At 36.1% G+C, this 144,179-nt stretch overlaps 4 protein-coding genes and 1 long non-coding RNA gene across 5 annotated transcripts; all 5 read left to right on the top strand.

Moving 5' to 3' along the window:
- The first annotated feature begins 27,856 nt into the window (after nt 1-27,856).
- LOC144439673 (uncharacterized) lies at nt 27,857-31,331 on the top strand. Its single transcript, XR_013481134.1, has 3 exons — nt 27,857-28,006; nt 28,207-28,320; nt 31,015-31,331. It is a non-coding gene; the product is annotated as an uncharacterized LOC144439673 (long non-coding RNA).
- An 11,419-nt stretch (nt 31,332-42,750) lies between these two features.
- LOC144439847 (monocarboxylate transporter 12-like) lies at nt 42,751-46,245 on the top strand. Its single transcript, XM_078129081.1, has 4 exons — nt 42,751-42,967; nt 44,087-44,230; nt 44,786-45,619; nt 46,049-46,245. The coding sequence occupies exons 1-4, from the start codon at nt 42,751-42,753 to the stop codon at nt 46,243-46,245; spliced, it is 1,392 nt and encodes a 463-aa protein (XP_077985207.1).
- Nucleotides 46,246-50,418: 4,173 nt separating this feature from the next.
- On the top strand, nt 50,419-53,700 carry LOC144439848 (monocarboxylate transporter 12-like). Its single transcript, XM_078129083.1, has 4 exons — nt 50,419-50,635; nt 51,250-51,393; nt 51,978-52,811; nt 53,464-53,700. The coding sequence occupies exons 1-4, from the start codon at nt 50,419-50,421 to the stop codon at nt 53,658-53,660; spliced, it is 1,392 nt and encodes a 463-aa protein (XP_077985209.1). The 3' UTR covers nt 53,661-53,700.
- A 4,716-nt stretch (nt 53,701-58,416) lies between these two features.
- On the top strand, nt 58,417-75,883 carry LOC144439849 (protein mono-ADP-ribosyltransferase PARP14-like). The gene is made up of 21 exons (XM_078129084.1): nt 58,417-58,605; nt 60,446-60,644; nt 61,599-61,781; nt 61,957-62,211; nt 62,480-62,713; nt 63,134-64,822; nt 65,093-65,542; nt 65,987-66,144; nt 66,523-66,765; nt 67,490-67,711; nt 67,892-68,015; nt 68,477-68,611; nt 68,927-68,992; nt 69,402-69,581; nt 70,503-70,691; nt 71,212-71,423; nt 72,286-72,363; nt 72,934-73,297; nt 74,603-74,751; nt 75,001-75,178; nt 75,597-75,883. The coding sequence occupies exons 1-21, from the start codon at nt 58,417-58,419 to the stop codon at nt 75,881-75,883; spliced, it is 5,784 nt and encodes a 1,927-aa protein (XP_077985210.1).
- A 5,460-nt stretch (nt 75,884-81,343) lies between these two features.
- Nucleotides 81,344-86,587, top strand: LOC144439850 (beta-galactoside alpha-2,6-sialyltransferase 1-like). The gene is made up of 4 exons (XM_078129085.1): nt 81,344-81,647; nt 82,390-82,586; nt 84,477-84,648; nt 86,331-86,587. The coding sequence occupies exons 1-4, from the start codon at nt 81,344-81,346 to the stop codon at nt 86,585-86,587; spliced, it is 930 nt and encodes a 309-aa protein (XP_077985211.1).
- The last annotated feature ends 57,592 nt before the right edge of the window (nt 86,588-144,179 follow it).

A 144,179-nucleotide genomic window follows, 5' to 3' on the forward strand; every position in this document is an offset into this window, starting at 1 on the left:
TGTAGTCTTGTGGGTTTGAGGATAGTCGATACCGCACTTGTGGAGTTGGGACAGGTTCTGAAAAGGTAGGAGAGGAACATTCAGTCCATCTGGTTAATTGAAAATAACCCTCCTGTCTGTCTTAAAATCAGACGCATACACATACATATATTTTTACTCCGGACACAAGATTGTGTGATATTGTTAAAATTGTTTATCCACCCCATGTGTCCCATTATTATTAAGTGACGCTAAACAAGCAAACGCACTCTTTGAGATACCAACTGAACAGAGCACTACGTCTAGGCCATATAACTTTACTTTATATAAGCACACTAATACCAAATTATATTAAATTGACATATTTCAAAATAACTTCTGATCTATTTTGTTTTTTTTTATTTTCTTTTATTTTTTGCTAATAAAAATGCAACATTTTAGAAATTTTCACGTCTAAAGTCAATGTTTTGAAGCTTAACCAAGATTTCAAGTTACTGAGAAAATAAAACAGTAAAATAGACGAACGAGGAAAGCATAGTTGTCGAATACCATTACGAGCGAATGCAAGATATTACATGTATGTCAACCGTTTCTAAGAGGTGCTATTAATTTTCCAGCATAATGGGTTTAACAGAAACAATGGCTGTAGGTTTGCTATTTTACTCCTGTTTTCCTTACCTAAACAAAATGGTCCTTTCCATCCAAATTGACAGTCACAAGTACAACCTTCGCCCACTATGTTGACTGTTCCACCATTGTGACACCATGAGGCTCCATCCATACAATCTAAAAAGATACACGGATATGGCAATTTAGACTTGTTGAAAGTCTTTGTAATGTTTTAAATAATATTACATATGTACCAGAGATCACTTGCACCACTGTATGTATGTATGTATGTATGTATGTATGTATGTATGTAAATGGGTAGGTAGGTAGGTACGTGTACCCGAGCTTCTTATATTCATTTCTTTGCTGGTTTATTCAAAACATGCTTTCTAACGAAGTAGTTGATTTTCTGTATTCGTTTTTATAAATGTCTTTATTTCTGTGTGCAATTTGTGTAATGTATTTAATTCCCCCATTAATCGAAACAGCGGCAAATCTCAGCCAGCAAGCTTACCAAATTCACAAATATGATACCGACCACCATTTTTAGTACAGTCGTCAGCCATCCACCGCCAGTCACTGGTTACCCTTTGAAAAAAATCATTAATAGAAAGATTATTGTTACAATAGTAGTAGTTTATGATAGCGCAAGTAACAGTTATGTTACTTGAGAGGATTGTAATCTCGATTTCTGTGAAATACCAATTTAAACTTCATTTGGATGATTTCTTTTCTGTGGGCCGCATTGCATCATGGAAGTCAGCAGAAATTGATATGCACTAGGTGAAAGGTGAATATTAATGTTTTTCCACTGAAGGGAATAACCACTTATGAATATTCATAAACTCATGAGAGGAGACAACAGAACCCAAAATGCCTATTTCCTTTTTGAAAAACATATATATGAAATAAAAAATCTACCTACCCCACCTATTCTAAAATTGAGCGTAATCGGAGCAACACAATTTTTTTGTAAGACTTTGTGGTAATCAGCATAGTCATATGGTAGATATGCTTGAACATGCACTGATAAACGAAAATAACTTTTATCCAATGTTTGTACCGCTAACAATATAACGTATGTCACACAATGTCATATCTATATTTCTATTACATACCCCAATAGCCAGTGAGATCTCTACCAGTAGCAAACTAGATGTTTTAGTAGTATAATATGTAACTGGTTGGCCATTTGCCTGTACTGTATGATAAGTATCTGTATATGGAACATTTGTCTAAGGGAATCTCCAATAACTACAAGGAGGGGGGGGGGTGTCTAATTGTCAGTGGATATTATTTGAAATATCATAGATAGGTATTCTATGTTGTTGAAGTTACAGTACTGTTCCTTACTTCAATGCACCGCATTCTAGACCGATTGCAGGTTGGTTTGAATTCCAATTAGAATATCCATCCAAAGATGTGCCATCATCATATTGCCAGATGCTTGTAACCAAGTGTAAAGCAAACCATATCTTCTGATTGGGTGGTGAGGCATTGATGCTAATGAGATACGCTTCCAGCCGTTCCTGTTCTGCAGCATTGCTTACTTGAGCGAGTCTTCCTCCATACATTAGGCAGTTATCGCGAGCCTCGTTCCAGGCGAATATTGCTTGTGGCATCCAAAGATGACGTGGATCGATAGGTGCTGCATGATGTACAGATAATTTGAGGAAACATCGTTAACGTTTTATTTAATAAAGTATGTGGAAGACTAATCAGGCAGGTAATTATTTTTGTCAAAATTACTAAAGAGCACCTTGCTCGAAGTACATTTTCAAAAAAACGTTTTGGCATTCCGTTTATGCATTTGAACAAATGTGTTGTCAATGTTGCTGTAATGAAATATTAAATTGTGGGTTTTTGAAATATTTTTTTTAGCTTTCTTTACTGATTGAAGGTATAATTATGCCATAACAGTTAGTTGGGTATTAAACAAAATAGCTACTTACATAACATAAAATAATAAAATATTCAATAAACAATTACTTAACATACGGATCTGTGTTCTTAAATGATTGTTTCCTCAGTAAATATATTTCTCTTTTCTTAACACTGTGGTTCCTCGCATAAAGTTTGATCGAAATTTAAATAGGTAAATCATATGAAACGTCAAACATCCCCTGTTCTAGAGCCGTTTGTAGTCAATAAATTAGAAAATAATGATGGATCCTTTGGAAATGAATAGACTAGAACTGACAAAAATGACTTACCTTGAGTGGTTGCAATAGTAGTGGTAGTAGGCTGGGTTGGAGTATTTGGATCTATAGTATTAATCAGAGAAAAGAATTATTTACAATGAAGCTTTAAACTTTTCTTGAGCCGCATCTCATGTCACTGTTATTTCCATGCGATTTGGTCCCGTCCACCCCACAGTAACTCTGCACAAAAGCTAAACAAAATATGTGTTCAATTTTACACATTCTTTTATTACTAGTATACTCTTTTGCCATTTATTGAGTTACAAACAAGGAGTTGTCATTTGTTGTTTCACATTGGATTCTTCACAAGTTGAAAGCCATGTATGATAAAATCATTTCATAAATCACAAAATCCACAATAAACACCCATTCCTCATCCATATATGGCCACTTTAAAATGCATCTTCAAGTGATGTTTTCATGTGAAAGAGGTTGGGTTATCCTTGGAGTTGAAAGACTGACCCATCGTGATATAAAGCAACTGTGTATACAACAGTGAATTTCATCACAAAGTTACTTTCCCATTTTTAATTTTTTTGATTCCTTAATTTTTTCATTTTATGAGAAGGAAAAAGGAATAAATAACAAAACAAAGAACAAACAAACCACAAGACTAATCAGGCAAAACAAACCACCTACATGAATTGTCAAAATCGTTCCCACTTTCTTATAAACAAAAGGAAGTCATTCAGATATTGTGGAATGGAATTGACTTATTTTGAACAGAAACAGATAACGTATCATCCAAACTTGGGGCCGTTGTAAATATAACATGATAAATTGGATTTCTCACCCACTTCACAGAGACTAAGTCGACCAGAACCCCAATTACAAGATACTGGCTGCCAGCCGTACCCAGTGTCTTTCCTGTGAAGTACAAGAGGAAAAATCGTCAATCATTTTTTTGTATTTTGAATTGCTTAGGCCTTAGTCCATCAAACCAAACAACAAGTACAGTTCTTAGAGGGAAATACAATAGTTTAGTACAAGAAGCTACGAGAAAACATTGACCCAACATTTAGTTTTCATTTTCCACCCAAGTCATCAGGACCTTGAACAGATTTGATCCTTAATACGGTGCTAGTGGTACTCCGTTAATTTCTCATACCACGCTTATTTTGGAAATTAGAAAAGTGTGCCAATTACGATTTATAAATGTGTGCCCAATAATCTGATTACAACCATGATGATATTCAAATGAAGTCATTATGCAAATGTACTGGCTAAGCAGAGATGAACACTGGAGTTAACATATTATGCATGCGGTGTGTACATGTGATACTTGTCATATAATTATGTGAATTTAACATACACGTGTCTTATTACGACTTTTACGATGTGGCTTATTCACTCATTTTCAAATCCTAATTATCTACGTTTTTACATTTTCAACACAAGTGTGGTATGAGATATGAAAGGAATCACAGGCTAAAAGATTGAAACTCGAAAGTTACAATTTGTAATCATCCTGTGAATTGTTAGTTGGAAACATTTTCGAGGAATGTCCTACTTTCCTCCATTTACTGACATTAATAATGCTCTCTTATGTATGATGTGCATCATCAAAATCATCATTCAGAATATATTGGATAAAAATTTTAACTTGGAAATCAATTTATCGCAAATAAAAGGTAGACTGCCCTTTCATCTTTTATTAACATTTCCAAAACGTTTTACCCTTTTACATATACATAGCTAGTATGACCCAGACTAAAAACATGTGTTGTTCATGGGGGAACTTTTAAATTCTTATTATTCATATCATTTGAGCGGAAACACCACTATAAGAAATAAAGGTATTTCCATAAACTTTGGGTTCTGAAGAGTAATTTCACTTCATACAATTTCGCACACTTACCAATAAAACATCAACTTAAAACTCTATTTCACTATTGTCGACCTAGCTGTGGTCTACTTTTGTCTCATGGGAATTCACAGACATGAATATGTATTAGACGAATAATGAATAATATAGACTACTAAGAACTTATTTTCCTTTACTTTGGTCAAGAAAAACCAAACCCAGTTTATTCAAGGAAAAGTATGGAGGGTCATTACTGTAACGCAAAACATTTAGATAGGGGTGAAAATGATATCACAATTAAGCTATTTTAGAATTCAATATGGCCGATTACTACTGTGTTAACTATATAGGAAAATAAAATTTAGTTTCTTTCCAGCACAGCCTTTCATATTGTAAAGTTAGGAGAGACTTTGATCTCCAGGGAAATATGTCCCTGGTGTGCAGTTACCTTAATACATTGTGTTTCTTATGAGAACTGCAGGAAGTATGGGACCTCTGTTATACCCAGACTACGAAACAAATGTTTACGAACGATTTACATTACCTTAGTGTAACACAATTGGAGCCATCTTTCACGATGTAACCCCAGTTAAAATAAGTTTGTTCGCCATAACCGTTCATCCAGGAGCCATTGTTATTATTCAGATTAAAATAGAACTTATCACTCGTAGTGTTCTGAGGATCCAAGTAGTCTTGAACGACCTTTTGAGTTCCTGCGTTTGGGATAGATGCTAAGACTCCACCCATTCCAATACATCCATACTCAGCTGTCAAACCAGTCACAGGTGTAGGGTTCACAAAGTAAGTAATGTTACCATTCACTAGAAAACAAACAACAAACAAACAAATAATAATCAGAAATTTTATGATACGTAATAGTTGTATCTTTCAATGAAAATCTCATGACTTACCTTTCAGCTCCCCCCCCTCCAGGGAGAGGCTACTACAACGAACTCCGTCTGTCCGTCAGTGCACACGTCCGTGCGTACTAATACATCATTTCACAGACGTGCAATATCCAATTTCTTTCCAACCAGGCACAAAGGTGACATTCAATATGGGACATGTGCACGTCAATTTGTTTTTTGATATATGTTAATTTTACCGAATGGCTTTAAACTGCCGATTTCACTAGTAAAATAAATAAGAACCCCGGTAAAAATTGCAATTGTGTTAGTAGTTTTCCACATTTTGAGTACTGATAGGGGGGGGGGGGGGTACTTCTACTTGAAATATCTGAACTAGTGAAAATATTTTTTAATAATTTCAGTGATATCTATAATTCTAATGTAAGGGTTTCTCTTCATCTCAGTCCGAGTTTTGACTGAGATTACCACGTAGTAGTAATGAGACAATATACTAACACTAATCAAATTTGCTATCTAAAAGTGTACCATGTTTAGTTTCTTATTGGTTTACGTGTACTTGTATTGGGCAGAGATAGTGTTCAGTAACCTGCAATATTCACCACAAGGATAGCATATCTTACCATCGCACAGTTCACCAGTCCATCCAGGGTCGCAAGTACATACACAGCCATTCTGAGGATCAGCACTAATGAAACCATTAACACATATGGAGTCATCATCGCAATCTGTGGCAAAGTACACACAAACAATAATTCCAGGTGTTAAGCAGCATGTCAATCACATACACACTTGCATAATATGATGAATTTACATAGTATGGTGAGCAAAGTTTTCCTAAAATATCTTCAGAAATTTGATAATATTCCGTATTTTCGATCATGTCATGTATATCATCATATGCATTTTAATAATTGTATTCTTGTGTGCTGTACCATTCGAATATTCATCACTCGTGTGTTTTCCCTCGAGAGTGACGTGCGTTAAAGGACCTTCGCTCAAAGATTAAATGTCATGGAACTAATAATGTTTGGGTTTGTCTTGCGTTAGAGTTTTTGTTTATTTATATTTATATCATACTATTTGTCAGAACAACACTCATTTTATATACCCTTTCTCAAGCACGTTTACCTTCGGTGTTTTTCTAAGGCCGATAAGTACTTCAAATCTACCCGAGTACCCAAGGTCGATCGACAGGGTACTACATCAACATAATAATCCATATAAGGTTTGCAAGGCCTCCTCTTATCGGGTTCCAAAAATTTAGCAAAAATACTTGGAGTAATATAATAACGTAAGGTTGCAGAACCACCGTATACACATATTACATGAATCAACCCATCAACCCGGTCCCACCCATCACCAACCATAATTTGATATAATTTAGAGTCTTACCGAATTCACACAAACTAAGTCTTCCATTTCCCCATGAACACAGACCTGGATTCCAATAGTAATCGGTGCTCCTACTACAGAAGATACATTATGAATATATAATTAGATGTCTGTCTGTCTAGAACGTTTCAAAATCTGATATTAAATCAAAATCCTAATTGTAATGTGGTATGAGAAATGTTGTCAGCTATTGTCTTTTCTAACCAAAGGTTCAAGTGGTGCTATAGGCGAATATATGTCAACGGGGGAACACGTCATTTTCAATTCAAAGGATGGCAGATTACTGTTTTTACAGAAGGTTACAGAAACCTGGAAAGCCCTGACTTCAATACATCAAATGTATGTTATCTGTTGATCTTGTTACTTAATGATTTCAGTGACAAGGAATGAATTTAATGATGAAATGCTGGTAAACTCACTCGAGAGTGGCACATTCGTGTTCGTCGGAATAAGTGAACTGCCACGCCTGGTAAATCTGCTCTCCATCATCGCTGTACCAAGTCCCTTTAATGTGTTGAATATCGAAGTAAACGTTATCATTCGTGAGAGTTTGGCTGTTGTTCAGATAGTTCGCAACAATAGCGTGGGTTTCACCATCAGGAATAACAGCCAGACGTCCATTCATCGATGTACACATATCATGCGCATGCGTATAATCCTTGACAGCAACTGGGTTGAGGATATACTTCACTGGTTTTCTCTCTGTGTGGTGTTTGTGGATGGGTTGGTTTAGTTAATACATTCATAGGGAGTGACAGGTAAAACTACTAGACAAACAAACACATGTCAAATACAGGAACAGTACTTGAAACAGACAATTCAAAATGTTTAGCTTCATAGAAAAACTCCAATTTCTACATTACTTGATTTGTTTGAGCCATTTGCCAAGTTCTGAAAAGAATCTTCCTACCAGGAAGCATGACCATCAATTCCGTGATGGCTTGACTATCTGATTCTTTATGAGCTATGCACCAGTGAATTATTTGGGGTCTTAAGAGCTGTGAAAATTCGGTTGCAAAAATCATTAAACATATTTGGGACACTACAAGAATGAAACAAATAAAACCATTTTACCTGAGCATACTTCTCCAGTCCATGTGTAATAACACTGACAGCGACAGCCCTCCTCATTGTCAGGGACAACATCACCATAATGACACCAATCTGTATCGAAATCACAGTCTGACGAGAGAATACATTCAATATTGACATTGTAAATGAAAGCTTAAACTGTGATTTTCGGTATTGGTACTTTTACCTGACATGGGTTTACATGTAAAAGTAACGAGGGACTTTGTATTAATTCCGAAATAATAAATAATAAAGTATAAAGCATTTTACTTAGTATATTTTGGCCAAGTCACCCGGCCTTCTTCAGTTGTTATTAAATGGCAAGCTGATTTCCTTGAAAAAAAAACGATGGTGAACCCTCACATTTCTTTCATTATTTCAAATGGAAATGAACAAGATTTCACACAAACACACAAAAACACAGACACAGACACATACATTTATATGTAACCCTGTGCAAGTTTCATATTCAAAACAATGTAAACCGCCATTAGGTTGTAAAAGTTGCATGTTTCAAGTCAGGTCAAAAAATAAGAACAGAGAAAATAAATTTTACCAAATTCACAAACATGTTTCGTTTCATCTGATGAGCAATCCACTCCAGTCCAATGCCATGACCCATCATACCTAATAGAAAGAATAAAGGGCAAAATATGTTGTATGTAGTGCGAGACAAAATATCGTATCAGCTCTAGATAAATACTATGAAACTTATCTTGAAGGAATACACCCTGGCTCTTGTCCCGTTATGATTTCAATAAATATGCCAACCTTTTGTGCAGGTCGTGTGTTCAAAAAGTGTCTGTCTGTCTGTCTGTCTGTCTGTCTGTCTGTCTGTCTGTCTGTCTAGAGTATAACAAGAACTGGCGAAACGTTGACAGTGATATGACCCTGTTCTTTAAATTTCTATTGACAACACTTGTTACCACAACAACCAAAATGTTTTATTTGTGATCTAAAAAACGACACGTTCCGGAAAACTTGCCTATGAGGCAAGAACCAATTACTTAGAATATGGTGATGAGTAGTTATTATGTAGCAATCAGGTTTAAATTCTAGGTTAATTAGGTTTTATCCAAGTAGATACTATCATGTGAAAAGCAGTGTAAACTTCAGGACCCCTGTCTTTCGTTGTACTAACGAGCTTCATTTTGACAAGCATACCATCACAGGTCTTTGAATAAATTGACTCTACATTAACTTCGATAAATTGTGAATCATGTTTATCTATTTATGACATCACTATGCCAATGAGTCTCTTAAAAGAGAAAGTTGTGTTTTAGCAAGAGCATGATATCATCAATTACTTAGATCCAAGGCTTCACAAACTCAATCTGTATTAGAAATAGTTGTCAATGGTGGTACTTATTTTTTTTTTACAGAAGCCTCACTTACGCAATATTTGTACATTCGTAGTTTCCAGGGTTTTGTCCTTGCCATGCAGTAAATGCCCCGAGTGGAGTGACGTCATCAGCCCACCACATATTCTCGTTCTTATGAAGACTAACGAGGGCTTGAGTTTCAGCAGTGGTACTAACAAAGTCTGTTAGACTCTGAAACATTTCTGGTGACATCACTCTTGCTAGTTTCCCGCCACGATCAGCACAACTTATGATTGCACTCGTAAAGTTTTCCGCCTCTGCGGACATCATGTAACGTACTGTAGGTAGTGGGTCAGGCTCTGTGTAAAGATTCATTATGAAATAAATGATGACAAATACACATACATACATACATGCATACATACACACACATATATACACATACATATACACATACACATGCATACACACAAATACATATATACATACATATATACATACATACATACATGCATACATACATACACACATGCACACACATATACATACATACATGCACACATACATACATACATGCATACATACATACATACATACATACATACATACATACACACATATATACACACACATACATACATACATACACACATACAGGCACACGCACACACAAACATAAACATATTACATATGCAATGTTTACATATCAATACATTTAAAACAAAGACTTACGTAAACAAAACTGTCCTTTCCAGCCTATAGGACATGTATGACTGCACAGGTTATCTATAACGTTTATGGAGCAACCATGACACCAAGCAGCTTCCTCGGTGCATTCTATATCAAAACAAAGCAAGTGAATTTCATATAAAACAATTAGAGATATCATTCCCCCAAAAAATTCTTCTTTCAGCTGAGGAAAATACGAGTGACCTAAGGGGAATTTGATACAGTGAGTCGGGAGATGAGTCGAGTGGTGAGAAACACCTAGGGCAGGAATATTTTCCAGCTGAATGAAGAACAATATTGAGGAATATTATAATTAAATCATCTCAAGCCTAATATATGAAAAATATGAAAAATAATGGTGACTTGGAGCGTATTGACCCAAAATAATGGCGACTTGGAGCGTATTGACCCATATTTTGTACACAGCAAAACCGATGACGTAGACACGGGTTGTCGTGATGTAGGAAGACCAGGTTATATGATCCATGTTTTCTGTACGAAGACAATAACTTGGCTTGATTCATGGTATACTCTTTATCATCACTGATTCTGTACTAACAATATGTGCATTCTCAACCATCACATCACTATAGCTTAAAGGTCAATTCAATATGTTAATGTTGATATAACAATCGATAAAAAAAAATGTATGATATATAATATACAGCTATTGCTTACCAAACTCACAGAGATGAAGTCTCTGGTATTCACCACAGTTCTCCGCTGCCCACAGATAACCGTCATTTGGACTGAAAGTAAGTATTTTGTACTTTATGAAATATGACAATTTGTATACGTATTGCACATATTTGGACGATTTCTTATCTTAAAATAATTTTTAAAAATGCAGTGTTTGACATCTGGGTTCTCTATTCATTGAAAGACCTACACTATGCGTGGGATCGGTCAATACTAAATTATTTGATTCATGGCTGTGGTACAAACATGCCGGTACAACAGACACCAGTACGTCTAAAACAACGTTAACGTTGTCTGACTGGACAAAAAATAACATTGGTGAATGCTATCGTCTGGTATGACAAACATGTCACTAAAATTTGCAACATTGCATCGTCTAATATGACAAAATCTTACTAGCATTGCTACATTTGATCGTGTAGTATGAAGACAGTCTTAATAACATTCCTATATTTGATCGTCTGGTATGATAAAGGTATTACTAACATTTCTTCGAAAATATTTTGCTTACATCTTGAGCTTGAGCTAACTTTACTTATTGTTGCCAAGTACAACAGACGCCAGAAAATATTTGTCTGCATATAAATTTGTGCCGAACTGTTTTATCATTGATAGCTCAGGCAAACAGCATATAATACAGTTAATAAGATGTGTGTCGTGCTGACGATGAAATATAGCACTTCAATCATTATAAGAAAAAACATAAATGTAGCAATGGTAAATATATTTTGCTCAGCTAGGCAACATTTGTTAAAACATTAGTTATAACCTACTCAAGAACCGCACAGTCGAAACCGGTCAAGTTTGTCTCTCCCTGTCCCGTCTCCCAGTTGTCCCAATCTCGTATTTCATGTCCATCCGGGTACTTCCATACATCATCTATATATTCCAGGTGAAAGAAAACGTCAAGTGTAGTACCAGTATTTCCCAAGTAATCCACTACGCGTTGCTGTGTACTTGCATCACTGATCTTAGCAAGTTGCCCGCCATACATCTCACAATTTGCCTGTGCCAGTGGTTGGGTTGTTGTTGGTTGGGCAAGCCAATATGAGACTGGTGTGGGGGTTTCTGAAAACCAAGAGTATTTAAAAAAAAGAAAACGTCATTAAGAACGGGATGGGCTTTATAGAATATAAGCTCAGGATTTCAATGGCACACACGTTACTTGAAAGAAGGTTTTGATTCACTGCGATATACAATAGTTACACAGACATACAGACATACAAATAGACAGACCGACAGAGATACAGACACATCGACACTTATATAGATAGATAGGCAGACAGACAGACAGACAGACAGACAGACAGACAGACAGACATAGATAAGTAAGGTTCTACCATATCATAGTTATATACTTTAGGCAGGCAGGCAGACAGACAGACAGACACACGTAATGCTCTACAATATCATACTTATTATATACTGTAGGTTGGTAGACAGACAGACAGACAGACAGACAGTCACCCAGACATAATGCTCTACCCATACTTATCATATACTGTAGGTAGACAGACAGACAAACACGTACGGCTTTACCATATCATATTTATCATATACTGTAGGTAGGCAGACAGCCAGACACACACACAGGTAATACTCTACAATATCATACTTGTATGGTTATATTACTCCATACTTACCAATAAGACACACGGCTCCAATTGGTTCTGTTGTCACAGTACAGTCATAATCTGACCATTTATATGCTTCATCGCGACTAAAGAAAATAAAGAAATAAACGGTGATATGTATATGCAATTAACGTGAAAATATAGGAATGACCCTTCATATGGCATTTTACGTCAACACCATGGTTTGTGACGTAAGAAATAGGAGGAATTTTGTACTAAAACAGCAGTATGCTAGGAGCATCAAACAAAGCAAATGTAAATTTATTATTGAATTCACAGAACCCAGTCATTCAGCACATCACACTCCAGCTATCATGCTTAATTTTTGTCTGATTTTCCAACATGGTTGCCTCCGTCACCATATTTAACTTCAAAATTATTGAAAGGTGCTTTAACATAAAGACGTTGACACATGTTCAAAGGCAAACAATTCAAAATATTCTTAGGAGAAAGGACATATATGTGATAAGTCCTACAGGTAGCAGAAAGGCAATTTGGCGTTACTTATACAACGATGCCCCCATAGGACACTGAGTTGTTGATCAGCCAATCAGCTTAACTGTTTGAGGGCGATCTAACATATGTGAATTTCAATGACGTCCCTTCAAGGCAGTTGGAAGAGAGAGAGATTCACATTTGAAATTGCAGTTGCACTCGATTCTGATATTTACCTTAGTACTGCACAAAGGGAGTCCTGTGAATCGGGTTCACCAGTTTTCCAGTTAAAGTATACTGGTGTATTTTCATTTGATAACCAAATGTATCCTGCAGTCGGCTCACGGTACAGACCAAAGAAGAATTTGTCGTATTCAGTGTGATTATCCAAGAATATTTCCAACTCCTGTTGGATATCTATATTCCGTATATCTGCAAGTTTCCCGCCATAAGCCACGCACTCACTGTAGACTTCTTCATAAGTTGATCCATGCACAACACGAAATGACTCTACTCCTTCAAGACCCATACCTGTAGCGAAATATGTAACTTGAATTTTATTACAGTGACACAGTACAGTTCATAATGGCATTATAGCTCAGATAATGTGCATATTAGGCCTAAAAAAACAATTGTTTGGTTCCAGTTACCCGACTCCACCTAACTGTTCACTGCCGACCCTAAACTTTCTCTTACGATTCGAGAAAAAAAATAATAAAAAAGCAAAAATTGTGAAGTCTCGCGAGAAATAGTGGATTGACATCAACTTAAAAAGATACTCTAAAAATGTTCTTCCAATCTGTAATGGCTTTGCATCTGATAGGAAGAAATAAACAACACATAGACCATTTGGAAAACAATGGAAAACCTCAACGAGTCACTCACACATGAAAACAATTAATAAATAAAAAAATCTACCTACCCCACCTATTCTAAAATTGAGCGTAACCGGAACCACACAATTTTTTATTAGGCCTTACTAGGTTGTTAGTACGAATGCATGTACACAATTCTTTTAATATCTTACAAGTTGCTTTACATTTTGTATTTATTTACCATTTTGGTGACGTAATTAGACTTACGTGATAATTAGTATTATGGATTCGATCTACTGAGGCAGCTCGACAAAGCCTGGGCGAAACATCTTGACCATACACACTTTGTTTGTTTATTTATTTTATTTATCTATTGACCACTTTATTGCAATAATTTATATTTCGCAAATATTACTGTCATATATTCAACTGAACTGAAAACACACTTATCTACTTTGCTCTTTACCATAGAATGTGCGTTGCTTTAATCTATGGGATAATGTTTACACAATTGAGTTAAGAATTCCAAAACATAGGCAAAGTGTTCATGTATTAACTCACCGTCGCCACTGTCATTACAAACCTGTCCTTCCGGACAAATGCAACCAAGAACAGAATCACAAACCTAGTAAAAAAAATATTTTGATAATTAATTATATTTATGTGTTTAATGCTGTAAGAACTTAACTAACCTTACATACCCATTATGTTTTCTTGTTTTATCGTTCTGCATTCACACGGTTTTTTATTTACACATTCCGTTCTTGATATATCAATTGACTATATTTTCAATATGTCTGTGCTATTAAATATGTATGACAGCAAATGTACAAAGCCGTTACCTTATTGTTTCCACATGAAGAAGAAGAAAATATGGGTATATCGCCCTCATTGTTACAACTCGATATCATAAGGTCCTTATCAACTACAGCGCACCAAATATGGCAATCAGACTGAAAGTGATAGAAACATTACAGTGGTTAGATATGACTACTGATATATTAAGCATTACAAGTGTAACATTATCGTTTAAAGTCACATCTGCATCACTCTATAGAATATTGTGTAAACATCTAAAAACGGATTATCATAGACACAGATACGTATACTGAAACTGGTAGTAACCTTGGCAATATTGAGTACATTGAACAATTGACATGACATCCAGGGTTTGTAAACACTGTTCAAAAGCTATACTTGATGGTTCTTCCCTAATGGGTAAACATTGCTTCCTATTCAGGGACTATTCTTGGGACAAACAATACCAGTATAGATTTATTGTTCACGGAATGCAGCGATAATATTTGATATCAGGAGTTGTTCTAGGCAGGCGTGTGACTGAGGGTGAACGGATTCATTTGTCGACTGCTACTTTCTCATTTCGAATTTTGTACCTAAGTGTCAATCTGGCTATAGCTCTACCTTCTTCAAGTTATTTAAATTCTGGTTGACTAAGCATACTTTGGACCGATTCGTTAAAAAACCTGGCTGCTCTTTATTGAACTATCCAATATTTTCGTATTACTACTATACCCTTCCCAAGACATATCTATAACTCCCAATTGTTTGTTTGTTTGTTTGTTTATTTATTTATTTATTTAACTTTAACAATGGTCAAGTCCACACAGGTGACGAACACCTATAAACGACGTGGCCCTCCAAAACAAATATATACAGAAATAAAAGACAACCAGCAAATACTACAGTTACAATACAAGATCAATGGAAATACCTATTAAAGTACATTAAATGACACTTTGTACAATGTCAATGACAAACTGACACCCAGGTACAGGGAGTTTCATGATAACATATATTGTTTTATAGATAGATAGAATATGTTTTCGACATACCGTTTCATAGGTTTTATGCCATGGACATACTTCTTCACTGTAGTAGGTACTGTTCGCAGCATATCGTAAATAACAGTCATGGTCAAGTCGCTGATCCTCGGTTGATAACACCTCAAATACCATAGTACCATCGGGAAAGTCACTAAAGCAGGCACCTTCCTCTGAACTATAAATCAGAGAGGATGAAAACATGTTCAATTGAGCTTTCTCCAATAAAACCCTCGCCATCCTGCCGTGGTAACAGGCAGAACATGTTACAAACAGGTAAAGTAAATGAATGAATTGGATTTAAAATATTTGGCACAACATGCTGGATGTACAAAGATGTAATGTATTTCATCCTTTGAGCAGTTGTTTGGCCTCTTTATACATTTACATTCATGGACGAATTTCAAGTTCCATTGACATTCACCATACACGCAATTAGGCCATAAAGAAGTATTTATCAAGTGATGAAATACACTATACATTCGGCATGCTGTGCCAAGTGTTATTAATCCAATTAATATTTTTACTCCCTGCTTGTAGCAAGTTCCACTTGTTAACTGTAGGATGGCGGAAGGTTGCATGTTAGCTCCAGACGATAAGTATAACAAGTTTATTTAGACTGGATATACTGGACAGACACTAAATCAATGATTGTCGTTTACAAAATAACTGCAGACAAACAGATAAGGCGAAGATAGCTTTAGGCGCAACGATGGATGTGAAATAAACCAATAAAGATATCTGATAAGATGTCAATCTAAAATATCTATAAGAATTAGTCTAGTAGTAATACCTCGGATCTGTACTTGGAAAATTGCCAAATGAAAGCAAGTGGATGTCAGCACGACCGGCTGGCAACCCCTCGACTGTCCATGGTAGTATTTATCAGAATTGTCCAAGGGTATATAGCAAGTAGACTATAAAAGCAAACTTAGTTTCAGTGAAAAGACAGCTTTATCTGAAGTCATCTTTTTATTCATTGTTTTTCACAAAATATTACTAGATTATGAACCTTCCTACTACCCATACATCCACCTATTTTATAAAGCCAAATGACATTATCCATCCATACATACCTTCACAATAACCAACATCTGAACCTATCCAGCGTCATCCTACCTGCTTGCCTGCCTGTTCGCCCGCCTGTCTATTTATCGGATTCATTTATACCTTCACATCCATCATCCAACCAAATACCCAATAACCCACCCATGTAGTACACCCATCAACGAATGTCATCCAATTGCGATTCGTCATGGCGACCACCACGTCCTTTGACACACTTACCTTAAGTACATCATGGCATCCAATCTATTACAATATGTGAAGGTAAGTTGACTTATGTCAGACATAATTCCTGAATCAGAGCACCCATCCAAGAATTCGTCATTGTTCATACCGAGGCTGAAATAGCAAAAAGATGGCGCAATTAGCTATTCCGATGGCAAGATATAGTTTTCATCTCAAATAAAAAAAGTGTCACTGTTTGGAAACTCTAACATGTCCTCTAAAAATGTACATGCACTATAATTTACTACACCTTGACAACGTTCAAAGAGTAATGAAGATATGCAGACCTGAAAAGTTGTCCTGTCGAAGACAAAAAGAATTTCAATTTTTGAAATTTAACATGGCACAGGACTATAATACAACATGGGAGAATAAACTCAGTATTTCTGTATCTTAATTTAGTCACTTTTGTTTTAATTTATTCATTTTCCCATGTAATGTTTTATTTTCCTATATCCTGTTGACTCTTCTTTAGTCTTAACGTCCAAATACGTTATTGAAAAGGTAATATTTCTGGAATAAACCTTCTTTCAGACTACATTTATGTGTTTTGTCTTAGATTGTTTGCCCTTCTAAATATCCAAGGTCTTTCATTTAGGTTTTTATCAGTTCTTTATAATCATTTTAATTATATCTTTCTTTTGTTACATTAAAAAAACATTCTACATGACCTTTGACATACAGCAGAATCAAATCTAATTAGCCATACTCACATATAGCCAAATTGTCGTGCGAGGATACGTGTCGTGCTATCATCGTCATAGTAACGAATTGCAATATAATGATTGTAAGGATCACACCCCTGGAACGAGGATACACCATCGTCATCTCCACTGTCCTCAACCGAAGTTCTGTTGTGCGCAAGGTATAATGAACAGAATTGTAAATGTTGATTGCTGTACATATTTAAATTAGATTGAACGATTCGTGGTTTTGTACACCCCTTAAACTCTCCTGTTTGGTAGTTACCAGGAGCGCCAACTTTTAGATAAATTATTCCCCAATATGTTTTTCTTTATTCAGCCAAGGAAACCTCCAGTAACTTAAGGGGCCTTGTCACTGAGTATTTAGAAGAGAAGTGACAAACCTGTAGGTCTTGAGTCTATTTTCGGCTCATAGAAAACAAATACTTAAGGATAGTATAATTTTACCTCCTCAATAACAATTTATGAAAAATCGAGGAAAAATATCAACGATTTGGAAAATGTTGACGAATATTTCAGGCACCGCAGAACCAGTGACGTAGACATGGCTTGTCGTGACGTAGAACGACCAGGGGATATAACCCATAGTTTTATTCAAAAGACAATAAATTGACTTGTGCATGGTATAATGATAAACATTTCAGAGTAATATTTTTACAACGAGGATATTAGATGTGTCACACCATGTGTATCATAACTACTGTTTGCTGATTCAACCAGTGGTCAAATTTTAAATCAGTATTCTTGTCCCTATTCATATTTTTTTTTCAATAACAGTATGTATGCTTATGGAACTTTATCAAAACAACAACAACAACAACAACAACAACAACAACAACAACAACAACAACATTTATAAACTTGCGTGCCAATCAAAAAACGTTTATCGCGAAGTCCAGCGGATATTGATTTATTGATACATACCAATACACAAATCAATTTTGTCGAATTCTACGTACCCACCAATCACCATAGCAACATCATGATATTGCATTTCTGTGTCTCCTCCATCACGCATGGGTTGATTATTTTCCCACCTATAGGCGAACGTCTCAAACAGTTGTGTAATGTCGTCATAGACTGAGTTTCCATTCAAAACCTTTATATCAGACAGAACAAATTGAGAGTGTTATAAAAGGAGAATATAATCTAAGTATAAACCAATAATAGTTGTATTACTCGGGGAATTTAGAAAAAGATTTTTTTTTTGATTTGAAAATGCATTTTACATTTCATACGTTTGAAAGCATATTTTACATTGACATTATCACACACACACACACACACACACACACATACACACATATACAAATATTACTTTATACAGTAATAGATTAATAGACACAATATTAACGAGTTAGTTTTTCAAATTCGTGCATGGTGCTATACATGAAGTCGTTACTGATAGCCGATACGATAGATAGCTATAGGATCGATACTTACCAGCAATTCATCTGTTTCCATGACAACCATTCTCACAACCGTGAATACTATATCAACTCCAAACTCTACTAAACTTGTATCACAAAAGATTGCTTGCGCCTAAATAAAAAGGAGACCCAAAACAGGGATGGTCTTATCGTATGCAAGTTATAATTCAAAGGTCATGTGACTTTAAGATATGCAAATTTAACTACTCGTTTAAAATGGCCATATGGATGAGGATTGGGTATTTATTTTGGATTTTTAATTTATAAAACTATTTTATAATGGCTTCCTACTTGAAAAACCAATGTGAAACGACCCAAACCAAGTCAAAACTTTCCAAAAAGCTCAAAATGTGTGAAAAGTTTGTTATTGTACGTACAATAACAAACCGTTTTACACATTTATCAAACTTTTGCAATGTATTGAGTTACAATCACAGACTTGGTCTATGTCGTTGCACGTTGGTTGTTCAAGTAGGAAGCCATGATAAAATAGTTTTATAAATTAAAAATACAATATAAATACCCAATCATCATCCATATGGCCACTTTAATTCGATCAAACTTAATGCTCTCCTCTCCATTGACGCGTTCATTAATCTAACCAACTATTTATATCTATTTATAGAGTATTCATTCCATCACTTACCAAATTTATCTTTGACAAGGCGTAGTCGATTGACGCGTTGCCGAGCTCCATAAAAACATCATTTTCAATAGTGATCATTAATTCAACGAATTGTTTTGGAATGGCAATTTCTCTCTTCTTTCTCGTATTTAGCGAAGTGGTGTCAATGGCTTCAGATAAATAAATAAATAAATAAATAAATAAATAAATAAATAAATAAATAAATAAAGATAATTAAATAAATAAACATACATACATACATACATACATACATGCATGTACATAAATACATACATACATACATACACACACACACACATACATACATACATGCATGTACATACATACATACATACATACATACATACATACACACACATACATGCATGCATACATACATACACACATACATACATACATACATACATACATACATACATACACACACATACATGCATGCATACATACATACATACATACACACATACATACATACATACATACATACAGACATACATACATACACACACACACACACACACATACATACATAAAAAAGGATATCAATGAACAAATACAACAAATGACGTAAACAAAACAGTTAACATTTTGTATTTCCTAACGGCAATTGCAATGTAAATTTGAGAACATACCATGTGTACATACCTAAAAATATATTGATAAAAAGGGTGTTAAACACTACCTTTGATTCTAATGTTATCATCTTTCAAATATTCATCATGCACATGATAAATGATGTGAGGGTCTCCAGCAGTTGATTCGTCGTACAGAGGGGTAATTCTGAGTTCGTGACCATTTATGAAGAGAGAGCCATCCTACAGAAAATAGAATAGACATTCTGACCCTAATTTTGGTTGCCAATAGCGATGGCCTTAGGTTTGTTACCCAAAAATGGTGACCTAAGGGATAGCGCTTTCATGACTGGTTATTTTAAACTGTAATGTTGAAAGGGTCACGAGCCTAACGCAATTCTTTGCAATTTTTCTTCTTAACTTTCGACATCTGAATTTTTCATCGTGAGTGATGGAAGATCTCACAAAAGACCAATCTTTGTTCTAATGGATTACTGGGTAAAAAGGTGAATAAAAGTTGGCTCAGAGTCAAACTGGCTTTGTGAAAAAATAGTTTTTCTTTTTTGTTTTTTCTTTTACTATAAATTACAGATTTTTCAAAAGCCCTGACATTTTCTGGTATCTTGATGTTTCTTCTACGATGTCACTAATACTTACAATGTGTGAATAATGACGGTGACTCAGTGTGCCCTTTAATGATAGCAAAGTTTGGTTGTTGGGAGTCAAAATGTTGGAAACTGGCAATACTTGTGAGTCACCACAGTAAAAGATAGGGGAACACAAAATTTCAGTGCGTCACTAGAAATTACGTACATCAGTGGTGCATCAGGACACACGTATAAATGATAGGATAAACATATTATAACATTGACTTGGAGTCATAATGGCCTAGTGCCGAAAATATATTTTGTCACTTTTCACAGATTAGCATTTTCGTCTAAAGACCCATTTGGTTCTAATCCTCCCATGTACTAATGTCAACAAGACATAATCCTATGTCGTATTTTAAACCACTGCTGTTTCAGTATGAATATATAATACCTTGACGGAAATGTGTAAGAAATATGTAAACACAAACTTACCAAACCCCATATCTGCGTAAAGGCAGCCATACCATTCCCCAACTCCTGTTCCGTGACTGTATCCAACTTTACCAAGTTACCAATGAAGTGTTTGTGAGAATCATACTGCAAATCTTCATCGACATCCTGGTAGGTTTGTTTGCGAAAAAGTCGCGTGGCAGCCCGAATGAGTTCTGAAAATAAATGTAAATTCGAAAATTGGGAGTCTATTTCATGGAAAATGTAAAGAAAATTGTGTCTACTACAAAAGTACGACTATCTGCTGACAAACACAGATGGTAACGGTTAACTTTCAAAGGTGTATGACGCCCCCCACGACGTAAGAGTGGTTGAACTTCAGTGTACATCACTCTGTTGCGACGTAAGTACATATACACATACACATTACAGATGGTAGTCTGTACACAAGTGCATTGCCATAATAAAGTTTGGAAGAAAGGAAGGCTGGAATCAGTTGCTCACGAGTGTTTTTTTTACGTGACGAATGTGCCCGATTTTGCGGAGATTTAAGTAGATGGAGCGACAGGTTGCAGTTATATTTTATGTGTGTGTGTGTGTGTGTGTGTGTATGTACGTACGTACATACGTGTGTATGTATGTATGTATGTATGTATGTATGTATGTATGTATGTATGTGTAACACATACCTCGATTTCTTGTCATGGTAACAGAGAAGACTGCGTCAAATGCTGTGAATGTTACTGCTTCAACCTCTCCATTCCAACGTTGTACAGTAATATTGGGTGTTATAATATCATAAATAGGCTCTGTTTCTGTTTAGAATCACAATAAAATTAAGAACGGTCCTTATTAAAAACCGGACGATTTATTTGTTACTTGTTATCTACTTCACACTCATTAGTAACATAACACAAGAACATTTTAATAATTGTGTTAAAAGACAAACAATGTGTAGGCAACAACTATAACAAATATACAATAGGATATACAGTAATCATGAACAATGAGAAAAAAATCGTTTTGCAGGACGAGATTGTCAAAATTGATTATACAAATACAATTCAGACAATATAGTAACTATATATTAAAGTATACCATTCAATATCTATCCAATGCTTACCTAGAGATCGTTTTGACCTTGAATTTCGTCGGATACGAGCCTCCACATAATCTCTATAGTATCTATCAATCTGTAAATGATCAGATGGTATCTGTTCAGAATAAGATGCTTTTAAACATTGTTCGGTTGTTTGTCAGTTACTTAGTTGAGGAACTTAGTTTAACTTGTGTGTGTACACGTACATTATGTATACCAATACCAAGGTAAAAGTTGACACTGTATCGTCTATATACCGTTAGTTTGCGTTCCTTAATCATAATATGTAATTGACAACATCAGACATCGCAAGAGAAGACCCGATTAAAACAAAAGAATGGATGAACAGTTTTTGAAAAGATCTCCTACGTGCACTTCTGAATGATAGTTATATTATGGACAGATCAAAATGTATGTATGTATGTATGTATGTATGTATGTATGTATGTATGTATGTACGTACGTACGTACGTACGTGTGTGTGTATGTATGTATGTATGTATGTATGTATGTATGTATGTATGTATATTTGTCATCATTTATTTCCTAATATATGTATGTGTGTTGGTAAGTATGTATGTAAAATGTCTATGCTGGAGTCTGGACATTTCGCTCAGTGTTTTTGTAATATATTTTGTAATATATACACAAGGGGACATGCGCGCACATATATATGCAACAATGATAGGCTAACAAATTGGCATGGGTGTTTTCTGTAAGAAACGCACCATGATTGGATCACATGTAATGGAATCAACCATGATAGCGATGAATAATTTTGGGTCACACATAAAAGGATCAACCATTAAGTAGGTTATACACAATCCCTAGTTTTATTGCCCTGATATTACCTCTGACCCGGTCTATCTGCTTATTAAAAGGAAATTGACTATGTTGAGTAAGCAAAAATCTACCGAGCTGTATTTTTGTTAGATTGACGCAACAGGGTGGCAAACTAGTTAATGCTATTAAACTGAAAGTTTCAAATAGAAAACAGCTATATAAACACACTCGGTTCAACACAATAGTCGATGTGATTGGTATTCCTGCTGTGTAATTAGACTGTTTGGTAAATCGCTTATATATTCTTTTACGTGTGAATTGGTTGTTATGCCTTATGGTATAATTTGCTCCCCTCTTTAGACACACGTGAAATGACTAATGAAGTCTTAACATGAGGCCTGATGCAAAGTAAATTAACCCAAATGTGCTCATGAAAGTATTAGCCCAAAAAAGAGAAGAGTTGTTGCTGGTCAGCAAGTCTCTTAAATACGCCTGCGTCGAACTTTTTTTTGTGTTTGTACAGCCTATGCAGTCTGCAGAACCGGAGGAAAACACAAACAATAACCTTCTCTACATTATTTGCTACTTCAGTGAAGACAACTGCAGAGCCAATCATGAACAAGCAAACGACATCTGCCCCCCACACACTCTCTTGCTGCAAAGTACTAAATAAAAGGAACTGTAACTGCTACAAATAGTAGTTTGAGTTGAGAATGACTCAAACTGAACTAAAACACAAATGAACAAACACACATACATATCGGCGTCGTCGCACCACTTTAGAGAAGATGTCCTGAGCGAAATAATTCTTTTTTTTTGCCTTAAAGTGATTGGAATATTTGATTTTTGTACATTGCGTTTTGCAATTTTCTGTGTCCCTAAAGGGTAGGTTTCCTATCACCTTCATCTGATCATAGTCGACTTAGATTTAGAGGTTATATTGTGTTTATATCATGTCCGTTATATCAAACTTTCCCTTTTGTGCAAGCTTCGTTTGCCGAGATTTTTATATGCATTGTTATTTTCACTTGCGTAGTGGGAACTTTAAGTGTTCTAATACGGCATTCTATTGTTTTGGTTAATAAGAAACTATGACTTAAGACATACATCATCATCTTCACTATCTTTAAACTTGGACTTTGAATCCTATACCCGAAGAACTCAACAAACTGGTGACATGGAACTTGTCAATTTAAAACCTGTCTGATAAGCAGTACTTTTTCTGTCTTTGAGCCCAATTATAGTTTGACTATTGTCGTTTCTTGGGTTTCATTTACTATTTGACCAGTGTCTTATTTTGGATTTGTTTTTAATTCTGTAGACAACAATCCTTAGAAAGATTGCGTTACATAACATTAAACTTAACTCCCTCTTTGAGAAAAGGTTTATATTTTAACTGATTCAGAACTCAGGACTCTATTCAACATGGACACTGTCGCTATGCGAGGATACAATTATCTGTTTTAAATGAGCTGACCTGAGGGTCGAGATCACAAAGCATCTGATTTTCAACTATGTCAAGTCTTTACCTTAACGTAATCAATCACTACTCAATGCTCATTGTTTCACTCAGACTGTGTGCTGTGGTTCCTATTGTACAAAAACATCGTGAAGTAGTTAAATAGTTTTTGACCTATTACACTGTTTTTTCATTCTCACGACGCATTTCGAAAAAGGCGTGCGTGTCATTTAATCTGTTTATAGGCCAAGGATGTCTTGAGTCTGCTAAATCTAATTTCCAGTCACCTTGATAACAAGTCTACCTACACTCAATTTCTCATGAAGGGTTCTTCCACTTTCAACATCAACCTTACCCCATATGTTAACCTGAAGGCTGTTGGAATATAATGTAATCACAGAACGTTTCTTTCAATCCGGTAATTCCTGAACAATCGTCCAGAGATTTATTTTTTTAACGGTGCAAAGTCAAATGAATTGAAGAAATACTTAGCATATTTGGAGATATCTTTATATCTAGCATCAGTATATAGCAGTTCTTTTCTTCTCTGTTAACTGTTGCTGCTTAACGTCAGATATTAACTATATTACCAGTAGTTGCAGCACATTTCATCTTTACCTTACCGTTCCAAATGGTTTCACGTGGTAAATGGTGATTTTACTTACCTGGTCGAAACTTGTACCCAAATCTATCAGCCAAACTAGGATGAGTAGAAATACTCGTATTCTTCTTGGCACTGGCTTCATGGTCTGTGTTGTGTTATATAGCCAGTCTATTCCTGAGCAAATTTCAGAGCTCTCAACAATCCTTATATACTGTTTGGATCAGCGGGCAGCAAGCATTTATTTTAACATTAAACAGTTGAAATTATCCACAAGGAGAAAATTTATACTACATGTACGTCATACATAATTGCTCTTTTGAAAGTCCATTGTATTTACGGCAGGTATTTTCAATGACAAAAAATGGCTGTATTCATATCGATCATGCTGGATATTGAAGATGAAGTAGGTGTCTTGGTTAACTCCTGCTGCCATCTACATACACTATTCTACATCTGTTGCGAGACATAAGTAGTGGTTTATAGGTGGATTCCTAGCACCCAACCATCCTACCCATTAGCAAAGCAAATTGATTTGCAAATAACTAGCTACTGCGTGGCATTTCATGCAGCGATAGATACTGGCTCATTCAACTCTTTTACACTCTCTTTACATAAGCAAACATAAAGAACGATTTGGAATTTTATTGTCCAAACTTAGCATTTATTTTTAAACATAGGAATAACTCGTCCCCTAGAAAATGCATGCATATTGGCGTCATGCCAGGCAACTCGTCCTTTTTTAAAAAAAAATGTCGGAAAATTTTTTATAGGACAAATTGAATTGATGATTTGACTATGTTTTGCTTTGACACATTTCCTTTCTAAATGTCACGTGGTATAATTGCAAATAATTAAATACGCATATATCGAATTTGCATAGACGAAGTTTTGAATGCAGTTATCAATTTGTAGGAATGCCTAGAAAATGTCTGAGAGAGAGAAGTTACATATGTTTGAAGTAGGAAGAAGGGCAGCACAAAGGAAGAGGATAATAGAGAATGGGAATGTTAGCATATAGGTAAAGTAAGTTAAGAAACTTCTAGACAACGCTATTACGCGTCTTTGTAGAATTAGAAAGAAGAGGCAAACAGTCAGTCAGACATATATAGCTGCTAGTCAGAAAGTAGGGTCATTGTTAGTTAAGTAATACATGTGTGTAATAAATGCCCAATACCTGTTTCTTTATTTATAATATGGTTTATAAGCTTATTACATGTTTGCCCATATTTGGAATTATGAGTACAAAGCCTGCATTTTGAAAAATCAACTGGCTTGTGATATATGTGTTTATATGTACGCTTTCCGGTGTTTAAAATAAGTAAAGCAATTTAATTGCAGAATAAGTTTATAATATGGCAAACGTCATAACAAAAGTATATTGATAGATTTAGTCTGTTGTAGTGGTTATCTGTTACAAAGATTATGGAACATAACGACGATGAAAAATCGACGCTTAGTGAGTTCGCTGCTGGGCTCAAATGCGTTCCTTGCTTATACTAGTAACACGGAGAGGTGGGACACGTATGGTGTATGGTGAACTCGGCATATCAAACTTAGTGTACAGTACTGTAGAGAAAAGGATGATAAATTTTCTGGATACACCATACTAAGGCCAAGGAATGTAAGTTTTCCAGCACCATGTTTAGGTTGCGCAAGTCTATGCACGACCAAAACATTTTAAAACCGGCTTGGATTAACAAAATCAAAAGTATTGTCAACAAATGTGGTTTCTCAAATATTTAGTATGATTACAAGAATGTGAATACAAAATGGCTGAAACATAGCCTTGAGCTCCGGATGAAAGATATACACCTACTGGCAAAGTGAGGTCCATACAAACAAATTTATGTAAAAAAATATTAAAGTCATTTGAAAATTATCTCTGCAATTTAAACCCAACCAATGGAATCAATTTAAGTAAATTTCGATGATGAAACCATACACTTCCTATTTCAGATCGTCCTTTTCAAAATGAGAACTGTAAAAACTCGTGAACTATTTCCAACCTCAACGAAATAGGTGGTGAATTCCATTACTGCCTCAACATGCCCTGCATTTAAATGATATAGGCGAAAGTATATGAAGTTATAATTACATGAAGCCAAACACTTTAAAATGTGTTGAAGAGTTGTTCAACTGCAAATATCACAATGAAACGCTTGCAAAATTCGCCAAAGTTATAATGTCAAAATTTGAGTAGTCGCTCTCATATATCCTTCTGGAGCCCGACTTCTGCTTTTGTAATGTATGGTTTTGTGCAATTTTCACCTGTCATTGACATTTTTTTTTCTCTTTTGAGTTTTGCGTATGTGTAATCTGTTTGAACTTCCTGCATCATTCCTAATGTTGTTTTGTTTTGTTTCTTACGTATTTATTGAATGTCTATATGGTTAAAGACTTTTAATTGTCTGTTACTACTCTTGAAAGGGGCCGTAAAGTAAATAAAATAATAATTATTATTCAATAAATTATTATTATTATTACATGGAATCGATTAAACCAATCAGGATGCTTGATATCAACCATGTCATCCATGAATTTTCTCTCCATGCTCCTGAAAAGACGAGATGTGACTGTGCAAAGTACTTCCGTCATGTATGCTTGGCTTGCTGACGAGGAGGGGGTGTCGCAGTTAATACGACGAAAATAAGGTGTATCAGAACAACGTTGACAAACTAGAGTAAGCGATAAGTGTAATCTATAATGCATTTTATTATGAACATATGCACTGTAATTGGCTATTTTCATGACGCCCTATGTTAGTCAAGTTTCTAACATCCGGGTACTTTCGTTGGTGTGGGGTCGCACTCCAAAATGGCAGCCCTTACCATTGCCTGTAACCTCGTTGAGGATGATATAACCTGGGGCGAAACTACCAGTTTCAGACCCAGAAAATGCTACTTTTAAGCAACTTGAACGATGGCTACAGTGCAGGAAAGGGGCGTCGCTGTCAGGGAAGAAGACAGACTTGGTAAAGAGGTAAGATCTCTTCCGGGTTAGCTGTTGTCGTTCATCTGTTTGTTATTGATCACAGCAAAAACTAAAGACATGCATGTAAATAGCAATACCATATATGATTGTACAAACGCCAGTAATACACTGTCCGCCGTGTCTATATATTTAACATGTTCTTGAATTTGTGTGTAACAATATCATATCACCACTTTTGATCGAAGTAGACATGGTGATACACAGTTTGAAGACCGATGAATGTCGTGGATTGAATCCAATGAAGTCCGGTACATTGAAGAAATGGTATTATTTGGCAGTTAGCCAAAATATTAAATCATCAAGTAAGTTTTGATACCATTGTTCTGTCATAAGTATTATTTAGTTATTTTGGCTGAGGCCGAGTTCACTGCCGGAACCCTTTTCTCTAAAATCGTGGCAATGCACTGGATATCCTTTGGAGCAGCACTGGCATACATTTTCATAGACAGGTTATTATTTAGTAACAACATTAATTTTGATAACTTTGTATTTTCAGGTAACATTATTACAATATTTACTTGTAGTAATGTTTCCTTCGACCAAAGAACAGTAATCTGTTGTTAATCTGTGGAAATCATATAATATTTTCTTTATAGGCAACCCTGGCACTGAAAAGACATTTTTACTCTGTTCTGTTTGATAACTTTGTTTCAATTTATGGCAGGAAGTGTGTTACTGTAACTGCACCAATCGGAAAAGCAGCTTCACACATCGGTGGCACCTCCATTCATAGTTATTTTGGTTTAGGTTCTGGGTCTCTGTCAACATTTCACCTAGTAAGGGCAGCGTTTGCTAAAGCTGCTATCTGACAGAGACTCGATAATATTAAAGTTTTAGTTATTGATGAACTTTCTATGTTATCTGAAGATTTGTTTCAGAAAGTTGAATTCATTTGTACGTAGTTTACTTTAAGAAGAACAATTATTTTCCTTTTGGTGGTGTTCATATTGTTGCATGTTGTGATTACTGTCAGTTACCTTCTGTGAAATGTCAAATCTATTTATGGAATGATTTATCTGATGTATGTGTAAGATTAAAACAAATCACACACAGGAGGATAATAATTCAATTGATTTAATAGAAGATGCACAAAATGGGTAAAAAATCAGAAATCACTGGGTCTTCTTCAATCTCTGGAAAGACCTCTACAGACTGAAAATCCAATACTGATATACCCTAGTGTAGAGATGCATAACAAAAATGTATAGGTGAGCTCCCAGGTGATAAATTATTTTACTGCAATGATACATCTGTCATTAGTGATTTAGTAGGTAGCATTTTGACGTTGCATGCTCCTGTAGTTTTAGTTAGGAATCTAATTGAAAGGATGAACCTTTAGTGAAAGGGTTGTCTGGTTTTAGTAGGGAATGAAAATGATCCTTTAGTTGACTTTGGAAATGGTATGTTATCATTAAGCCTTTTCTTCTAAAGATGGAACTTCTTTGTCAGTAATTACATCACAAAGTACAGCAGTGAAAAGAGAAGAGCATGTATGTTTTATGTTATCAATATACTTTACATTGTTTACAACATTTTGCCAAACCAATTTGAGGTGACTGTGATGAAAAAATCAGCAAAAATATAATTCCTGATGTTAAGACCTCATGATTTCTAATCATGATTTGTCAGATAACGTAAGATATGTGGCAGGATGGGCTGTATTTAAGACGCTATCACAATGTAGTAGAGTTACTAAAACAGAAGAGTGAAATATTTTGTTTGTCAGTTATATCATAATGTCAGTACTTCCTCATACCAATATTCACTCTCTCATACAGAACGTAAGAATGAAGGTGCCTTACTTCATATAACTGATAGTTTATTTGTGTGTGTGCAAATTTAGAGAGTATTGCAATGAAATTATTGTAAAGAATATTTGGAAATTTTCCAAGGAAATCTAACACAAATTGTGAGAGGTATTCTTCTAAATCATACTTCTTTTCACTGTGTGTGGTTCAGGTTGGTGTACGTCTTTCGATGGACCCAACGTATTGAGTCTTCTGTAATTTCTCTTTCAATTAATGAGGGGGGGGGGGGGTGGCGGCAAGGTAGGTTGTATCCAAAAAGGCAGTGAATTAGCCAGTGATAATCCAAGTATAACTGAATAAAATGAACACACGGAATGTTTTTCTAGAAAATCATATTGATGATGATGCGGAGTATGGAATCAACAACAAATTATTTTCATACAAACTTTTAATTTCCATGTATTTGAATATGCGAGATAAAGAGTTTAAGAAAGCCATGGGACAACTGCTTGATAAGACAAAATCGATCCCACTAAGACAAGAACTGTCTGCTGCATGCCTGCAATATGATGTTTCATTTCAGACAATTATGGATGACAGCTCAAGCAACAAAGAGGTTTCTCATTGTTTATTGAAGGCAGTTGCCATATCGGATAAAGACAAATTACATTCACTTTCATTGGTTCAGTTTCAACTCCTTGTTTTGTCATACTGTGTACTTATATCTAGTAACATGGAGAAAGTGTGTTTATTGTTGAAGGCAACGATTTTGCATGAAAACAAGGATACATCACCCCTTATCAAATCATTTTATTTAACAGCAATTTCGTATGCATAGTATTTTGGCAGTCAATGATAATGCAAATACAGACATTGCTTCTCCTGGCACATCCATGTTCAGAGAAGAGTGGTCACCAAAAGAACAAAAATGGACATATGTATAACTAGCAAAAAAGACCACGCCCATAGCAACAGCCAAATGATAGTGTATATTGCAAAGAAAAAGGTAAAGATGGTTAGGCAAGTGGCTAAACAGCCAAAAGGGTGAATGCACATATGCCTAGCAGCAAGACCACATCTATAGCAACAGTAGTAAATGTGATGTATATTATAAACATAACAACATGGCCAGTTAGCCAAGTTAATAAACCATCAAACAATGGACATAATTGACCTAGCAATGAAGACAAAAGATGTAAAGGGTAATTTGGAAGATATATAGAGAGAGTAATGAATTTTATTTTACAGTAGGCTGAGCTGTTTGGACTACCACTACCATCAGCACCTAGAGGGAGAGATAAAATCCACCTATTTTATACTTACCTTGTAGACCAGACATAAACAAGTACATTGTGACTGCAAACAACAGTGTGAGAGAAATGAAGTAAATAAGACTGTAGGCTACAGAAACTTTAGAGATATTTGGAGGACATGTCTACCACACATGAAATTCATGACCCCTAGAACAGATGTGTCTGCATGCCGATTGTGATTGCCATAGACCGACTATAAGTACTAACAGATGAAGAAAACGAGGGCGCTATACAGGAATGTTTACAACATCATGATCAAAGGTGGAATTACTCGGAACTCTATGGTAAATGTACAAGATATATACCAGAAGTACTTGTTCCTGGTGGTATGTCACGTCAAAGCTTAGACAGCTCTACCTGTACAACAAGTACAACAAGTACAACAACAACAACAACAACAACAACAACATTCATTAACATGTCTGGAATTCACGTAATGATGTCACTGTTCCTGCTCCATAAATAACTGTACTGTACAGCTGAGTGAACAGACAGTAGTTGCTTTCTGGTAAATTGACCAGTGTCTTTGACTCCATGTTTTCCTTGAAGGAACAATAAATGTAGATATAAAAGTCACTGAAGTTGGTTTGATACTGGAAGATACTCCAAGGGGAATAAAACTTACATCATACACATTGTAAAAAGAAAATGATTCCTCCAGTGGAATTTATTTAATATTTCTGAATAACTTCTGTAGAATTTTTTGATTTTGCTGAATGTAATAAAAGTTGGCATAACATGGTTAATATGTGTGATAGAATGATCAACATGTAGCAGTATCAACTTCAAAAAAGGCGGCGAACGTATAATACAAACTTTGTGGTAAGGCAAATACGTCACTGAAGGCAGCTATATATTATGGGATATCGGTGTATAGGAGCTTATATATCAGCACATGTACACGTTTGGTCGTACTCGAATATTGGCGCATTTATGTGCTTTGTTCCAACCTATATATATTTTGACAGACGTACTTACAACTTTTGTTGTACATTGGTAATACATTTATGTTCGTCGTGAATCAGTGGGACGTTTAAGAGATACAGTTATATTTATGTTTCTTGCCAAAGAATGACATCCAGACCAGTAGACGTCACTTAACATAACAAAAAAAGTCTGTTGAAACCCAGCTGGGTCAAGAGCTCAACTATTTATATATTAAATGTTGCAACATTTTAATAGCGTATTATTAACATAACAATCAAAGTGATCTACTGGTGGCGCTCAATTTGCAACAGTCCAATACTAGTATACATATTTTACAACATCAACGTCACTCAAAGTCACCATCGCAGAAATCAGATTCGATAATTCTAAATCATCGGTATTTAGGTACTGGAGACATCACCGATACCCTGTCGGTTGTATTTTATGGAATTTGCTGTATACAAAATGTTGAATACCAATTCGTCTCGTCGTCGTCCCCCCCCCCCCCCCCCCCCCGCGAACGGCTGATTTAATTTACTGCTACTATGTACGAAAATCATAAACCCTCAAACAAAACGTCACCTCGGTGGACAAAAATCTCACGAACATTGCTACAGTTTTTTATCTGGCTAGACAAAATATCTCTTTGATGTTGTAAATCTCGTCTGGCTCGACAAAAATCTAATTAATATTTCCACATGTTATCGTCTGGCACGGCAAGAACTGAATTACAATTGATACAATTTAGTCAATTGACTGTCTCAAAAACAACAAAGAACGCGCCAAACTTCAAATTTGGCGATGACGATGGCTCACGCACAGAACGTGTAACAATATTCAGTGGTAAAGATGTTTGTCACCCAAGACGATTGATGAAACGCTATAGCTGTTGGTAAGATTTTTGTCTATAGCCGAACACGAAATGTGGAGATTTTGGTTGAGAGCTTGGTTTCATGTACGGCACCATGACGGACTTAATTGCAATTTGATATATCATTATCAGTACCGTCGGAGTCTTGACCGATTGATGTCGACATAGTTGCCAATGTTCATCTCGTCCACGTAGACCGAGCTGTTTACCAAATGGGTAAAACATAGTGAAATTGGCTCATTTCGGATCATGAATACCCAGTATATTTTTTTGCCACATTTTTTCTTCTTCGTCGATGGTTACGGCATCTGATTTCCTGTCCTTTCTACCCTTTCGTTGTTGTTTTTAGATCGACTTCTTTTGTTCATAGAGCCTGCAGTGTGTGAAATTAAGGGAATATGACCACTGTTGTACGTAGAAAGAGCTGTGTTGTGAACCCGGGTAGGGTTTGGATAACTATAAGATATGAGAAGTGTTCGGTAGCTAACCCCGGTTCACAATCATATAAATAGCCATGCGAATAGCCAGTGTTCTTACCGTGTTCAGTCTCTAGGCAGACTAGATCTACCGATCTGCAATAATATAGCATCCAAATAGTACATCATGTACCAAATAGCAGTGCCAATATTCCAGTAGTTCTAATACCAGTAGTACAGTACCACTCTGGATACCAAGATTGTCTTCAGGTACGTCCAATGGGAGTTACCAAAGATACAACAATAGGATAATAAGTCTCCCAACAGTAGATATACGCGTTCATTCAACCATAGTCCGCAAGCAAGAGAGAGTTGGGTTGAGAAAGCACATGGTTTGGGTCTGGTCTCTGCTGGGGGGGGTGGGGGTGGCAGATGCCCTTATAAGGATACCTTCCCAACCCGAGTGTCCCAATCAAATACTATCACGTCATAGGTCATCTAACTACGTAATAGGTCACCGACTGGCTCGTTTCACAACAGCTGTTCGTCATTATGGAAAACTGCTGGACAGGTCCATACTCAGTGCATTTCAAATTGATCATTTGACCGCCAAGTTGTTGTAATTCTGAAAAACTGTCGGTCCGAACGGAAATCTGTCGGTCACGGACGGGCGTTAATTTCGCATGCTTAAAGCCTGGTTCCTCTATTCACATGATTGCAACTGGCGGTCGTTTAGACTCACAGGATAACTTCCGCGTAAATAACGCTCGTTGCTACTTATTGTTGTTGCTAGGGTTGTATATAAATGATAGTCCAGCTGATGGTTACTGTGTTGTTTCAGTGGAATGATACGACTACTATATGCAGCTGACACCCAAGGAATACCAGGAACTTAAAAAAAATAAAAATTGTTTTCTTTCCAATGCATAATGGACTGCTGTCATTAAATATGGTCAGATAGGACCACACAATTATATATACTCTGATTTGGGACAGCATGTTTGTTCGAGACATGTGATGTAGCTGGCTACTTGAGAGCAAAATTATGGTTGTTATAAATATATCATGTATATGATCACATACCGCTTGGGCCAGATAAACCATAGATCTTCAGGAGATACTCACAATCCCCACTATCAAGACCACAAGTGATTTCTCCCTGGGTGATTTAAACATAGTTGGTTAATGTAGTGATTATTGAGTGCAAAAGACAGCAGACAACAAATCTGAAATAAGGAGACCACATTATAGCAAAGTACATATAAAATAAACCTACATACATTCATGACCATCAAGTAAATTGACTTGGTCTCTATTCAGTTGCATTGCTTTGCGAAGGTTCTTATCTGTGTCTTTAGCTTGGAACAAATTCCACACAACTGTGTTATCACAGCTGTTGGGCCCAGACACATTCAAAATCTGGATACTCCCTCCTCCATGGTCACCCCCTATCTTCACCCACACCAGAGTCGATGGGATGATACTGTGGGATACAAGCTTACTGGTTCTGTAAGAAGGAAGTGATAATGGTTTATGCTATGCAAATGGTAGAGCTTATATCTAGATCTAAATTTTATGATTACACAGAGTAGTCAGTAAATGGTAGGTATTGGTTGTATAAGTACACTGCACTGACAGAGTACAAAGTGTGAGTGGTAGGTATTGGTAGTATGAGTACACTACACTGACAGAGTACAATATGTGAGTGGTAGGTATTGGTTGTATGAGCACACTGCACTGACAGAGTACAGTATGTGAGTGGTAGGTATTGGTAGTATGAGTACACTGCACTGACAGAGTACAGTATGTGAGTGGTAGGTATTGGTTGTACGAGTACACTACACTGGCAGAGTACAATATGTGAGTGGTAGGTATTGGTAGTATGAGTACACTGCACTGACAGAGTACAGTATGTGAGTGGTAGGTATTGGTAGTATGAATACACTGTACTGGCAGAGTACAATATGTGAGTGGTAGGTATTGGTTGTACGAGTACACTACACTGACAGAGTACAGTATGTGAGTGGTAGGTATTGGTAGTATGAGTACACCTTACTGACAGAGTACAGTATGTGAGTGGTAGGTATTGGTAGTATGAGTACACTGCACTGACAGAGTACAGTATGTGAGTGGTAGGTATTGGTAGTATGAATACACTGTACTGGCAGAGTACAATATGTGAGTGGTAGGTATTGGTTGTACGAGTACACTACACTGACAGAGTACAATATGTGAGTGGTAGGTAATGGTTGTATGAGTACACTGCACTGGCAGAGTACAGTATGTGAGTGGTAGGTATTGGTTGTATGAGTACACTACACTGACAGAGTACAATATGTGAGTGGTAGGTAATGGTTGTATGAGTACACTGTACTGACAGAGTACAATATGTGAGTGGTAGGTATTGGTTGTACGAGTACACTACACTGACAGAGTACAATATGTGAGTGGTAGGTAATGGTTGTATGAGTACACTGTACTGACAGAGTACAATATGTGAGTGGTAGGTATTGGTTGTACGAGTACACTACACTGACAGAGTACAATATGTGAGTGGTAGGTAATGGTTGTATGAGTACACTGTACTGACAGAGTACAATATGTGAGTGGTAGGTATTGGTTGTACGAGTACACTACACTGACAGAGTACAATATGTGAGTGGTAGGTATTGGTTGTACGAGTACACTACACTGACAGAGTACAATATGTGAGTGGTAGGTATTGGTTGTACGAGTACACTACACTGACAGAGTACAGTATGTGAGTGGTAGGTAATGGTTGTATGAGTACACTGCACTGGCAGAGTACAGTGTGTGAGTGGTAGGTATTGGTAGTATGAATACACTGTACTGACAGAGTACAGTGTGTGAGTGGTAGGTATTGGTAGTATGAGTACACTGTACTGACAGAGTACAGTATGTGAATGGTAGGTATTGGTGTATGAGTACACTGTACTGACAGAGTACAGTATGTGAATGGTAGGTATTGGTTGTATGAGTACACTGCACTGACAGAGTACAATGTGTGAGTGGTAGGTAATGGTTGTATGAGTACACTGCACTGACAGAGTACAATGTGTGAGTGGTAGGTAATGGTTGTATGAGTACACTGTACTGACAGAGTACAATATGTGAGTGGTAGGTATTGGTAGTATGAATACACTGTACTGGCAGAGTACAGTATGTGAGTTCTAGGTATTGGTTGTATGAGTACACTGTACTGGCAGAGTACAGTATGTGAGTGGTAGGTAATGGTTGTATGAGTACACTGTACTGACAGAGTACAATATGTGAGTGGTAGGTATTGGTAGTATGAATACACTGTACTGACAGAGTACAGTATGTGAGTGGTAGGTATTGGTAGTATGAGTACACTGCACTGACAGAGTACAGTATGTGAGTGGTAGGTATTGGTTGTATGAGTACACTGTACTGGCAGAGTACAGTATGTGAGTGGTAGGTATTGGTTGTACGAGTACACTGTACTGGCAGAGTACAATATGTGAGTGGTAGGTATTGGTTGTATGAGTACACTGTACTGGCAGAGTACAGTATGTGAGTGGTAGGTATTGGTTGTATGAGTACACTGCACTAACAGAGTACAGTATGTGAGTGGTAGGTATTGGTAGTATGAATACACTGTACTGGCAGAGTACAGTATGTGAGTGGTAGGTATTGTTGTACGAGTACACTACACTGACAGAGTACAATGTGTGAGTGGTAGGTATTGGTAGTATGAATACACTGTACTGGCAGAGTACAGTATGTGAGTGGTAGGTATTGGTAGTATGAATACACTGTACTGGCAGAGTACAGTATGTGAGTGGTAGGTAATGGTTGTATGAGTACACTGTACTGGCAGAGTACAATATGTGAGTGGTAGGTATTGGTAGTATGAATACACTGTACTGGCAGAGTACAGTATGTGAGTGGTAGGTATTGGTAGTATGAGTACACTGTACTGGCAGAGTACAGTATGTGAGTGGTAGGTATTGGTTGTATGAGCACACTGCACTGACAGAGTACAGTATGTGAGTGGTAGGTATTGGTAGTATGAGTACACTGCACTGACAGAGTACAGTATGTGAGTGGTAGGTATTGGTTGTACGAGTACACTACACTGGCAGAGTACAATATGTGAGTGGTAGGTATTGGTAGTATGAGTACACTGCACTGACAGAGTACAGTATGTGAGTGGTAGGTATTGGTAGTATGAATACACTGTACTGGCAGAGTACAATATGTGAGTGGTAGGTATTGGTTGTACGAGTACACTACACTGACAGAGTACAGTATGTGAGTGGTAGGTATTGGTAGTATGAGTACACCTTACTGACAGAGTACAGTATGTGAGTGGTAGGTATTGGTAGTATGAGTACACTGCACTGACAGAGTACAGTATGTGAGTGGTAGGTATTGGTAGTATGAATACACTGTACTGGCAGAGTACAATATGTGAGTGGTAGGTATTGGTTGTACGAGTACACTACACTGACAGAGTACAATATGTGAGTGGTAGGTAATGGTTGTATGAGTACACTGCACTGGCAGAGTACAGTATGTGAGTGGTAGGTATTGGTTGTATGAGTACACTACACTGACAGAGTACAATATGTGAGTGGTAGGTAATGGTTGTATGAGTACACTGTACTGACAGAGTACAATATGTGAGTGGTAGGTATTGGTTGTACGAGTACACTACACTGACAGAGTACAATATGTGAGTGGTAGGTAATGGTTGTATGAGTACACTGTACTGACAGAGTACAATATGTGAGTGGTAGGTATTGGTTGTACGAGTACACTACACTGACAGAGTACAATATGTGAGTGGTAGGTAATGGTTGTATGAGTACACTGTACTGACAGAGTACAATATGTGAGTGGTAGGTATTGGTTGTACGAGTACACTACACTGACAGAGTACAATATGTGAGTGGTAGGTATTGGTTGTACGAGTACACTACACTGACAGAGTACAATATGTGAGTGGTAGGTATTGGTTGTACGAGTACACTACACTGACAGAGTACAGTATGTGAGTGGTAGGTAATGGTTGTATGAGTACACTGCACTGGCAGAGTACAGTGTGTGAGTGGTAGGTATTGGTAGTATGAATACACTGTACTGACAGAGTACAGTGTGTGAGTGGTAGGTATTGGTAGTATGAGTACACTGTACTGACAGAGTACAGTATGTGAATGGTAGGTATTGGTGTATGAGTACACTGTACTGACAGAGTACAGTATGTGAATGGTAGGTATTGGTTGTATGAGTACACTGCACTGACAGAGTACAATGTGTGAGTGGTAGGTAATGGTTGTATGAGTACACTGCACTGACAGAGTACAATGTGTGAGTGGTAGGTAATGGTTGTATGAGTACACTGTACTGACAGAGTACAATATGTGAGTGGTAGGTATTGGTAGTATGAATACACTGTACTGGCAGAGTACAGTATGTGAGTTCTAGGTATTGGTTGTATGAGTACACTGTACTGGCAGAGTACAGTATGTGAGTGGTAGGTAATGGTTGTATGAGTACACTGTACTGACAGAGTACAATATGTGAGTGGTAGGTATTGGTAGTATGAATACACTGTACTGACAGAGTACAGTATGTGAGTGGTAGGTATTGGTAGTATGAGTACACTGCACTGACAGAGTACAGTATGTGAGTGGTAGGTATTGGTTGTATGAGTACACTGTACTGGCAGAGTACAGTATGTGAGTGGTAGGTATTGGTTGTACGAGTACACTGTACTGGCAGAGTACAATATGTGAGTGGTAGGTATTGGTTGTATGAGTACACTGTACTGGCAGAGTACAGTATGTGAGTGGTAGGTATTGGTTGTATGAGTACACTGCACTAACAGAGTACAGTATGTGAGTGGTAGGTATTGGTAGTATGAATACACTGTACTGGCAGAGTACAGTATGTGAGTGGTAGGTATTGTTGTACGAGTACACTACACTGACAGAGTACAATGTGTGAGTGGTAGGTATTGGTAGTATGAATACACTGTACTGGCAGAGTACAGTATGTGAGTGGTAGGTATTGGTAGTATGAATACACTGTACTGGCAGAGTACAGTATGTGAGTGGTAGGTAATGGTTGTATGAGTACACTGTACTGGCAGAGTACAATATGTGAGTGGTAGGTATTGGTAGTATGAATACACTGTACTGGCAGAGTACAGTATGTGAGTGGTAGGTATTGGTAGTATGAGTACACTGTACTGGCAGAGTACAGTATGTGAGTGGTAGGTATTGGTAGTATGAATACACTGTACTGACATAGTACAGTATGTGAGTGGTAGGTATTGGTTGTATGAGTACACTGTACTGGCAGAGTACAATATGTGAGTGGTAGGTATTGTTGTACGAGTACACTACACTGACAGAGTACAATGTGTGAGTGGTAGGTATTGGTTGTGTGAGTACACTGCACTGACGGAGTACAGTATGTGAGAGTTACATATATTTATTCATTCTCCGAGCACTCTTACAGCAACATGACAGTACTTCAAACTGAAAGAGAAAGAGTTTCATTAGTCATCACTCAAAAGAGTAGTAACTCCCTCGTTAGCACTAGTATATAAGCTGAAAATAAGTAAAACGTATCCAAACTAAATATTTTGATACCTCTCAAGATCATTCAGTCTTCTTATGACTATATTTGTCAGATCAGACACAACGACACATGGAGCCATACTCAATTCACGCAATCTGCTGCCATCACTTCCTTTTACAGTGAAAGTGAAAGGGAGGTTTTGAGCCTGAAGAACAAACTGTAGCTCTTTTGCCCGTTTCCTATCGTTCTTTTCACTGTCAATGGTTATATTCCATTGTCTGAGCTATCTAGAATGAAATGAAATAAGGGATAAAAATAGAAAACAACAACAACAACAACAACAACAACAACAACAACAACAACAAAATCTTGACAATTTCGAAGTGAATCCGTTTGCTTCACACAAACAATTTCTAGACAAACTTCTGCAGTGATGCAGGTATTATGCAGTCAAATATATATTACCCTCTTGTGATGAACCAACAGCAAGGTAATAAATTAGTAGAAACAAATATATGACAAAATGTCTTGCCCTAATCAACTATTTCATGACACATGTACATTCAAATGTTTCTCTTTCTGTGCACAACATTGACACTTCAAAAAACTATTATATATTATTGTATTGGCAATAGACAAACCATGACAAATTTTAAAAAGAAACAAATCATATCTGAAAGTGTACAAAGCTATTGATAAACAAGACACATAATGGCTATACATGTAGATATACAATATACCTCCTGTCTTTGCGCAAGCTTGACCATGTTGCACCAGTGTCTGCCTTTAACAGCAAACCTACCCCAGGCTGAACATTAGGCAACAGACCAGATGACCTCAACAAAGAATTCCTTTCCTGTGCACTCATCCGATACATTTCTGCCACAGCCTGATGAGTTGTTGCATCACCTCCACCACTTATACTCTGACGAACTTCTGTTATCATCTTAGAGCGGTACCTTAATGTTCTTTTAGAACACTCTGAGCTGGATTTCCTTGATTTGTTTTTATTTTTGTCATTACAATTGGTTTGGTAAAATGAAAATAAAGAATTATGATATTATAACTTAATTATTAGTTTATATTACCAGAAAAAACTATTTTGAAACATTATATCAATGGTGTGGGTAAATTAATGTACAGTCGTCAATGACATATTTGATATATGGAGTAATAAATGGATATCACTGATGATACTTAGGCACTTAGCATGACAAAACTTCACAACATTCCCAATATACAGCAACTACTTTTAGTGAAGAAGTTCAAAACTAATTCTCCGCTCATCATTGCGAGAAGAACAAACTAGAATATAAGAACTAAGAACATATACCTGGCCTTTTGTTTTGAATTTAACAGTGTTGTTGCCTTCAGTGTGAAGCTTGTATTTTACTATGGCTGTAGACAGTTTCTCGAACTAAGACCATACAGCTCCTCTATGTTGTCTTTCTCAACCATGATACTGTCTATTGGTGACTGCTGTACTGCACATGCTGGATTTGACTGTCGTACAGACTTTTCTTGCTTCTTTTCCCCTGTCTTTGGTTTGTATGTACAGTAGTAGTGATCATGACTTATGGGTGTAAAGTTACAATTGTTCATGTGCATATGTAAGTCTCCTAACTTAATGGTCGCCGCACATCCAGTAATGACTTTGTCACATACAACTAGCTGGTCCGCCAATAGTTTGGAAAATGGGAGAGGGACAAATGCTACACTACTGACATCGATTTGGACCCGGCAGACAGGGCAAGTACTGGAAACAGACAACCATCACACAAATATTCACAGCAAAGTATGTGTTGACCCTCACATTGCAACTGGACGCACCAGTCGACCACATCCTTACATATAGGGCACTGGATATCTAAGTCTTGGTTCAACAAAGGAAATCTGTCTTTACTTAGGTTAACATGACACCCTAAGTTGTTACCAGATTTCCTTCTCACCATATTTAGTAGGTCATTGTCTACTGGCGTTGACCCACTCTTACCTGCATAAAGCTGTACCTGGCTGCTGTTTACTGCCCCTGTTTTGGGTCAGTTTTCTCTTTCTACCTGCCTTACTCAGTGCTGTACAAATTGGACAACTGCCAGTCCTTGGCCCAATTATATGCCTCTATCCATCCCTGGTCGATAACTCCAGCCAGCTTCCCGACTTTGTTTACTAGTGTAGTAGTGTCAAGGCTACGCTTGCAGTCTTTACAAATCCTTGTAGGATGAATACTTGTTTCATCACGGACGATGTCAATGGAATAAAACATAAATTCATATCAACAGAATAATCTTTGCATAAATAACTTGTGCTCTGTAATTTACCAGCACAAATCCGGCAACGATTTAAGGTCAAACTTTGATGGCACTGAAAATTATAAGCTGACGACGATTTGGCAATACACAACATAACATCGTATTTAGCGACTTGCCGGTCAGCTGACAGACGCCGTGTGACCATGGGAACAGTAGGGCACCAATCAATCACATCCCGCACGACATCGAAAAGCCGAAGTGTACACACAAAATCCGAAGCAATGACACTCCATGCAGTCGATCATTCATTCACACACACATAAACAATAAAAAATCGATTATATGATCTTAAAACGCAAACAAAGTACATGACAGTCGTTAAAATATTACCCTTCCGAGCACTCAGGGGGCTTAGATACGCGGGTTACAGATGTGCTGTTCGAACGATCGTAGCAGCTAGGTACTCGACCCTGGTAGCCGCCATTACTTCTGGGCAAACTGGACATCGGGTATCTTCGGATATCTGTTCGGCTCTACATACGTAAACTCGTTACCTTATGTGGAAGAAAACAAATGGTGTCTATGGATTTGGAGAGCCTGTTTCGTTACGTGTTATAAATACGCTCGATACGACAATGAAGAGGAGCAATGACCAAATGGAAACCACGGAGACAGACGGTGGTATTTATGGCTGGCTCCTGGTTCTCTCTTGCCACGTTGGCAGTATGTTCATAGTTGGGACTTACCAGTCTGTAGGGCCAGTATTTGTAGAAGTACAGAGGTATTTCAATGCAGGATCAGCTCGGACGTCGTGGATTCTGTCAGTGGCTGCGTGTACGCAATTAACATTCGGTAAGGCCATATAAACCCACTTTAAAAAGGAAAAATGTTATACTTACAACCAGTTAGTGATAAACAGCACGGGGTGATCTTAGGAGGAAAGGGGAGGGACACAAACACATTATGGAGTGTAAAGTTGAGAGGGCCTGTACATTCTAATGCTCTGAAATGGGTTGAGCATGGCATATAATAATCAAATATAAATACTAATTTACATCCATATATACTTTAAGTATTTGAAGGGAGTGTGTCTTCTATGCAGAGTTTGCTTTTTACAAGGCAAATGTATATTTAGAAATGCAGTTCACTGATTTACAATGGTGTATACATGGTCTCTTGTACCATGACGGGTCATTTTTTAGCACCGGGGTCAAACCATACATGTCACTTGTACCATGACGGTCATTCTTTAGCACCGGGGGTCAAACCAAGCTTTTCTTGCGTGAAACGAATGTCAGGCGATTGATTCAACTCACATAATGCTCGTGTTCATTTGTTATGCTGCATTGAAACTTCGGATAACAATATCCATGACAAGAGTACGGTAAACATTGGTTGATTAATTGACCTTGGACGTATTAAATGCATGTCTCCATAACATGTTATTTTTTTTATATTTTGTAAGATGTTTATACCACACACGTTTTCAGCATGGGTGCAGGAATCCTACTGTAAATCAAATCCTGAATTTGTAAAAGTTTTAGTGTGCCGCAAAGCTGTTTTAACAATCAAAACAGATATGCATACTCACCATGCATGCAGTATCGACCTTAGTTGTCATGGTTGTATTAGAGGGAAAAAAGGCTGCACATTCGATAGTCTCGCGCCATAAATGAAAAATATATTGTATGTTTTGAAGGCCGTTTGACGTTCAATAGGCAGGCAGGCGCCAAATCACTTTCCATTCACCGACAAGTGTACTACAATGAACTCGTCAGAAGGGAATAGTTACTGATATAGTAAAATAACTGCATTCATTAAAGTATTGGGTCATGACCTCAATTCCCTCATGCGTGAAGGTGGTTGGCAATCGTTAAGATATTGAAAGTTTATGATATTGTATTCTTTAATTTACACAAAAGGTATATCATGCCCACCATACACGCCTTTGTTATCTCCTTCCATATCCAGGTCCTGTTGCAAACATCACAGTCAAGAAAATAGGTTATCGACGTACAGTAGTAATTGGAGGCATATTATCTTCTGTCGGTTTCCTTCTGTCTGCCTTCGCACCAACCCTTGAGTTTTTATACTTTAGTTTTGGATTACTAACCGGTAGGTGTTGCCATTTAAATATAGAAAGTGTACTTAGGGTAATGTTAACAACATATATAGATAAATCAATGTGATACCTTCAGTAAGCCATAAGGGAAGGGTATTTTATAGCTTTTTCTGTCTGTCTGTCTGTCTGTCTGTCTGTCTGTCTGTCTGTCTGTCTGTCTGTCTATGAAAATGATACCTCAAACACTGCTGTGTTCCGTGTGTTATATCTTAGGCTAATAACTTTTAACCTCAAATATTTATTAAAGCGCTGGTTTGTCCCATACTGGGAAAAATTTTAGTGGCATAAGTCCACATCAATCTACAGGAAAATAAAAATTACCTAATATTCATAATCATATAAAAATATCTAATAAGCCATTTTTGTGATTCTGACCCTCTAGTTTTCAAAATAAATAATTCAGTCTCACATGTGTTTACAGTCACTTTCTGCCTAACACCGTATTTGCTCAAATTTGACAACAGTTTCTTAAGACAATGGCAGTATCCAAATGTACAATCCATTTTGTTATATCAAATAATGTAATAACCATGATTTCATACACACAGGCTGTGGTTATGGTTTTATTACGAGTCCTTTGATGGGAATAGTTCCTTTCTACATTAAGAAGAGGTTCATTCTTGCAAATGCACTGATAAGCGTTGGTTCTGGAACAGGAGCGTTTGCATTTACACCTCTCTGGCAATTACTGATAGACTGGTATGGATGGCGTGGAGCATGTATTGTATTTGCTGCTATAAATGCTAACTTGTGCATCTGTGGAGCATTCTTCAGAGATCCAAAAGTCATAACCTCAATGCAACAGACTGAAAGTGTTGACGACATTTCGGCCAACCAATATGACACGAATCAAACATCGTATAACAAGCAGGCAAAAAAGCAGAAGATTTGTGAATGTTTTGACTGCGGCTTACTTAGGAAATATCCAACACTGGCGCTAATGTCCGTTATGTCAATTTTTCTCGGCATTGGAGTTGCATTTACTGGTGTACCGTCACACACCTTTGCACGTGCAAATTCAAAGAATCTCGGATCTAATAGTGAAATTGCACTGGTTATGTCCATATTTGGTGTCATGGGGATCCTGGGCAGGCTGATAACCCCTGTTATCTTACTTTTCAAATTTCGTGCACTTACAAGTGTGAGACTGTATGGATGGACCTTTATCTTGGTTGGAGTAACATGTCTCCTCAGTTCATTGGCTGACTCGTACTTAAAATATAGCATTAACGTAGCGTTTTTGGGGCTGTTTAGCGGCCTTCTCTTCTGCTTAATATCACAGACAATCAAAGATGTTGCAGGACCAACGAACATGACTGCAGCTGTAGCTGTGACAACACCTTTTGGTGGTATTGGAGGACTAATTGGTCCTCTGATAGGTGGTAAGTGAAACGATTCCGTAGAGTGTAGAATGACTTCAACCTATACCCCCGCACTAACTGAAAACAATTCAGTGAAGTACAATACAATATCTCACATGGTTATAATATTAATGAATGAAAACATTGAGATTTGTTGGTCCTATTAGATCAATATTTTTGTGACTACAACTATCAGAAAAAAACAATTTCAACTAACCACACGAGCTCTCTAAAATAGCGCTACAAAACTGCCAAATATTTAATAAATCTGTTGTAGAGAACTCCTCTGTAAAAAATAACGTAAAGATGTTATTGTTTTAATTTGTCTCAAGGAGAAGGATTGTTAAAGAAAAGGACGGTCATGGCTGATGAAAGACATAATTTGAACGTTTAAGTAAAATGTGTCTGTTTGTAAAATGTGATTTTATTTCAAATTTTGTTTTCCGACAGGGTGGTTATACGATACTACCAAAGACTACAACAACACCTTCTACTTCTATGGTTCCTGTATGGTATGTGCAGGTCTTACCCTTCTCATCCTTCAACCATTTACCGATCGGTGTCAGAAGGAAATACACACAGAAAGTGAGGTCAAGACTGAAGTGTACACGGTGGGAACTGTTTCAACAGCTACCAATACGGGATAGAGAAAACAAACGAGCCATGAAACGTTCAAATCCAGTGACTGCTCTACAGTATATATTCCTTTTTAGCATGTCAGTCAAATGTGACTACTATTCTAAGGCACTTTACAATGAGACGATATTCTTGTTCTATATTGAACCTCTAACCGTGACGACTGATCCATGCTAAATGTAAACCGTAATGTATATGGCACTAGGTATAGTTAGGGACAGGTAGCAGTGACGATATCTTCCATTGTTACAGGAATATTGATAAATTATTCAGAATTCATGAGTCGTGCTAAGTGACTCTCGGTGTTAAACGGTTGCGACTATAGTGCGCATGCGCTGATCAATACACATCTTGAATGGAACACAATGAGAATGTAACACTGTAAGTAACAATTTAATCACTCGACTCACATGCACTACATGTGTACGTTACACATCAAATACACGTGTGATACACAGTGATAGAAACAATCTCAATACAATGATATTCTGTTACGTAACAACATAAGTCTTCGACATCTCAACATCCCGTATTTTGGAATTGTTTGCACCAGGTACGATTGAAGCGTCAGCAAGTTCGATTTGATGTAATGTGTTAATTTTAGAACTTCATCGTATGATTTCATTGTTCTGTAAAAGTATGAATATAATATTGCACAACTAGTTTATGGTCTTGATACATTTTCTAGTGAAATGTTTTTGACCAGCATTCTGTGTAGTTTATCGATATATTGTGTTTCAATGGAGAATAACTGTAAGGAAGTGGTATAAAGGTGAATTTTACATTAAGTTTGGTTAAATATGTGCAAATTCCAAATATGATATTTCTGGATCGTAACAGTATTATTGCTTTTCTCTTGTCACATCTGTTCATACATTCGTGTTTGGGACCTACCAGTCTATAGGACCAGTGTCACATACATTCCAAAGGTAAAAATGAACTTGAGATATGGTGTACCTAACAATCATTCTAATGCTAAGAAAAAACAAAATGGTATCGATTTAATGGCTTCTACTGTCCGAAACCCAGCACTTTAAAATAAAATAATTTACAAGTTTGGACACAAAGGAAGAGATTCCAACTAGATACAATGAAACATGTATAACAAAAGAAAGCAACTGGATGAAACAATGGAGAAAACTAATATTAGCGAGAACAATGGGAGATTGAAATTGATCACCGGTTGTATTTGTATAGCCTTTGTTAGCAGTAAAGTCAAGTTCAAGCTAACGGTGCGAAACTTATGTTAAGACAAAATAAACTACTATATGCCATATCAATATTGGAGATAGGTTATATAATGATATCAGTGATGTGTTGATATCAAACAAACTTATTATGATTTCAATAAAGTTATTATGATTTCAAAGGAATGGGATTTCTATACATTATACGTCGGCATCACCTGTCACAAGAATATTTTAATTGTAAAGTATTTTTTGATATATTTCTAAAGATTAACACGGCGGTACGTGGATATGATAATCTGAATATCACGTCATTATATGCAAATATTATGAACTTCAAACCAATGAACTGTCTCAAATGACTAGTGACGTGAAACTTGACATTTAAACAAGAATTGTGGTGTGATTTTAATATGCTTTACATATTGGGAAACTTCCTTTTCCGGGCTATATGTAACTTTGGATGTTTCGATATACCTCTTTTATCTCTTCGATCTGGGGATGATCTCTTCTATATCTGCTGGACGATATATCTGATCGATCCAGCTTGGCGATCTATGTTATCCTAACCTCTCCTACTGGTTCTCAATAACTAGTGTTTTGTTCGGATAACTCTAAACGTTTTATTCCTGATTTCTTCGCGATTAAGAAAGATACGGCAAACCCACATTGTATGGGACGCATTTAAGTGTGCTTTCAGCAGACACTGTATAAAGTTAAGTTCAATTAGAAGCAGAAAGAAGAAGGAAAAGGAAAATAGTCTCATCAGTGAAATCAATAATTTACATGGCCTCGTCGATTCCCAAGATTCAGTCACTGATAAAACTTTACAGCAATTGTCCACAAAGAGGGAAGACCTGGACCTTTTGTCTGATCCACATGACATACTAAACGAGGAGATTGAATATTATCATAAGTTGTATTCATTTGACGAGACAGCATTACCTCTCTAACTGGAAACAACTGTGATGAGTTCTTCCCCGAAACTCGACACTGTCGCCTTAGTGACACTAAACGTAATAGTTGTTGTTAAGGTTTAATCACTGTCAATGAACTTCGTCGTGCTACTAATTCATTTCCGTCTGGTAAATCCCCAGGTCTAGATGGTATTTCTGTTGAAGTTTATAAGGCCTTTTCCCCACAAGTGTGTAATCATATGCTTCTCGGGTTTAATTTATTCATTTGCTTGTTGAAATTTCTCCTTATCGCAGAGAGAAGGCTTTCTATCCATTTTGCTAAAGCAAGATGCTCATCAGGGAAGAGACAAAGATCCGGTATTTTTGAAGAACTGGCGTCCTCTGACTCTTCTTTGTTGTGACACTCGTATTTTAGCCAAATGTTTGTCACTGCATGTACATGTTAAAAGCGTTGTTTCCGACATAATCCATGAGAATCAATCAGGTTTTAGTCATTGTAGATTCATTGCAGATAACATCCGTAGGCTTTTAGAAATTCTAGATTTTTATCAGAGGGAGGAATTGTTGGGTCTTGTTTTCATTGCCGGTTTTGAAAAAAGTATTCGATGAAGTTAGATGGGACCTTAATATAAGAAGAAGTCTTGAATTTTTCAATTTGGGACAGCCTTTTATTTAGTGGGTTAAAGTTATATACAGCAGCATTTGTAGTCGTATTTGTTATTTTGGATACCCTATCCAGGGGAGTTAGACAAGGTTGTCCATTGTCACCTTACCTCTTTGTAATTGTTGTAGAGGTGATAGCAATCAGAGTGAGAGAGTGTACAATTAAGGGTTTGCTCACAGGGCCGTTTGAGAACAAAATTTCTCAATACGCTGATATTAATTTTCCAATTCAGCCTACACTTGAATCTTTTAGTATGTTGGTTGATATTTTGAATAAGATTTCTTTAATTTCTGGTCTCAAACCTAATTATGAGAAATGCAAAGTATTGCGTACTGGCTCTTTGTAATACACTCCATTTCATATTGATACTACATATCCATTGGAGTGGACTAATGGTGCAGTTGATGCTTTGGGTGTACATATCACAGTTGATTTATTACATTTGATTGATGCTAATTTTAACCCCGCATTGAAAAGGCCAGGAAGATACTGCAGCCATGGCGGGGACGGATTCTGACACTTTATGGGAAAATATATATTATCAAAACATTGGTAGTTTCACAATGTACCCATCTTTTTGTGACCCTCCCTTCTCCCGGATTAGACTTTTTCAAGAAGTAAAATTCCTTGGTCTTTCAGTTTCTCTGGGAAAGTAAACGAGAATTGGTTAGGAGAAATGTTACTTATAGTGCATATGAAAAGGGCGGTTTTAATTTGACTAATCTTCGGGCTTTTAACAAGTCGTTAAAAGCTGCCTGATTCCTTAGAATCATGAATAATGGCAATTTGTTTTCTAGCAAATGGTATAAATTTACCCTTTGCAAACTTGGGGGGGGGGGGGGGGGGCTTGATAAAATACGCCCATCTCAGTAGTCAGGATTATTGTATTCTGGACGCTGTCAGTTCTGTGTTTTAAAAAGAATTTACTCTAGCATTGCTGCAGTACAATAATACACCTGTTGTTAATTATTTGAACGTGTTAGTAGACAGAGTGACTATAGCACACCTATCCCTAGGTCTCTTGGATTTAATGGATTTTGGAAAGGTAAAATGTGAGGAAATGGACGGACGGGGGGTGAAGACTATTCTAATATGTGATACGACAACTGCAAACTTGTAGGACTGCTCCCCTCGGAGCTATCACAACCTAGACCTCGCTTTGAATGTTTTAATGATGCTTGACCCAACAACTTTGAAAACAGTGAACTTTATATTGACCTATCCAGAAATATTCAGCCAATTTTAAACCAATTATAGTTTCCGCATCTTACAGCAATATTGAAATAGTGGCTCCCCCGGCGTTAACCTGTGCACTGTGTTCGAATTCTAGGCCACATTATATACAGTGCCTTTAATGGCGTCTATGAATTTGGAGAGCCTGTTTTGTTACCTGTTATAAATACACGTTATACGACAATGAAGAGGAGCAATGATCAAATGGCAACCATGGAGAAAGACGGTGGTATTTATGGCTGGCTCCTGGTTCTCTCTTGTCACGTTGGCTGTATGTTCATAATTGGGACTTACCAGTCTGTAGGACCAGTATTTGTAGAACTACAGAGGTATTTCAATGCGGGATCAGCTCGAACGTCGTGGATTCTCTCGGTGGCTACGTTTACGCAATTAACATTCGGTAAGGCCTTACAAATCCACTTTCTAGAAAAAAATGGCCACACTATGGAAAACAATATTATATTTACAAAAGCAATTGTCCTGGAGGAACCTATTGATGACAAACAGAACTTACATATCCTGCCGTAAATCATGAATTTTTTGAAAAGTTTATGTATACCGCAAAATTGTTTTAACGTTGGAAACGGATATACATGCTAACCATGTGTGTATTGACCTTAGTTATCCTGTTTGAATTGGAGGGAACAAAGGCAGTACAATTGACTGTCTCGTATTTAATGAAAAATATATTTTAAAAGGTCCTTTAACTTTCAACAGACAGGCAGGCGCCACACCATGTGCCACTTTCTATTCACCGACAATTGTAATAGAATGAACTCTTCAGAAGGGGATTGTTACTAGTACTCATATACTGAGTCCTGTAAAATGAAAACAGTTCATGTCCTCACAATAAGAAAAGCCAAACCATCCAAGATATCAAAGGAAATTAAATCATTCATTGGGTCACGACCTCATTCATTCCCCACATGAACGTGGTTGTCAGTCGTTGAAATTGTGAAAGTTTATGATATCATGCCCATCATTCATGCCTTTGTTATCTCCTTCCATATCCAGGTCCTGTTGCAAACATCACAGTCAAGAAAATAGGTTATCGACGTACATTCGTAATTGGAGGTATATTGTCTTCTCTTGGTTTCCTTCTGTCTGCCTTCGCACCAACCCTCGAGTTTTTATACTTCAGTTTTGGATTACTAACCGGTAGGTGTTGTCCTATAAATGAATGTAAAATATGTACATAAGGTAATGTTAATAATATATACAACCAAATCAATGATGTGTCACCTTCAATTTAGCCATACTGGAAGGATATATTATAGCGTATAGTCTGTGTGTGTGTGTGTGTGTGTGTGTGTGTGTGTGTGTGTGTGTGTGTGTGTGTGTGTGTGTGTGTGTCTGTGAAAATGATACCTCAAAAACTACTGTGTGCCGTGTGTCATAATTCAGGCTAATAGCACTTAACTCCAATATTTATAAAGGCGCTTCTCCTGTGCTGGGATAAATTTTCGTGGCAAAATAAGTCCACGTCAATCCACTGGAAAATAAATCACCCCAAATATTTATAATAATACAAACTCTCTGATGTGCCATTTTTGGTGACACTGACCCTCCAGTTTTGAACTTCAGTCTTGCATGAAATTATAGTCACTTTCCACCTTCACTGTACGTATTTGCTTAAATTTAGCAGCAGCATTTGAAGACAATGGCAGTATGCAAATATTATTACATTACAATTCGTATTGTTATGACAAATAACATAAGAACCATGATTTCGTCATGCACAGGCTGTGGTTATGGTTTTATTGTGAGTCCTTTGTTTGGAATAGTTCCCTTCTACATAAAGAAGAGGTACATTCTTGCAAATGCTGTGGTAGGCGTTGGTTCAGGAACAGGAGCGTTTGCATTTACACCTCTCTGGCAATTACTGATAGACTGGTATGGATGGCGTGGAGCGTGTATCGTATTTGCTGCTATCAATGCTAATTTGTGCATCTGCGGAGTATTCTTCAGAGATCCAAAAGTCCTAACGTCAAAGCAACAGACTGAAAGTGTTGACGACATGTCGGCCAGCCAACATGACACGAATCAAACATCGCGTGAGAAGAAATCAACAAAGCAGAAGATTTGTGAAGTTTGTGACTGTGGCTTACTTAGGAAATATCCAACACTATTGCTCATATCTGTTATGTCATTTTTTCTCGGCATTGGAGTTGCTTTTACAGGAATACCACCACACACAGTTGCACGTGCTCTGTCAAAGAACCTTGGATCGAATAGTGAAATTGCCCTGGTTATGTCCATATTTGGTATCATGGGAATCGTGGGCAGGCTGATAACTCCCGTTATCTTACTTTTCAAATTTCGTGCGCTAACAAGTGTAAAACTGTATGGATGGTCCTTTACCTCTGTTGGAGTAACATGTCTCCTCAGTTCATTGGCTGACTCGTACGTAAAATACAGCGTCAATGCAGCCTTTTTGGGACTGTTTAGCGGCTTTCTCTTCTGCTTAATATCACAGACAATTAAAGATGTTGCAGGACCAACGAACATGACTGCAGCTCTATCTGTGTGTGGTCCTTTTGGTGGTATTGGAGGACTAATCGGTCCACTGATAGGTGGTAAGTGAAGAGATTCCATAGAGTGTAGAATGACTTCGACCTATACCCCTACCTAACTGAAAAAAAATTCAGTGAAGTACAATACAATATCTCACATAGGTATTAATGATTCAGAATGAAAACACTGAGATTTGTTGGTCCTATTAGATCAATATTTTGATTACGAATAGCAGATTTCAACTAACCACACGAGCTCTCTAAATATTTAAGAAATCTGTTGTAGAAAATAACATAAAGGTAGGAGCGCAAAGGTCCTAACTGCAGCCTAATGTAGAACACACCTCTTTTTATATAACAAGATTTGACAATAATTGCACCTTGGGTTATATGATTCTCTACTCTTCTTTTTCCATTATATTGTAGGTTGACGATTTTAAATATTTAATAACAGTTAGGGTGTCTGAAATAGGGGTAATGTTATATATAGTTAGGATCACAGATCACATATGAATGATGGCTGCAACTGTCAGTTTTTAAAGCAGTGATTAAAAACCGATCAAACCTCGAAGCAACCCCCTCTATGCGTCAAGGAGAAAGAATTGTTAAAGAAAACTACGATCATGACAGACGAAAGTCTTAATTTGAACCTTTAAGTAAATTGTGTGTGTTTGTAAAGTGTGATATTTTTTCTTCAATTTTTCTTTTCCAATAGGGTGGTTATACGATACTACCAAAGACTACAACAACACCTTCTACTTCTATGGTTCCTGTATGGTATGTTCAGGTCTTACCCTTCTTATCCTTCAGCCATTTACCGATCGGTGTCAGAAGGAAATACGTACAGAGAGTGAGGTCGAGACTGATGTATACACGATGGAAACGGTTTCAACAGCTACCAATACGGGATAGAGAAAACAAGCAAACTACGAAACGTTCAAATCTCGTGAATGCCCCACTTTAGAAGTTCCTTCTAAGGCACGTCAGACAGATATGATTGCCATTCTACTCGCTACACGTGCATTAGAAAAAAAGACGCTTCAGAATGAATTGACATATATTGTTGTTCTATATTGAACCTCGAGCTAGTGCAGTTACTGAGAACCGAATGAGATTTATTTTAGACGGAAAAGCTATTAATGAGGTGGGATTATTTTTTTTTTGTCCTTTTATCGTAATAAGTCGGAAAATGATTTAAAACATCACTAATTGTCAAAATAGATTAGCAAATACAGGTAGCTAAAAAGTCTTTATTCAGTTTTAGACGTCTTTAACATACACCATATATCAATTGCTTGATTTCTGGACAATATATTCATTGAAAAAAGAAACCTGTACGAAATACAAAATGATTTCCGAGTGAACGTTTCAGCGTACATTTACAGGAAATGTAACATTAACATGCAGTGGTGGTTAGAAATGATATCAAGATATATATATATATATATATATATATATATATATATATATATATATATATATATATATATATATATATATATATATATATATATATATATATATATATATATATACAGCAAAGTATGCCCTCATTGTGAAAGCGTTTTATTGTGTGGTGTATGTGCTCATTGCAAAGTTGAATTTCCGAGGCCATTTAGATGATAAGAGGGGAAAATGCACATAACTTCAAGTTCAATGTTCAATTCTTGCTTGTCAACTTTGAAAGGAAGTGATTCTGTATGCATGTGGTGCACTCCCGGTATCCAATCAATGTCAGAATAACTACATGCATTTGAACACTGCAACTTTGGAAATGAAATATGCACTGCTACTAGTCATTTGATGACACAACATTCCGTTTGAGAATGAAACCTTCTATTTGGCAATTGGTTATCTCATGATACTATAATTATTTGAGCATGAGATTTCATTTCAGAATCCCATTGTCTATTTGTTAATTTCCATTTGAAAAATCAGTACATTCTGTTATCACCCACGATTTCAGTGTCATGCCTACACATTATCAATTCCAACCTTAGATATTACATGTCATCTTCAAGCGACCTCTACAGGAAGCCCAACGTAAAATTTGCACACAGTGTACATTAAACAACCAAGAGTTATTGTCATTCGTATTTGCCTACAAGTGGAGGTAAAAAAATGATGCCCCCCCCCCTTCGGGAAGAAGTTGCTACATAACAGTTGTGGTAATAAAGTGCATAAAAAGAGAGATAAACAACGCTGTGTACGAAATGTCATGTGATTCTTGTTAAGGAAGAGCCGGTCGTTCGACCATACCGGCCACCTAATAGATTTTAATATAGCTCTGGATGTCTATTTGCTACGAGGTTCGAAACAGAGGAAAGACGTGTCGGCCTCGTAGCGTATACATCCAGAGCTAATTTTAATAGAATTTATGTGGAAAGGACGTTGTCAAAATCCACCAACGTGAAGGTTCAAAGCTGGCCCATGCCGCATGTCACGTTCAATACCTGATGATTTTCGGTAAGTAGGCTATATCGTAAAACTGCATACTTCAATTTCAATATAATTTAGTACATACGTTAAACATAACAGAGTACATATCTCCTATAAAAGTTGTTGATTTTGTTTGAAGATTGTGAATAATTTGCATAATTAAATTATTTTCGGTAATTAGGCTATATCTTAAGACTGCATACTTCAATTTCAATATAATTTACTTCATACATTAAACATAACAAAGTTTATATGCTCTATAAAGTTGTTGATGTACCCACAGACAAGTCGTCTTAGCTGTTTGTGATGTACCATTATGATGTTAATAACTAATTTACATGATTAATGATTTTCGGTAATTAGGATATATCATAAGAATGCATACTTGAATTTCAATACAATTTAGTACATGCGTTAACCATAACAAAGCGGATATGTCCTATAAAGGTTTTGATATAGCTTACAGTTTTAATGAAACATTTGCATAATTAATGATTTTAGGTAACTAGGTTGTATCTTAAAAATGCAAGCTTCAAATTTCGTATAATATGGTACATATATGTCAACCATAATAATACGCACCTGTCCTATGAAGATTGTTCCTACAACTTTTACCTTTAATGAGTATTTTGAATAATGAACGGTATTCAGTAATTAAGCGGTATGATGCACTCTTCAAATTCCGTATAATGTGGCACATACATTAACCTATTAGAAAGCACGCCTGTCCAAAAACAAAGCCTGTTACCACAGTTTTTTTTAGTTTAATGAGTTATTTGCATAATTAGTGATTCCCTTACGGGAGGCATTCAGTTGAAATCTTGTCCTCTTAGGGGGCACAGTCATGTTCTTGTTCTGGCAGTTACAAGCTGTATTCGTTGCTTTCTTCCGGGTTCGATGATCTTTTTAATGTGTGCTGTTAGGATGGATGACAAGTTCCAAATGTAGCTATAGTTCACTTTGACCTTTATATCCTGTTGGATATTTTGTGCAGCTTGGAGCCCTTTGGGAAAAGCCTGTCAATTAAACGGAGGATTTGGTTTCCAATGTTTAGTTTGACGTTTTTACTGTACAGTGTGTGAAACCGAATGGTATTTCTTCATCTATTCTTTCTTCTTACATTTTCACCACCTTTACTTATCCAGCGTAGATATTTTACATATATTAAGTTGATATGTGATTATATATATGCACACACACGTTCATGGATGCAGTCATTCATGCAGGTATCCATCGATCTGTCCATCCATCCATCATCCATCCACTCACCCACCCATCCATCCATCCCCCCACCCCACTCACCCACCAACCCATCCATCCATTGGTATGCATCTATCCAAGTGCACGCACGCACACACACACAAGCTTGTACGTAGTATGTATGTATGTATGTATGTATGTATGTATGTATGTATGTATGCATGCACGCACGCACGCACCCACCCATGCATGCACACACACACGCTCACACATACCTGGGTTACAATGATTCGCGTTATCACTACTTAATGTAATAGAAACCAATGACGTCAATCCAATTCCGGGAATTCCCCCACAGCTCATATCTAAATTTACCTTGCGAAATAGGTGGTTCAGCTTCAACACATAGTGCTAGACATGGGTATAGCCAGCTGAACTGCTCAGATTTGGAAATCGAACAACCATACGATTCCACAATGGCATACTCGACAGGTTCGGTTTTACTTCGCTGTAAACAATCGCCCACTCATGCGGAAGTGTTACAGACGAAAATTGAAATTTGGTTTCAAAAGAAACTGCGGTCGTCAGATGTGGAGGTTATGTTTGTAAGACAGGTCAAAGTCGAGTCCCAGATAGATTTACATTTTGTGGTCAATCTGGACAAGAAACTAGGTAAGTGCACCTTTGACAGTATTTGTTATCTACTGAGAAACAATTGACATGTTCAAATGATTTGGACATGGGTAATACAATGACGTTTGTTGCTTTGTCAACATGAAGTATTTATGTCATTATAAATCGCCCGTGTCGCACGGGGGTGTCACTCTTCCACCAAAAATACAAATTGGTATATCCGCAAAGAACAAATCAGACTGAATTAGGCTAAGATGTATTACAAAACGCTGTAGAAATAATATTTATTTGACAATATCTTGAGCATTTACGTGTGCGTGTTGGAAGATCAAAAACGACCTATTTTGAACGCCATGATAGATCGTCAGACTTACACGTACGACTGTGTTATCATAAAAAAAACAGTTGCAAAGGTCGGCTCTTCCCGTGAACTATCTGCTCGGGGAATTACGTTATTTTATTCATTTGACAATGAAGATCAGAGAAACGTATGACATAGACAACCTCCAAAGATATACGAACCATGTGCAACATCTAAATTCTACCTTTACCACCTTCCCCCATATATTACCGTACTGTTCTCATTTCAATCACGTGAGACCCATCTTCTTATCACACAAAAACAAAGAACTGACTCGTCAGCACAATTTGATCGACGTGTTGTGATATAAATGTACAGCAACAGTGGAATTCAATAGCAGAAGCTGGCCATGTATGCCAAAGTCATGAAACAGTCATTCAGGTAATAGAATGACTCAATGTAAAAGTAAAATATGACCCTCCAAAATAAACATCATCACCTAAAATATAACCCTCCACGTGAACCTATTTATAAAAGTGACCCAAACCGACTACTTACCAAACCCCCTTGTTAAGGTGAAAAAAAAACTAGTTAAATTTTGAATCGAAATACAAGAGAGCAGTGGGGGTGAGAGGGTGGGGGTGAGTATGGAAGGGGGTCCCCCCTCCCGCTGAGAAATGTTTGAAATTTAAGGACTAAACCAGTGTTATCTGGTGTTATTTGAACATGTCCCCAGTGATAACAACACCCTTTCCTGGTCACAATTGAAATTTGAACATAGTATACTTAGTAATTTGATTTTATGGTAGTATTTTGGTTTGTTTCAGCATTTGCCAACGGTTACTATAAGCCTTTGACAAGAAACTTTAAAAAGTTTAGCTACCGCCTACGCCAGAAACATATGTACCGGGGAATTTAACATTTATAGCTAGTTCTTGCACTTGCAGCACAACAGATTTGTTCATACCCTGGAAATTATTTTCTTTGTCTTGAGTTGGTAAGCATATTTCGTTCCTACTTTGGCTGGCAACAAATTGTTATTCGAAAATCATTCAGCCCCTCCCCGAAATCAAATGGTGTACCCCTTATAACAAGATGAATGGTGTTTGTCTAGATCTTGTACCGTGGATACTATCAACAGAAGAAACCTGTGACATAGACATCAATGGAATTGTGATATCGCTGAAAGTTGAGCAATGCCCCGAGTACTTAGACTGGCAAGCCAAATCAATGTCTACGGACGCCAGAGCATCCATTGACCCTACTTCACCTTTCTTACCGGAGGTATGAAACGTTAAGATATATATTGGCATACTTGAATGGTCGCGTGTTCGCATTGAAGTACATTCCAGAAATGATGGCATTGCTATTTTTATATATTGGAATGTCCCAGCAAGCAACCATCGCAGTGGATTGGTTAAGCAATAATCGTAATTTTCACCAGAGTGTTCAATGTAAGAGGGCGGGCATTTATGTTAACGTTTGTACACGTCTGCCTAGCCCGTATTTTAAGCTGTTAATATGCTTTGCTTATCGAGCCTTTCCGAAAAGTTGCATAGAGTTTGATTATGACGTTTAACATCAAATGGCTGTGTAGATTATGAGTTAAAGTTAAACTGGCCATATGGATGAGGAATGGGTATTCATTTTCGATTTGTAATTTATAAAACAATTTGATTATGGCTTCCTAAATAATGAATGTGAAACAACATACGCCTAGCAATTGTCTGTAACTCAATACATTGCAAAAAAGATTAATAGACGTGTAAAGTCTTGTTATTGTACGTACAACAACACACTTTTTGCAGTCATTTGATTTAGTTTTTGCAATGTATTGAGTTGCAAACACAGTCAATGCTGTTTCACTTTGATTATTGAAGTACCCAATCCTCATCCATATAGCCACTTTAAACGTCAAAATATACCCTTTCAGTAGTTAAGGATGGGACTATGCAGTCCCACAGAAAACCAAAGGAGACTCTCATTTACTCTGTTATATAGGACATACTAATACGTGTCAACTGAAAAAGTGTAGCATGCATGAAGAATAACAGGACAATGGTGAATGTATTTCGTAGAAATATATTGATCACTTTGTTTTAGATGTATTATTGCCCCCCCCCCATATATATATATATATATATATATATATATATATATATATATATATATATATATATATATATATATATATATATATATATATATATATATATATATATATATATATATATAACTCGGTGAGTATCAATCTGCTAAGACAGTGCTCTATACCGCAGTGGCAGAGCGTAATAGTTTTGGTAGTACTGGAACTCTTTCTTGGGTGTAACTTGGAGTTACACCCAAGAAAGAGTTCCAGTACTACCAAAACTATATATATATATATATATATATATATATATATAGTTTTGGTAGTACTGGAACTCTTTCTTGGGTGTAACTCGGAGTTTCACGCATATTGCGATCATCAGACACATCAGAGAGTGTCTGATGATCGCAATATGCGTGAAACTCCGAGTTACACCCAAGAAAGAGTTCCAGTACTACCAAAACTATTACGCTCTGCCACTGCGGTATAGAGCACTGTCTTATAGCAGATTGATACTCACCGAGTTATATATATATATATATATATATATATATATATATATATATATATATATATATATATATATATATATATATATATATATATATATATATGGGGGGGGGGCAATAATACATCTAAAACAAAGTGATCAATGTTGTTTTTATGTACTGCTTTTACAATTTGTTTTTAAAACGTCGCGTGGTCGACAGCAGTACTCTTTGCTCAAATATGTACACATAAATCAACTCTGTAATGGCAATAGAAATCATATGCTCATATTCGTAGTATAGAAGTCCACTTGTAACTGCTAGAATAAAATTTTTAACAGCCCTGTCATTACTATAGTCCGATAAAAAATATGTCGTCACAAGATATCCCTTCGTCAAGAATCCTACTTGATGCCAGCCTTTTTTTTTACTAACTTTGAAATTTCACGCGTAATTGAACAATTTCTTGGTGTTCAGTGTTTAATAAATGGTCATACCCAACGAAGTATTGAAATAATTTATGCATTTTCATAATTTTCCGTTTAAGCGAGATATACCATGGCCTAAAACCCGACTTTCCTTAACGAAAGAAAACTTGGAAGCATACAGTAGAGAGATTGGTGATGACTCTAGGACGGCAGGCGATTCAATGAGCACATCAACTACGGTAACTATGGATACGACCTTGTCAAGTCAAGCGAGGGAGATGACAAGATCTCGACAACTTGGAAGTATATCATCAACAGGTAACGTTCCATGAATTTGTCTGTCAAAATGTACAATTCATAAAATGAAGTCAGGTAGAATCGTCGTCGTACAAGTCAAAATTGCAACTTGTAAATACCAATAATATCTGTCACAAATGATATCCGGATATATATTATTACTAAAAGGCATACCATGGTCACACAACTTTGTACAAAAAACAACATCCACCATAGGAAATAAAACTTGTGACCGTAAAATGTCAAATTTTATTTATGGAGTTTTGCAGAGTGTATTGTTTCGTATAATTTGACGTATTACCATTGCCTTGGGGAGTGAACTACACTATGCACTCCTGTATTGTCAATTAATTAAACATCCAGTAGCTGCAATTGACACATTTTCCATCAAGTAACCAAAGATATCTTCACTTTAATTACTTATAAAAAGACAAAATCTCTGTAGAATGATGGACGACATTATTCGTGGGGGGTTTGGTGACAAGTTTAAATCTTGAAATTTGTTTTGAATCTTTCTCCATGTTAAAACTGAACTAGTTTGTAACTGTGGTATCATTTTTCAAACAGACAGACAACCAACATATATTCACTAAAATACAAATAATTAGACATTGTCCATATATTAATGAATGGTCGAACCTCTCCGGAAATAGTGCAGTAACATATTCAAAATGTGATCACCGTTGAGGGCGCTGATTTTTAGATGCGGGCCCAAAAGGCGAACTAATTTGATTTACTGTACTCTACCATGCTACAAAAGACACTGTCTCCCATAATTCAATACCATTCAAGGTGCAGGACATATTACGAGTAAGTGATTTTAACAAAAATGTTCGAACATGTTCCAAAGAATTACAGCTAAATATTGATTCCCATTTACAATTTGGCGTTAGTATTAGTTAAAAATGAAAAAAAAGTGTTGATATTCGAAGACTAATGTTAATCCCTTTGTATATTGTTGCCGTCTGATTACAGGATCCCCCTTCTTAACACATGAGGACAGTAGTAACATAATTGAAGTGACTGACTTCAAACCTGACACAAGCACAGGACATATGAAATTGTATTTCCAAAGCAAGAAGAATTCACGTGGAGGAGAAATAGTAAAAGTAGAAAGGGCTGACGGGCGTTTGTATATAACATTCAAAAGCCACAGAGGTGAGTGTTCAATGTCTGAAATGAGACACAGTGGTCAATTAAACAAGACCAACCTAGGAATATTTTTGGTAATTAAAGCAAGTTGTAAAGATGTTAAAAAGCGGGTGAAATTTGATGATTTTTCTTAAATTCTAGGTTTGACACGTTTTTCTTTATGGTAAATTTATCACTACAGCTGTTGAAAGAGTTTTGAGAAAAACTGATCATATAATAGAAGGTGCTTTGTTGTCAGTGAAGAGAGTGAGCCCAAACAAAATACCAACAACTGACAAGTCTTGTTTCCTGCTGACGGGAATACCAACATATGTGCAGGGATTGGACTATGATCTAAGACTGTACATAGAGAACTGTACTGGAATTCTAAACCCTCAATTGACCTATGGCGAAAGTCCTGGAACTGTGATGGTAAAAGTCCAATCTGATATTGAAGGTAAGGAATATAATGTGCGTGTGGCTATTGTTTCAACTCATTCTGGTGTTCTTTTTTCACTTCCAGTGGAGTTTATAATTTCACAGTTGCAATTCCTTACGTGTGTATTACTCTGGGGAGGACATCACAGAAGGAGAGTGCACCCAGTGATGAATATGGATAAATGAAAGCAATGCACATAGGGCATTCTGAAAAGGGTTCGCACATGTTATGTTTGACTACAATTTATCAAACAAAATTTGCAATCTCAGAATTATTTCATTTCCAGATATGGATAGAGTAAATGAGAAATTCAACCAAAAGAAGTTCAAAGGTCACTGTATAACTTTTGAAATGGTGTTCCGTACAAATAAGATTTTGGTAAAACACATTGACAGTGATACTGATGACGCAACTTTGAACCTTTACTTCTCAAATCCAAGAAGCAAAGGTGGCGAGGTGAAAGATGTCAAACTTGATAGACAAAATAAAACAGCCGAAATTGTCTTTGAGAATTACGACGGTAAGATATCTGCTTTGAACTTAGTATGGTTACAGAAAAGAACATTGCCATTTCTGGAGTGACTATGCTTAATTGGTCTGAGTGGTCGGCTCATAATCAGCATATTGCAGTTTATAGCCGTTCCTGAATTGGTAAAGCACGTGCAGTAATTGAGCAACGATTTTAGAATCATAGTTGTAATGTGAAAATATCACTGAGTATCTGAGGAAATATGAAAGACCGCTGTAAGAATAAGACTGATCCAGGCACAACAACTACAAACCATTTTCGGAACCGAGTTAAACAATCTTGGGCCTGATCTAGATATCGACCAAGAACCATGGCTTGATAATACAGCTGCTACTGCTGCTAGTTTAAAGTAGTATATTATCAATATTAGATGAATATACTAACCAGTAATGTGTAATTCCTCTTTTACAGATACTAGTCGGGTCTTGGATACCACCCATGTAATCAAAGGTAAGACAGTAACAGTGCTACCCTTTCATCGAAGCTTGAGTATATCTGAATCCGACCACATAGCCGATGTTGATATTGTCATTGGGCACCCAATATATATCAGTACAGACCCAAGTAAAATGAATTTTATCATGAGTACTCAAGTACTTAAGGAAGAACTGATTATGATACTACAAGATGTAAATGCAACCATGGAATGGCCAGACGACAAAGGGGACATGGTGCAACTCCTTCCCTTAGATGACAGCAAAGAATGGGCTGACAGTGCAAAGGTGGCTTTGACTACCTACCTACAAAAGTTCAAATGTACACTGATACCTGTTCCAGAAGGAGTATATCTAATGTTTCTAGAGAAGTTGAAAAGTATGACAGCTGATGATGTTACCATAGCAACAGACCAGTCAATGTTCACAGTAACACTGTGTGGCAAACAAAATCGAGTTGATGTCCTCGAGCTGAAGATCAAAGAATCAATTAAAGCAATGGAAATGGATTTGGAGAAAGCCAGGAACTCGACAACAGAGACCAAAACCCTCTCAAAACTGAACATAAAACAGTTACAGATGTGCCAGTTTATGCAAAAAGCTTTGGAAAATCACGCCAATGTACGCATTGATGTTAACAAGGAAAGTTCAACTGTCACGTTTGAAGGTCCGTCACTTGCTGTCAAAGATGCCGAGCTGAATATGTTCAAAACCATTAACAACACGGCAATAGGAACACTGCAATCTTTCCCCTATGTTGCTTTTTTAAAGCAGGAGGGAGTGGAGCAAATTATCCATGACATGTTTAGAGAAAAACAAATATCTGCTACCTATCATATCGAGTATGGGGATGTCAGATGTTCCGCTACCAACCAAATACATCTTGAACAGGCTGTTGACATACTGCGGAGAAGAATTATTGAAAAGAAAGTAAGTTCAACATCAGTCACTGCAGATGAAGACTGGAAGCAACTCATTCGTGACATTCAAGCTGAATATCATGTCAATATAAGTGGTCCAGCAAGAAGTGAAACTAATAACATAACTGTGGTTGGTTTTCGTGAAGGTGTCGATTCTGCTGTTAGAAAACTCCAACAGTTCATGGATGAACGTACTCCAGTCGAGACCTTTATTGACATGAAGCCGGGAGAAGCGAGATACGTGACTGAAGTAAACAAGGATGAGATGAAGGCTATACAACAGAAGCATGATGCTATCATAGAGCAAGTTATTAAAAGACCGAAATCTGGAGTCATGATCTATTCGTCCCCCAAGAGCAAGTCAGGTGTTGTGTCATGTATAAAGGATATTCTTCGCAGGGTGCATCATAAGGAACATGTAATGACCAAACCGGGAATGGAACATCTATTTGCAAGTGACAAAGGGAAGGCATTCACTAAATTTATCGAGAGTGAAGTTAACTGCAGGATAGATGTATCTTACAAAGCAATTCGATCTGGAGCAACACACGAGCATCTTAATAGGTTTGAGAGTTTCCCAACAACCTCTTCTGAATCAACACTTGTTCGCCTGAATCTAGACGATGGTAGGAGAATATCTGTCATCAGAGGTGACATCACCAAGATGCAAGTTCATGCTATTGTGAATGCAGCTAACGGTAACCTTGATCATTGCGGGGGCCTTGCTAAAGCCATCGTAGATGCAGGTATGGTGTTATATTAAATATACGCGTTTGAATAATTATGAAATAACAATGTTTTCTGTGGATATTCATACTCATGCCATTAATATAAGTGAAGTAATATACTTTCAACAAATTCATCCATCCATCTGTCAGGTTGTCTGGGTGGTCAACGTACTATGCCACCCTATGAATTGAAAGTATTACATAATTATTTATTAGTTTCCATATATTTGCTCTCTAAAAACACGTTCATGGTTCCTGCATTTTAAACGTTTATTTCCTCTGACGTAGGTGGAGATGCAATTCAACAAGAGAGCTCTGATATTCTGATACGTCGTGGCTGTGAATTGCTGGAAGGCCAGTCAGTGTCAACTGGACCAGGTCGTTTGAAATGCAAGAGAATTATTCACGCAGTCGGTCCTAAATGGGACATAGATAAAAATGACTATGATAAACACGTTTCACTGAAGAAAAAACTCCTTGCAGATGCTGTTGAAAACAGCCTCAAGGAAGCAGAGAAGTGGGAATGTCAGTCAATCGCGATTCCAGCTATTAGCTCAGGAATCTTTGGATTTCCAATAGACCTCTGTATAGATGTCATACTGGACACAATTGCTGCGTATTGTAAACACACTCCACCAAAGAATGTGCTGGATATTTCCCTGGTTGACTTATCTCAGCACATTTGTGGAAGGTTCAGAAGTGGTATCGTAAATAGATTTGACAAATTGAGTGTGAAAGGTAATATAAATTGACAGACAGTTTATGATAAAGGATTGTTTTGTAAATAAGAAATTAGTGGTATTGGTCGATGTATCATATGAAAAAAAAGAGTTACAATATTTACTGGTTTTTTACTTTAATTAGTTACCATACCAAAATAAATAATGTTATTAGATACATAGGGTGAAAGAGAGCTTTTTTCCAAGTGCGAAAATCTTGATTTGTTAACAAATGATTAGTTTAGCTGTTAACAAATGAATTGGCTAGCGATCGATTAACGACGGCTCATAAACCAACGAGTCATCCAAGCAAAACGGTAATTAGATACAGGTTAAGTTATCCTGTGTAACAGTTATGAAATTTATCAGTTACTGAATTGTAATAAGTGTAAACGGATAAATAAATGTACTGAGAATTTTAATCATGTTTTAAGTCCACCTGTGATGTATTGATTTTTCATAGGTTTGCAGAAACCTCAAGGCGATGGTACCAACATCAAAGATGGACATGCTTCCGGAATGCAGAGAAATCGTGCACAGAAGAATGCCAATCCAAATGAAATATCTACACCAGAAGGGAAAGTTATTAAATTGGTAAAGGGAAGTATAAGTAAACAGAAGGTAAGTAAGAACTATTTACATGACTGTTTGTTACGATGTGTTTGCAACGCAACAAACCGGAAACATTAGGAGATATAAATTTATTAATGGGAACGAGGGCGAAGCTGTTTTCACCTTACATGAATTCATACATTATCAATACCCAGCTTAGCATTACAGATTCAACTAAAAAGATATTATCAGCCTTACATTCGGCTCTAGTTGTCACCCCACGTCAATTGTACCTAAAATATTAGTTTTAAGCCTCAACAACTGTGGGGGAATGTAACCATCATGTTTCAACTTAACCCTGGTTATATAGATAGTACTCCATTCTAACTTTTTGACAAACTGAAGTGAGTGTGTATATTGTTAGTAATATACATTTTTCATTGTCAGGTAAACGTGATTGTTAATACAACTGGTCAACATTTGGATTTGAAAACATCTGGAGGTGTTTCTAAAAGCATTGCAGCGGATGGCGGTAGTTCTATACAGCAAGAACTTGACCAGTTAAAAGCAAAAAGTGGCATACCTGCAGAAGGAAGTGTCGTTGTAACTGGAGGAGGAAAACTTGCATGCAAGGCAGTGTACCACGTAATCTGCCATGCATGGAGAGATGATCCTATTAAAGCTGGCGAGGTAAGTTTTGCCTCGGGCAGCCATCGTAGAAAGATACTATAACAGCAAATCATGGCAAACGTATATTTAATCCAGATTTAAACTGAAGGCCTCACGTATACGTGGGGAGAACAGTTCACTATAAGTGAATGAATACCCACTGTAAACAACATCACACTTTTGATTTGTTGCAAAACATTAGAATTAGAAGCTAGGAAACATGCCATTCTGTCATGAACATCAATTCTTAAACATATTGTCCAATTACAAACTATAATTGTGCACATTATTCATTAACATGCAAAGCAACATAAGACATTTAGGTTTTGTTATTATCAATATTTATGAGATTTGAAGCATGTATTTATTATATACTGTCTGGTGAATAAATAACGGACCTTTGAAACAAAAACATGTGAAACTATCATTCAAGTTAGAGCCTCCGAGGCATTAAACAGATGATACAATGTATTGCCAAATCATTTTAATTGTTTGTTAAGTTAAACAGGTGTTTAAATAATTAGATAAATAAGTTGTTCAAACGTTGCAGCCATGTATTAATGCTGGAAATAATATTTCACACATATATATTGTACATTAGATGGACTGGCACACAATAAACACAAAATAAATGACCACTCGAATACTCCATCATACACAACCGTTACTTAAGATAGGGTTGGAATCACCTTGCCTTCATAATTTCAGTACAAACGCCCTTATTTCTATTCATAACAATACACAGACCTTGAACAAGATATTAGAAGATTCCATGTCCAAGGCAGATAGAGCCGGAATGACGTCCATTGCCTTTCCAGCCATTGGTACTGGGGGTCTTGGATTTCCAGGCGAGGAAGTAGCAAATGCTATGATCCAACAGGCAGAGGCATTTAGCAAGAAACATCCTCGTAGTACGCTAAATGATATCAGATTGGTAGTGTACGAACAGGACAGAAAGACAGTCAAGGTTTGTTGTAAAATAAACATTATACACCTATCTTGAAAACAGAAGTTCTGTTACATATAATTTGTTGTCCGAGATTTTATAGATACGTTAAATATTTCGTAATTAGCAACAGTGATTCAACTGTGCATATTTGGCCAGGTCTCATATACATTATACATTCAATGTAAACTTGCTCCGTAGGCTTTCCAGGACGTCTTTTCCAAACACATGACAACGTTACACGAAAGAAAAGGCAGAAAGGGGGAACCGGGCACAGTATCGAGGGGAGAAGCTGGGGCTACGGACATCAAAGACAGACAAACAAGTAAGAACATAACATGCAATCGATAATTTCATCAATATGGTAACATTTTGCCTATAATACCAAAATTGTATGTAAATTCCCCAGACATGGCTGATTTAGATACAGCTAACAAGGAATGTTTGCCAGACGACCGTGCGTATATACATTTAATGATCAACCTCGATTATTTGTCAAGTTGGAGTTATTCTTTTACTGACTTGAAGGCTAGAGTGCATTACTACTGAAACAATTGAGTCGTGATTGAAGGGAGACTTGAATTTCCATTCAATCGGATTTTGGACACTCCCCATAATAACAATCATGTTGTGTACAGTTAGTAGATATTTTTCATCTATCAAGAAAACAACAACCTAAAATTGCAAAATCAACCTTTATTCTACATGAGTATGATACACATATTCTTCTGGTTAGCGCTGTTTTTTCTTGCTGTAAGCCTATCAAGAATAATTTGATGTTGACAGGTTTACAGCATTGTTCAGATGGCACCGTGTATCTAACGATGGGAAATGTTGAAGTGAGGATAGCAATGGGAGATATAACGACAGAAACATCAGACTGTATTGTAAATTGCACTGACAATGAATTCAACTATGGAGGTAAGGTTTTAACAAAGTTTCAATGTGTATGTATGTATGTATGTATGTATGTATGTATGTATGTATGTATGTATGTATGTATGTATACTTTAATATCGTTGAATATTGATAAAACATAGTCTTCATATCAAGTCGCTCTGTTGGTCAATCCGATATCGATTGTCATTAGTAAAACTGGTTGTGTAGTGGCATGCTCCATATTTAATAACAATAGATTATGACATCAAAGGTTAAGACAAAAGAAGGCACATAACCTTTTAAAGATATGATGTATGTTAGATTCATTTAACAATTTATTTGTCACTGGTATTCTAGGTGGGGTTTCGAAGGCAATCGTTGAAGCTGCAGGCGAAGAAGTAAAGCTGGAACTACAGAAAAACGGTAAGCTAGAAAAACTACTTTTGTTGCATACTTTTAAAACTTTAAAACATATGTCCCATACGCTCACCCTGTTGCTCTTTCATTGGACGTGTCTTAACAACATATAGGTTTATATGCAGGTTCACAACATCAATCATATACATATTATTTTGTCTCGAAATAGGATCATGATATATCACATTATGTAAACAAATAATAGATGTATACATTACAAATACAGAAGAAAATACAAAAAAATACACAGTTGATAATTTCAATAGTGGTGTTTTCACACCCGATAGTCCAAAAAGAGTAGACAGGAAAATGATGGCGCAAATGCTATAATAATTAAGGAAATGAATGTCATTGAATTTGATACAGACGTATTTGATCATTTAGTAAACATTTACCCTTTTTATCCTTTCATAAGCGTACAGCACACAGGGGTCGTCAGGACAGATGTTAATGACATCACCTGGGAAATTAAAATGTAAGATAATAATCCATATGGCTACTGATCCGAAAAACATGAAGAGTAATATTGGTCGTTTACTAAAGCTTGCTGATCAATGTGGGATGACATCACTATCTATGCCAGCCATTGGATCAGGTAATACATATTATATTTCTTGGAAGCTATATGCCTGTGGTAGAATTGAATTGTCGAGGCATGCAGCAAGTCTGCCACAGCCCTGGTGGGACAGGCTTGACTTGCCACAGTCGAACATGACATGCCTGTCACATGCCTGCCACACCCTAAATGAGACAAGCGTGATGGAAAAGTCCTGAACCAGGCATGTGAAATGAAAGTGAAGCTTGTGTGAATGTTTGTGTACTTTACAATGCTCTGCAATATAACTAATTCATATTAAGATAATTATGACCACGCAGATGATGAAGTACATTTCAATGACAGCTTTTCCCTGTAGAGACTCAGTAACATGTTACAGGTCTGTGACAGCAAAAACCCCCACAATGTTGTAACATATCTGTAGCCATAGGGCTGCCAACAGATGTGACTACATTAATGTATGCATTTCTGTGGTACACTGCTAATGCATTAATGTGAGTAAAGGCATGTCGCACTACCTGTATGCACATTGTTGTATTCATAGATGTGTAAACAGGTGATCAAATCACAATGTCAAATGTTTGCTCAAGCAAGTACACATCATTATAACACGCTTATGATATGTACGGTTTGAAATATGTAGTACTGAAATCTGGCACAATTTACAGAGCCTGTAACAGAACTTGTACATACTTGTACACGCACATATCTGAATACAAATCTGTGTGAACACCCTTGCCTCTGTCATGTGATTGCACACATGCATACACGGCTATGACAGTAGACCTGTTTACATGTCTGTGAGACAGCTTTGAAATCTTACCAAATTTACAAAACTTGTTTCACATATCCTATTACAGGATAACACAGGGTTTGTTACAGGCCATAGTTTGTAGCTGGTAACCGAGGTTTGATACGTATGTGTTGAATTAATGTGCAAATGGATGTAATATATTTCAGGAGGATTGGGGAAGGAACCGAAGGAGGTCGCAAAGAAGATATTACATAGCATTGAGGCATCACCAAAACTGACGAGTCTGAGACAAATACGTATTGTTATCTTTAAACCATGTATGCTAAGTGACTTTCAACAAGCAATGAAAGACTTTTGTTCATTTGCCCCAGGAAGGGCAATCATGAGACAATGCCGTAAGTATCACAGGTTTGCTATGAGACATGACCAATGCACCATGACGTTATTATATTGTTAATTTCATGAATGATAGCATAGCTTGTAAATATCAAATAATTATTAACCTCTTCTTAAACGTTGTCCATGAGTATATCTTTTGGTAATCGCGCATCAGATTCATTTGCATTCACTACAAAAAGTATTAACAATGAGATATGAATTTAATTTAATCTAATATGATATCTAAAATAGTTTGAATTGTGCTTATTGAATTACCATGTATCATGTGTAGCGAAACTTGTATAAAATTATAAGAACTTGAGATTTAATCACAGCAATTGTGATGTTTCATACCCATACTCTGTATACATGTAGCAACTAAGGACCACTGTTGTTATGAATGATGTACATGATTCATCTTTCTATCTACTAATAACTGTAAAAAAAAAAGTTCAATCATAGAGATTCAGAGAAATGCATGTCCTGCTAAAAGTCACAACATAAAATACATTCATGTTTGTAAAATTCTTTCTCTAGGACAAATAAAATCACCTTATGCCAAAGACATGAAACCTATTCTCCACAAGCAGAAAGTGACCGAACAGGTAAAAACACAAGACATTGGTGAGGTAGGACCCTTGCCAATAGAAAAGGGTGTTTGTCTCGATATATATGCTGGTTCAGAATCGGATGTAAATAAAGCAGTAGAAAAACTAAGTGGATATGTTGAGAAGGAAATTATTGAAAAGGTACGTACTATGATGGCTGTATTAAGAATGGTATATATATATATATATATATATATATATATATATATATATATATATATATATATATATATATATATATATATATATATATAACTCGGTGAGTATCAATCTGCTAAGACAGTGCTCTATACCGCAGTGGCAGAGCGTAATAGTTGTCTGATGATCGCACAATGCGTGAAACTCCGAGTTACAACCAAGAAAGAGTTCCAGTACTACCAAAACTATATATATATATATATATGATTACAAATATTTACACAGAGAAATATTTTGCTGTCATTTCTCTGTTATATTATCTGTTAATGTCTTGACATAGTGCTCCATGAACAAGTATTAATATTAAGTGTTAGTTTACTTGTTCGACGTAACTAATGATGCAGTACTAAGATTGTACAAATACCACGCTAGAAAATGACAATTGGACCCCCCCGCAATATTTTTATTCATTTCAGTCAAGGAAAATATGAGCAACCTAATGGGCATTTGTCGCTACGAGTCGCTAGACGAGTAGGTCACGAGTATGATCCGGTTTAATGAAGAAAAATATTGACGAATAACACAATTTTACCAGCGCCTGTAATATCAAAGAAAATCGGGGAAAGTAATTGCAATTTTGAATGTTTTGACCCATATTTCGAACCAGTGACGTAGTCACGCGTTTTCCTGACATAGACGCGCGTTGTCGTGACGTAGAACCCCGAGAGCATATTTTTGGTCAACTTGGCTCGTGCACGGTATAATGATATTTGACTGGGAATACTATGATAAAATAAAAATAAAATGCCAATCTCCTTAGTCATCTTAATACCTATGTCTTTCTTTCTTACTGAATACTTTGTAGATTGTTGATGATGACAAAGTTAGCAAGCTTACAAATGGTGATTTTCAGAGTATACAACGCAAAGCTGCATTACTTCAGGTAAGACATTGAAATCATACTGACAGAGTTTGAATAAAGATATCATTGTAACCACGAAAGCTGATATATTAAACAAGTGATTGCAAGGTATCATTTTGTAACAAAGAAACGCTGCAAAATGGATATCTCAAGGGATATGTCATCTTAATCGTAAGTTGAGCATATGTTTGATCATCATCATCATCGATCATCATCATCATCATCATCATCATCATCATCATCATCATCATCATCATCATCATCATCATCATCATCTTCTCCATCTCCACATTCATCAGTCTAATCCTCGTCTTCGTCGTCATCAACGTCATCGATCAGCAATGAAATGTACGATCATAACCATTATAGCTAATATCACCACCGCCACTACAATAACATAACCATTAATAATTATGGGCAAATTTGCAAACTTGCAATCTTAGAACTTTGTAATAGACGAAACATCTTCACCAGAGACCATGTAAATGGTCGACTCCTGTTAACTACTTATGTTAACTTTTCAAACGCATTTTCATCCAATTGAAACAAAAAGAAGTTTACCGTTATGTAATTCATACCATATTTCCACAGGTTAAAGTACAAAAAGTCGACACTGGTCGTGTTTGTCGACTGAGATTAGAAGGTTCAGCTGAGGGTGTAATGAAAGTGCACGATGACGTCTTGAAACTCTTCAGACGTCTTCAAGAAGAAGAACAAGAAAGATCTGAAGCTATTCTGTTGGCAAAGAATGTAACCTGGTTGTATTGGTCACATGATCAGTTTGAAGCATACGAAGATGAATTAACTGGTTATATAGAACAAGCATATAAACAAAATAAACCAGATGTATTCTTAGAAGTGGATGGCAAGTCATATCAAATTTGCTTCCATAAAATGCAGGAGCAAGATTTGAGTGATATGTCGACAGTCCCAATAAGGAGAGACCTAAAAGAAGGTGTGGTAAAATTTAAAGTCTTATAAACCGATAAAATATCACTATACGAAAAGTCAAATTTAACCACCTTTACCCAACCGTTTACCCTACCCACCTAACCACCATCTCTGTCCAGGTGTAGTACGAGACACAGTACCACTTTTGACTGTCTATAGCCCCAGGTGAGAGATCACCGGGGGTAAATTAAGTCAAAGGTGGTACTTCGTCTCATACTCACCACATTTACACATCATCTGCCCAAGATTTACCCCGGTGGAAAGACACCGTCAAATATGACTTTTCGTATAAGTCTATTATCTGGAATGCAATGTATGACATTAATGTTAGCCGTTGATAGGTTGGTTTCGTTATCCTCGTGGACTACGTAATACATTATTACATTCCCATGTTTTAATATGTTTGTTTTTTGAGAAAAAAGGAACCATATATGTAACAAATTTCTGAGAAGGTTTTAGTGAAATAGCCTAAGGGTGGAATAATTTTGCATATTTAATGTCTTATACCTTGTAGCAGATTAAGAATAAGCAAGTATAAATCTCGGGGACTTGAATATTGTTGAAAATAAATATTGCACGTTGTGTCGGTGATATTGCATGTATTGAGTAGAAGCTACATATTTGTGAAGTAACTGGATACCAATTTCCATTAATATTGCCCATAATGATCAGGTTTTGGAACATAAAATCAGCCAAAGATATCAACCCACTATACGTCATAAATATTCTCCGTTAGGTTTGCTTGCAGAGCCACTGTAGGATGTGAAGGGAATGTAACTTTTCAATCTGTTTAGAGTCATTTCATAATTGTGCAATAGTAACATTACGCTCACCCCCCCCTCCTCTACCCTTTTAAACTTGAAACTTGTTAATAATCGTTCACCGGAAGGTCCTTGCCATGGACACACATTGTTACATTGGAGAACACGGACATGCACATAGAATATGACATGTTATTGTTCTTTTCCTTTGAAAGTGATAAACACTTAGAAGTCATTCATTTTCCGCAGTGACTTTACGATTGTTAGTGTAAACCCATGATTTTACTCGTATGGTATACTGTTAGAAGAAGTTTATTTTCAAAGTATCTTAAAGAAATTATATTTAAAAAAAAACAATATTACAATTCCTGAACGTATGGTATACCTTAAGATAAGAAACGAACGATACAAAAGGATCGCTGATTATAGATAATTGTTTACAAAAGTATGTGATGTTTTCTGCTAGCATTGCTATTAATAGGTGGTTTTACTAGCTATAACCCCATGGTTTCTTTAATAACATGAGTATCTCTTCTGTCCATCTTCAGGTGGGATTTTGTTTCCGACTCACTGGACAGCAATGCAGCCAGGAGAAGATTTGAAAATTGTCCCACTTGTCAGTTCGTCTGATGAATATAAGAAAGTCGAATCGTCATTCCGACGTTCAATGCAACCAAACACTTCAACTGTTATCAAGGTAGGGTTTAGTTTTGTATGAATCAAATGGTTAAACGGAACGTGTGACGTGATTAACGTCTATGATGCCACATCTCGTGTTTTATCTGAGTGTATGGTTATCCTATTATGTTCAATGTGTTACAATGGGTATTGTATATATCACTATATCAATTATATATCAATGTATCTTAATCTTGAAATATTACACCCACCCGATGTCAAGATGGCTTTACATTTCATGTAACATGTTATATCAATATTACTACAGGTTGAACGTGTTCAAAATCAACAACTATACAAGCAAATAATAATCAAGAAACAAACCATAGAGCACAAGAGCAAATCCGGCATAAACACGGAGAGGTCACTGTACCATGGCACGTCAAAAGATGTTTGTAAAGTTATCAATGCACATGGGTTCAATCGAAGCTATGCCGGGAAACATGGTAAGTAGAACACATAGTAAAACATAACTCAAATACTTCAATCCGCACCGTACTTATAAATATAAGTCAATGGTGATAGGTGATTGAAATAGCCATTACCTATAACCATTGCAATATGTTTCCTTCGAAGAATTTGTTCTTATGTACAACAATCACAATGGTCAATTGCTTGAAAAGGATTGTGTCTGTCATTAACATAGAATTTTTGATAACTATACGCTTGCATTCATGACTCTGATACTGACAACTGTCATACTCTTTTAGTATTACCTTGAAAAAGATTACTTCAATATAGGGTATCTGTCTCTAATAGACACACATGTTCTATGAAAATTAAGGCTTCTAATGAACACGTTTAGGGAGACAACTGCAAAAGTCAAATCTCACAGGTTACACATCTATTTCGTCTGTATTATAGCTGCGGCATATGGAAATGGTTGTTACTTTGCTGTCAACGCCAACTACTCAGCACAGGATCGATATTCGCCGAGAGACGATAACGATGTCAAGTACATTTACCAGTGTCGGGTACTTACAGGGGAGTACACACGTGGTAAAAGTGGTATGATCGTACCACCTTCGAAATACCAAAACGACCCAACTAACTGTTATGACAGTGTGGTTGACAATGTTACAAATCCAACCATATTTGTTATTTTCCATGATGCAATGGCTTATCCAGAGTATCTCATTTCATTCAAGTAAACACGTACCATAATAGTTACCATCAGTAAGTTATCGGTGCCCACTTCTAACCCCCCCCCCGCCCATATACAGTTTAAATATTATATTAAAATAGTCACAAACAGGCCTGATCATTCGTTTGTCTTCTACTGTTCATATCAAATGATGTTTATAAATTCAACAATACTACTGTCTGAGAAATATAATACAAGTATACAGGTACATTTCTGCTTTTAGGGCCTATTTAGGCCTCTGACATCAGATCTGGATAAACTTTGGTCTTATCAGTCTTATAACTCTTATAATCAAGAGTTATTTCAACATTTGTGTTACTAGAAGCTACTTTGGGATGATGGGAATACTAGGTCAATTTGTAAGGGTTGTAAGAATTGGTTTTCTGTATACGCTTGCGTCATTGCGATTCCAGTATATATTTGACATGCACTACCTACTAAGTTGCCCGCTATGATATGTCACGTGCACAGCTGCGCAAAGTTTCATTGAATCAAATCGGCAGTGTTATCACATTTGAGTGAAACTTCCAACAAATATTAAACACAATAGCTGGCATAGATGTACACGTCCGTTAGACTTGTGATGAGAACATCTTTGACAGAATGGCAGCTATGCTTTTGTAGAACCTGCTGAAATATTACGTACATAGAAAAAAAGGGACAAACTAGGACAAAAAGTTCCAATAGTTCACCAGACTACATTGAATTTCTTAGAATCTCTTTTAAATATCGATGGGTTCGGAGTCGATCTTATCATTATCTGCGCTAGCAATATGTCCAAGGAACTATGTTAGTACACTTACAGTAGCTGAGGAACTAGAATGCTTACTCTCAGTGATTAAGTTCAAGTGTATATTATCAGGTACAATCATTTCTGTATTATTATATTTTATAGTGGCCCTAGCCTACAAGGTCAAATATCAAAATTAAGCTATTTTCGTGTATCGCAGACCAATTCATGGGGTAGGTTATTGTACTTCACACCTTAATGAGAATAAATGGCCCTTCATCTAAGCAAATTTGATTCCATATTGACCTGGATCTTGATCTTTAAGTTCAGATGTGAAAGCCAAACATGTTCTTATCTTAAATATTTAATGTGTCTTAAACATTATACGTTTGTGCCAAATATAGCTAAGATTATATCTTCAACAACAAACTTTAACATTGTCTGGGTGTTGTTTTACATTTATTACTTGCCTACTTTATATTTAGAATTCTGATGTTGTTATTTGGGTTTTGTCACTAAAATAATCGGACAAGATATGTGGTGAATTCAAGTGTACCAGGCTGTAAAAGAAAAGAACCCATTAAAACTTTGTGAAGGATGTGAGATTTGAACAGCATCGTGCGAACAATCATTTTTTGGGGGGCAGCTAAAATGCAATGGAAACGTCTAGGCCATAATAAATATGGGGAAGTATAAAGGCATTGTACAAAATTAATAAAATACTCAATGGTAAAATGTATCTCAATCTATACAGGATTCCACATTTATTTTGTCAGTGTGGTCAGACCAGATAATGTGTTTATCTATGAAATTTCAACACAAGAGACAACATCCACCCCTTTGATGTGATCGCCACCAATGACAATATAACCAGTTACATCTACTATTTTGCTGTGTCACCCCCCAATAAAATCAACAATATTCCTATTTATGGTTAATTTATTGCTATCACACCAGAGTTGAACGTCATGTAAATGATTTGACACTGTATGAAGATCAATGTAGCTTGCTTTAGAATAAGGATGGACAAGATTGGAATCGTCTGCAAACAGCTGCAGTCTAAAATCAAAGAATGTTGAAGATCATTTATATAGATTAGAAATAAAGTAAGGCCCAGAACTGAGCCTTGAGGTACCCCATGATAAATTGTGGATTTTTTCTGACAAATGGCCATTTAGTTGACGAATTGAGAGCTGTCTGTGAGATAACGTTTTACTCATTGTTGGCCCCCCACACAAATAATGCTATGTTTGGATAACAAAATTGAATGATTGATTGTGTCAAATGCTTTGCTGAGGTCAATAAATACTTAAACTTTGATTTCCTTTGTCAATTTCTTGCTAAATATGGTTAACTAAATTGATAAAGGTCAGCTTGGTACTGCTTTTGTAATAAAGCCATACTGATGTTTGTACAAAGTACTGAATTATCAAGGTGAGAAGTAATTTGTTTATTTACATATTTTCAAAGACCTTGCGAAACAAGGGCAAAATGGATACCGGGCTATAATTTCCAACTATTTCCCTAATCTCCATTTTTTAAATTGGCATAGCTTTTGCAATCTTTAGAGTTGTGGGAAATACACCAGTTGACAAAAAACTATTTATAAGGCACCATAAAAAACTTGAGTTGTTCCGTTATATTCAATTTTAGAATAGGTGGGGTAGGTAAATTTTTATAAACATATTTCAAAATTTATTTCTTCATATGTGAGTCCCTACTTCAGGTAGTTATGTTTTCCGTTGATTTCCATATGGTCTCTTCTCATCAGATGTAAAGTCATTACAGATTGGAAGAACATTTTCATGTTGTCTTTTTAAGCTGATGCATTCACTATTCCTTGCGAGACTTCACAATTTTACCGATTTTATTATTATTTTCTGGAATAAGTAAAAACAAAATGAGGGTCGAAGGGAAAAACTGGGTGGGTCTGATAACCGAAACCAAACATTTTTTTTAAGGCCTAAGTACTGTCTCTCAGTCTGTAGTGTAGTCAAATATAATTGACTTGTTTGTCTGCTACAGGATTCCACAATGGCAGTGATAGTGCTAGTGTACTTATTGATGCATGTATTATGGTGTTCTAATTAATCCAGTCGTGTTTATGACTAGATTCTGTCATTGTGTAGGACATACTGTAGTTAACTATCGTACAACTATTGGTCAACTTCACTCTGAATTAAAAATAATGTTTTTCGATCGAGATGGCATCTCCATATAGTGTCTCTATTAATTTATAAATCTTAGCTAAGGATTTTATTTAGTCATTTAAAAACAAACGGCAGCAGTGAAGCATAAACCTGCACTTTACAGATTTCAAGCAGGTAATTCTAAACTTTTGTTACATTGCTATTGCCTATGTTGTGTTCATAAGACTGTAGTAATACGAATAAAATGAATCCTCCAGTGACTTTCTGACCTACCTTTACAGAGAAACATCGTCCAAAACTTAAAAAAAATAATTATAAAGTGTTATTGTGTTATATTAGTGTGGCATGCTTCAAATACTTGAATTGTTGTGTCAATTAATCTATAAAATTATTTTTAATTTTCAGATTTGTGAATTTTGTCTGCAAAAGTATTCACTAACACCTGAATGTCTGGTCAGTGAGTGAATTGATTCTCGACAATGAAATTAAAATATTGTATGTCCAGTGGCTGTGTTTGGTGACAACACCAAGTGATTTAAATATGAAAGACACAACTTGACCAAGGACAGTCTTTGTTTAGTTGAGTCTGTTGTGCTATGAATAGGTGGAGAACGTAGATGATCTTATGACGTACAACCGTGTTTGAAATAAGGGAGACGGATACTGCAAAAGCTATGAATTTATTTGGTTCCTATGTGAATATCATCTTAAGATTTCCATAGCATATTAAAACCGACATATTGTTTTGAAAACACAACACTGTATTATTGTATTATATCGACGATGAGCGTTTCACACAGTGGCTTAACTGATAGCAGGTATACATTATTAACCAAGTAATTAACTGATAATTAATTAATTAATTAATTAATATATATACCGTTATGTGTCTACTCTACCCATCCAAGTCACCCTATAGTATGGTATACTAACATAATAGTGTTAACGCAAATTTATTTCTTGAAAAGTCGTCGTGTACATGTCAAGTGGTAAATATTCCAATACTTTTGTGACTATTCCAGTTTCCTAATAAATCAAACAAACTAGCAGACGACAACAGCTTCACTTATTTATTTTTCTATTTTTTTTATTTTTGTGCTGGGAATTCCTCACAGCGATTTTCTGTTATGCAGACAAATACAAACAAACACACACAAATGCTACAGTGATCCATTCGGGTTTGGGACTACGTGACAGGGCTATACTGCACACTCTATATCACGTTGCTGTGGAACTGTCAAGGCTTTCCCAGTCAGTCCACAGGCTATCCCAGAGTCATCCAGGCCCGGCAAACATAGCACCTGCGGGCTCCGTGTGAGTAATCGTCCCCGTTGAGTCTGTAGAACACTCACCCTGGGTTTGGGTCGGTCACAGAAAAATCCCCTGTTTCCAGTGGGATTCGAACCCGTGACCTCCCGACTGCTAATCATGTGCGCTAACTACTACGCTACAGGGAGTCGGTAAGTTTAAGGTGGTTAATTTTTGCAGGATGACTAAGTGGTCTGTAATTACGTCATCACTATAATTGCCTTCTTAGTATTCAATACACGAGTGCTTAGCACAAGGTCTTAAGTGTAAGTTCAATACTGCCTTTGTTCTTGTTAGCCCAGAGAGAGGCATACGTACATGCAGAGGCACCAAGTGTGAAATAACGTCTCGTCGTTAAAAGTACATTTACTTACTTATCACCTCGGAGAAGTACTTTCATACATAAACTTTCTTCTGTATGACAATGATGTCTAGGCTGGATAGGTACAGTCAAGTTTAGTTTGCTGGCTTTGAACAAAAACATGGTGAGTACCAAGCTACTAGTATAGTATGTATTACATACTGTCAAATGTTGTGAATTTCAAGGTTTCAATGTTTACTCCAAGATCGTTCTCAAGTTCAGTGGTTTGTCGTGGTACGGATATTTGAAAGTTGCTGCTATGAATGTACTGTATTGTTATGATCAAGATGTATGACTTTGCATATCGTAGCATTGAACTCCAGCTGCCACTTATGATGGTTTGAGTGCCCGGATGTAGATGAGCTCAGGCTCCCCAGTCAAAGTTTCTAGGTTCATTGTCTAGGGTTTTAACCTTGTCAAGGTCAACAGAATGTCCTGGTGATTCAAATTGGATATGCTGGGAGACTTTTGATTCGATTCAATTCGATACTATGACTCACGAATATATTCGACTTTTTTTCCCACAGATTCACAGCCATACAGCTAACTTCACTCATTGCTCAATTTAGAGACTGCCACTATGACGTCAAAGAAAACAAATAGAAAATCACGGAAACTAGTTGGCCTGCTAATATTCTGCCTCCTATTTTTCCTACTTTCGGGTTATTACCTTATATCACAATTCACAGATCTTCCTACGATTCCATTTTTTGCACGTCAGTGTGGAGCCGACGTTGAAGTATTGACCGATTCTACAGTACTTGTGTATCCGTCAAGTGACAGAGATGACGTCATAAGGCTATCAATGGCCGACTATCAGGAACTCAAACGTCTTCAGTACCACACAGAAGTAACACACGTCACCGCTGAAAACATAACAGTTCGCGACCGTGTCAGTTTCCTACCCAAAGAGGGATCATGGATGGACACGGCTCTTGTGACAACTCAATGTTCAATCCAGCCGAGGAATACCCACCAAAATTTGATAAACGTGTTAGAGGAAAAGCCAATGCATCTGTGAGTGAAGTAGTATGTCGATTAAAACAATCTCCACCAATACAATTTGTGCAACCTGACGAATCTCCATTCCATGAACTTGGAATTGGAAAATATATTCCAAAGGAGTCATTTCTTTTAAAAGGTTCATCAACGCTATACAATACATGTGCTGTAGTGATGAATTCAGATGCTTTACGCGATTCCAATATGGGGCGAGATATAGGTAGGTATTATTTGGTCTCTCTTCGGACATGTACATGTATACACACAAAGTTATTTATCTATATATACTAGCTATATATATATTTATCTATATCTACACGTACTACGTGTGCGTGCGTGCGTGCGTGCGTGCGTGCGTGCGTGCTTGTTTAACGTTTGCGTCTGTCTGTGTCTGTCTGTCTGTCTGTCTGTCTGTCTGTCTGTCTGTCTGTCTGTCTGTCTGTCTGTCTGTCTGACTGTCTCTGTCTGTCTGTCTGTCTGTCTGTCTGTCTGTCTGTCTGTCTGTCTTTCTGTCTGTTTGTTTATCTTTCTGTCCGTTTGTTTGTTTGTCTGTCTGTCTGTCTGTCTGTCTGTCTGTCTGTCTGTCTGTATGTATGTATGTATGTATGTATGTATGTATGTATGTATGTTTGGATACATCAGTTACAGGAAGTACATTTCGTACTTACCTCTATTTTCTCGAGATTTCTTCAGTTTTAATGTCGTTAATAATATTGCCAAAATAATAATAATGATGATCAGAACAATTAAAGTGGCCACACCGCCAGAGACGAAACTGGTTTTAGAATCTACTTTTTCTGGTATTTCTGCAAAATGACACAAACTATTATTGCTTTTGAATACATTGATTTCGAGGGTGCACATTTTATAAATATTACACTCGTCTATATGTAGTACTATTTTGTATATGTTACCTTTTACAGCTGCAAATGTCGTCTCATTTTTTCATTTTTCCTTGGTAGATTCACATGACGCAGTCCTTCGTTTCAATGTAGCACCAATTAAAGGTTTCGAGAAGGATGTTGGTAGTAAGACAACCATACGTATCACTAACAACCAAGTGTTAAGATCTTACTGGTTGAAGACGCTGGAAGAATTGAAAGGCACTGAGATGATTTTGACGTGGAGAGAGGGACCGTACAATGCAAATATGAATAAGGTATTATTAAATGGTTTTCGACTTTCTTATCTTAATCTACCAAATACTTTTTAGATTATGATAATAATACCACCCGTAAAGTAAAAAGTGACTATTTATGTCAGGGGATTTGGGGGTATTAGAATTTTTCTTATACGCTATTTGCAAAGCCATACATCTCATTTGCACATACTTAAGGAAAACTCCAACCAGACCTTCTTGTACCTACAAAATGTACAGTGTATCTATTCTGAGTACTGCTGTATATCTGCATAAAGTATGCGTTTGGGTGATTATACCACAGTACATTAAAACAGTGAAGAAATAAGTGTTACTAACAGTCAAGAATAACAATAGACTTTAGAAGGGCAGCACGGCATTCTATACGTCTCTAAAAGAATAAAATAGCGCAAATATTGCGTTGCCGCACAACTTCATGTTCAGGGCAATGATAGATATATAATTTTTTGAAGATTTAAAGTTGTAACCAAAACAAAATTTTCATACCTAATTTCCATCATCATAATCCAGCCATCCTATGTTGGAAGTGTACAAGACAAGTATAGCAACATCCTAATCAAACTTTAAGGGATGTGTCTACAAGGTTTTGTACTTCTTTATTTTTTTAAATCAATTTGGAACCAAGTCATACCAATGTAACAGGTTTATCTTTCTTGGTTGTCTTATTGTAATATTGTAAAAGCCAGCTACATTCAGTTTATATGGGTAGGTGATGAAACAGCTGTCTTACAATATATTACATAATCCAGTCATAAACCAAACTGGCCATGCTACAGGCTTTACCACCAGAGGAAATAGTAAAGTAAACATTATAGTTAATTAACAATGTACTGTTCTCACTGTGTCAGCTATTAATGAGGACAAATCTACACATTCTCAACAAAGTTAAGCTCAATCTACTGGGTAATTTCAGAGTTGAAGATTTTTGAGGAAAAGCAATGACAAAGAATAACACTTCTAGAAACATCTCACCAAGTTTCAAACTCATTCACTTAGTATTTTTTGAGATATAAGTTTTTGACCAAAATTCACATTTTTACACCTTAATTCCATATCACTCATGGAATCATGGCATGCTTAACATATCTTCGTCCATACATCCCTAAATGCATTTCCATTAAATTTCAGCCCAATCTGCTCAGTGGTTTTGGAATTATAGATTTTTAACCAAAAAGACACATTTTCAGCCCTAATTTGCATATCACTGATGGAATCATCCCGTCATGAACAAATCTTACTTTACACCCCCTTAAGAATGTTCCCACCAAATTTCGCACCAATCTGCCCAGTAGTTTTTGAGTTTAAGTTTTTTGACCAAAAATCACATTTTTTGACCCAAAACCCACATCCCTGATGCAATCACTTTCATTTGAACAATTTCCCAACTAGACACCAGAAGTAACATGACCACTAAATATCAAAGCAATCGGTCCAGCAGTTTTTGACTTTAAGTTGTTTACACACACACACATACACACACACAGACAGACAGACAGACAGACAGACAGACACTTTGCCATGCCTATAGCACTACTGAACCTTATCAGTTCAGTTGTGCTAATAAATCGGTTCACTTTAGCTCACTAAAAACAAATTAAACATCCATGTTCGGATGAGACTAGGTAGATTCAAATTCAGAACTGATAATTTGTCTAGGATGGGACAAAACGTAATATTTTATGTGCATGCGAGCTATCAATGTCTGCATTTTGTCTGTGTAAATTTTGACTAAAATTGAAACGTTCCGTGAGATGGAAAAATAATTATTTAGCCGATTATTGAAACTGAGTCTGTATAGTCTTCATACATAAACTCTTCTGCCCCTAAATATGTAGATGAAGCTATTTAGTTTGTTTTTTAAATATCTCCCCTTTGCCATCTCTAACCTAGTGGTACAGAGATAGTCAAGAGTTCTTTTGCAATTATGGTAGATGGCACTACAAGCATCCCGAGTCACCATTGTATTTGATACGTTTGGAAACCCTTTGGAAACTATGGGATATTATCCAAGAATTTAATGTTGAAGAAGTTAAATCTTTTCCAGCAACATCTGGATTTTTAGGTGAGATTATGTATGTATGTATGTATGTATGTATGTATGTATGTATGTATGTATGTATGTATGTAAGTCTGTCTGTCTGTCTGTCTGTCTGTCTGTCTGTCTGTCTGTCTGTATGTATGTATGTATGTATGTATGTATGTATGTATGTATGTATGTATGTTTTTTATGTTGTTAATACTTTATCAAAGGATTCAATAATTGATATCGAATCATTTCCCATGCACTGACCACATGGTGTGTACCTTGAGAACAGCACTACACTTATGTCAGGGTAGAAGTGAAAGATATGTTCAATGATTTTTTAGAGTCTTGCATACTCTTGTATCATTGTATACGTAGACTAATGTACATGTATGCATAAAACGCTAATCATGTTATTACCTCGTGTAAGGGGAGGTATTGAAATGGCCATGTCTGTCTGTCTGTCTGTCTGTCTGTCTGTCTGTCTGTCTGTCTGTCTGTCTGTCTGTCTGTCTGCCTGTCTGTCTGCCTGTCTGTCTGCCTGTCTGTCTGTCTGTCTGTCTGTCTGTCTGTCTGTCTGTGTCTGTCTGTCTGTCTGTCTGTCTGTCTGTCTGTCTGTCTGTCTGTCTGTCTGTCTGTCTGTTTGTCTGTCTGTCCGTCTGCGTGTGTGTCTGTCTGTGTCATCATTTTCTTTTCTTACAAACAGCTAGCTCATTTATAATGGAATTTGCTTCCAAATGATAATCTTAAGAACTGATAGATTTTGGTAACTATCCAATGAACATTATTTAGTTATTTGCATATTTAATTGTTTTGAGTAATTATGCTATATCTTTGGAACGCATACTTCAAATTCAATATAATGTGGTTCATACGTCAACCATGTCCTATAAGGTTTGTTGATTTAGCTTAAAGCTTTTATGAATAATTTGAATAGATAATGAATTTCGGTAATTAAAAATGCATACTTAATTTTCAATATAAGTTAGTACATAAGTTAACCATAACTAAGCATTAAAGTTTGTTGATGTAGATTACAGTTTTAATGAATAATGTACTAAATTAATGAAGTTCGGTAATTCCACTTTATCTTAAGAATGCAAGCTTCAAATTTCATAGAATTTGGTACATATACCAACCATAACAATGCGCACAAGTTTGTTGACATAGCCTTTACTTTTAATGAGTAATTTGAATAATTAATGATCTTCAGTATATATCTTTGGAATGCATGTTTCAAATTCCATATAACTTGGCACATACATCAACCATGACAAAGCACACATCCTCCAAAGCCTGTTGATATAGTTTTCAATTTTATGACTAATTTGCATAATTAATGATAATTTCAGATAATTTTGTATGTGTATTAATAGTTGATGGTAAAGAAGTACATGTGTCATTTAAAGCTTGATGTTATAATTTACGATTTATATGGTTAATTTGCATACTCAATCTTTTTAGGCAATATGTTAAGTCTGCAAGCTTCATATTTCATTTAGTTTCAAATAATTTATTTTCCAATTAAGTGGTTCATCATGTATAATAACAATAGTTGAGAATTTTGCATTCCAACAATGTGTGCTGGCCCAAAAATCTATGGATTTGCCTTTACGGGAGGCATTCAGTTTAAATCTGGTTATGCAAGAAATCACTGCAATTTATTTCCATGGATCGAGAATAATGCCTTTATAGCTTTGTCACCTTTTTTTCTCCACTAGGTATCCACCTGTTATTGCATATCTGTGAGGTAGTTGATGTTTATGGTTATATCCCATCCAATGGAAAGGAGGACTACTGTCACTATTATGAAAACTGCTATTTTTACGGTGGCCTACTTTTCTGGGTTAACCCTCATCCTCTTAGTGCTGAAAAGAATTTGATTGTATCTATGACCGCTCACAATCTAGAAGAATTGCGTCAAAAGACACAGATAACATTGCAAGGATATTCTAAATTTAAATGTGAGACCAATTAATGAAATGATTGCACTAATTAGATGTTGTTCCCCAAAATATGTCTTCGTTCAGCCAAAAAAAATACGAGTGACCATAGGGGGCATTGTCACCACGAGTCACTAGACGAGTAGTGACAACTCTTAGGTCACGAGTACTTTCCGGCTGAATGAAGAAAACTATTGGAGAATAGTATAATTATAAGAAAATTAGCGGAAAGTAATGGCAATTTTGAACGTTTTGATTCATAATTCGAACACAGCAGAACCAGTTACATAGACGCGCGCTGTCTTGACGTAGAACGACCAGAGTATATAATTCCATATTTTTTCAAATAGTTTTTCCCCTGTCTATTTATTTAGTGTGTCAAAAGGATTGGGTCAGGTTTTATAGAGCGGAGACAAGTTAAAACAAGTTAGACAGTCGTGAATTTTCTTTTAGTAAAATGCATACTAATGTTGCAGCAACACTTTTACCTGAAAAAGCGAATTTACCAGTGTATATTCTGGGGTTGTGAATTCCTACGTTTAAAAAAAGTCTTATGAAATATGTGATGGTGATAAGTCAATCAATCAATCAATCAATCAATCAATCAATCAATCAATCAATCAATCAATCAATCAATCGAACAAACAATTAAACAATCAACCAAAACAAAATAAACAAATAAACAAACAGACAAACAACCTCCCATCCTCCCACCCCATCCCTCCATCCATCCATCCAACCAACCAACCAACCAACCAACCAACCAACCACCTAATCATCTAACTAGTAGTAGTCCGCATTCTCGCAAACTATAGTGCATATTTTTGCCGAAGCATCGAAATATGTTGCTACCTGTGTCTTGGACGGTGCCCGAAAAGAGGCTGTGGTTTATTACAATCGTAGTCAGTCAGTCAGTCAGTCAGTCAGTCAGTTAGTTAGTTGGTTATTTAATTAGTTTAGTTAGTGAGTCAGTCATTCAGAGAGTCAGCCTGACAGACAGACAGAAAGACAGACAGAAAGTCATTCCGACAGTCCATCAGTGAGACAAACAAACATACAGACGGACAGACAAGCAGACAGGCAGGCACTCGATATATTATTCCAAGTCCTTTCATTTGTTAATACTTGTCATAGAGTCTTGCAATGTTTGTTCCTCTTGGCAGTTTAGGTTGCCACACCATACACATTTATACTTAAAATGCAAACACGGCAGTTCAATGAGCGTTCAAAGAATCAACGACTAATTTGTTTAGAATTTAGCAAATATTTTCTGTTTTGAAATTTTATATACTATCCAGTTGTAAACGTTTTGAGAAAAGCTATAACAGAAATCTCAAAATTGTAATGTTTGCTACATTGAATCAAATTACTCTCGTGGCGACTTCCTTTTTAGTGAGGTAATTTTCGTTTTGTGATTCTTCGTACTGTGTTCCCTTTGTATTGTTATACCGTAAATAAACATTTCGGTTCCTGGATTAATTACCATACGCGATAATGGAGTTCATCAGAGTAGTAGACGTGGACGGTAAGGCTACATCATCACTGGATAACCTCTTTGTCATGTGTATACTTTCGCAAATAAAGGTACTTTAAAGTTCAAATTCAAGCCCCGACTGCCCATTTAATCACCGTGACATATACATTTTCTATCACTATACGAAAAGTCAAATTTACCCACCTTTACCCAACCTGTGACCCACCTAATCACCATCTCTGTCCAGGGGTAGTACGAGACACAATACCACTTTTGACTGTCTACAACCCCCAGTTGAGAGATCACCAGGGGTAAATTAAGTCAAAGGTGGAACTTCGTCTCATACTCACCACATTTACACATCCTCTGCCCAGGATTTACCCCGGTGGAAAGACATGGTCAAATGTGACTTTTCGTATAGTGTAAATACAAAATCTCAAAAATGTCTAGGGTACGTACTAAATTCGAACACAAATATATTACGTATACAAATAACTACTACAGCAGAAAAAAATCTTTCTGTGCTACAAGTTTGCCCATCACTAATGGAAGTGGAATTCCAAGTTTAAACAATTGTGCGCGAGTATGGTGCTAACCTCAGCTATTCAGGCATCAACACAAACGTCATATGTGTTATTATCGTTATCACGTTCACACTCTCTGAAGTAATTAGCATAATTAAAGTATTGTAAATACATACACATTATAATCCTTTACTATATATTACAATGCAAACTTCAAGTATAAAAATGAAAACGGCGTCAAATAGTATTCTTGATAGTGAAAATAGTGAATTGCTTAAAAGCACCTTTTTTTAGTTGCATGCCTTGATTTCGCTGTATATAGCAAACTATTTTTCTTAGTAAAATGAACATACGAAACATTATTTCTGTATACTTGTATATTTACTTCATTAAGATAATGGCATTTAAAAACAAAATACATGTCATTACAAAGATGGAGAGAAAACCAGGATTCAAGTACACAAAGTAAAGTGCACAGTTGGAAAATCAAGTAAAATTAAATATATGAAGTTGTCATGTGCATTTGACTTAACACCATGATCACATTTAAACAAACTTAAAATTTAAAAAAAATGTCACCTGTAAAGAAGCATCGTGTTAATCGATAACAATCATATTTACATCCTTTATTTTATCGATTTCCAACATTTTGACATAATATTTTATCATACTATATATACAAAAATACTTGTACCATTTGGCTAGTAGGGAACTTGCAATCCAGACTGAGCATGCTCAGACACAAAGGACTATATTATTATGTGTGGTTATTGTAATACCTAATCTGGAGCTACTGTTTAAAATTATCCCCCCACAATTGCCTGGGTAACTATGAATTGATTATTTGTGCTAACAAACAATGTATCAATATTGTTTACAATACAAATTAATTAGTATTTATTATCACATTTCCCGTGATGAAAGATTCAACATGGCGGATTTGCAAGTTCCCTATTGCGATCATCTAAAATTGTTTTTTTTTTACTCTTTTACAGAAAACCCCTAAAACATAACTATAATCAAGAAACAACGACAAAACATGAGAATTGAAGATTTAAATGTAGTTACTAAATGTACTTATGTACTTTCACTGAATATTTGTGAGGATATGTTTTCATAAAGTGTGGAAACAAATAATCCGAGATAATATGCTGATAATATGTCCTGTGCTACACATTTTGTTGTATACCGTAAACACGTTTGGTTGCCATTGTTACCAAAATGACTCTATTTAGTCATAAAGTATAGAAAAAATTTCATTCAGACTTAGTTCTGCCTTTGCTACACATATCAATTACTGCTATCAAGTTATATGGTAAATTTGGCCGATACTCAGCGCCTAAGTAAATTATCCAACTTAATTGTGAAATCTTGAAGCCTTACAAAGACAAAACGTATCAAGAAGCTTTGGTAAAAATAATTTCATCAGAAGTGGTGATCCCATACACCAATGGAGGAAATGCCTAAACTACCCAAACACATTTCACGCGTAAAAGTGAAACATACCAAAGTTGAACACATTATGAAAGTACTATGTTATAACTCAAAACAATGCTTAGTTGATGACAGTAATAAAATATTTTCCAAAGGTATTTTCTCTACATTGAGTAATAAATGACGAACTAATCTACATGAATACTGCTTATTATCTGGATGAATGTACACACGGATTCGTCAAGTCCCTTGTGAACATCGTTTTACTGAAATGAAAACAAGTACCCATTGTGGTAAGAATATTTTACAGGGTTCATTGAGAAAATACAACATATTTGACAGAACTTAGCTGCGATGGTTTTCATCGAGGGAGTATCTCATTGCAGCCACTTTCACTGAAGCGCTACACATTTCGTACGCAAGGCAGCGTTTATGTTGTAAATTAATGGTGGTACATTTCTGTTCATACTTTTTTGTAATAATACTTTTTTTCACTATCACCTTCACTTTATGATCGACTTTCCAAAATGGGTTTACCATATATGACACACCCTTAATAGTAGTTTCGGTGTCATTTCTGTTTGATCTAATTAATGGTTGAGTACTATTGTACAATCCAAAAGAGGAAATACTGAGTACCGTTTATAATGGAATCAATGTTAAGGCATAGACAATGACAAAATGTCATTTACAATGAGTAGCTGATGGGAAAGGTGAATGCGAGTTGATTACGGGAAAGAAATTATGGCGAGTGTCAGATAAATATTCGGAGACACATGGCAGTGTCTATCTCTGAACCATTACCTTCAGATTGTTGACTTGGGTGTCCATTGCTTTTGACAAAGTCTTGAAGTTTGGGCGATTTTCGGGATTTTCATCGCAGCATGACGTCATCATGTCATATCTGTTAACAAAACGGAAATAAAATGTTGGTGAAACACATTGAAAATACTATTCTGTCTGTCTGTCTGTCTGTATGTATGTATGTATGTATGTATGTATGTATGTATGTATGTATGTATGTATGTATGTGTGTGTGTGTGTGTGTGTGTGTGTGTGTGTATGTATGTATGTATGTATGTATGTATGTATGTATGTATGTATACATTTATCATTATTTATGGTTATCAACTTACAATTTGTTTCCGCACTCAGGAGGACGAGGGAGTCGATACCCGTTCTTTATCTTTTTAGCTATCGCTGCCTCACTCATACCATCGAAAGGGTGATATCCTGGTAACATCAAACAGTACAGATATGGTTAACATTATTAACTATATTGAGAACTTATTAAAATAATTACACAATATGTTTTTATTATAATTGATTAAAAAACTAGAATCCATGCTTTTCGTTACTGAAAATTATAACTACTTATTAATCTGATTAATGTCAAGTTTGTGTTTCAGTTATTGAGAAATAATTCTAAACTGCAGTCCTTGAGCTCTAGTAACTAGACGTCAAGTCTAGATTCGCCATTGGAATCTCTATCACTGCATCTAGGCGGCTTCATCAGTTATACTGATATGTCCTCACATTTTCACAATATTTGGAATCTTACCTAAATTAAGGATTTCCCAGATCAAAAGTCCAAAGGACCACACATCACTTTCTGTTGCAACGTCTTTGTTTTTGAAAGATTCGGGTGCCATCCATCGACGCGGAATGTCCTTCTGGAAAAGTAAAAAAAAATTGGCTGTACTAGTACGACTGACTGACTGACTGACTGACTGACTTACTCACCTCCAATATATTTTGTCTCAAAACTCATGAAAATAAACAAGATAATTAACTGCATCCATGCATATTCAATACATTGCCAATCGTTCTAATTTGAATAGCAAACATTTATATATTTTTGCGATTAAAGACTAAAGTGGCCTTAAACATTAAAGTAAGCTAAAACAGTTTGCTCACCTTAGTCTTCTTGAAAAACCTTTTAACATCAACCACATCACTGGCATAACCGAACTGAGATATCTTACAGGTCATTGACCTTGTTACCATGACATGTCTTGTAACTAGGTATCTGTGTACAATCTGAGCAACCCATAATCAAGTAGAAAAGTGGGAACATATAAAAAGTGAGAAAGCACTTCGACAATAAATTAAAACAAATCATGATATATCATAATTAATCACCTACTGTATGTAGCCAAATAGACATGAACAACAAGGTAATGTGAAACATCAACTCTCAACACATGCACTCAAATTTGATATGGGTATGTTATTTTGTTTAAGTCGTAGATCACTTACGTTTTTGTTTGACAAGTATTCCATTCCTTTCGCTATGTCACAGACAAATGATTGGAACTGAGAGAACGGATGAGAATCTTCTTGAATAACTTGGCGATTTCTTTCCATATAGTCGTGTACGCTTCCAGTCACAAAGTATGGCATGATGACATAAGCAGGAGCTGTAGGGTAAGACAACATGAAACCATGGTTAGTTGAAATTCATTGCCTTGTTTGTCAGCTAAAGGGGTCGTCCTAAACACCGATATTAAAATGTCATGTGTGTAGGGGGAAGTAGACTACCACAATCTTGAATGTTTTACTATGGGAAATCATGCATTATTCGGTTCTTAACCAGGAATTACTGGTATAAACAATCTCACATTCTAAGAAACGAGGCACAGTGTTTACGTAGCTACCCAGACCCTTACAGGAGAGCTATTTTGTCGATGTCGATTTCCAATTCAATACTGTGAACCTACTTACCAGCTTGCTGTCTGCTCTGACATTCGCAAAATAATTTGTTGAGAAAATGTTTCATCTAGAAATAACAATTAAAATACCACATTATTGTAGTATATGTCATGTTGTACTTGAAATACCTACGTGATTTCGTGCAGCATCCCAGAAGTTTGACGACATTTGGATGACTGTTCAACATTTTCAACAACTCGATTTCCTTAATAATATCTTGTTCTCCAATATCTTTTCCTTCATCTGAAATGAAAATAAACTGAAAGATATAGACTCAATACTGTTTTCTGCTACTGATCTTACTAGCGTCTCTTTGTTATTGGTTTAAAACTACATCAGTAATTCAGCAAGACTAAGCCTGGTTAATCTGTTAGACATATGCAGTACAAAATTATTGAGGCTGCAGAAAGCCAATAATATAAACCACAAGTACATAGAGCATGACACAATCGTTGCAACTATGTGAAGAGTAACTGTCAGTGAACATTTATTTTCTTCACGACCAAAAGCAATAATATACAATTATTCTTCATTAGTTTTGGAAATTAAACAAATAACACAAACATTATACGACTAGGAAAAGCCTAGTCTGGTACTATCCTACCTGTCACATGACGACCACACTTTTAATTGACTGATAACTTATTTCTGTATGTCACTCAAAATATGCAATTAATACATCATACCTTGACACATCTTTATGGCCACATTTGTGATACCTTCCTGCCCATGTATGTCTACAGCAGTTCCCTCGGCAACGTGATGATATTTTCCTCTATAGATTATGTTTATCACTTTCAATTTATCTTTCGGATATTCAAATACCACTGCTCCGAGTTTCATGTATTCCGATTCTTCTGTCTTTGGGGCTTTGAATTCAGCATAGGCTCCTTCCTCAAGTAGAATCTGATAAAGAAAATGTATATACATTATGTTTTTTTATCGATATATTTAGTTAGATATCGCTACATTCATTCATTCATTCATTCATTCATTCATTCATTCATTCATTTAAATAATCAAATAAAAGTATATCACAGCAGATAACAACATCATTAGACCCTTGCCGGTGCCATCATATCACCACCACCACCACCACCACCACCACCACCACCACCACTAGCCTCACAACCACCACAACCACCACCACCACCGCCGCCACCACCACCACCACTAGCCTCACAACCATCACCACCACCACCACCACCACCACCACCACCACCACTAGCCTCACAGCCACCACCACGACCACCACCACCACCACCACCACCACTAGCCTCACAGCCACCACCACCACCACTAGCCTCACAGCCACCACCACTAGCCTCACAACCACCACCACTGCCACCAGCATCACAACCACCAGCAGCAGCAGTAGCAGCAGCAGCCGGAACACTACCACCACCACCACCACCACCACCACCAGTAACAACAACAACAACAGCAGCAACAGCAGCAGCAACAACAACAACAACAACAACAACAACAACAACAACAACAACAACAACAACAACAACAACAACACGACGACGACGACGACGATGACGACGACCAAAATATGTTAAAGTTAAAATTTATCATATTCTTACTTCGTTGTTGAGTCGGACGTTCTTCACCTTTTTGTCTGGCTGTGATAATTCTGCATATTCAACGACAGCGTTATCTAGAAAAATAAGACAATTTTGTAAATTCTATATTTTTGTTACAGTCACATGAAAAATTTGACCTTTGTATTAAAATTTAACTGTGTTAGATAGTGTATTGCTTAGATATCACTGAACTGTAACATTCACATAGGGAGATAGTTATGATGACGGCAAAATTGTCCATTCGCTTAAAGGTAAGAATACTCACACGTTCATTATGTTGGGGAAACGCAAGGAACAAAACATGATACCAAGCAATGTCAATATACAGTATGTAACATTAATATATATATATATATATATATATATATATATATATATATATATATATATATATATATATATATATATATATATATATATATACTCTGAGTAACGGCTCCGTACAATAACTTGTGTATTTTGTGTAAATACAGCTCTACTTCTCAGTATTGAGCGCTTTTCCTTCAGATTATGACTTACCTCTTACACTGAATTAGTATATATATATATATATATATATATATATATATATATATATATATATATATATATATATATATATATATACATATATATATAAAACGAAAAACCCGACTTGATTTTCTTCTACCCTCAATATATATATATATATATATATATATATATATATATATATGCAAAATAGGAGATATTGGAAATGCTATTTCTAACCTTCAATCCCTTTAAGCTGTATATCGTCATACGGCCCAGTTTCCCCTTCTGCAATGCTCAAGGATCCTGAGAATGAAACAAGCATAAGATTTTTAGCTTGTTACCCGGACAATTTTTCCCCCGACATATTTACATTGTGAAGTTTGAAATACGTTGATTGTCATATATACGTTCATAGCTACAGATATGAAGATTTGTAGTTAGAGGTTTGGATAATAATTTACATTCCGCTACATATGTATGTATGTATGTATGTATGTATGTATGTATGTATGCATGTATGTGTGTGTGGGTGTCTGTCTGTCGTCTGTCTGTCTGTCTGTCTGTCTGTCTGTCTGTCTGTATGTATGTTTGAATACATCAGTTACAGGAAGTAAATTTCGTACTTACCTCTGTTTTCTCGAGATTTCTTCAGTTTTAATGTCGTTAATAATATTGCCAAAATAATAATAATGATGATCAGAACAATTAAAGTGGCCACACCGCCAGAGACGAGACTGGTTTCAGAATCCACCTTTTCTGGTATTTCTGCAAAATGACACAAAGTATTATTGCTTTTGAATACATTGATTTCGAGGGTGCACAAATTATAAATATTACACTCGTCTATATGTAGTACTATTTTGTATATGCTACCTTTTACAGCTGCAAATGTCGTCTCCTCACATTCTCCATTGTCCATACAGTACACAACTCTATAAATACCACTGGAGTCTTCTACTTTGTCCTTAGTCACCCCTTCACCAACACAGGTTTCTTCAACAATCCAGTCGCCAGTAGAGTTCAGTAGTTCAATTTTAACACAAGCATATTTATTATCTTCGTGTGGCGTCCAACTCAATACGTTTCCATGCAACTGAACATCAGGCTTTCCTGTGATGATAAGTTAAAAAAAAAACTATTTATATACTAAATATCTAAATTTGTCATGAGCACATATGACATTTAATTAATGAATATTACTTTTATGTAATTATTAGCTGAGCACTTGAGACCTGTTGAGACAATGCAAGAATAACTGGCATGCTAATAGTACTTTATTCATTGGCATTCCCAGTAGCTAAGACATTTGTCTTCAGTGGATAGAGTCAATCATATACAAATAAAGATGAAAGTACTACAAGGTACATTAAGCAATTATTAAATTCAAAGTTTGACAGAATACTTGTATAGGTAATAACACGGACTAACCACCATTTTAGTACACTCACCATACGTTGCATATGTGTAAACTGCCGAGTAAAGTCCAAATCCATCACGATTACCACCTCGGGCCTTGAACGCATGGCTTGTTCCGGCTTTCAAATATTTTATTGTCAGCTGAGTTTCACGACTACCTAATCCATCCCGTGGCCATTGTTTCCCGTTCTCGTGAGAAGCGTCACGATATTCCACATTATACACCACGTCAGCTGGATCTCCTCCAGCAAATCCAGGGATTATTTGAATTGTTAAGCTCGTATAACCTTTGGATACTAACACTATTTCTGTCGGAGGTTCTGGAACACCTGTTAATATTATCAATTTTGAAATAAAAAATAGACAAAGTGTTAGCAACATGTAGCTAGTATAATTAATTATATTATAGATGGGGTGTTTAATGTTTATAGATACATATGTACGTGGGGTACGCACGTGCGCGCACACACATACGCATACATGTACACACTGAGTAACATATGCGGCACGCCTGTCGAAAGAGTTCATTAAATATAACTAAAACTATACATGTTCTCGATTCTGCTTCATAATCATTATACACGCCAAACAAAGCTGTATGGGTCTATTAACAAGTAACGATATATTGCATACCTTTAGGAGCAAGTTCTACTTTTAGTACAGTTGACCCTACATCGTTTGTAGCAGTTACACTGTAGATACCAAAATGCTGTTCAGTGACCTTTTCAATAAATGCTACACTTGTTGATTCATTGTCTGTTTTCTGTAGATGTATCCCATTCAATATCCAGTCTCCAAATGTTACGGGTAATGGGTTGGCATCCGTTTTCAGTGCCATTGTCATTGGTTTGTGAATTTCTACTGAATATTTGGTCAGGCCAGTAGCAGTCGGTGTATCTGTTATAAAAAAGAAACCATGTATGTATTTGCTACATTGATAAAGGGCACACACCTATGCAGCAATTAACATTACACATGGAAAAGTTTGTAAATAATACTATGGAATATAAATATCTATGCAAGGTTGGTAAGGTGATTTATCGTAAATATACATTATCTCTGCCTTAGTAATTCAATGGAGAGGGTGCGCATCAAATTTCCCCGTATAATAATACCCTAACATGTATTTTCAGATGCAAGCATTTTTAAAATCTTGTTATTTGACTATGACTCTGACCTTCAGGTTCAAATGTTGAAATCAAGATTATTTCGTACATGTTTTAGGTACTTTGTTGTGTTTAAGAGTGACCAAATTGTTTCCTAAATGTGTTTTCCTAAATCCTAGGCAAAGTAAATAAACAACAGCGAATCCAATGAATTCAATGGCAGAAGTAAACGTGCCTAGGGCATATCTGAAACATTAAGATTGTTAGCTTTAAAGCATCCACAACAACAACAACAGTCAGTTAATCTGCATCATCATTCAGCTGGCTCGACAGAAATCTTGCCAAGAACATGGCATATTATCGCATGACTCGACTATATATACGTATGCATGTTAATTATTAATCCCCTTAAGAACAACGATGACAACAAGTTGGCTCCAGGAAAGGAAGCAATTTTTTTGACATACAAGACGACAGCATTTAGCAATGCTGGTAACATTAACAGTGCCCTAACCCTAACCGGTAAGAATAACACAACTTTGTTTACTCACATTGGACATTTATCGTTGTTGTACTTGAATCAGTTCGCTGACCTCCACTGATTGGTGTATTAGTAGCTTGACAGGTGTAAAGTCCATGGTCACTCTTACGTATGTTACTAAAAGTAATTAGTTCACTGTTGGATACTGTTGTTGTACCCTTCATCCATTTAACACTGGATGCTGCTGGGTTAGCTGAGACCTGACACTCCAAAGTCACATACTGCAATTCTCTCACAGTCTTGACTGCGGGGGTTGTCACTTCAACAGCATCTGAAGTATAGGGAAAGTGTATGCTTTAGTAATCTTGTGGCATAATGTATACATGCTTTAACATATTTATATGTTGATTTCGATTGCCTATAAAACTATCTACATGGTTATGTACTGGATACATACTACATGGTGGGGGTATGCGTTTTTAAGGTGTGTGTGTGGCGTGGGGGGGGGTTTAGCTATTTTTCGTGAAACTATATTTTGATGATTAATATTTCAATGACGGGGGGGGGGGGTCAGTAATGTTTGTGCAATGTCTTTCGTGAAAGTTAAACTTTTTCATCCACTGATGAACTTCTGACAAATATACCCCCCTCCTTCTAATATGGTCCGGTCCCCTCACGCATTGTGTGTAGCAGTGGTGAGGTCTCACAACAGTGTAGTAGACTATTTTCCATAGTGCGCTAATTTGCATAGTACGCTAATTTGCATAGTAAGCTAACTTGCATGCTGATGTTAACGTTAGCTTACACTGGACATCCACAGTTATTGTAGCTGTTGAATTTCTCCATACATTGTCATGCATTCTATTCTTAGCAATACATCTGTATTGTCCTGACTTTTCTATTTGTATACTGGTGATTGTCAGAATAGATGTAGATGACTGTGTGACGCCATTGTTGTCTTTCCATTCAAAACTAGGATTTGGATTACCATCTGCTGTACAGGTAGCAGTGAATGTACTGAATTCTAAAACTTTACTATTGTTACTGTGTTGAATGGACACTGATTCTGGTTCATCTGTTTCAACAACAACAACAGAAACAACACAAAGTAAAATAGAATAACAATATCGGTAAACATGGTTCACTAAAATTTGAACGGAGATTTCTCAATACAGCATTAGTTCATTTCTCAAGGTACCACCACCACAACCACCACCATCTCACATTAACAGCAATCTGTACTTACACTGTACATCTACAGTTATTGTAGCTGTAGAACTTCTCAATACATTGTCATGCATTCTATTCTTAGCATTACATGTGTACAGTCCTGACTTGTCTCTTTGTATATTGTTGATTGTCAGAGTAGATGTAGATGACTGTGTGACTCCATTGCTGTCTTCCCATTCAAAACTAGGATTTGGATTACCATCTGCTGTACAGGTAGCAGTGAATGTATTGGATTCTAAAACTTTACCATTGTTACTGTATTGAATGGACACTGATTCAGGTTCATCTGGTGAGGATGATAAAGAAATGTTTAGCCATTGACTTGTCTTTCTCGTTTGAGTAATTAGAAAGTACATATAGTCTGTACAACGAGCAGCATTTGTACACGTTTCACATGCACTTTCCTCTCCAACTTCAAAAGTAGGACTTCAACAATTATATTCATGTGGTGTAGGTACCACGAATCATACAGATATCAAGTACGTCAACGTTGAATACGAGAACCCATTGCCAAAAATGAATACCTGTCAAGTATTCATAAGATATCAAGTACTTACATTGGACGTCAAATACAATATCATCGTCACATTTAGGCGGAGTATCCAGAGTAGAATGACTTAGTTTACAATTAAATCTGTCATTGATGTTATCCTTGGTAATTGTAGTTGTCAATTCAAGTGGTCTCTCTCCACTAGTTGTTGTATTTATATCATTCTTCATCCATACCAATTCACCAGGAGGTGCTGCTTTGTTTAGGTCACATATTAATGTCACTGTAGTACCACTGATGACCTTGTAGTTTGACCCAACAGATCCTAATACTGTACATGTAGGTACCTCGTCTGTCATCAGGGAAAAACATACATTCAGTGTCATATTTATGTGTACAATAGATTAAACTAGACACAAGCTGCTGAAACCAGACTATGTGACAGGGATATATTGCTGGGGTTCTACTACAATCTCCATGTTTCTATCAAGGCTGACAGTTTAAATATTGTGTTTGAACGGATTAGTCAAGCAGAATGAATTACTAATAAGGTTCAATGTCTATACAATGACAATAAAATGACCTCTATAAAATAAGATGATTGAACAACTTAACGGTCAAATGTGCCTAACAAGATTTGAAGGGCAAAACAATATATTTTTGTACCTACATTCATTGTTATAATGCAACATTATGAGTTATACCTTTTATACATGATGTACTCTTAACTGAAATTAATTACACGAAACTATATGAAATTTGACCTTGCATATTTAAAATGTAGTCTAATTATTGAAAACTCATTAATTATGAGCTACATCAACAAGCCTTAATGGACACTTACACTTCTTTGCCATCAATGTATGTACTAAAGTAATTGAAATTTAACAACTAAAATTGTGTTAGATATTGTCTAATTAGCAAACATGATGACTTATGCAAATTACACATCACAATTAAAAATTACACAAAGTCTGCATCAAACATATGTACTTCATTGTGGTTGATGAAGGTACAACATTATTTGCGATTTGAAGATTGCATTCCAATTACCAAAAATCATTAACTATGCAAATTTCTCACTAAAACTAAATGCTACATCAAAAAGCATTAGTGTACATGTGTGCTTTGTTATGTACAGGATATATGAAATTAAAACTTACATTCTAAAAATATAACCTAATAAGCGATAGTGATTAATTATGTAAATTCCTCGTTTCAAACTATAGGTTACATCAATAAGGTTCATAGGACATGTGCGCATTGTTACGGTTTGAATATGTATCAAAGTATATTAAATTTGAAGCTTCTATTCTTAAGATATCACCTAATTACCCAATGCAATCAAATATCGCAAATTACTCATTAAAATTAGATATCATGTCAACAGGCTGTATAGGGTATGTGTGCTTATTGTGGTTGAAGTATGTACCTAGTTTTGCAGAATTTGAAAAGTGAATTCTTTACATATGGTTTAATTACTGGAAATCATTGATTATGTCAATTCCTCATTAAAACTAAAATCTAAGCCAACTTTATAAGACGTGTGCTTTGTTATGGTTGATGCACCAACCAAATGTTGCGAAAGTCGAAGTGAGCATTCTTTAGATATAGCTTAATTACTGAAAATCGTTAATATTATGCTAATTACTCATTACAACTATAAACTACATCAACAAACGTTATAGGACATACGTGCTCTGTTATGGTTAATGTCTGTACCAAATTATATTGAATTTGAGGAAGGCAAGTACACACATACATACATACATACATATATATATATATACAGCCTAATTACTAAATTCATCAATTATGTAAATGGATAATTAATACTAATTGGAGGTTAACCAAAATCTAATCACTTCATGTGATTAGCACATGAAAGACCTAGAGCAAGTTTCATTGGAATCGATGCTGTAGTTTTTAGAGTGTCCACAGATATGTGCAGATAGACAGACACAGACAGACAGCCAGACAGACAGACAGACAGACAGAGGAACACACACGCACACACACACACACACACACAAACACGGACAAACAGTCGAGCGTAACATAACGTCTTCTTGTGTCTCCGGAGATAACTGTATGTTGAAGAAATGACAAACACTATTATGAGTGGAAGGAAACAAATTTCACATGACTATTTTAAAAAGCTATTGATGATCATGAATAACATTTATTTGCTTAATGATAGGTGAATATACGTAAACAGTGTATATTTCTTTAATTTTCAAATAACACTTACCTAAAACTATAAGTGTTGCAGTATATGAACTAGGCGATGCTCCGATTGCTCTACACTCCCATTCACCTTCGTCGATGTCAATGTCTACGGGGTTTATTGTTAGGTAATGTTGACCTGTATCTCGATCATCATATATACTGCACGTGGGACAGGCAACATCGTCAATAAGATTTCCACCAGAAACCAGTCTTTGTGTTGGATTTATTTGATACCATCTAGGATAATACGAATAAAAGTCATAGCCATCCACCGCGCATCGTAGGGTTGTTTGATCACCATCAATAGCAATGGTCGTTGATGGAATCGTTATCCAATCCTGTGACGATACTAAAATATGCAAAAAGAATAGCATATTTGAGAAATTCAGGGCAATACATCAAACAATTGCATATTATAGATCTGGAACAGTGTGTTATGTCCATTGAGTAGGTTCTGGCTATTCACAGATATCTACAAGTGACAAAGCAGAACTGTTTGTGAATTTTACTATTCATAACAATAGCCAAACAATGTTATGACCAGCTATGGGAACAAAGGAAATGTTTCAAACACCTTTTAATTTGCACAACGTCTTGCTCAAATACATGACTGACCTCGTCTAAACCCCGTCTCTAGCTTAGAGTTGTCACACTATGCAATGTTCTTAATATATTTTTTCTGTGTCCGCTAAGCAGAATGATTGCCAGATATGATAAAGTAAGCATTGCCTTTGCTCTCCTTTAATGGCATGCTACAATACCTGAGAAATGTCAAATGCCGGAGGTGGCGCTCAGTCGCCGGCCACTGCCAATAAAAAGTATACTATATTAGACAGTGTTTACTTGCAGAATGATAACAGGCTTCCCATTGATGCTTTTAATATTTTCTTTAAAGCTAATATCCGATTATCTAATCAATTAATCTTCAACACGGTGAAATTTTATACATGTAAATATATGTACAAAGTTCTGTATATGGCTATTGGTTAAATACAAACACGTGATTTGCACGTCGATGGAATTATTGTATATGTGCTGATTAAATAATTCAATTACACAATCATACAATATAATTGTGTTGTTATACCTGAAGTATAGATACAATACACACACACACACACACACACACACACACACACACACACACACACACACACACACACTTCTTTGAATCTCTGCCACCATTCATTACTTGAGGTCGCCGTAAATTCGATCACATGTAGATTGTATGGAATTGTGGCGATCCCGCCATTGTTTTTCCCTCATGTTGTGGACAAATATTTATAGGTTTAGCCACCCGTTTATCAACTCTGACATCAAATCACAATGTGTAATCTTTTCGAGATCTGATGCCATGTCCGGCTGGACGTTGTCTGCGTTTACAATAAGCCAGTGTTCGCGTCAGGTGAGAACTGCATGTATAAATAACATTTCCGATACACAAGTTCATACATATAACACAATAAAGTATAGTATTGACCTTGTACTTACCACTTATGATCGTATCATACAGATAGAATGCTGCTAGAAAATTAACGAAATGGAGCTTCATTGTTTCGTTGGAACAACTTCGTTGTCATCAGCATAGAACTCACTTTTTACAGCAATCTTTCCGGGTTCATGACCCTTTACCCCATTGTTACTTGTAAAGGTACACGGGAATCAAACAAAGTGACCCGTAGTCTATACATCGTACACGATACTACCGTGACTACATACATTCGTAAACATATAAAACGCCAGGTGTGCTAAGTTTGTAGCTAACTATATTGCGAGGACTGCTACTGTTTCATTAGAATAATATATCCTTGCGAAGCGGTAATAACTTTTTACGCGCCCTCAAATACATTCACCTCGCGCTTACTATTACAGACCATCTCAACAAGTCGACATAGCCTGGTCTTTATACCCGCTTCTTATTTTTAAAGGACTCAAGCAAACCAACATATGGACTGTGATACACGTATGTAACGGATGATTTATCGTAGAGTATAAAATAACGAAACGACATTTGACTATTGTCCACACTTAGTCGAAAATGTTCGCATTTAAAAGCACATATTCAGAAATAAAACCCGTTGAAATATTGTCATGTATCCATTTATTAAAGCAGACGTACCAATCTGATTAAAACCCGATGTCGTGTACGTCCCGATATCGCGATTTCTTTTTGGCTGTTACATTTACTGTCGTTTGTTCTTTTGTGCGCGCTTATTACATACTAGACTGTCAACAGTCGTCTTGACTGTTTTGCAATTTATCTTTAATACTATTGCTACCGTTGAAATCAATAGAATTAAAACATGGGGTGGGTTGACGTTTCATGAAGTCAAGACGGATTATATTCGAATCCCAAGCTCAGTGAGTAGCGCGCGTTCTGTATCATATGTATAGAACAGAGAATGTGAATTATACATGCTGATTATTATATTGCATGTTGTAGGCTATATATATGTGTACATAATTAGTAAGAAATCAATGAATTTTTCAGAAGGATTTTAATTGTAGAAATACGACAAAATATGACCCGCGTCTGAATACAGACTGATTACCATAGGTTTTCACAGCGTGGACAATGGTGTTATTGTGGTTTTGTTCTTTATTTCAATTTCGAAAGTTGAGTGTTATATTGTAAAACGGATTCTGATTAGCCATTCATCAGTACGAGATTGGGTTCGGGAAAACCTATGGTATGGTATTGTGTCAGTTGTATTTAACGAGCCTTCACAAATGAACCAACCACAGTAAACGTCTTCAGCTGCTGTTTACAACACAACTCTGTAAGTTAGCTTTGTGACCCTGAAATGTAATTTTGTCGTCATTTTTTGACGTGTTAATCAATTTTAAAGTTATTGAAACCGATTTAGATATATTCCCTGTGCTTTTATCATCATATTTTGTGATGTTATATGTCTTGAGTATTTTTTCTGTCCTTTGAGTTTTTTTCCCGTAATGTGTGGTGTTACGTGTGTATGGACGATTTTCGTATCGTCACTACGAATTATTTTAACACATCGACTGAAAACATCTCCAAATTTGGTGTCTCTTCCTAACATATGGTGCCAGTAACACTGTATTGTGGTTTCGATTTATGGTATGCTGAGCGAGAAAGGCAATGTCATATGAATTTCGTGGAACTCATTTGTAAAAAATGCGGTGTTTGTGCTAGGAAAGTATTCAGTACAGGCACAGAATTACATGTATCAACCACCTCCATGGTACAGGCTACAACTGTTTTAATACTGTTGACAAGCTTCAAGTTCAACATTGTTTTGTCAGATGTCAGTGAAGATACACAAGATAGTCATCCAATATATGTAGATTCTTTTGTTTATCTGTTTATGTTGTAAGATCATCATTTCTACTTTGAAGAAAAAATCACAGCTAGTCATGGTATCATACATACTAGGGACACTTATACCATAGTGGTCAAAACACTGAGAATAGATAGAGGTAACCACTTCCTGAAAGAAAGCTTTAAAGATAGAGGAAATACTTCAGCATCAACATATAATAATTATTATTGTCAAAGATAAAGGAATGTCAGGGATTAAGCTGATATATCATTTATATTTCATGTATACAAATTTAGTAGGTGAAGCTACAATATGTAGCAAAATGGCATGTCCTTTCTGCAAAGAAGGTATAGACTGAGCAGTTCAAATCATCTATGATGGCTCTCACACATTTTGTTCTTGATGGTTTTGTAATTGATAGATTGTGTCACTGTCCTGTACAATGGTGTGATGTTATCACTTGTGGTGCAGTTGTGTGTTTGTTACTGTTACTAGATAGTATTTTCACCAATCTTCTTACATGTATGTAACCTAGCAGTTAGTAGTGACTGCAAGTGCAGGTTGTACTTTGACTGTACCCATTCAAAATTTGAAGTGTCATGAAGAGAAGACTGAAAGTACAAGCTACATGTAATCACATGTATATTATTCAATCACTTCTTACCCTCCCAATCAACAAGTCAATGTACTGTGAGTCATTGGTATATCCGACCAGGAAAGCAACATTCGCTAACTGGCGTCTGCAACTTACACAGATTGGTGTCTGCCTCCAAACTGGATATTGATGAGAAAATAAGGTATACAATAAAAAAGTATTAGTTCTAGATAACTAATAAGTGTACCGTCCCGTTGGTTTTCAAATGACTTGGCGAGTTAATTCACACATATGCCCGTTATTATCTTACAAACATCGTCTTTTGTGAAGATTTGGAATACACTTGGGGCCAGCTCTGAGTTGGGTCAGAGACAACAGGTCCGGTTTGGACACGGCTTGTGAACCGTATTCACGGAGGCATATTCTTCTATTAGAACATTGGCTTTCGGTTGTAAGGGAGCTAAATTGAATCTTCCATGACTGGGCAAGTGTATGTATCACTTCATCAAAAGTAATTCCCGAGTTTTTAGTGAGCATTCTCCCCAGATGTGCGTCCTAACAAGACCCTGGTACAGGCGAGAGGTGGTATGATAGCGTAAAGTAGGAAGTTTAAATTTACTCTTGGATTTGGTCAGTAAGTTGCGGCTCCACAGAGCTGGCGTTAAAAAAGTCACCCTGCACATATTCCTGTCTAGCTTTTCAAAGCGTCATATTGAATTTGTCGTAAAAACACAGTTTTTTGTTGTTGTATTTATAAGATTTTTATTGGTAACTTCAGTTGTTTACAATATAAGTTGCTCTTGTTTTACATAATAAGATGGTGTATTGTTATCTATTTGTTACAGTGCCTTTCAAGTTTGTCTTTGTTAACAGCTATAATATACTCACAGTGATAATTGTATTTCACACGGTTCAAGTATAGTGCAAAGTGCGGTTTCAAGTTTTTCATCTTCATAGAGTAAATGTGTCTCTTGGCCAACTGTAAAATCACAGAGTTTAATAATTTACAAATAAGAATTTTATTTATGAGCAGATTTGTTCATTATCGATACGACTTTTAATAACTAATCCATGTTAGCGTAATTTCTGTGGGTCGTCAATATACATGTTTTAACGTTTGTTGTTTTATGATAACTGGACATCAGAGTAGTATTAAAAGTTGTAAAAGTTGATACTAGTATTTTCTTGTTTTATTTGGTTATTAAATAATGACAACGTAAAGGAAGTTTAATTTGTTAATCATTTACCATTATCAAAATCGAACTGTAAATGAACTTCATCAAGAATTTTGTGTAAAACACTGTGTATGTATGTGTGCATGTGTGATGTGGTACTGGTAATTAATTAAGTTTGAGTCCACAGCTAGACAAGAGGGTAAACTGACACTAAAATGACCACACATAGTCTCAATGAGGTTTATTGGGTTAATTGTTTATTTTCCAACTGATAACCAACACGATTAATTGTCTGCTACAACTTAGCAAAATGGACAGTCAGTCAATTTCTACAGTATATCTATGGAACAGATTTGGAAGACGAAACTCTGGTCGCTGGTTGACAACTTCTAAATTAATTATTTATATACTGCACTTGCTTTTAGTGGAATTGTTATATTGGCTATTTATAGCATATTTCAAAATTGAGCCAACATATTGATTAATTATTATCAACACCTCGAAAGTTGTGTGTAACAATATCTACTTCAATAAGATGACGAACGTTTATGTAAACTCTGCGATAAGGAAGACAGCGATATAGCATCTTTGCCAATAACATTCAACAGCTTGACCAGAAGTTGAGCAGAGTGACTTTCTTATGACAGCGCTGCGTAGTCCTGAGCTTGATTGAATCCCTGACAGAAGTTTGTAATGGCATACTATCGGGTGAAAACTATAACAAGTGGCTGAAAGATTTCACAATCTACTAATAATGTAAGACTATAATGTAATTAGGTTTTAGATTTTAATCGATATTATCTGATAAAATCTAGTCCAGCAGTTTTACGCGATATGTTTATGTATAATATTAGTGTATACAGATCGATCGCAAACACTAAGATTTTAGACAATAGTACGCGATAAGATGTACTCCTGGCCCCGGGAGATCTTCGACCTCTGATATGAGATTGTAACATTAAATATTAAGTCAAATCAATTAATCAATAAATCAATCAGTCAACTTGACTACCCTTTTTGACAAGTTGCAAATGTGCACTGTCACGCTGTTTATCACACTCTAGTAATGTAATGATATATTGCCGCAAAAAGCTCTTTATCTCTGTCATTTACGCTCATTGTATGTAAATCAGAGTGCTGTTTTTTTATTTGTACGTACTATTGATCAAATTATTAGAGGGGTTTAGATTAGCGTATTTACGTGTGTTGTATCTTGTATACGCGTAACTTCATTGTCAAGTGATTCGAAGCAATCCAAACGTTTTGTATCAGACGATGCTACGTGAAAATGGCGGTCTACACATAACTGTAAAGACGTGGTAAGCTTTCGTAATTTTGCTTCTATTATTTTTTTTATATAAAAGTTCGGAAGCATAACTTTAAACTAATTGTTCGCTTTTTGGTATGGGTAATCGCAGAAAAATATGCAAAAATACCGACAAATTTAGAAAAAACAGTCGACTGTTTGACTGTCTGGACAGAAGATGTCAACGCGCGAGTGCACATTCCACTGTCTTTCACGTTTGTGTTCTAAACTCGTAACTACATGTACACACAACTTTTCTGACGAATTCGGGACGCATACCTGAGGCCCTGAAATTCGACCCGGTTTTTCGCTCATAGTTTCCTCAATACGGACCGGAAAGTTTACGAATTTCACAAAAAGTTGGATTTGTATGTGTTTTAAATAACCATGGCAAGTAAATTTAGTAGGATCGTTGTGTAACGGTCCGGACCGTTGAGGAATTTTCGGTAGAAAACGACTGATTTGACCCGGAAGTTGAAGCTGACCTCGTTTGACCGGACGATCTTCCACAGCCAGCAGCAACGACGTGGGATTTCTTGGTACTCACTAAAATCACACTTCAGACCCACTATAAAAGTTTGATGTTTTCAGATAACATGTAACTTGTGATTAATTCTATATTGTCGTGCAATTTGGAGTGACAGTGAACTAAAATGAAGACAACTCATGTAAGCAAGGCAAGGCATGCCTAGGGCATAAAGGCGTGCGGGTGAAGTTAAGAGCAGTACTTACAGTGAATCGATCAAACTTTGTTTATTGGCTGACAGTTTACATGTAATCACAGATAACTGGTGTTAGTTATCTGTGATGTAAACGACATGAATATGTCTTGCCATTTCCAAAATGCAAATATTTGGCAAGTAAAAATAATTAAAATAATTACAACTTTAATTTGGCTTCAGACTTTGATTAAGCTTATGTTTTGCATATATTTCCCCGTTTTACATGTAAATCCGAAAAGGTTCTCTCTAGTCATGTCAGTGATCATTCCGGGGCTGCTTCGAGTACGAGCGAGGTGAAGCATGTTGAGGTATTTTGTTGAGAATTATAAATATTACGAAATGTCAAGTACAATGTTTAAATACAATGGAATGCTGAAAAAAAAAATTCGCCGAGTCTGCTGACAGGTGCCGATCACAAGACACTCCGTAAATTTAAATATTAGACGATGTCATGTCTACTACAAGTTGAATGTTGTTGACAATTAAGCTTATGGACAGTGTTTTTGGTAAATTTGTTAGTAAATTGAAATTTGAATTGCCCCAAAATTATTTTTAGATCCCTACTTTATTTCATTCATTATTAAAGTTTTACAGGGTTAAAGCTGTAAGACACTGGAATTATTTATAGCCAACCTCAAAAATCCTCTGTGTGTGTGTGTGTGTGTGTGTGTGTGTGTGTGTGTGTGTGTGTGTGTGTGCGTGCATTTCCCAGTCATTATTTTTCTGAGATTTTGTGTAATTTTCATACCAGTAATTTTCTAATAAAATGGTGACTATGGTATAAAAGTACAATATTTTACCAACTTTCTGTGTAAAATGTGTTTTACAGTGAGAAATCATATGAAACCACTAACCACTTTATTACATCGCAACCAAAATAAAAAACTAAAAAGAACAGCGGAGCTATTCTGACCGATAGATCGCTTGTTTAGACAATAGTACGCGATAAGATGTACTCCTGGCCCCGGGGAGATCTTCGACCTCTGATATGAGATTGTAATATTAAATGTTAAGTCAAATCAATTAATCAATAAATCAATCAGTCAACTTGACTACCCTTTTTGACAAGTTGCAAATGTGCACTGTCACGCTGTTTATCACACTCTAGTAATGTAATGATATATTGCCGCAAAAAGCTCTTTATCTCTGTCATTTACGCTCATTGTATGTGCTACAGACTTGTCTTTGGTGTTGATAGTTATTGACCAAATTCAAGTTGTAACTTCAGACGCACACAGTCAATCTGAGAGGTACTAGAATCTCAGGACACGTATTCAGGGGATAAACTCACAAGCACACAGAATATTACTTTTGGTGAAGTAGGTGTATGCTTAAACCGACAATACGAGAGCTTTGAATTCGTTTTCCTTCACTTACGGCAGTTCAAACTAGATAGAAACAATAGTTCCCCGTAGTATTCCTACTACGACGCAGATCAGACACCGTAAATCCAGACGTGTAGCTCTCTTCCGCCCCGCAAGATCTCTCTCCGTGTAAAGTAGCTTATAAGCATACACCCAACATTCACATTTTATTCAAATCTAAATCTTCATTCCGTAATACAAATATGGTTAGTAAATAACATGTTTACAGTAAACTTCAATTCTTTTCCTTATATAGGAAGTGTTTATGAACTACGGTTAATTTAATTCAGAGATAATCTATTTTGAAAATACTCTTTTCTACTAAGGCTGAATTCATTAAAAGTTGTGATTTATCACTTGTAGTGACACTAGCAACATTCACTTAATTACAAGTAATAACATGGCCTAGCTCGTATTACTATCTCATTAATCAATTAGACCTCACACGGTCGGGTAACCTAGATACAATTACTGTGTTTATAATACAGTTATATACTTTGTAACACCACCCCCTACTCCATAGTGTTTTGTCCCCAAAACAATTAAGCAATTGAAATTGAAAAGAATAATAAAAGAGTAATAAAAGGTATAGAAATGTTAATAATTTGAGTAAAATTCAAAATTCAAAGGCATTCTGTGTAAGGTAAAATGTAATCAAAGAATAGAAAATTGGTAATAATTAATTTTTGTTTTGTTTTGTTTTTTTGTTGTTTTTGGTTGTTGGAGTTAAAATGTTAAAATGTTAGTAAAAGTTCAAAGTCTCTGAAATTACTTAAATGTTAGAATGTTAATAAAAGTATGTTAATAAATTATTGAAATCACTTATGTCGACAGAAAATCACACGTCGGCATTGAAAGTTAAAATATACTTATCCAAAATCGTAAACACTCTTATCTAAATATCTTAAAATGGAAAAAGTGTCTTATATAAACGTTAAATACTTGTCTTCAACAAATTAAAATATCTCTTATCTAATCTTAACGCATTATCTTAATTATTACTCAAAATGTCCATAGTTGAAATGTTTCTTCTTATTAGAAGTTCAAAATTGTCTCACAGTGTAGAGTTCAATATTATTTCAACAGTCATAGTTGAAATGATCTCAACGTCCAGAGTTCAATGTTCTCATTTCAATAAGTAATAAAGTTCAAAAGTAATTATACAAAAAAAATCAATAAAATGTTACAAATTGACGTCAAAATTGAAATCATCATTATAAATAGGTACCATTAATAATAAATTCAAAGTCAGAAATCAAAATTGACTATAGTCAACCATCAAAATTCCAGTGACGCTACCTTTATATTGTAAACCAAGTTAAACTCAAGGGGTCACACTGTGAATTAGCCTTATCATGTTTAACCGGAGTACTTAAGGTCTTATTAGCGCTGGATTTACTAGCATCAACACTATGAGACCGTGTATCAGTCACGTCGGGTATGTCAATAGTCGCATTAGGTGCGTCCTTATTTTCATGAATGAAGGGGCCTTCTAAGGGGTTGTCATGAATCGTACAGACAGTCAAGGGTGTCATGTCCTTACTACTATTGTTCATACTATTATTAGATTGAGTAGGTAGCATCGGAATGCTAGACATCTCAACAGGACCCTCTTCATGATCTCTATTCTTACTTGTTAGTTTTCGCCAATATTGTCTAATTGTACGAAGGCAGTATTTATAGGTGGCCATGAATATGAAACAGAGAGCAAAGATACACAGTGCTTCAATAATATATTTGATATAATCGGTATTCTGTGTAGGTTCAAATGCTTGTGTAGGCGATGGGATCGTAGATTTAAACCAATAAATTTGCTGCGCATCAACTTTTCTAGTCATTAGGATTTGTAGTGTTATATTCAAATTTCTCAATTTCCACATCAGATAGATTGTTAGTGCTAAGTTAAAACCTGAAAATGCCAATGGTATCCAAGTCGGGGTTGAGAATAAGGTAAAATCCAGTGAACTATCACTAATTTTGATATTTTCGTCTTTAAATTGATCCATTGGCGTGAGAAAAACTTTAGAATTTTCACGAAGCATAGTGGCAGCACGATTTAAATCGATTTTGATATTATTTTCCCTGCCCAAGGTTTGTTGCCACTCATTTTCCATAACTTTTATGTGGGGCAATTGAACAGTCATGGGAGTTTCACTCAAAGTGGAAAATTTCAAATTCGGAAGGGTTGTGCTATACAAGGACATAAGGACTGGTACATTTAAAGTATGACTGTATACTACCTTGTGATCCTGCTGGCAACTATTTGCCAATGTATCTATGAAATAGTGGTTTGAAAATAACAGACAACCACACGGTATTGTAATTATGCAAAAGTGACACTTGTCAATTTTTTGTACCATTGAGTCACTACAAGAGAGATGCCAGTCTGACGAAGAACCCTGTATTAATACTTGTGAATTTCGAAGTACTTTAGCTTTTGGAATACCGGTATGACGGACAATCATTTGAGGATTACACCATTTCAAAATTTTTGAATGCTGATTCAATATTACTGCTCGAGCGCATGATGGTAAATCTGGTTTTAGAATCGTAAGTGGTTGGCAAATTAGAATCGATAAACCTTGACACGTTTGAAATTCAGCTGTTGACATTTCTAGAAAATATTCCCCATTTCGCTGGGCTGCAAAGTAATCTGGCAAATTATTTAAAACAGTAACAGATCGTGCAAGGGCAGTTTCATTTGTGTTATGATCTCCTAAAGGAAATGATGGAATTGGTAGATGAATTACCTTAAATACATCAAAAATCAATGAATGGCGACATAAAGGTACTAGGATGTTGATATACATGTTATGACCAGATCTATAAAATGTAGCTCCTTTCTGTCGATGGTAATAGCTTGAATGCGAATGACACAGAGAATATTGTGGGAATTTCTTTTGAAAATTTTCCTGTAAATTTTGCAGCGAGTCTTCCAGAAGCTTAGAAGAAACGAATTCTGGAGGTAAATAACCTTCCAGTAGAGTTTGCATTCCAATTAAGCGTTCTGTTGCTTTGTTGATTAAAACATCCAATGTTCTTGATCTGTCATCGAGAGCATTTAAAAGCAACATATAACGATGAAATTGGTCATTTGAAAGATGGTAACTGTGTTCTTGTCGTTGTGTTTGTAAACGGAGTCGTTCAATGTCTGCTACTGCAATTGTTAATTGTTCTACAGTCGAAAAAGTGTTATTAACAGAAGACCACAAATTGTCAATTCGTTGATTCGTTATCTTGAGTACAGAACTCAGATCCGATGTGAAATGACGTAGACCTGTACGTTGATGTGTTAGTTCCTCTTCAACTGAAGAAATATGACGAGCCAAAATTGTAACATCTTTTGTTGTAGCTGTTCCAAATAAAGTTTTCGATATTTGGCCAATAATCGGTATAATTGCTGCTCGAGACTGACGTTCCGAGGTGGCAAAGGTTTTGTCAAATCCCTTGTTTCCATACTTAAATGATGATAGTCGATCCAGTTCATTTAGACAATGTCGTAATGCTTTCAGTTTGTATTTTATACGATAGTTTAACGTTTTAATAGAAGCAGAGAATTCATCACACATTGCATCAGTAACATTTAAGAGACACACCTGTTTATGTTGAAATGTCGACGTAGCCTTTGCGATTTCAGAGATATCTAGCCACGGAACTGCGATTGTTAGTGACCAACTGCTGGATGATGCTTCAATTACTGCAACTTTTTCGAAAATCACTCCATAATTTAGGCGTTGGATATCGTCGGTTGCCACGAAATCGTCAGACCATTCACTTTTGGCATTTAAAAATGGTACAAATGTGATGTAGAGTAAGAAAGTCGTTCCAACCATTTTAGATAGAAAAGTTGTTCGTGCCATGGTGAATGATGAAATAAACTTTTAGCAATTGTATTTAGTGGGTAGTGTGATCATGTCCGATTATAGAAATTCTTCTGTTATGAAAATAACGAGGCTGGGGTAGTCAAAACTTTTCTTACCATATAAGGTAATACGACGAATTTGGAAAGAGTGATCTGTATGAGATCCGAAGAATGTAAAAATGTCTATTTCTAATTAGTTCACTTTGTCGTTTGTTTGTTTGTTTGTTTGTTTGCGTGGAAATAAATACGTGTCATCTATTTGTGGGTAAATTACCGTATTTGGATAGCCATTATACCAATTATAGGTATAATGATGAGGATGAAATGGAGGTAATGGAAAAGTAGCAACAGTGAAAATAGTGCGCGAATCCGAAACAGCTGATTTGATAGATTTTGGAAGTTGTAATCGTGAAACTCGGCGTTCACTTTCCTGCTTTGTAATAGACAAATTTATATAACCTCCATAGAACTTTGGACTCCAACCTAACGATAGACAATGTCTAATTTTGAAAATACATTGAGCAAATAAGGTATCTGGTTGATTATAATACGGAATGATTGGTTTTAGATATGGCCGCAAAGAGACAATCTTGTACATGGAACTGAATAATGTTTGTGCGTGAGGAGTCAGCGCTTGTTTATGTGACATGATATATTTTAAGATTTTCAGTGCCCTTTGAAACTTGGCATCATGAAGTTCTACATGACGGTAATTATAACATTCAGATAATGCGTGACAGAGCACATCTACTTTCAAAGAATGCCAAGGGATATTGAATTTTGAAAAATACGCGAATATGACCTTTAAACAATTTAAACTGAGATGCTCCAAAGCCGTTACCGTTATGTGTGTTTGCCAGTGATCATAATAATTGAGAGGAAATCGTAAGTCATAGTTGTTCAAAGCGTACTCTAAAAAGTTACCGTGGTCTGTTTTAATAGCTTGATGCACCACTTTATCCATTCTGTAGAAATATTTGGTATTTCGCGGACAATATTCATCGACATTTTCATATATAGGAGTATAATCTCTCGACGCTGGCGAATCAGCAATACATTGTAATCTGAGGGCTTCTAGAAGAAGTGGATCTTGATGTATTTTAAGAGCCCTGTTAAATGGATCTTCAATTAATAAACAGTTATAATCCAACGCATCCGTTGTCCACACATTGTTTTCATAATAAATTTCACGGTAGAACCAATCGTCCATGTTTAGAATAGTACGTTAAATCTCAAAGGAGTGCAAAATCCCAGGCATAGAGACGTAATGCAATATTAAGACCGTTTAAATATCATTGACTAAAGTTAGAAAACGCGGAACATCTTTAAAATGAATTTAGAGATTAACGCCCAACGACATATATGGTAATGAATCTGACTGTTTTGCCATACAAACAAAATGTTTACCACTTTGGTCAAGAATTTGCTGTCTTCTTGTGTGGTAATCAAACAGTAATATTTTCAATGACAGGAGTAATTTAACAAATATAAATATAGCGATTATCACTTTGTTTTCGAAAATGTCGGTCTTTCTTTTGAGTGATCATTGAAGAAGTACCTTTCCATGGCCTCTCTCATTCAGCGTCTGGCCAGACTAATCCAATCACTCACACAATCACAACCGTCTTTGTTCCAGAAAATATAAACCCCTTTTTTAATTTTAACTCACAATCAATCATACAGGCACTCTCAAATGATAACTCAATTAATTGACCTTGAATAACTTTGTAATACTATGTGATATCAGATGTCAAATAATATCAATTTCGCACAATGCGATATGTTAACGTCTTGTGTGAGAGACCGTCTGCAGCAATCAAACAGGTTGTGTCCCGAAATTTGACCCTAAGTGTTTACTTGACGATGACGTTTATAACTTCGTGAACCAGATATAGAAACAGGGTTGTCTTTTAGACTCCTTAGTGCAGATTGGTTTAAATTTTCTATAGGTTCCCAGCTATTGAAATCTGAGGAGTAATTTTCCCATTTAACTAAATACTGAAGTTTACCATTCTTATACCTACCACGAATTATTTTCTCAATGCTATAATATGTCTGTTCATTGTCAGTGGTAGATATAGTTGCAGCGGTATCAGAACTTACATTAGTCTGACTTTGTCGAGTATTTTGTAATTCCCGCCTTATTTCAGCTCGTTTACGAATAGTTTGGCGCCACGATCGTCCTCTTGGACTCTTGGTGTGTGAACCTGAAGTTGCTTCCGGAAATGAATAATATTCAGTTTCTGAGTTCATGTGATACTGTGTCTTATTTGTGTGTTGTTCATCGTCATTGTTAGTTATTAAGGTGACATTAGTGTCGTTGGTTGTAGTGTGATTATTTTGCCTAGCAGGATTTTCAGTATCTGTTTGTGTTGTTGTCTCTTCATTATTGCTCAATAGATGCTGGGGTCTTAGTCGGGCATGCTTCAGTCGATTTGAATGAATTACTTTAGGATATTTCTTATTTCCTGTGATATGTTCTAACTCAAAATTTACAGGTGAAACCTGTTTGATTATCCTAAACGGTCCACGGTAAGGATGGTGAAATTTACGACTATGACCCAGTTTGACTGCAGGGTGATGTAAATATACAATATCCCCTACCTTGAACATGTGATTCCGTGCCTTTTTTGTATCATGATATGTTTTCATTCTATCTTGTGCTTTCTGAATGTTTTCCTTGGCTAGTGATATTGCTAAATTCCTTCTGTTTGCCAGTTCATCCAAATGAAATTGAATGTTACGTGATTTACCTAATTTTGGCAATATTTCAACATCGACTGGAAGTCGCGGTTCCGTGCCAAAGAGAGCACAGAAGGGTGATACTCCAGTAGTTTCATGGGGTGTTGCCCTGTATGCAAAAAGGACAGATTGAAGATATTCGTCCCAATCATTTGCAGATAAATTTGTATACATAGAAAGCATCGTAAGTATAGAACCATTCAACTTCTCCACTTGACCGTTCGTTGAAGGTGCATACGCAGATGAAAATCGTTTAATGACGTCAAAATATCTGCATAATTCAGTAACAATTTGAGACATAAATGCTGATCCTTGGTCAGACAACAATGTATTTGGGAATCCAAATTGGCAGAATATGTTTTCGAATAGTATTCGAGAAACTGTTTCCGCTTTGCAATCCGCGGTTGGGAATGCCCAACAAAATTTGGTAAGGTATTCTGTGATAACTAATATGTAGTTATTTCCACGTTGTGTTGTGGTCAATTTTCCTACAAAATCAATTCCTATCTTATCAAATACACCATTTACTTTTAACGGAAGTAATTTTGAACGATAGCGAATTCCATGTTTTCGTGAATGGCAAAATGCACAAGAAGCCACGTAAGTCGTTACGTCCTTAATTAAACTTTCCCAATAATAACGTAACCGGATTGCCTGTATTGTTCGGGAAGTAACCAAGTGTCCTGCTGTAACATCATCATGAAGCCTCTTTAATATGTATAGTTGTAAGGATTTTGGGAGTACTAATTGTCGGATACAATCACGAGCCTTAGCTGATTTGCCTGTGGGGGACCAGTAATGATATAGAACTCCGTTTAGGACAACAAAATTGTCACTGCTTTGTATTATTTTCTGAGCATGTTTAGTGTTGGAAGGTAATTCACCATCGTTAGTTAAATAGTTAATCATTGGCAATAATTGCTTGTCCTGACGTTGTAAAGTAGAGAGGTTGTCGGCATTAAAGTCATCAGTATCAGTTGTCTCACTATGTAAGGTCACTGTGTTAGAAGAGATCGTGTTAGACTGTTTAGTCTTGATATCAGTTTCAGGCGAGTCGTATAGATTTCTAATATCCGTTAGGATATCCTCATGTGGGTTGAGTTGTAACTCGGATATCTTTGGAATGTTAGTAATTTCATTCATAGTTAGTTGTGACTGATCGTGTGTAAAATTTATCTCATTTGAACTAGAATTTTCTGTTGATGTTATATCAGTGTTTTGATACTTTTCAGGTGGATATTCACGTCGCGATAAACCGTCGGCATGTGGTATAGAAGCGCCTGACTTATGTATGATATTATATGTGTATCCCTGCACTTTTAAAATCCATCTGGCTAGCCTACCGCTCGGAGCTTTCATTTTGAATAAGTAGACTAAGTTTGCATGATCTGTGATTATTGTGAATTCATTTCCTCGTAGGTACACATCACATTGAGCTAATGCATGTATTACAGCAAGACCCTCACGTTCTGTACACGTATAATTTCGTTGTGCCGGATTGAGAGTGCGCCCTCCATAAGATATTACTCTTTCCATACCATCTTGAACTTGTGCCAATACGAAACCTACACTGTATGCTGACGCATCCGTATATAATAGAAATTTCTCGTCAAATCGTGGATATGCTAATATCGGTTTTGATGTCAATGCTAGTTTTAACTTATCAAATGCTAGTTGACAATCATTGTCCCATATGAATTTTGTATCCTTTACAAGTAGTCTATGCAGGGGATTAGCTATCTTAGAATAGTTGTGTATAAATCGTCGATAATATCCCGCACAGCCTAAGAATGATTGAAGTTGGGATTTATTTGTTGGTACTGGAAATTTAGATATTGCCTCGACCTTTTTTGGGTCAGTTGAAATGCCATTCTCATTCAATATATGACCTAGGAACTTTACCTCCCTTTTCCCAAATGTACATTTTTGCGGACCTAATTTCAAATTTGCATTAATTAGCCTACCTAGGACAACGTCAAGGTTGTGAAGGTGTTCTTGAAACGTCCTTGCGTACACTAAAATATCGTCCACGTAACAAATACAGGTGCGAAATTCTAAGTTACGTAAGAGGAATTTTACGGTGTTTTGGAACGAGGCACTTGAATTACGCAGGCCTTGTGGCAACGTTCTAAACTCAAACTTACCATCATGGCTAACGAATGCCGTTTTATGTGAATCTTTCTCATCGAGAGCTATTTGCCAAAATCCACTCGTCATGTCGAGTGTAGAAAAATATTTGGGCGACTGACTTCCGACTGTTTCGAGGACATCCCTTGTTTCAGGTAATGGATATGTGTTTGGAATTGTTACCTTATTCAATTCACGGTAATCAATTACAAGCCTCCATTTTCCTGATGGTTTTTTAACCAGCAATACCGGAGCACTGTATGGGGATGTGCTAGGTTTAATTATGTCTTGATCTAACAAGTCATTTATTTGTCTTGTTATTTCCTCACGTTTCTGTGGCGAAACCCTATAAGGTGCCTTTGGTTTTACACGGGCATTGGGCTCTAAGTCTATTGTATGCTTGATAATATCACAATAGCCCAAAGTATTTGATCTGTCAACAAAAGCCTGTCTATTTTTCCATAGTACGTCTTGTAAGTCATTAATTTGGCTGTCCGTCAAATCAGAGCATTGCCCAGTGAAGTCAAATAAGGAATTAAATTCTGCCCATTCCATAGAGGGTTGTGTCTCATTATGTATATTATTGTCTGTCATGTCAAAATTATGCAAAGTTGTGCCGTCTGGGAGTGGCTGAAAAGTTCCTAAACGTATGTGCCTCCCTAATGTAACTTGGTCGTCAGAAACGTTAATTAATCTGACTGGAACTGAATCATGATTGGTTGATGTTAATAATCTCGCTGTTTGAATACCTAAATAATTTAATGATGTCACATTTGTAGTGGTTCCTATCAGACCATTTGGGAATGAGCCCCTTAACTTAGCCGAAATTATACATTCACACCTAGGGGGTATCACATATTGTTTTGCTGGTCTCAAGATTGTATTAGTACGGATACGTAATTTCTGTTGTGCCAAATCAATTACTGCTTTATGCTGTTTCAGAAAATCCATCCCAATTATGAAATCTCTGTCTAAATCCTTAATTAAATGCACTGGAATATTGATTAGTCGATTATCAAAATGTACTGGAATTGTTACATAGCCATGAATAGGAATCTGCTGATTGTTTGGTAATTTTACACATTTGTATATAGGTTTCTTGATTTTGAATCGTCTTAATTGTGGAATTTTGTTGAAAAATTTCGTTGAGATCGCAGTTATTTCTGCTCCTGTGTCTACCAATGCCGAAGTAGTTGTATTAAAAATTTTAACAGTTATTAAATTATTACTTTGTACCTTTAAATCAGCAGATTTTACAGAGTTTAATTTTGGCGTGTGAAAAACATTAAATTCTCTGGTTTTGGTATTTTCCACACTCCTTACATGTTTTTTGAATAGTAATTACCCTGATCAGGTTTACGGCAATTTCTGGCAATGTGACCTATTTGACCACACGAATAACAGCCTCTGTTATAATTTTCTGGACAAGAAGGTGCCATATGCCCTGGACGATTACAATTTCTGCATATTTGTCTACCAGACATGATTTCTCGTCCCCCATAACGTGGACGATTTCTATCAATATTACTTTGATGGCCATTTATAGGTCGATTTCCATTGAAATTGGGCCGTCTTACTGTGGAATAATTACCCTGAAATTGGCGAGACTGAGTATCTCTATACCTTTGAGGGGAATATCCCGCCCTATTGTCAGAAAATGTTTGAGACTCTACCTGTTGTCGCAAATCTTCATTCTGACGAGCGAGCAATTGATTCTGTTGACTCAACTGTGAAGTAAGTTCCACCATATCATCCCGCAATAATTGATCAATTCCATTCTTAGGCATCTTCAATGTTGTATCGCTTGAAGTTTGTTGACTGTCGTGATTCGGTAGTTGGGATATAATTTCCGCTGTTTTGGCCGCTGAGAACGCATTTTCATAGTCGTTGGGTTCCCGAGATAAGGTTGCAATCTTTATATTGTGGCGCAGTCCCTGTAAGAATAGACTTAATATCTCTGCAGCGGTACGATTCGACTTTGAACATTCATCTCTCAAGCGACATGAAAACTGATCAACTGTCTCATTGGGCTGTTGTCGTATTAGACTTAATTGTTGGTCAGTGAGCCATCTTGGTTGTATGCGATGAAATCTTGCAATAAACAGTGGTCGTACTTCGTTCCAATCTTGTGCCAAGTTTTGATCCAAATCTGAGTACCACTTGTCTGCTACTTCTCTCATCAATAATATGAAATATTGAATTTTCTGCTCGTCATCTAAATTCTTCAGTATGGCAAATGCGTCGAATTTTTTTAACCAGAGTTCCGGTGATTCATTGGGGCGGCCATTGTAATACGGAGGCTTCTCAACGTTCATTTGAAGTCGTTCCAGCCTATTATTTACGTTTTCAATTTGATTTTGAATATTATCAAGGGGATTAGCTGGAATATCTTGCGGTTCCAAATTTTGTTCAATAGGAATATTAGGTTGTAAGTTCTGTTCGACGTTTGCCATATCAATTGGAATTTGTGGTATCCGTTCAAGGTTTCTTAATTGTCGGCCTGATCGGAGAAGCATACAATGTTTTGACAAAGTACTCACTTTTGACGAATTTTGTCTTTTGAATAACTGTATCCTGCCCGGAGTCGTCCACCAGTGCTACAGACTTGTCTTTGGTGTTGATAGTTATTGACCAAATTCAAGTTGTAACTTCAGACGCACACAGTCAATCTGAGAGGTACTAGAATCTCAGGACACGTATTCAGGGGATAAACTCACAAGCACACAGAATATTACTTTTGGTGAAGTAGGTGTATGCTTAAACCGACAATACGAGAGCTTTGAATTCGTTTTCCTTCACTTACGGCAGTTCAAACTAGATAGAAACAATAGTTCCCCGTAGTATTCCTACTACGACGCAGATCAGACACCGTAAATCCAGACGTGTAGCTCTCTTCCGCCCCGCAAGATCTCTCTCCGTGTAAAGTAGCTTATAAGCATACACCCAACATTCACATTTTATTCAAATCTAAATCTTCATTCCGTAATACAAATATGGTTAGTAAATAACATGTTTACAGTAAACTTCAATTCTTTTCCTTATATAGGAAGTGTTTATGAACTACGGTTAATTTAATTCAGAGATAATCTATTTTGAAAATACTCTTTTCTACTAAGGCTGAATTCATTAAAAGTTGTGATTTATCACTTGTAGTGACACTAGCAACATTCACTTAATTACAAGTAATAACATGGCCTAGCTCGTATTACTATCTCATTAATCAATTAGACCTCACACGGTCGGGTAACCTAGATACAATTACTGTGTTTATAATACAGTTATATACTTTGTAACATATGTAAATCAGAGTGCTGTTTTTTTATTTGTACGTACTATTGATCAAATTATTAGAGGGGTTTAGATTAGCGTATTTACGTGTGTTGTATCTTGTATACGCGTAACTTCATAGTCAAGTGATTCGAAGCAATCCAAGCGTTTTGTATCAGACGATGCTACGTGAAAATGGCGGTCTACACATAACTGTAAAGACGTGGTAAGCTTTCGTAATTTTGCTTCTATTATTTTTTTATATCAAAGTTCGAAAGCATAACTTTAAACTAATTTTTCGGTTTTTCGTTTGGGTAATCGCAGAAAAATATGCAAAAATACCGACAAATTTAGAAAAACAGTCGACTGTTTGACTGTCTGGACAGAAGATGTCAACGCACGAGTGCACATTCCACTGTCTTTCACGTTTGTGTTCTAAACTCGTAACTACACACAACTTTGTACAAGTCATTACGTGCATGCCTGTACGATAGTACTCCCGCACACGTATGCGTCTTAACGTGTATCTAAACCTCTCTATTATGTTAGGGTACCTGTTTAACAATGACAATGGAAATGGGGAGTTAACTTTATCAAGCTAGACACAAACTATTTTGTTGCGACATGCCGAATGGGCACAGGTTTAATTATACATTACACATATTCTCACGGTAGGCTGTAAACACTAGGGCTGTTGATTTCCAGTGTTTACACTATTTTGATTATAGGATGATTATATATTTAAACCGTAAACGAAACGATATCATCTAATTGTGCACTCTACCACAGTGAAGAGCAATATATTTCTGTATTTCGTAAGCTGAAGCTGCTATCGCCGCTGCACAGCTCTACCCTCGATGGTGAGGACATATAGACGAGGACGCAGTTTAGCGCCCCCAACGACGCACACAAATGTAATAATGGGTTTTCACCTACTGTCAAATTTAAAGTGGTTTGGCTCAGATACTACAGTGGCCGGCGGTTTTAGAAACAGGTATTCTCCCAACTTTATAATAACATTGTGACGTCATTGTCTAACGTTTTTAGGCGTTGGCATGCAAATTAATGCAATGAGATGTCCATTGATACATTGAAGTATCAGGTTAAATCAACATAACAGAATCTTTGCAGTGTATCAAGAAAAAGAGTAGAAATGTGTTGATGGGGATGGGGGCTTAGAGACATCTCTAATATCAACTATTGTGCTGTACATGTTCTATTAATCAGAATGTACAGCACATCAAAATAAAAGATCAATATATTCACGGTAGTAATCCTCAATCGACATGCATTCGCTGCTTGTTTATCCTGGTTACTGTCAAAGTGAACCTGAAGAACGGTAACAGTACTATTTATGTTCTGTTTTGGTTCCATGGATTTGACAAAACAATTGTATGGCAATCTTAATTTGTCAGAGGCGAAACTGGAGAGTAAAAGTAGTACAATAAAGTTATACTTAGAATTCAACAAGCTCTGGTGATTTAAGATAACAAGTCTCCTTATTCTACATAATAATTATAGTAACTGAGCAAATTATTTCATACAAGACAAATGGTCGACAGGAATGTGTGTTCAGCAGCGACGTTATACAGCGGACATGTATACAGTTTTAATAGTGGGTTTTCACCTAAGCGTATATGAACGATATCTGCAGACGAAAAACTATTGGTATGCAAATGCCAACATATAAAATATATGGAAGGAATTGTGTCCATACATACATACATACATACATACATGCATACATGCATGCATGCATACATACATACATACATACATACATACATACCCACACACATCCACACATACATACATACATACATACACACATACATACATACATACATACATACATACATGCATGCATACATACATACATACATACATACATACATACATACATACACACATACATACATACATACATACATACATACATACACACATACATACATACATACATACATACATACATACATACATACATACATACATATGACACATACATACATACATACATATGACACATACATATATACATACATACATACATACATACACACATACATACATACATACATACATACATACATACACACATACATACATACATACATACATGCATGCACACATACATACATACATACATATGACACATACATACATACATACATACATACATACATACATACATACATACATACATACACACACATACATACATACATACATACATACATACATACATACATATGATACATACATACATACATACATATGACACATACATACATACATACATACATACATACATACATACATACATACATACATACATACATACATATATACAGACAGACAGACAGACAGACAGACAGACAGACAGACAGACAGACAGACATACTCACCGCCCGTTGGCATCTGGTCACGTGGCCTTCAAGCCAGTAATGCTTCACTACTACCTTTTTCAAAAGCATGACATGAACTGCCCACTATGGTACCATCAGTCAGATGAACCTAATTTGCAGTACCCTTTTCTAGTCCTTTATTAAACTACATATACTTCATTTGCTTAGACTTTCACATTTATATTTCAACGAACTCAATACACATATTTGTTTCAAGTTGTTATTTTGTTTGTTAAATGGCAAAGTGCACGTCGTAATCACGCGGTTCTATCATGATGATAATAAACACAAAATTGTTTCGTACTTTGCTCCATGGACTGTCCAACACAAGAATGCGGTATGTAATTTGTAACAATGGCCTCTGTTAACGCTATATTTACTATGGTTGATACAATGATAAATTACTTTAATTAGTTGGAATACAGCCAAACCAGCTGCTTGTTTATCCTGGTTACTGTCAAAGTGAACCTGAAGAACGGTAACAGTACTATTTATGTTCTGTTTTGGTTCCATGGATTTGACAAAACAATTGTATGGCAATCTTAATTTGTCAGAGGCGAAACTGGAGAGTAAAAGTAGTACAATAAAGTTATACTTAGAATTCAACAAGCTCTGGTGATTTAAGATAACAAGTCTCCTTATTCTACATAATAATTATAGTAACTGAGCAAATTATTTCATACAAGACAAATGGTCGACAGGAATGTGTGTTCAGCAGCGACGTTATACAGCGGACATGTATACAGTTTTAATAGTGGGTTTTCACCTAAGCGTATACGAACGATATCTGCAGACGAAAAACTATTGGTATGCAAATGCCAACATATAAAATATATGGAAGGAATTGTATCCATACATACATACATACATACATACATGCATACATACATACATACATACCCACACATACACACATACATACATACATACATACATACATACATACATACATACATACATACATACATATGACACATACATACATACATACATACATACATATATACAGACAGACAGACAGACAGACAGACAGACAGACAGACAGACAGACAGACATACAGACATACTCACCGCCCGTTGGCATCTGGTCACGTGGCCTTCAAGCCAGTAATGCTTCACTACTACCTTTTTCAAAAGCATGACATGAACTGCCCACTATGGTACCATCAGTCAGATGAACCTAATTTGCAGTACCCTTTTCTAGTCCTTTATTAAACTACATATACTTCATTTGCTTAGACTTTCACATTTATAGTTCAACGAACTCAATACACATATTTGTTTCAAGTTGTTATTTTGTTTGTTAAATGGCAAAGTGCACGTCGTAATCACGCGGTTCTATCATGATGATAATAAACACAAAATTGTTTCGTACTTTGCTCCATGGACTGTCCAACACAAGAATGCGGTATGTAATTTGTAACAATGGCCTCTGTTAACGCTATATTTACTATGGTTGATACAATGATAAATTACTTTAATTAGTTGGAATATAGCCAAACCAGCTTGGCTAGGAGTAGAGAGAGGCTATATAGGTTGTCCACTGATTCATGTGCCCATTACAAAGCTCGTTGTAGCTGAAATATACCTGCCGCTGTATTAATAATATCATAAAGCCATTAAGTTGAGCAAGTACGGTTCACAAAAGTCATCCACAGAACCAAGCCACACGCTTATTATTTGGTCGAATATAAACGGTAAGTACAACATCTAAATCTAGTAGGGCGTTTAACTTTAGGCTATAGTCTTGCTGATTGGTATAAGCCCACGTATAGTTTGTCCGTACCCATAGCAGACTTCACTGCACTTCACGTTAAATGTCTCTTGTGTCTGGTAGTACGATCATAGAGTCGGACTGCTGCTGGGGTTAAAAACTCACGAGAACTCACCGATAATTACATTAGGCGGAAGTTAATATTCCCAGAAGGGTTCATAAGACAGTTTTAAACAGTTCCTTCTAGCTACTTACGGACGAAATGACAACGCCCCTTTCAATACATGGATACTCTTGCTTGTCTCTCTTCGAACAGCAAGACGTCTAGTATGCCCCCACTCTCCAACTGACTGCAAGTAGAACCTTCTGTGTATATCAGTCTCGCAATGTTTTATTCGATATCAAAATCCATTCAACCCATAATATAATTATGGGCAAAACACTCTAATACACAATAACCTTTTAAGCATATTCATGAGATACTGTGTGTGTAAAAACCCATGCAAATAACATGTCTATGGATAGATCTGATGCTGGGTGATTATCCTAATACAATCGTGTGATCTCAAAACCATTCTCTATAATGTAAATGGGCCTAATAGTTAAGTAAGTATATTATAATGCAATTAAAGTGTATAGCATATAGCCTATGCAATGTATGAGCTACGTTTCCACCTCACACGCAACCGATGTATACATCATATAGCATTATTATGATCTTACACGTATTTACAGTTAGCTCTCCAAATGAATAAAGTCAAATCACAACAACCCATAGCTATAATATTTGTAGAATATGCACATTCATATTGTCATTTAGACTATACGGCGAAAAATCGGAGCCATTTATAAACTTAAAAAACTAAAATATTGATTTTACTGTACGAGACATTTGTTTAACCGCATATATTAGAAACGCTTTTCATTCCTATTCCAATTGTAGTTTCTTATCTCAAAAAATGACTGTCCGTGCTATCTCACATAACCAGTTTAGGACTCCCTCTTTGCCACTTTTTTCAATAAACTAGAAATTAATCGATTTATATAACCTGTATAGGTTTTTGGTTAGTACATTTGTTTATGATTTACTGCACAATAATTGATGATTACTGGAATTTGTTAAATTATGACTACAATACACGACAAAAAGACCAGGATAATTTATGTGCACCTTCTATAAAAATATTATGGTAAACATTCAATGACATACATAGGCAAAATCACATGTAAGTTTATACAACACGCTAGAGAAATGAACCGAGAAGACAGGGTTTCATAGCGTCATTACGTAAAGATTTATTGAAAGAGTATACCTTTAATTTTGTTAAATTGTTTATTCACCAGATACAAAAAAGAAAATTACGTACATTTCAAAAAAGAGGTTGATGGGATAGTATATCTGGTGAGGGAATGGAATATTTCGCCATGGAAATAGTTCGATCTGAACTAGTCTAGTCTGTGACCCTGACAAATAAATATACAAGGAAAAATACAAGTGTGTAACTAGGCAACAAAAAGTAAGAAAAGAAAGAAAGGGGATGATATCTACAAATATCATACAATAATTGTACAAAATATTTACATGTCTCATAATAATTTAAATAAATTTATAATGATGAAACGTTGTTGACCGGCTTACTGTGCAGTTTATCGATATGTCATATTCACGGGGAAGTACTCACTCGCACTGCTGTTCCAATCGTCAGTCTAACGTTGAATTGGCCGACCAACTAGTTTCTTCTCAGCCCATCGCTTCTACGAGGTACCGTACCGTCTTGGACTGTGTGTTGAAATGAACACACAACGAAGAGTACGTATCTGATTCAACGAACACCAAGCTAACCACTTGGGTGATTTCATTACATGACCAATCTCCGACTCCGTTCCTTTTCAACTGGGCTAAAACCCAACTTAAATACATTTCAAAGTTTACATAAATCTCTATTCTTAGAGTATGACGTATTCTTAAAAAGACATCATCCGAGATTCAATATCCAATCACCTTGTCTTGATTAATAATACAAGTTCATATCTCAAAGACAATAACATAGTTGTGTAATATTATAATACTTCTACAAAACAATGAAGTCATATAATGAAGTTCAAAAATTAACACGTATGTCATATTAAAACTTGTTGACAGTTCAATCGTACCTGGTACAAACAATTCCGGTTGTTACTAACGGAATGTCACTGTATGTACAGTTTAAATGCTTTTTGACTTTTACCAAAATTTACCAAAATATCCTGAATGGATATAATGTAGGTCTGTGACTCGTAACACTAATGAGATAAAGAAATAAATACATGTCATGCGTTTTCTATGAATTACTCAGGTGAGCCTTTAAGGTTGATTTGAATCTGTTCCTATCAGTGATGTCTTTAATGTGACTTGCTAATAGATTCCAGTGATGAGTGGCTGCATATCTAGATCTTACACTGTGCTTACTTTATGTGTTAGGGCAACTTTGGGTAGTAGACAATGCGATGTGTAGCGAAACGAGTAGGATAGGAATATGAAATTGTATAAAAATAGCCGTTTACATCACGGACAAAATGATTGTGTAACAATTAAAAATAAGAGGCAGGTGTGAAATACACAAAATTTGTAAATTGGTGAAATATGTAGCTGTTTGAATAAAGGGTCAGTGTGGGCACGAAAGTCAGAGAAAGTGATAAGACGTATACATTTCTTTTATAGTTCCAAGAAAGAAGTGTAAGTATTGCCCCAGATTTCGACACAGTTATTAGCTTACGTGTGGAAGAATTAGCGAGTTGTACAATAACAGAAGGATAGATATCGGAATAAAGTGACTACATCGACGGCGTAGTGAAATAAGTCCGACCTTTGGGGCAATAGATTTGACAAATGTTTGGATGTGGGACATCCAGTTAAAAGTGATGTCAAGAGAAACGGCAAGATACGTTGTCGAGGAGACGTTGTTCAATTCACTTCCATCAATTCCCAAACTGCCCGCTCTACGTTCACAAGTTTACGGGGTGTTTTAATGACCATGTAATTAGTTTTTTTCAACATTGACCGTTAGTCTGTTCGCTCGACACCAGTTACACACCTTCTGGAAGTCTGCAATATGTGGGTAAGATTAATCATTTTTCCCTTGATAAATTTCGATAAGTTGGTGTCATCTGCGAAAAGCCGAAACTGGAAGGAGTTGGTAGAATTTGCTATGTCGTCGATATATATTAAGAATAGAATGCGGCCAATAATGGTAACGTACTGCTGTCGGTTGGTGAGATATATAGTGGAATGCCTCTTGTGCCATAATGCTCTAGTTTATGAATTAAGATGCCACGGTTTATGGTATCAAACGTTTTTTTAAAGGTCTATGTGTTTACTATTATCAGAGACCAGGTCTGCAAGGGCCAATTTTGTGTTATAATTTTTTGCGGAACCCAAATTGTGTATCTCAATGAATATTTTTATCTTCAAGAAAATTGATAAACTGTTTATTTACAATTTTACTAAATGTAGGAAAAATTGGAATGGGTCTATAGTTGCTGACGTTGTTAACTGCACCTTTAAAAAATATAAATTAGTATTATTGTGACCATTTTCAAAGAATCTGGGAATATTACTTGGCCCAGTGAACTATTTACGATGTGTGCAAGAGGACGAGCGATGATATGTGCAGCATGTGTGACAAGTCTTGGGTGAATTTTGTAGTGTCCAACAGCTAGCTTTACGAGGGTCTAAAGTGTTGATTTCATTTAAAACATCTTGTTCAGGGTGTAAGAAGAAAGAGTTGAGATAGTTACCGTCGAGATATTGTGTGAAATTGGAGGCTGATGTAATATTTGATGCAAGGCTTGGCCCCAAAGCTTTTGAAAAAGTCGTTAAATTCGTTCGCGATATCGGAACTTTCTGTCAGGGGACCATTGTTCCCGGGCCACTCAAGGTATTCAATTCCATCCCGTTTGCACAGTCACGACAGTACCGTTATGTAATTGTATAATTAAATTATTAATTAAGCATAGTCACTCCACCTTGGTTGAGGGGCTATGCATTATCAGTGTGTGTGTGTCAATGACCATTTGGGTGTTGTGGTGTTGGTTTTGGTCAGGACGCTTGTGAAGGGGTTTGGGGTGACGGATGAGGAGTACCCAATACAATGTACAGATTAAAGGACAATTGACGAAGATCAGATAGCATTTCAAGTTTCAAATTTGAGTGAAAGGTGTAGTGTTACGATCCAAAATGTTATATTTTTAGGTTTGTGTTTGAAGACTATTTCGTTATTAAATCTCGACTGAAGGTCAAACCATTTTGAAGCATCATACACACCCTAACCCATACAGGAACCCCCCCCCCCCCGGGGTCAAGTTTGAAACGGTGAATCAGGTGTGAAGGTGTTATGATTTCCCATTCATGTCATGCTTTCTCACAGCAATACATGTATAAATACAATATGCAGTGCAATACAGTTATATCATGTGATATCCACATACACGTATTATCCTTTGTAGAACTTAATGAATTGTGTGACAACTGTTCAATACATGCAGTGTCAGTAGGTATACGTGTTTGCATTACATTGCTATTATCCTGTGACAATGGCATGCCCGGCAGAGTTATGTACTCTTTGTTTAATGCTAAGCCTGGCAGTCTTTTATTTTCAGAACTCAGACAGGTCATAACATTTACGAAATTGGTGAATTGCCAAATTTATAAGATTTATATATACACTCAACGATACGCTTTACTCTATAAATCGTATAGAGCGTATGACAGGTAAAACCATTAATACGCTATGAAATATAACACTATCGAGAAGAATTTCATTCTAAATTTATTATGAACCAGATTTAAACTGAATGCCTTCCATAAGGAATTTCATGATTTATGCAAGAAATTTAGCTCTATATCTGTGATTCGTCAAATCCCAATGAAAGTTAATAGTTATCAAAAATGTTGTTGAAATGCCCGCCACGCCTCCTATTCTAAGCAAAGGAAAGCTTGCCATCCTCGACTTCACTCGGCTTTCGTGATCCCCTACATACCCGGGATATGGCATGTGCGTGTTGAACTTCCTTCTGTCCCACCACAAGTTTACGGGAAAATTGACAATTTTTTGTCAAGATTTTGTTGAGTGGCGCGCCCTCACTGTACACTATCACGACTATTATATAGAGGTCAATGTATAGGTCACCATTATTGATACATTGTCGCGAAATTTTCTTCGCAGGCTAGGCGAGGCTTGGTCTATTTTCCATATTTTGACCACACATATGATTTGGGTATAAATTATAGATTATTACACTTGATAAATATGTGAGAGTGTATTTATATCCTGAGATACAGAGCTAGATAAATGATTATGTACAAGCCTTGCAACAAACAGCGGTAGTTTGTTATCGAGAGAAATCAGAAAAGAACACGGTAAAAAGGAGACGGTTCGCAGTCAATATGATACTTCCTAAACTTCTAATCGAAAATCTAAAAACACACGATTTCTCTTTATTCATCATTTATGGTGAAATATGTAGCTGTTTGAATAAAGGGTCAGTGTGGGCACGAAAGTCAGAGAAAGTGATAAGACGTGTAAATTTCTTTTATTGTTCCAAGAAAGAAGTGTAAATATTGCCCCAGATTTCGACACAGTAGCTTACGTGTGGAAGAATTAGTGTGTGAAATTTGAAAATGATAAATCCATATTTGACGAAATTGAAACGATGATAAATATTTCACCTGTTTGTGAACTCCGCATTCATTGTAAACCTATTTTAAGACAGAAAAAAATTGTTTTCTGGTGAGTTAAATACTCACTTAAATACTCTGCCTTGGAGTCTTCTTTCTTCTCGTGTTTGTCCAGCCAATGCAGCGTGCAGATCCAAGGGAAACACAAAATAAGGTTGGCACGTACGAAACCCCTGAAAACAGAGTCTTTCTCAGTGTATAGCTATGTAGAGGACGAGTATAAAGTTGGCATCAGATTCAGATTCAGGTAGCGTCATATTGAGCATCAGATAGCCTCAGATCCGAATACACCCGACAGCAGTGAAGCAGAATCCTTCCCTGTAGTCTCAACGGTATTATTTAAGGTTTGAGTCCCTTGGGTGTCTTCGGATCTGAGGCCATCTGACGCTCAATATAACGTTCATAAGATAACGCTACCTGAATCTGAATCTGAGGCCAACTTTATACTCGTTCGATCGATTAATTACTCAAATTGGTCATTAACATTCATCGGATTATTATCAAAACCTAATCAGTTCTGGCCATTACCCTATGGAACATGTCTATGAAATTTCATTTGAATTGATGTAGCCGTTCTTTCGGAAATCGTGATACAGACACACACACACACGCACAGACACACAGACTTCATCGGTATATTATCACCTTCCTTACAGAAGGTAAAAGCGATAGAGAATGAAAAATTCTGAAATATACAAATCAAGCTGACTAGGTTTGATATGTTAGAAATGTAATTTCTTACTGCAAGACGTATACAAAGAAAAATTATGGTCAACGATATATACCATATGTATATATTAAGAATATAAATTAAGTCATTCAGTAATCATTGGTAACATTTACTTGACATAGGAGTGGTTTAATGGTGAAAATTGTCTTTATGTAATACTTAATTTACAAATTAGACCCATTCAAAATATATAATACAAAAAAGAGCACACATAAAGGTTGTTTAGTATAAACGTGTGCTGGTCATAAAATTCATGTTATTCATGATACTATTTCATAAACATATTTGCTGACCATATTATGCTATCTTACTAGATCTTCCTACATGATGAGACACAAGTGTACTAGTGTTGTCGATATCAATATCTAGCAAAAATGAATGTTGATTGTATATACAACGGAAACTTACTAACACGGTATAGGCGATATGTTATTTACCTTAATTAACATACTTAGTAAAATATTAATGATATTAATATTGAAAAAGAGGAGTTCTTATGACCATAAGATTACACTAGAGTATTTACTCATCCTCAGAGCCATCCATACACATGTTACATGCATGGGATTTTACACACACATTATCTCATGAATATGCTAATTTGCTAATTATCAAAATGCCCGTTTATAGCCATGTTCAACCACTTGGATATTCCTAGACCTTTGATATGTTGCTTATATTGCAATTAATACAATTTTTGGCAAAAGTGTTTGCTAGATTGACTGGACTAGATTCATAAAACAATAAATTATAAAAACACCAATATGACTATAGCAGCTGATAATATCTGAATTGTAATTTATCACTCAATGTGACACTCGTGACCATAGAACAACATGACCCGACCTATCGTGATGTCTCATTAATTCATATGACCTCAAAACACGTATATCTTGTTTCCATTTGATTTATTCTAGTCTAGCATTTTTTGTACTTTAAACAATCGCAATCTTTATTTATTGATTATTTGACAAATTATTTTGTATTTTGCATTTCTGTAAAGTCCGGCATATCTCATTTTTTTTGGTTCTGGATGTTGGGGCTTTTGTTAGGTATTGGCAAATCCTACCAGATTTGATTAAATACTTTTGGAACAGTAATAACAAGTATTAAGCCATTGTGTGTTTAGTCAAAAATCATTTATGATACATGGTTCAGATAACAATTTCTGGCTAAAAGGCCTGTGTAATATGATCATATTAAAATTATGATTACATAGCTTTCGTCATTTCAGCCTTAAACAGATGGCGGGGTTAACGGTTTTAATATTTTATTTATTGAAATGATATTAATTTTGGCGGAGATGACATATTGGAGGGGGCCGACCTTCGTGCATTTTGTGATTTAAAAAAACAAACAATAATATTTTTGAAGAAACGCCTCTACATCTGAACCCAAGCCCTTACTCACTCAGTTCTAGCTCACCCGTGCAGTTAACCAATTAAAAGCGACCTTACATTAGCATTGGAGGATTGAATTACAGGCATCACGGGAATTGCCCTGGATGACAAGGTACTGATGTTGTCGGCTAATTAGTCAGTAATATTGAGAGTTCAATAAAATGATGTATAAAAGTCCAGAGGAAAACATTTCATGTACAGGTTATAAGTTGGCGTAAACATATTTGTATTAATAATAATATACACAACTTTACTTTGGTTCACACTTTGCTAAAATTTGCTAATGTTTGTCTTCATTCAACACCATCGATGTATAAAAGTAAAGACACCAAAGACGGCAACAAATCATAAATATTGTTATTATGAGTGGTGTACCAACAATGCAATTAATGTCGTAACGTTTACGCGGTTTACTCAGACCATGCAGGTCTCATACTTAACTCCGTACTCGGACACAAATCAGAGATAGCCTAGATAGTACGTGACAATAGTAATTCAATCATCAACCATACCAATGTAAAAAATCAGTAACGTATATTGAAGTTGTAGACGGCAAATAGACAGATTTGGATGCAAGGAAGAATATTATCGAGTTATAATAGTTGTATGTTGGTGAAAATGCATGTAGCATACGAATAATTGCAGAATTGTTGCGATGCCGAAGTCAACTGTTCACGACATAATGTATGCGATAACGTAATGTTAAATCAGAATACAGTTGTCAGGAACTAGATTAATACAAAAAATACATGGAAAAACAAAGACGTCAGATATTTCTCCTGTCTTTCTACATCACAATCTACTCCATTTTGTTTGCTTCACTTTTTTCACAAACCAGTGAGAAGCAAAGAAAAATTGCAAGCAGGGCAAATTTGGCAACTCACTACTCACTTGGTTCATGTATTTTTAGGGAAGGGTGCTGGGTGGATGTGTTCCAAATAACCATTACGTGATTTACGTCAGTTCATGGCTTAGGTGATTTTGATTTTAGGTCATCATGCATGGACTGCAGCTCTTCAGTTGTTCTGTGGGTGTATATCTGGCGAATTCTACCACAATACGAGATTTGAATTCCATACATACTGATGTTCCATGTACACAGAGCACACACTATTTGCTAGCAAATATTAAAAGTATAAATTTGCTGCCATATAACAAAGAAAGGCCGAGCATGGGAAGTATTTCCGAAGACAGCATTTTATTGACAGAAACTATTTGTGATTCATTTGATATGAGTAAGAAAGAGAGAATGATAATTCTGTTAGTACATTTAATTTATGAATAGTGGTTCAAGAAATGCACACATACGTTTATTTTTTTATAAGATGATAGGATATTTCTATATTCTTCGATCATTTCATTGTTCTTACACCTACGACACACCAGGCAGTCACCCCATGTGTACCCAGACCCAACATTTATTGTGTAGTTTTTGTAAACTATAAACATAAGAAATGCATAAATTAGTTTCTGCTGAGTCAGTATGCGGTGACGTCGTTTACAAAATGTAAACATGTGTCGCGGTAATTGTCGATGGAATTCTGAATATTACGGACTAATTAGCTTGCAACATCAGTAAGTTGTCGTCCGAGAAATTCCTGCGATGCTTGTAAACGACAAAACGGACGTACCAAACACAAATATAACGAATATGTTACAATACCAAGAGGTCATGCATAATTGTCAATTCTTTATTTACTTTGCTGTTATTTACTTCTTATCAGTTACATAATTAGACAATACAAAACAAAGTCACAAAGGAAACGTGTTGGAGAATGTAATGATACAAATTACCTTGATATATGAACAGAACGTAGGATGCCTGCTTGTTTTAAATATCTACCTAAATTGAAAATCTGCTTTCCATTTTCCATGGATAGTAATTGTACAAGTTTAAAGGCGGATGTTTTTTCTCTCTCAATAATATGGCTTAAGAAAACAGACTCGCAATTCTCTGTATAATGGACATTTGGTATGAAATGGAATTCGTCCTCGACATCATTACAGTGTGAACAATTTATCATACTTCTCAATGTACAATAATAACGCCTAATTTCTATGGTCAAAAGGTGGGACGAGAGACGATTATGGAAATCAATTTCTTATACAAACTTGGCAGCGGCTTACCAACTAATATTGCAAACGGGATGCATCATTCAAGTGTTTGTATAATACGTAGCATGCAGCTAGCAGTAAACAAGTCTTACACAGACAAAGAAACCCTGGTTGTCTCAGTGATCACTGTTGATTATTATTGGCATCCCTTTATCTTGGCTCCGATGCAACCACGCGTACGTACACTATCATATCATGTAGTAGTTTACAACGAGGAATGAACTTATCACCAACGGTCGATACCATTCATTTAGATGTGATTGGTAATTACGTGCGATAAAAACATAATTATCGATTAATCAGAATACAAAGAATAACTTTAATCTCAATAAGTACAAGCATTTAGAATTTTTTTAAAAAATGAATGAAAACTTCAAATTGCAAATCAAATTAAAAACATACAAAAGTTTGAGGCGCTTTATTCCCGTCGCTTTAGTTTATCACTCCCCGTTTACTTTTAGAAATCCACGCAATCTCACTAACATGGCACACGCGCGTGCACGTGACGACAATGCAAGTGTGTTGAGCTATGTTTAGGCTACAAAATGGTATAGGCTTTCCAAGCACAGGTACCAAAATATCCATCCAAAGTTGCGTTCAAGGAAACCGTTAGTTGCGTTATGATTGAACACAGTGCCGCTTTATATAGTTGAGGATGAGTAGCCTTCCATGCCTTCCATTTTTAAGGGAATATTGATAAATTATCCATGATTTCGCAGTTGTGTCACCATCAAGGTCGTGACCTTTTATTTGCGTTGTTTTAGTACACACACGCTGTGCAGATGCACACGTAAACACCTTGTGAATGTGATACAATGTTACACAGTGTAACAATATCATCATGCCTGGAATCACGTATTGTCATACTTTTATTCATATACATGGCAAGTACCAAGCTCCCAATTGTTATGACTTGAAACGTGAATGGGAAATGTTGAATAATTAGTTATGGGTGTAAAACGTCAACCTTTACACCTCCTACGTATACACACCAACCATAAGTGATATTCCTCTAAAGTTCTCCCAACATTTTTCATTATTATGTACTATATAAACACCTCCACTTGTAATAATAATAATAATAATAATTATAAAATAAGTATATAATAATACTAATTTTTATAATAATCAAGTTTATTTGTATATTAACCACCCTACCTGGGGTAGTTTTGTATGCTGAGTTCAAAATAGGGGGTCATTTTATGAACATCTGTTGCCATGGTAACCGAAATCACCATAACATGTTAACCATTTTTTCCAAAATTTGACATAAAACATTGAAAAAAAGATAATACAGTGAAAAAATGCCCTTGCATTAGACATGTATGAGTTAGTGCTACCTGGTGTAACATAAATTGTTAAAATTGGATAGCTGTTTCCATGGAAACGTATGGTAGACGTGAAAATTATGTTTTCATTATATACACATACATCTCACAAATAACATTATTAATCTGATAAATATCTTTTTATTTGCACATTGACCCCAGTACCAAGGGTAGTTTGTCATGCTGAATGAAATAAAAGTGGTCATTTAATGAACATCAGTTGCCATGGTAACCAAAATAACCATATTATGTGATTTTTTGAAAAATTAGACATAAAACACTTTTAAAATTTAAAATTTAGGAAAAAACATCATTGCTGTTTGAATGTATGGGTTGGTGATATATGTTGTAACAAGGTTTCATGATTTTTGAAATTATCTGTATCAAACCTATGCAATTCTAAAACTCTAAAATCACCAGAATAAATTGTAAATACCTAAAATACCACCAGTTCTTGACAATTCCATTTACGCAGCGTTGTTAAGTCTTTTATCACAAAATCTTCAAAGTAAGTGTACACACACATTTGAGTACAAGTTGACATGATCGTTGACGCCATACTGTATATTATTGTTTGTACTTGGATTTTATCCAACAAAATATCGTCTGCTTTTAAATTCTCCAACTCAACTGACAGCATGATGTGCATATGCGTATGTACATATTTCCCGGTCCCAGTGACATATGCCAAATTCAAACGATAAGGTCACAATATAGTTGGGATCGATCACAGTATCACTATACATCGATTGTTACAGGAATATCAATATTATTATCCAGAATTTCTCAGTCGTGAAGATTGCTGACAAGTGCAGAATTATCAAGATGGCGAATGTAATATTTTGCGCGTGCAAGACGACTGACCTCACTAGAATGTATTACAATGTAGCTATAGTTATCACGCGAATCACGCATGTTATGTGCACTGCATTTATGTGTGTATGCAGCATGCAGTACGAGGTGTGCCGTACACACATCATATACATACCAGATGTAAACTGAGCGCCTCCCGTAAGGGAAGCACCAGTTATTAAAATAAAACTAAAAAAAAAAGTGGTATAAAGAAATTTGTATTGCTGATGAGAACTATGAAATTGGTATACACCATGATAATTTTTATTTCTGAACGATGTATACCGTACTACATTTGTATATTTGTGAATGTTCGAAGAGCATGAAGTGAACTGTAAGTTCACGTAATGTGTTCGATCCTGTATTAATTAAATTAAATTGCCTCAATTGAGCAATATAATGTGCTGAAGCCTCAAATGGGCAATATATATATTTGTTTCCTCAAATGGGTGATATATTTACACTTCCTCAAATGGGTGGTATATGAATACTTTTTCCTTTCAATGCCCTTTTTCCTTTCAATGCCCAAAAATGATCTAATATTTTATCCTGTAAAAGAAAATAGAAAAGAAAAATTAATATGTTGGAGCTTGGGAAAGGTTGAGAGAGACAGTCATTATCACTATATACAACTACTACTTTGTTGACTGTAAACTCCAAATTATGATATCTAGAAAGTGAGTAAATATACCTTCAGAACTGACACGTTACAACTGAATTTCTTTGTTTATTGCAAATGGGAATATGAATGGGTCAGTACACAGAGTTTATACATGCTCAAATAGTGTTTAGACACCAGTATAAAGTCTACATTTTCTAAAAAACAATAAACAAAATGACAAATGGATGAATACCTATTTGTCATTAATATATAAGTATTTCTGATATTGATAGTGGAATTGGAAATGATACTGCCATTATAGGATTGATTTTTAACTAAACCACTCTTTTATGTTATGTTATGTTGTTGTTGTTGTTATGTTGTTGTTGTCATCATCATTGTTGTTGTGTATGTAGAGAAATAAGTTACAGTATAATCTTATATTAAGTGCAAAAATCGTAGCTTTCTTTTAATTGAAACACTTTCCTATTCTTTTATATATTTCTTTTTGTGTGGGTCAGTACAACTCAAGGCAAACACCCAGGTTTACAAATGTATGTATGTATGTATGTATGTATGTATGTATGTATGTATGTATGTATGTATGTATGTATGTATGTGTGTGGTGGTGGAGTAATGTGTGTGTGTGTGTGTGTGTGTGTGTGGGAGGGGGGTTGTTAAATTATTGAGCAAAATATAACTGCATGCCCAAATTTGCAATACAAACATTGTACTTTAATAAATTATTCCAAAATTAAATACAAGTGTATCAGGATGTATTTATTTAAATCATGAATTTATGGGATCAAAATTGTGTGATATTGAGAATACAATATTTTATTGTTGTCATTGTTTTTGGAATCACTAACAAGATCTATAAAAAGTTACTAATCTAGTACTGAACAGCCAAGTGTAACCTTGGTCAACTTATATCCACATAATGAAGCACATTATTTTTGTGATCAATCCAAAACCCTTTATTTTGTACAATTCTGTGAGATGCAGAACAAAACAGACTCATACCTGTCCCCCAATAAAATAGATGGCGTCATATCTCCCACCCCAAATTTAAACTATGTTCAAGTCAAATTGTGTCAGCTTTTAATTCAGGTAGAGCTTTCGTCAAACAAATGTACATAATTAATAGTAATGCCATCAACTAGCAGCTATGCAATAATTTTTTACCTCCTGTTATAATTTTGAACGTTTTTCCTTCTATTTTGGAGCCGTTTTAGTTTTCGATGTTTATTCTGAACCAAACAATACAATTCCAGTAACATAGATGAAATTACACTGAAAAATAGCTATAGTTATGCTGGCAAGTCTCTATTACTGACACAACCCTCAACGAAGGGAAGGAAGGGACGACTCACTTCGTATGCAAGCAGGACTAGGGTTAGACTTAGAGTGAGTATGTTCGATTTTATGCCAAGCGAGGCATAATTTAGCTGAAAACCCACTCAACTTTGCAATTTAGATGTGAATCGCTTCTATTTGCGTTTACATTGTAGGATTTGGTTCACGCCGAATTCAATGTCACAAAAATAGAAGAAGCAGCCCCAAAATCACAGCAAACTACTACAAATTACAATACGTGTATATACTGTCAACATGATCGTGTCATGGACGCCATCTTGCCATATTACACTCATGGTTTGCTACGTTCAGCCGAGTCTTCATTGCATTCTCTCACGGAATTGAACTTCGTAAAGGTATAACTTAATTGAAATGTAGACACTAGAGCCAAAGGGAAGATCTAAAAAATATGTAGTATTTGTATACTCACCAAACGTTTCGGATTTGATCTGCTCGATCCGCTAATTTGGGCAGACTAGAACGGCGAGTATAAAGTTGGCGTCAGATTCAGATTCAGATTCAGATAGCGTCATATTGAGCGTCTTATTAAGCACCTGATGCTGGATATGGCGCTGAATATGACGCTAGCTGAATCTGAATATGAAGCCAACTTTATACTCGTCAGACTGGACGCAACATCATAAAACCATTGACAGTGACCGGCCGCTGAGGGCAGCCTTCCGAGTTTACTCAAATTAATATAGCGTAATTATATTATATTAATTCATATTGTCTTAACAGTTTAAAGTACATGAACAAATGTATTTTGTTATGTTTGATGAATATACTAATTTTTATTGAAATCGAAGTATGGAGTCTTAAGATATTGCTTAATTATTTGATTTCATTAATATGCAAATTTCTCTAATTAAACATTAACCGATCTGGCTCAAAACCTAATCAGGTCTAGCTATTACCCTAAAGATTATATATTCCAAATTTCATTACAATTGAGCCAGCCGAATTTTAGAAAATGATGACACAGACAGACAGACGGACAGACAGGCAGACAGACAGACAGACACACAGACACACCTTCCCCTTTTAATACCTCCCGTACCCTTACGGGAGGTAAAAATGATAGGCAATGAAAGCAACCAACTCACTAGTTTATTGTTTACATGACTTTGCCGAACGACGAGGAATAATCATTAATTTACAAGTTGCTAAAATTTACACGAAGTTGACCTAAAAACAGAAAGGGGCATTGCAAATATTTTGTAATGCATGGTAGTCCGGATTGTTTGTCTTGCTTCCAAGCAGACTACCAAGAGTTGATTGCTTTTGTTTTGATACAATACCATGTACCACTGACGCAGTCAATATAAAAAGACGCAACAATGATGTTGTGTGTACCTGGAAAATTACACACATCGCGGCGAAAACACGTTCATATGGACATAGCACAGACGCACAGTGCAGTGAATACCTCACGCTCCCACGTCAAAAATCAAAACAAAATGAATAAATAAATGAAACAAAAAATTGCACTGTAAGACATGCCTAGCCATAGTTCTCTTCAGCATGTTCAAATTATATATTATTTTAAGAGACAAAAATAGTGGTAGACGATATACGGCACCATGACACACTGTTTCGGGTAGTTTTTTGAAAGATTACTTGACTTGACCTCGTTTCCTTCCGCAATAGGAATTAGCACTTACGATTGTATGTGCATTTCACCTGTTTCTATTTCAATCGTGCACAATGAACCAAAAACACAACACTCCAAAAAAATACTAGTATGCACACTATACTTGCCCATCACAATAATAACCTTTACCGAGCCAGTAAGCATGTTTATATAACTGAGTTCCCTGACCGATTATAAGGAGTTCCCCGGTTGTGGCTCATGATCAAAGTGAAATCGAAAATTGTGTTTGAACTGATATAAAGAAGGCAAGTCAGCTTCATGATAATATTTTGTTTTGTTTTTGTTTTTGAACAATAATGCGTAGTCCGATTGTCTGTCTTGCTTTCAAACAGACTACGGAAAGTCGATTGCTTTTATTTTGGTACATAGCAGCATGAATCATTGTCGAAATCAACATAAAAAGACGCAACGCTGTACTGATGTTGCAATTCAGTGTTGCCACTGTTGTGTCTAACACAGGTTCATATAGACACAACACAACTAGTACAGTTACGTCAAAACAAAACAAAAATAAATAAAACAAAAATTAGACATGCCTGGCCAAAGTTCTGTTCAGCATGTTCAAATTTTATTTCATTTTACAACTAATACAAGGCAAATATAGTCGTAGTCGATACACCACGCCACATGTACAGTTAGTCTTCAATACGAACAGGACGGGTACGTTTTTGAAAGACAATGAAACTGCTTCGTGTCAGTGTGTGGATGGTAATGAACCCAATCAAGAGAAAGTGAAATAAAGTGAGTACATAGTATTCAAGGTGGCTGGTTATCAGACAAAACTAAAAAGCCCAAAGTGTAAAATAAGAAATTTATTCATAATTATCTGGAAAATATTTGATGATTACGCGGCAAAACAAGACTAGCAATGTAGCGAAAGTGTTCGTTCTCGGTGAATTTAACCCTTGACCTAGTTTCATAAAGACGTCGAAGGAAACGAGGTCAGTGTGACATATCATGAATGATCAACGACGTTTACATGAGAATACAACTAAATGTTGTCTAAACTTCAGTGGAAGAGAAATTCTGTTGATCAGACAACGACTATTTTCATGTTCTTAAAACATCTTGAAGATAAGAAGCAAAATGTGACACTGACAGACAGGCTAGTCCGTCCGGTACCATACACATGAGGCACAAACATACCACCATGTGCATCTGGGATTGATTGTTATCACGTAATATTTAGCGCTAACTCTATGCTGTTGCTTCCAAATATTATTGAACTGTAATCTTTCTAAACAAGTCATGGAAATTGCCAGAAACCTGATGATTTCATGACTGAATATGTTACGATCAAAATTTCCCTTACCTTCAGTTAAATTTTCTGATGGGAAGCAACACAATCATTTAGTGTGACATCTGATAAGCGAAATTGAGGGTACAGCGACGTAATTCGTAAACAAATCTAACGTTGCATTGGTAACTATTATTTCTGTAAATGATCCTTAAATATCAAGTACACCTGTCTTCATAGCAAACAGAAATCTGAGGCCAAGTTTTGCAACGAAAGGATACATCATTTGACTCCACCACAACGGCACACAAATATATTGTGAACAATAAAATAAGTACCAATAGCTCAAAAACCTGGCTCAATTTTATCACACTCGCACAGCTCTGAGCGCCTGCAGGGTGTCGGGAAAAAAATCAATAATCTTTTCAGTAAACTTTGCAACACTGTATAATCAAAATAATTGTACCAGTCAGCGCTTCGGGAATAATAATATTACAAATATAGTAAGACTCATTGCAAATATTGTTTTCAGGGAATGTTATCAGCAACATTATAAATCATAACAGAACAATGTATTGCTTGGTCATGATGGGAGCTGTTCAGACAAATATCGGGGGGGGGGGGGGGGTTACTCCCTTATTTGAGCATACATTGATGTGCCGACCTTTTGGGTTCGTTTTCAAGTCATTTGGTCTAAAATGGGGTCAGGGATTTTTCGAACTCAAGAGTCTAAAACGGGTCCACTTTGCATTATATTTGATTTTGCTTGGTCTAAAATGTAGCCCTTTGTCCTTTGCCAACTCGTAATTGCCATAAATTGCCAAAAAATGTTGCCTCCTAAGGAAAATGTATTTTGTATTTCATTGACAATAGGACCAAAAGG

This window comes from Glandiceps talaboti, chromosome 9 (assembly GCF_964340395.1).
Source record: "Glandiceps talaboti chromosome 9, keGlaTala1.1, whole genome shotgun sequence".
Lineage (NCBI taxonomy): Eukaryota > Metazoa > Hemichordata > Enteropneusta > Spengelidae > Glandiceps > Glandiceps talaboti.

Excerpts from the sequence above, each read along its gene's own strand:
- LOC144439847 (XM_078129081.1), top strand. The coding sequence starts at position 42,751 with ATGAAGAGGAGCAATGACCAAATGGAAACCACGGAGACAGACGGTGGT. Across the intron at positions 42,968-44,086 it reads GTGTACGCAATTAACATTCG|GTCCTGTTGCAAACATCACA; the intron begins GTAAGGCCATAT and ends TTCCATATCCAG. Across the intron at positions 45,620-46,048 it reads AATTGGTCCTCTGATAGGTG|GGTGGTTATACGATACTACC; the intron begins GTAAGTGAAACG and ends GTTTTCCGACAG.
- LOC144439848 (XM_078129083.1), top strand. The coding sequence starts at position 50,419 with ATGAAGAGGAGCAATGATCAAATGGCAACCATGGAGAAAGACGGTGGT. Across the intron at positions 51,394-51,977 it reads CAGTTTTGGATTACTAACCG|GCTGTGGTTATGGTTTTATT; the intron begins GTAGGTGTTGTC and ends CGTCATGCACAG. Across the intron at positions 52,812-53,463 it reads AATCGGTCCACTGATAGGTG|GGTGGTTATACGATACTACC; the intron begins GTAAGTGAAGAG and ends CTTTTCCAATAG.
- LOC144439849 (XM_078129084.1), top strand. The coding sequence starts at position 58,417 with ATGAATGGTGTTTGTCTAGATCTTGTACCGTGGATACTATCAACAGAA. Across the intron at positions 61,782-61,956 it reads AACATTCAAAAGCCACAGAG|CTGTTGAAAGAGTTTTGAGA; the intron begins GTGAGTGTTCAA and ends TTATCACTACAG. Across the intron at positions 64,823-65,092 it reads TAAAGCCATCGTAGATGCAG|GTGGAGATGCAATTCAACAA; the intron begins GTATGGTGTTAT and ends CCTCTGACGTAG.
- LOC144439850 (XM_078129085.1), top strand. The coding sequence starts at position 81,344 with ATGGATGGACACGGCTCTTGTGACAACTCAATGTTCAATCCAGCCGAG. Across the intron at positions 81,648-82,389 it reads CAATATGGGGCGAGATATAG|ATTCACATGACGCAGTCCTT; the intron begins GTAGGTATTATT and ends TTTCCTTGGTAG. Across the intron at positions 82,587-84,476 it reads ACAATGCAAATATGAATAAG|TGGTACAGAGATAGTCAAGA; the intron begins GTATTATTAAAT and ends TCTCTAACCTAG.